This window comes from Dipodomys spectabilis, unplaced genomic scaffold, assembly GCF_019054845.1.
Source record: "Dipodomys spectabilis isolate Male_0828 unplaced genomic scaffold, ASM1905484v1 ptg000069l, whole genome shotgun sequence".
Classification (NCBI taxonomy): domain Eukaryota; kingdom Metazoa; phylum Chordata; class Mammalia; order Rodentia; family Heteromyidae; genus Dipodomys; species Dipodomys spectabilis.
The window spans coordinates 1,425,161-1,569,339 of NW_024870746.1; the positions used below are offsets into that span (position 1 = coordinate 1,425,161).

The 144,179-nt window shown below is 41.0% G+C and overlaps 4 protein-coding genes and 1 pseudogene across 6 annotated transcripts; 4 read left to right on the forward strand and 1 right to left on the reverse strand.

Moving 5' to 3' along the window:
• The first annotated feature begins 5,245 nt into the window (after positions 1-5,245).
• Positions 5,246-13,006, forward strand: LOC122109196 (intelectin-1a-like). The gene is made up of 7 exons (XM_042681444.1): positions 5,246-5,303; positions 5,972-6,070; positions 7,201-7,448; positions 8,448-8,606; positions 9,002-9,122; positions 11,350-11,453; positions 12,770-13,006. Exons 1-7 carry the CDS (start codon positions 5,246-5,248, stop codon positions 12,917-12,919), a joined length of 939 nt encoding a protein of 312 aa, XP_042537378.1. The 3' UTR covers positions 12,920-13,006.
• A 6,248-nt stretch (positions 13,007-19,254) lies between these two features.
• On the forward strand, positions 19,255-35,193 carry LOC122109197 (intelectin-1a-like). The gene is given in 9 exon segments (XM_042681445.1): positions 19,255-19,275; positions 26,651-26,714; positions 29,793-29,906; positions 30,843-31,055; positions 31,058-31,089; positions 31,421-31,579; positions 31,905-32,025; positions 32,871-32,974; positions 35,041-35,193. Coding segments are annotated over 9 exon segments (981 nt in total).
• A 14,550-nt stretch (positions 35,194-49,743) lies between these two features.
• On the reverse strand, positions 49,744-50,514 carry LOC122109198 (annotated as a pseudogene).
• Positions 50,515-53,162: 2,648 nt separating this feature from the next.
• On the forward strand, positions 53,163-85,504 carry Cd244 (CD244 molecule). Its single transcript, XM_042682331.1, has 9 exons — positions 53,163-53,518; positions 75,274-75,594; positions 75,684-75,959; positions 77,537-77,641; positions 78,022-78,089; positions 80,186-80,251; positions 81,785-81,850; positions 83,059-83,103; positions 84,411-85,504. The coding sequence occupies exons 1-9, from the start codon at positions 53,458-53,460 to the stop codon at positions 84,447-84,449; spliced, it is 1,047 nt and encodes a 348-aa protein (XP_042538265.1). The 5' UTR covers positions 53,163-53,457; the 3' UTR covers positions 84,450-85,504.
• Positions 85,505-124,224: 38,720 nt separating this feature from the next.
• Cd48 (CD48 molecule) lies at positions 124,225-134,777 on the forward strand. 3 transcript variants are annotated; one of them, XM_042682212.1, is made up of 4 exons: positions 124,225-124,399; positions 127,670-127,975; positions 132,042-132,308; positions 134,396-134,777. In XM_042682212.1, the coding sequence occupies exons 1-4, from the start codon at positions 124,324-124,326 to the stop codon at positions 134,473-134,475; spliced, it is 729 nt and encodes a 242-aa protein (XP_042538146.1). In that variant the 5' UTR covers positions 124,225-124,323; the 3' UTR covers positions 134,476-134,777. The 3 variants fall into 3 exon arrangements, with proteins under 3 accessions (XP_042538146.1, XP_042538144.1, XP_042538145.1); XM_042682210.1 differs by lacking the exon at positions 134,396-134,777 and adding an exon at positions 133,561-133,873; XM_042682211.1 differs by lacking the exon at positions 134,396-134,777 and adding an exon at positions 133,561-133,872 and having other exon boundaries at positions 127,673-127,975.
• The last annotated feature ends 9,402 nt before the right edge of the window (positions 134,778-144,179 follow it).

A 144,179-nucleotide genomic window follows, 5' to 3' on the forward strand; every position in this document is an offset into this window, starting at 1 on the left:
AGAAAGAGATAGATAAGGACAAAACTAGAGGTAAAAGCATGTGGCAGAGAGCTCATGGTGGGGGTTTGTGAGAAGTTATAATTGATAGCAAACTCAAAGCTGTTTTGACAAACTTATGAAAGGCTATGAAGTCTGAACAGCGGTTCACCAAAGCCAAAGGAGACAAGGAAGTGTATAGCAGCACCCTTCCCCGCTCCCCCAGCAGCAGAACCAGAAGATCTCATGGATGGGAGTCCCTCCCCAGATCTCTCCTGCAAGTTAGGGAGATGGACATGGACTACTTTTGCACCAGATCTCCTATCAACATGCGATGCAGAGGCACCCATCAATGCAGGAGTGGCATGACTGTCATGGATGCAACCAATTACATTCCAAATGGACATGAGGCCTGCTCCATGGAGAGCACCCATGTTTGGTACTTGAAGCCAGTACTGAAACATGTGCCTAAGAATACCATTGGTCTCAGCAGAAAATCTACTTCCATTTTTTTGTCAAATGGGATCTAAGGATGCTGTTTTAGATCATACTTTGTCTATTCTCTCTCTCCCTCTCCCTCCCCACATCTTACTAGGACTTGAATGCAATCTTAAGCCACAACCGTGGCTCATTTTTCTTAAGTTAGATGTTTCACCAGATATATATATATATATATATATATATATATATATATATATATATATATATATATACCAGTTCTGAGGCTTGAACTCAGGGCCTGGGCACTGTCCCTGAACTTCTGTGCTCAAGGCTAGCACTCTACCACTTGAGCCACAGCACCACTTCTGGCCTTTTCTGTTTATATGGTACTGAAGAATCGAACCCAGGGCTTTATGCATGTGAGGCAAGCACTCTACCTCTAAGCCACATTCCTAACTCTTTCTTTGGTATTCTTTTTTTTTGTTTTTTTTGGTCTGGTCGTAGGGCCTGAACTCTGGGCCTGGGTGCTGTCCCTCAGCTCTTCAGCTCAAGGCTAGCGCTCTACCACTTGAGCCACAGCGTCACTTCAGGCTTTTTTCTTTTTTCTTATGTGGTGCTGAGGAATTGAATCCAGGGCCTCAGGCATGCAAGGCAAGCGCTCTACCACTGAGCCACCTTCCCAGCCCCTCTTTGGTATTCTTTTAGCTACTGAGTCCTAGGTACCAAATCATCTTCAATAGGAATGGAAAATAGTAACCCGCAGAGTACCCTCACAGGTTACTTATTCAGTCCCACCATTTGCCATGGAAAGATGACTAGGCACCTTGACTAAAAAATAAAAGCATCTGGAGGATATGCAGGGACACCTAAAGAAACAGGGTTGTGTGCAATCTCCACAGAAGATTACTGCAGCTCTCAGTTGCAGGCAAGGGGATCCTCTTCTTGTAATGGTGGTGACCAAGTATGCAAGGACTTTCAGCCAATACCACAAGACAAACACATCAACAGCTGGGACCTCTAAAGCAGGCTGCCACATCATTCTATTCTGCCACCTTGGTCTTAGCTAACACCCCTAATGACAGTAAGAGGAAAAGCTGGACTCAAAACATAAGTAGATAATGCCCATGCTTAGCAGGAAGACGTATCTGAAGAAAGAGATGTACAGCCCTCCCCGCTTATACAATTATTAAGTTCCACACTTTTTGAAGGAAGAATGATTTCTGAATTGGGTAGTCAATTAGGAAACCTGATGGCTACAAATAATGGCTTGGATCTTGAGAAGGAGTTATATAGTGGACTACTGGCATTAATGGACTAATTTGCAACATGCATGAAGATCTTTCCTTCCTTCGTTCCTTCGTTCGTTCGTTCGTTCCTTCCTTTCTTCTCCCTCTCTCTTTCTCTCTCTCTCTCTCTTCCTTCCTTCCTTCCTCTATCTCTTTCTTTCTTTCTTTCCTTTTTTCTTTCTTTCTTTTTTGTCTGTTGTGGGGTCTGAACTCAGGGCCTCAGCGCTGTCCCTCAGCTCTTCAGCTCAAGGCTAGCACTCTACAACTTTGAGCCACAGTGCTGCTTCCGGGTTTTTTACTTAAGTGGTGCTGAGGAATCAAACCCAGGGCTTCATGCATGCAAGACAAGCACTCTACCACTGAGCCACTTTCCCAGCCTGCATGAACATTTTTCTGACCCACAGTCTCTGTAGGCTGTGGAAAATGACAACCCTAGTCTGATCATCCAAGGCCAAGAACTTTCCTGTTTGACATGTAAGTTGATGGCACATAAACTCAGTGTTCCAGTACTGAATATCTCCATATCTGCAGAACTTTTGTTTTGGGGACTCTCAGAGAAGTACTCTTTTTGTAAGCCTTCCTCATTCTCTCATCTGGAGACTGAATTTTGGCTTGGCTTTGCATTAGCTATTTTGCTTAAGTCTCCTCGAATTCTTTCTCCCTTGAGAAAATAACTTTTAGTTCCTAATTCTAATAATGAAAATCCAATGATAGACCCAGTATAATCACACAGAAAAGGAGATGTGATGATGGAAGCAGAGTTAAATGTACATATATATATATACATATATATATATATATAAACATATACTCTATATATGTATGTGTTATGATCTTGGGGCTTGAACTCAAGGCTTAGGTGCTGTCCCTGAGCATTTTTTGGCCCAAGGCTAGCCATCTATCACAAGAGCTACAGCTCCACAGCTTTTTGGCTGTTAATTGGTGATAAGAGTCTCAGGGATTTTTCTACTCAGTCTTGCTTCAAACTGTGATTCTAAGGTCCCAATCTCCTGAGTAGTTTAGATTATAGGTGTGAGCCATTGGTGTCTGGCTAGTTATTTGTTTTGAGAATTGAAGAAGGGGCTATGAGCCAGGGAATATGGGCATTCCTTAGAAATTGTGAATGACAAGGAAACATTTTTCCCTAGAGCTATGAGAAGGTTTCATTGAATTTTTCTTAAGTTTGTTTCATTTTGGAGGAATAAGCAAGAGGCCTTGCACTACTGGACACCAAGGCATTTTATACATGTATGAGATTTTTCTGTGTTGCGCTAGTCGGGGGTTTGAACTCAGGGTCCGAGTGTTGTCCTAGAATTTTTTTTTGCTTAAGGCTAGAGCTCTACCACTTGATCTACAGCTCTACTTCCGGCTTTTCAGTAGTTAATTGGAGACAAACGTCTCTGAGACTTTCCTGCCTGGGTTGGCTTTAAATGGCAACTTTCAGATCACAGCCTCCTGAGTAGCCAGGATTGCAGGCATGAACCATTCTCTGAATACATATAAGATTTTTAACAGTATGGTCAAGTACAAAGATCTTACTTCCATTAAAACTGGTCTAATGATTACTTGTACTAGACTGATGATTTCATGAGAAGTGCTTGATATTTGTAAAGAACATATGGGAAGCGCCAGGATATGACAAGGTTTTATTTCTTGAGTAGAATGGTAATTACCCAGGTATTTGCCTTTTGGTAATTCATTAAACACTATACATGGGTTCCATCATTCCCCATATGTGTGTGTGTGTTTTAAAATTACTAGTATCTTTTCTTTCGTGTGTGTGTGTGTGTGTATGTGTGTGTGCGCGCGCGCACATGCGTGCCAGCGCGTGCATGTGCGTGCGCTGATCTTAGGCTTGAACACAGGGTCTGGATGTTGTCCCTGAGCTTCTCTTTTGCTCAAGGTTAACACTATAACTTGAGCCACAGCTCCACTTCTGGCTTTTGGTTAATTGGGCATAAGACTCTCATAGACTTCCTTGTTGGGGTTGGCTTTGAACTGCAACCCTCAGATCTTAGCCTACTGGGTAGCTAGAATTACAGGTGCTCAGCTGAAAGTTTCATTTTTTGAAGACAAAGTATTAATCAAATTACGTGGAGATGTAGAAGCTGGTCTGTCTGAGGTATTCCAGGAGGGAGGGGGCTTTCTTCCACATGTTTCTCTCTTAGTGCACACACATACCATCAGGTTTAGTTTTTCTTTGAATTATCTGAATTATTTTGACATCATTATGATAATGATGAATCTATACAAATGCTCTGCCTCTTTAACCATGCCTCTAGCTGTTGATATGAATTTAAATCTATCCAAAGCAATATTCTAATACTTGTCTACTTCTTTTATTTATCAATTGTCTACTTCTGTGAGATGTCTACTTCTTTTGCTTTTAAGCTTTAATTTTTACTTTTTATGTTTGTACCAGGGCTTGAACTCAGGACCTGGGTGCTGTCCCTTGCCTTTTCACTCAAGACTAGCCCTCTGCCACTTGAGCCACCCTCTACTCTCAGCTTTCTGCTGATTAATTGGATATGAGTCTCATAGGCTTTTCTGCCTGGGCTAGCTCTGAACCATGATCCTTAGATCTCAGCCTCTTGAATAGCTAGGATTACACTCAGCACCAAATGTAGTGTACAGCAAAGTTTTGAGAAAGTTTATATAGTAGTAGTGAAGCTTTGTTTGAAACTAAACTTATTCAAGATAAAGGCTTATAATTATTCTGAAACAGCTTCCTCCCTACTTTGTTCTTTTTGTTGTTGTTGATCATGGGGCCTGAACTCTGGGCCTGGGTGCTGTCCCTCAGCTCTTCAGCTTAAGGCAAGCACTCTACCACTTGAGCCACAGAGCCACCTTCAGCTTTTTCTGCTTATGTGGTGCTGAAGAATCGAACCCAGGGCCTCATGCATGCAAGGCAAGCACTCTACCACTGAACCACCTTCTCAGCCCTCCTACATTGTTTTAGATGTTGAATTTTTTAAAAAAGTTATTACTCAGAAGGAAAGACATAAAAACTTGAATCAATATCAATTCTTGCTAGTCTTCTCATTTCTTTTCTTTTTCAAAAGAACAGTGATTCATAAAATCCCCCAATCTGGGAGCAATTTTAGTAGATGAACTTTATTATTTATCCTTTACAACCTGCTAATTTCACAAATCATCATTGTATAAAGAACTTTTCCTGTAATAACCAGAAATCCCACCTCCACTGGGCATTGTGCCAGGGGAAGGTGGGGCTGGAAGCCTGGTCTGTGTCGCCTGAGCTCACTCCATAAAAGGATCAAAGCCTCACCCTACATCTGAAGCCTCTTCAGAGAAACCTTCCAGCCTTCACTGAATAGATAGCTTTCAACACCTGGTGTGGTGGGAAGGAGTTGCTCTCTGTGAGTTAGGGGAATGACGATTTCCACTCAGATCTGGTTTAGGTCCCAGAGATGTGTGGAATTAAAGTCAAGGGGACTTTGAGTCTTTGCAAGGCTGTACTAAGGTGAGGCCAGGGATACAGAGAGAAAAATAGCAGTGACCTTCATTTTGCTTTTCTTTAGATGATGACTCAGCTGGGCTTTCTGCTGTTTCTCATTGTGGCCACCGAATGGTGTAGCGCAGGTGAGTTCCCAGGAGCCCAGTTCTCCCAGGTCATTTTTAGGGTTCAAAAACATTAGAATTAGGTTGCATTGCCTTGGGATCCTGGTCTCTCCATAAACAGAGGCCGCCTTGAATGAAGGTTGAGTGCTTATTTCTGTCTCTTGAAGGATTTACCTGTAGCAGTGAGCATTGCTAATGTCTGCCTTGTCTCCAGGCCTATGTCTTGATGTGAAACTGTGCCGCATTTTTTCCTATTGATAAATCATGTTTATTCTCTAAGAATAATCTAGGACCTCATCCTGGCTAGAAGTCCTTCTGTGAAGTAGATAGCCCATTTCAGACCTCCCTGCCTCCAGTTAGGATTCTTATATCTCCATTCTTCAGGGTTCTTTTGTTCTCTTAAGCTTACCTTTATTTGTCCCATATGATTTCCTGTTGACTTGTGAACAACTCTCTCCAGAGATAGGCTCTTAGGGAGAGGTTTGGTTTGGTTGAATGTCCAGAACCTAGCATCGCATAAAGCATTGTGGGGAAAGTAGCACAAGCCTGTATCCAGTGCTGGCTGGGTCAGATAGGATTCTCAGGGATTTCAACCCAGCAGTGAGGCTCTGCCCCCATAGGAGAGTGAGCTTGGAATTAGTGATAGGGGAAAACCCAATAACGATAATAAAACTCTGCTTATTCTCCAGCTGAGGGCAATACTGATCCTGAGGTCCAGACCTATCCTTCCTGGTCTTCATTGCCCAGAAGCTGCAAGGAAATCAAACAGAAGCAGCACAACGCCCCTGGTGAGTGAGTGAGGCAGCATTTAAAGGATCCAGTAGGTCATCATCTCTGAGAGGCTTTAAGAAGGCTACCATGGAATTTTTTTTGAGATTTAAAAATTATCTTTAAGAACTTGTACAAGGGGCTGGGAAGGTGGCTCAGTGGTAGAGTGCTTGCCTTGCGTGCTGGAGGCCCTGGGTTCGATTCCTCAGTACCACATAAGCAAAAAGAAAAAAGCCGGAAGTGGCGCTGTGGCTCAAGTGGTAGAGCGCTAGCCTTGAGCTGAAGAGCTGAGGGACAGCGCCCAGGCCCAGAGTTCAGGCCCACGACTGGACCCCCCCCCCCCCAAAAAAAAAGAACTTGTACAAAGGAGTTGCCATTTAACAAAGCAGTTTATGCATACAATCTATCTTAATCCATCGAACAGTAAAATGTGTATTGTGCAGCCATCACCACCATCTTCAGAAATTTTTTGTTACCCCAAATAGAAACTCCATAGCCACTATGCAATTTCATATTCTGCCTATCTCCAGTCCCTGATAACTGCTAGTCAATGTTCAGTCTTTATTAATTCACCTCTTTTAGTTGCCTCATCTAATCATTTGTGTCTATCTTATTTCACTTAGGGTAATTATAACTGTTTCCAAATCTTTTACTATGGATAATGGATTCTCTTTTATCCTTTGCTTATTTATCTAAATCTTATATATAGGCATAAACAACATGTATTATATATACTGTATGTATACACACATAATGCTTTGCTCATTCATCTATTGAGGAATACTTGCTTTTGTCTGTGCATCCTGTGACTAATGCTGCAATGAACATTAATTAGTGATAAAAAAATAATCAGAATCCTGACTTTCAGTTCTTTTGAATAAAAATGGGATTGCTTGGTCATCTGAGAATCCAAATTGAGCTTTTTAAAAATTGCCACAGTGAGTTTGGGTAATTATATGTCTTGCCTTTGTCTCAGGGTCATGGTCTTCTGAGTGCAGGGAAAATCTAGTACTCCCAGGGACATAGTGACAGAACTCAGTCAAGGAGGCATTCACACCATATTTCTAGTTCCTAGATGTGCTCTGGTTTTGGGGATGAGATGGACCAGGAACCTGCAGACAGGGAGGCTCTGGGCTGGCTCTCTCCACAGATGGCCTGTACTTCCTCCGCACCAGCAGTAGCATCATCTACCAGACCTTCTGTGACATGACCACTGGGGGCGGTGGCTGGACCCTGGTGGCCAGTATACATGAAAACTTCATGGCGGGGAAGTGCACAGCTGGTGATCGCTGGTCCAGTCAGCAGGGGAACAGAGCAGACTACCCAGAGGGTGATGGCAACTGGGCCAACTACAACACCTTTGGTTCTGCAGAGGGAGCCACAAGCGATGACTACAAGGTTGGTGCGAGCCTCTACCCAGCTGGACAAGTGTGAGGACTTGAGTGTGGCTGGGCCACCAGTATGTAGGAGGGAGGGTTGGCAGGAAGGGGATGAAGATGTGGCAGAAGCAAAATTAAGCAAAATTAAATTAATAGACTTTGCCAGAGAACCACTCAGACATACAGGTACACAGAACAAAGAAAGATGTATTGCCGGGAGAAGGGGCTGGCAAGACTCCTTCTCACAAGGGAGGAATGAGAAGAAGCACCGGTTATTGTCTGGGGTGACCTATATAACCTAGGGGGTTTAGGAGAGGCTAGATGGGGCTAGAAGGGACTAGGAGGTAGAGACCCTAGTGTGGATGTGTTCGCCAGGGGCTTCATTATGACGTGCTAGGATTTATGGCTTCTGTCCAAATAGTAGATAAGGAGTCCTGCAACTGCCCAGACCTGAAGGTCACTCTAAGGGGCTCTTGCTGCCTTATATGGTGGTAGCTGCCCCAGAGAAGTGCCATCCCAAGGTAAAGGGGGCTGGAGGCTGATTATTTACTGCCTTTACTACATGGGCCTAGTGTTGCCTAAGAAGGGAGCATGCTAAGGTGTGGAGAAGGGAAGGAGTGGACTAAGCTATGGGAAGGGACTAATTTTGCTAACAAGTATAGATCTTGAATCTCACCTTCTTCCCAAGGGGTGGTGGAGACCTATCATCTGCTGAAAGTGGAGATGTCTTCGAGTAGCTAGTTTTATGCCCATAGCAAGCTCTATTGTTGATGTTTTGTCTCATGGAGCTTCATTTCTCAGTCCCTCAGTAACTTTTTAGAACCAGGCTGGTGTGTGTATCCAGCAGAACAGACAAAGTGGTAGGACAACCAATTATATCTATTGCATCTGTTATATCTATTGAATGTAATCTAAATTTGACAGTAAAACTTGTATAGAGAAGTGAAAGCAGAGGAGTAGAAAGTGGTTTAGAGTGTTGGTGATGCACAACCAAAGACTTATGTTGATTGATTTCCAGAACCCTGGCTACTTTGACATCCAAGCCCAGAACCTGGGCATCTGGCATGTGCCCAACAAGACTCCCCTGCAGAACTGGAGAAACAGCTCCCTGCTGAGGTACCGCACCTTCACTGGATTCTTCCTGCATCTGGGACACAATTTGTTTGGACTCTACCAGGTACATGAGGATGCTCTCTGGGATGTTTTTCATGGGTGTAGGTGGGCCAGGTGCCATCATTCCATGCATCTTTCTTCCATGTTTCTCCTAACCATACTTGTTGATGATTCCATTTCATTTTGGGGGGAAATTCTGTGCCAGGAAAGGCAAGAGAAAGATAAAGTAGTGGGAAAAAGGAGGAGAGGGAAATGGAGAGAATAAAGACTGAGGAAAGATGAGGGAGGGTGAGCTAAAGAGGCTGAAGGTGTTTGAGAAGTGCAGCAAAAGAAGAAGATTCTTCATTAACTGGTTTTGACGTTAAGTTGCTGAGGCAACATCATCTCTCTATGAACGGCAGCATCCCTAGGAGAGCCACATCTATTGTCCCTACTGAGTACTTCTTTGGTTCCTTGTAGAGATACCCAGTGAAATATGGAACAGGGAGGTGTTGGAATGACAATGGCCCAGCGATACCCGTGGTCTATGATTTTGGTGATGCCCAGAAAACAGCAGCTTATTACTCACCCCTTGGAAAAAGTAAGTCTTTAGTCTACTGAATTGTTCATAAGATAGTTCATAATTTCGGTTATAATAGATAGTAGTTATCACTCTTCTATGAATGTTATATGTATGGTGTCATTTAATTTGCATGACTGCTCTTGATCTCTGTCAGCCCATTTTAAGATTAGGAACTGAAGTGCTGAAGGTCAGGAGCAGGTCTGAGGTTACTGGGCATATACGTAAGAGAGTCAGTATTTGGACTGGGGACATTTAGTCCAGACTTTACTCCTGAGATTTCCATTATCACTCCCTTAATACCTTTTTAGGACCAAGCCAGAGTCATGTGCATGACTGGGGCTTGAACTCTGGGCTTGGGCGCTGTCCCTGGGCTGTTCAGCTCAAGGCGAGCACTCTACCACTTGAGCAACAGCGCCACTTCCAGTTTTCTAATGGTTTACTGGAGATAAGAGTCTCCCGGATTTTCCTCCTTGATCTGGCTTTGAACTGCAATCCTTAGATCTCAGCCTCTGAGTAGCTAGGATTATAGGCATGAGCCACCGGCATCCAGCTGACAGGACAGTTTTATTACAAAACGACATATATAATTATATTATATTAATTATGTATTGTTTATATATTATCTTCAAGTAGTTGCAATTTAACATGTCAGTTTATTTTTATTTATTTATTTTTTTGTCAGTCCTGGGGTTTGAACTCTGGGCTTGGGTGCTATCCCTCAGCTCCTCAGCTCAAGGCGAGCACTCTACCACTTGAGCCACAGCGCCACTTCTGGTTTTCTAGTGGTTTACTGGAGATAAGAGTCTCACAGAGTTTCCTGCCCAGGCTGGCTTTGAACCTCGATCCTCAGATCTCAGCCTCCTGAGTAGCTAGGATTACAGGTGTGAGCCACCGGAGCCCGGCTGACACGTCCATTTATGAGTGCAGTGATCTTGATCAAGTGCCACTCCTTCCATTGTTGATAGTTTTTTATGTTTGTTTAATTTAAATCTAAGTTTGGCAGAATATCCTTGATAGAGACCGAATCTCTGCTGTACAATTCAAAGCTTTTATTACTAACATTTGGGATGTGGGACTTTAATAAAAAAGAGAGCCAGAAACATGTGAACAAGGATAGAGTGAATACCCTTGCCAGTTGCTTCAACTGTTCCTTGGGGATGTTCAGCAGTGATTTGCTTGTGTTGAATTACTTCATTCAATCATTTGATGGTCTGTGGCCCTCTGTAAGGACCAGGTCTCAGGCTCTTGGGGTGGGAAAATGCTCCTTTTGGCCTATTTGAACAGGGACAGTACACTTATTGGCCACGTGGTGATGGGCTCTACCACTGTATCTGATTCTTGGACCTGAGTTGATCCTGCCATGGATAGTTTTTAGAAAGTTATTTTTTATTTTATTTCATTTTTTTTGTGTTGCATGTTTTTTTTTTTATTGTGAAAATACTGTACAGAGGGGTTACAAGTACATGGGCAAGATAATGAGTACATTTCTTATCAAGTATTTTAGCCTCCTCCTTTGTTTCCCCTTCCCATCCTTTCCCATCCTCCCCCCCCCCCCCCACCAGCCCTTCTCCCACCAAAGTTGTAAAGTTCGTTTTCGACATAATGACTTGTATATCTCATTGTTGCAATAGGTCCACCTATATCCCTATTTAAATGATTTGGTTTTTCCCTTCCCCTCCACAAATTATACCAATATCAAATACAGTGAAAGCAGGGGTTATACCGTGGGGGAGGGACATACAAAGCAACAAAAAATAATCTTATAAATGTGTTAGAAACAATCGCATGAAAGAAAAAAAACATTTGAATATATATCTTAGGGTTCATTTCCCTAACATCAATTTATCTGCCCTTTTCTGCTTGATGGAAAGTTATTTTTTGAAATTTAATTAATTATTTATGTGGAATCAAGGAATTGAACCCAGGGCATCCTGCATGATAGCTGAGTACTCTGCCACTAAGCCACATTCCCAGCCCCAAGAACAGTTGTTTCTCACATGTTCATTGATTGCTGTTTTTTTTTTTTTTTTGTTGTTGTTGTTTTTTGCCAGTCGTGGGGCCTGTACTTTGGACCTGGGCTCAAGGCTAGCACTCTACCACTTGAGCCACAGTGCCACCTCTGGCTTTTTCTGCTTATGTGGTGCTGAGGAATCGAACCCAGGGCCTCATGAATGCAAGGCAAGCACTCTACCACTGAGCCACCTTCCCAGACCATTGATTGCTGTTTTCTGTCTTTTGTTTTCAGATGAATTCACTGCAGGATTTGTCCAGTTCAGAGTATTTAATAATGAAAGAGCAGCCAATGCCTTGTGTGCTGGAATCAGAGTCACAGGATGTAATACTGAATTTGTGAGTATTTGTGGGGACCAAAGAGACCTATGAATAATGTTGAGGTCATTAGTGGTGTGTGTGTGTGTGTGTGTGTGTGTGTGTATGGTATGACTGTGGTGTCAATGTGTATATGTGGGTGCACCACAGTGTGACCTTATCCCTTGATAGGTTTCAAGAAAAGGAGCTATAGGAACTACTGCTCAGCATCTAAGGTTGAGGCTTCAAACACACGGTTGTGATTTTCCCAGCCTTTGTGATAGAACACTGGGGTGCCTGGAGGTAGGGTGGGGCTTGTGTTCAATAACAGCCTGTGGAAGACATGAGGAGTTGAGAAGGCCTGTAGAACAGCAAGCACTACCAATCTGTACCTGAGTTGTTCAGTTTCCAGAGTAAAATTTGTCCTTCCCAGCCTTGTTTATGGCTTACATACATGCATTTATCAGCATGTATCCTCTTTGTTAAATGTGAGGTCTGAAGTGCCGGTGGAACTTTTGGGGTCTGCAGCCTAAGAAATACTTGGAGATATTAAGGCCATACTAGCTGAAGCCAAAGAGGGCTACCGAGTCTTTAAGGGAGAGGGAGATGTGACCCTTCCTAGAGAGTAGCACTTAAGGAATATGTGAAGGAAGAGTCCAGCCAAGGAAACTGAGAATGGGTGTTCAGAAAAGTTGAAGGAAAGTCAGGAGGAGAAAGCAGATCACTAAAGCTAGGAGAAGAGAGATTTTAATGGAGGCATAGATCAATACCATGGATGGAGAGTCAGATGAGGACCAAAAATTCCTTTGGATTTGGCCATTCGGATGCCTCTGGGCCACCAGCTACATTAGTAAGATTTTCATCACCATGACAAATACTTGAAAAAACAACTATAAGAGGAAGAATTTATTTTGGCACATGATTTTCACGGTTTCTGTTTATGGTCAGTAGGTTCCATAGCTTTTAGGCTATGACAAGGGAGAAATACCATTTTATAAGGGCAATGGAGAACCAATACTACTTCCCTCATGGTGGCCAGGAAACTGGGAAAGAGAAAAGAACAAGCCAGGGCAAGATACCCTTCAGAACATATCCATAGGATCAGCCCATCTTCCACAGTTCACCACCTCCCACATCCCCATGTGTTATTGGTGCATCTCTATTTAAATTTGAAGCTATCAATGGATTAACTTATTGATGAGTATTCCTGCTGATCCAGTCACTTGCTCCAAGACCCATAACTTGCTAGCATTGGGTACTAAGACTTTCATTCATGAGCCTTTGGAGAGGTTACTTCATATCAAAACCATTACATCATCATATCTGTCATTAGCACTTCCTCTTCTCTTCTTTTCCAGCACTGCATTGGTGGAGGAGGATATTTCCCAGAGGGCAATCCCCGGCAGTGTGGAGACTTTGCTTTTGATTGGAATGGATATGGAACTCACACTGGTTGGAGCAGCAGCCGGGAAATAAGTGAGGCAGCTGTGCTTCTATTCTATCGCTGAGGGCTTTGTGGTCTGGGGCCTAGATCTTCTCTCCAAGTGTGGAGTCTCAAGGATGGAAACAACTTACTTAGAAATTACAATGTTAAGGAGAGAGACAAGGAGAATAAGTAAATCATGTTCATTTTCAAGGTTGTGTTTTTATGGATTCTTTTCATGCAAGAGGAAAGCACTGCAGTAGAATTCAAAAGAATCTAGTATCCTTGCTGATTCTATTTCACCTACTTTTTCACTTGAAATTTTAGGGTTTTAGGAATTCTGACAGAGTAATACACCAACCCCCACTCACTCTCAGGTGGCCCCTTAAAACAGCCAGAGGAATAAAGTGTGGGGGAAGAGACATTTTATCCTACCATTTCTCTACTCACACATATGAACAATTTATATCTTCAACATGGAGATTTAAAGCAGAGAAGATTCTCTTTTTGGGGTACCAAAGAAGAAATATATATGCTACCTTGTAGCCTTGGTGAATGGGGCATTCTCCAATGGCAAATATAGGGCTTGTTGGTCTATTGTGATGGCCACTCTCTGGACTTCAGTGTTTTGTTCAAAAGGAATCAAATGCTAAATAATTTCTATTGTCTTTTTTTTTTTTTTGGTCAGTGGTGGGGCTTGAACTCTGGGTCTGGGCACTGTCCTTCAGCTCTACAGCTCAAGACTAGTGCTCTACCGCTTGAGCCACAGCACCACTTCCAGTATTCTGAGTGGAGATAAGAGTCTCACAGTTTCTTGCCTGGGTTGGCTTTGAACTGCTATCCTCAGATCTCAGCCTCTTGAGTAGCTAGGATTACAGGCATGAGCCACCAGCACCTGGCTAATTTCTATTGTCTTATTGGTACATACAAGATGTAGTCACCATCAACTCTGTCCCATTTTATTCTGTCTTCCTTTAGAATGCAACTAATATTCATTAATCATGATCAATGCATATTAAATTATAATCAATGCAAAATACACATACTACATATAATTAGTTTGAATATGACAAGCCCTTCAAGTTTTCCCTTATCTCAAGACTCTGAAGCCCTATAGACTAGGAAAAATGAGGTATGGCCAGCTAACAGCAAATACAGGAGATGTTCCTTCATGTACTTCCCTTAAGATTAAGGGAACAAAAGTCCTTTTGGGGGAAATGAAGCAGGATAACTTATGGAAACTGAGGCTTGGTGTAGGCAACTCAGAAATATAGTATCTAGAAACTTAGAAACGTTGTCTTTGCTTCAAAGATTGGCAACTCAATGCATTCTTTCCTAAGGGATGCATTTCTCACCCAAGAATTCACGATTTCCTGACAGGATGCAGGAAATGCAGATAGTAGGGTGTTTCGTTGTTTCAAGGATAAGGATCTGTTTTATGGCAGGATGCATTCTTACCTGGAAACTCAGAGAATAACACCAGGTGTAGTTAAAGCAAAGACAAAGCACCTAGCATTTCACAACTTCAAGTCAGACCCCTTGCCTTTACCCTATAAATAGCCAACAGGCCAAGGAGCTGTGTGTCTCTCTGAGTGTCTTCGTGCGTGTCTCCATGTGTGTGTCTGTGTCTGTGTCTTTGTGTTCCTATGAGAGCACCCACACTCTGCTAGAGTGTGCCCCTGCCCTTCTGTTTGTCTGTTTTATTGTCTGTTTCCTTGCTTACTTAATAAAGCTCTGCCAAGTTTTCTTACCATTGTGACTTGTCCAGAAGTTCTTATTCTGCGATTGAAGTCAAGAACCCTAAGTGAAGAGTTCCTATATTTTAAGGAGAGCTTCACTAAACCTCCCCTCTGTTGGGTGACAAGTCCACTACTTCTTACTGGGCAGAAGTTCTTAGGTCTTGTGGAAATTAGATTAGGAAACAGGAGGAAAAGATGGAGAACAATGAGGAGGGAGAAGAAAGGGGGAAATGGTTCCCTTTAAACATGTCTTTGTAGGTTATTTTTATTTCTTGGGTTATTGTTTCAAAACAATATGTAGTCCAGGCTGGCCTCATTCTCATAATTCTCTGCCTCCACTTCTGAAGTGCTGTGATTGCAGTCATGTACTACCATACTCAGGAGGATTAGCTTGTGTAACTTATATTTGTTTGATCATTAGTTAATTATTTTCTCTACAGTCTTCCTTCCTTAATAACTTTTTTCTTTTTTGCTACTTTTTTTTTTTGTCCTCATTCTCTGAAACACAAATGTCGTTGGTCTTTATTTTTCTCAGCTGTCCTTCTCACTAGTGAAGGTGACAGAGAATCTGATTGAGGTTAGTGGATCCTATATATGACTCACTTCCTGTGTGGCAGGCAGAGCTGGCCTAGAGTACATGATGCAGAGGGAGGTCAGGAACCTAGCTTTTCCTCATGTTTCTTTATGCAGATTCCAACAATATTTATTGAATATGCTTCAGTCCCCAAGTTAAGCGCTGGGATGCAATGGTAGAGAAGGCAGATGAACCCAGTTCTAAAGCTGCAGGTGGTAGAGCCCACAGGTCATTTTGGAGCTAACTATTGAGGTCTAAGATTATAGCATCCTGAGTTGTGACCATAGAGGAGCAGCCATAGCTGGAGGGGAAAATGCTAGGACCTCTTTGAAAAGCCATCTTGGCCTTGACTTTTTTCCTCTTACCCTAGAATGACCACAGGGAGTGGTTTTATTACTCATTGTTTTCTTTGTCAAATTATAATTTTCAACTGTAGATTTCCACCCCCCCCCCCCAAAAAAAAACCTGACCCTTTTGGGTTGGAGGCGTGGCTCAGTTGGTAGAGTGTTAGCAAATGAGTGAGATAACAAGGTTCGGAGTTTGAGTCCTAGTCTTAGACCAAAAAAAAGTAAAATTAACCTTAAAGTTCTCAGTTTTGCCATTAGAAGGAATTAGTTCAAATCCTTAAATGCACCTGACCCTTGAAAGGGTTTCCTATATCAGAATCTCAGTTTTCTATTTGTAAATACGGGGATGTAAAGTAAATTTCCTACAGATATTCCTCATAAAAATAAAATACAGTAACATGTATAGCCCTACACTATCTACTATTGTATTGTATTCTTCAGGGTTTAAACATTTCAATTCAGTTTCTATCTAAAAATAAAATTGATCTGGGCATTGATAGCCCATGCCTGTAATCCTGGCTCTTTAGGAGGCTGAGAACTGATAATCAAGATTTAAGGTCAACCTGGGCACAAAAAAAATCCCTGAGACTCTTGTCTTCAATTAATAAATATACCAGAAGTACTGGGAGAGAGCAAAGGAAGGGGTGACATTTCCCAAAGAAACATACTCATTCTTGACTTATGAAATGGTCACTCCTCTGTAAATCTCCTTTGTAATAAAAATTTTTAAAAAGAGAAATCTTAAATAAAGAAACTCAGAAGTAGAGATTCGGCTCAAGTGGTAGAACACAGGCCTTGAGTGAAAAAGTTAAGGAGAGTGTGAGGTCCTGAGTTTAAACCCCAGTACCAGTACAAAAGATCAATAAAGAAAATTGACGTCCTTTTTTTGGCTTAAAGAACTGATATATCATGCTTTGTATATTATATATGTGTTTCCTAAAGAAAATCAAGAAATGTGTCCTGACTCAGAGAGCACAGTGCGTGAGAAGAAAATCAGAGATAGAGTGGGGACAAACATACATGTAAGCAAATTTTGAGTACTCTGTGAATATGTTTTGTTAGGCTCCTAAAGAGAACAAATACTTTTTTCCACTTATACTCTCAGTACCCTCAGAGCTTCTGTGACCAAAGGGGAGGGTTTCTCCCACTAGGCCACTGAAGTCTGACAAACAGCTAGGTGGTTCACAGTTCAGTTACATTTTAATAACTGAGTTAACTCAGACCTACAAAACTGGCCCTCAGGTTACACATCACTTTTGTTTAAGATGGCATGTATCAGATTCCTTTGACATCTTTCTTGGCAATGATCCTGCTATCTATGCTTTCCTGTGTTCTTGGGGATGCCAGACATACAGCATCATACCCAATCATTGGTAGAGATGGAATCTCACAGACTTCTTTTTGCCTAGACTGGTCTTGAACCCTGACTCCCTTATCTCTGTTTCCAAGTATGTAGGATTAGATAAATAGAGTACACACTATGTATTTAATTCATAGTACACAGTTATTTCTTAGGATAGACTATGTGGATCCCATAAATTTAATCTCAATAGATTTTAAAAGGCAAATATCATATAAGTACCTTCTCTGACCACAATGAGATAAAGTTCAAAATCAGTAACAAGGAAAATTGGAATAGTCACAATTTTGTAGAAATTAAACAGCATATTGTTAGTCAACAATCAAAGCAACATTAAAAGGGAATTAAAAAAAAACTTAGAGACAAATAAATATTAAAATGTGGCCTATAAAAATTAATGAGATACAGCAAAGCATGAAATGCTAAGGGAATATTTACAAGTATAAAAGCTTGCATTAAATAAGAGTCAGCTTCCATTTACCACTTAAGGAACTAGAAAAAGCAAATTAAATTCAAAGGTATCAGAAGAAAGAAAATAATAGATTAGATTAGAGGAGAGGTAGATAGCTAGAGAATAGAACAATAGAGAGAAAGGATGAAACTGAAAGTCCATTCTTCAGAAACTATCAAAATATTTGAAAAAATTAACTAGATATGATAAAGAAGAAAAGAGAAACCTCAAGTCAATTTAGGTTGTCAAATTGATTGGACTAAGATATGGTTAGGGAATTAGCAAAGCACACCTCTGGGAGTGAATGTGATGGCATCTCTAGAGTGAATTAGATCACAAGGACTCTGACCTAATGAGTGGATTCATCCCGTGATAGATTCATTAAATGATGGCATTATCAAGAGGCGGTGAGAAGTTGAGGTGGGGTCTAGTTGGATGAAGTCTGCCTCTGTGAAGTTTGCATCCTGCCCCTACTCTATTCCCTTTCTCTAATCTGTTCTTCTACATTCTCCCTGCCAGGATGGACTCAGAGCCAAAACATGACTAAAATGAATTCTTCTTTAAGTTGTTTATGCCAGGTATTTGGTCATGGTTAAGCAGTCATTAATATAAAAATACTTCAATGAGTATCATCAGAACTGAAAATAAGTACATTAGTATTCATTCTACAGAAATAAGAGTGTACAATGAACAACTGCCCAGCACCAAACCGGATAATGAGATGAAATAGACAAAGTTCTCACAACACAGTCGTCAGCATTCCATCACTATAATAAACTACCTAACCAAGGGTATTTGTGAAGAAAAGAATTGATTTAACACCTTTCTAGGTAGTTAAAAATCCAAGATTATGTAGCCCCATTCATATATTCTATGGTGGATAACAGATTGCTGTAGAGCGGTATTGTAGGAGCATAGTCACATCACAAAACCTGTATGGGAGAGGTAGAGAAAAAGAGAGACATTGTGGTCCTACATTGAGGCATGTATCTATAAGGACCTCTCTCTAGGCTCCACATTTTAAAGGTCCACAGTACATCTCCCTTCCCCAATAGTACCACCTCAGAGCCTAAAACTTAGCATAAGGATCTTTAGTTTTTTGTTTTTTTGGGTCCGGTCATGGGGCCTGAACTCTGGGCCTGGGCGCTGTCCCTCAGCTCTTCAGCTCAAGGCTAGCACTCTACCACTTGAGCCACAGCGCCACTTCTGGCTTTTTTCTTTTTTTGCTTATGTGGTGCTGAGGAATCGAACCCAGGGCCTCATGCATGTAAGGCAAGCGCTCTACCACTGAGCTATCTTCCCAGCCCATAAGGACCTTTAGGAGAGACATAATTAAATCATATCCAGGACTAGGGCAGAGCTCAAGAAGTAGAATGCTGCTTACAAGCTTGAAGCCTTGAGTTCAATCCCCAGTGCTGCCATAAAAAAACCAGGTAGCATATACTTGTAATCCCAACATGGGTTTAAGGCCAGACTGGGATACATAGTGAGTTTTAGTTCAGTCTGGGCTATAAAGGGAAACTCTCAAAAAACAAAACACAATGAAGAACAAAGCAAAACAACAATTACAAAAAGCTCAAAACAAAATGAAAAAACCAAAAATAAAAAATGAGAACATATCATTTTTTTTTTCTGACACATAAGAGGATTGAATCAGGAACCTAAAGTTTCTTAACAAGGAAGTGCCCAGGACCTGATAGTATCAATGGTTAATTTTACCAAACTTTTAAAGGAAAGTGAAGACCAATATTTTTCAAATTTTGTCAAAAGTTGAAAAAAAAAAGGATATTCTATAAGGACAACATTGCTCTGCTTCCAGTGTCAACGTGTGGTGCTAGTTGAAGGGTCCCACGCATACATCCCAGGGGACCACGCAGAGGCAGGCAGGCATAGGAGAAAGGTTAATGTAAGGTTTATTAGAGGAGCCGTATTTCCCCAAGAAGGAGCACATGACCTCTGTCACCATCCAGGTAGCAGGAGCGGTCTGAGGGTCGGAAGTGCGCTCAGGTGGGTCTGGACGGAGAAAGGGAGGGACCAACTGTATGGCAGGAACTCCATGGATGGGAGGGCTCAGGTCTGGGTGGAGCTGAGGACCAAAGGTAAGCATAACACCAACACTGGTGGCTCACGCCTGTAATCCTAGCTACCCAGGAGGCTGAGATCTGAGGATCAGGATTCAAAGCCAGCCTAAGCAGGAAAGTCCATGAGACTCTTATCTCCAATTAACCACCAGAAAACCCGAAGTGGCACTGTGTCTCAAATGGTAGAGCCTTCAGCTGAAGAGTTCAGGGACAGCAGCCAGGCCCAGAATGCAAGCCCCATGACCTACCCCACCTCCCTCACAAAAAAAAGATACTACATGAAAAGAAAGTTTCAGATTAATATCTCTTATTAATATTTATGCAAAAATTCAACAAAATGAGCAAGCCAAATATTGCTGCATATTAAAACTAGCAAATGTTGCCAAGTAGGATTTATTACTAGAATGCAAGGATGTTTTTTCATACCAAAAATTGATCATATATCACAGCAGATGAACAGAATGAAGGATAACAAATGCATGGCTGTTTATTATCAAAAAAACACTCAATGAATTAAGAATAGAAGGAAAGGTCACATGAAAACTCACAGGAAGCATCATAATTGATGGTAAGAGTCAAGCTTAAGCTGTGGGCTGGTGGCTCATGCTTATAATCCTAGTTTCTCATGAGGGGAGATCTGAGGATCCCAGTTCTAAGCCAGCGTAGGCAGGAAAGTCCATGAGACTCTAATCTCCAATTAATCACTAGAAAACCAGAAGTGGCACTGTGGTTCAAAGTGGTAGAACACTAGCCTTGAGCAAAAGAGCTCAGGGACAGTGCCCAGACCCTGAGTTCAAGACCCATGACTGTAAAAAAAAAAAAAAAAAAAAAAAAAAGAGTCCATCTTTCCATCTAGAAACAGGCCAAGGTTGCATATCTTTGCCAGTCCTATCAATGTAGTACTAGAAGCTAATTAGTTCAGAGAATGAAATAAAAGGCATCCAACTTAGAAAAGAAGTAACATTATCTAATTGGAAATTATATCATCTTTTGTATAGAAATCCTTACAGATTCCACAAAATACAGTTAACACTAATTCTTCAAAGCCACACACAAATGTCACTGATTTCCAATACACTGACAACAAATACCTTGCAAAGTAAAATGAAAAGACAAATTCATTTACAATAGCATTAAAAATAATAATATACTTTGGAATCAACTTAACCAAGATAGTTGAGAGACTTGTACAATAAAAGCTATAAAACATTTTTGAAAGAGCTGAAGGAAGACAGATATATGGAGAAACATCCTGTGTTCATGATTTGGAAACCTTAATATTATTAAGATGGCATTTTACCCAAAGTGATTTATAGATGAAGGCAATTACTATTATTAGCCTTATTATGTTTTTTTGTTGTTGTTTGTGTTGCAGAGATAGAGGAGTATACCCTAAAGTTTATGTGACTGTCATGACTTACATGGTCAAAATCATTCTGGAAAAATAGAACAAGGCTAGAGGGTTTATCCTGATTTCAAGACTGACCACAAAGCTACAGTAATGGAAATTATCTGCAACTGGCATAGAGACAGATATATAAACTAATGGAATAGCCTAGAGAACTCAGAAAAACATCCCTTGTATACACAGTCAAATGACTCTTGACAAGATGTCTAGGACCATTCAATGGGGAAATGGTAAAATTTTCAACAAATGCAAATACCACATGCAAAAAGAATGAAGCTGGCTCCTTTCCTAACACCATATACAAGAATTACCTCAAAATGGATCATGACTTTTTTTTTTTTTGGGTCCAGTCGTGGAGCCTGAACTCTAGGCCTGGGCACTGTCCCTCAGCTCTTCAGCTCAAGGCTAGGGCTCTACCACTTGAGCCACAGTGCCACTTCCGGCTTTTTTCTTTTTGCTTATGTGGTGCTGAGGAATATGAACCCAGGGTCTCAGGCATGCAAGGCAAGCCTTCTACCACTGAGCCACCTTCCCAGCCCCGGATCATGACTTAAATAAGACTTAAAACTATAAAATTCCTGTACACAACAGCACAGTGCTGGATTTGGCAATGATTTCTTGGGTTTGACACCAATGACATAGGCAACAAAAGAAAAAAATGTGTAAGACACCCGTTCACTTGTCCTGTTCAAACTTTATGGGCTCACTTATAACTTTCACATGTTTTTTTTTTTTAAGCTTCTCCTTCCTATTCTTATTTCTTGATTTTTAAATTTTGGTACTTAACTTAAATTGGAAGTGCTGGGAATTGAACCCACAGCCTCATGCTTGCTAAGCCTGTATACTACCACTGAGCTGTATCTTCTAGGCCTCTTGATTCATATTTTTAAAGTAAATTCTTTTTTTAAAATATATATATATTATTGTAAAGATACTATACAGAGGAGTTAAAATTACATGAGTAAAGTAATGAGTCATTTCCTATCGAGCATTGTTACCCCTTCCTTTGTTTTTCCCCTACCATCTCTTCCCTCCCCACCTCCCCACCTACTCCCTCCAGCCACGAATCCTCACCCCTGTATTACCTGGCCTCTGCACCCAAAGTTGTAATGTCTGTTTTCAACATAGTGTCTTATACATCCCATTGTTACAATGGGTCAACCTGTATTCCTATTTAAGCATTTTGTTTTTTTTACCTTCTCCTCCCCAAATTAGAAAAATGTATATACAAGATGCGGGCACTGGAATCAAATACAGTGAAAACGGGGAAGGAACATACCAAAGAAACAAAAAAAAAATCACATAGTACATTATAAATACGTTAAAAATAATAGCAAGAAAGAAAAAGCCACTTGTGTCCCTATCTTGAGGTTTATTTCATTTAACATCATCTTATATGGTCATATGTACATAGCTTTTGACCTTTTCTGCTTGTCCTAGACATATACTAGTTATTGCAAATAAGGGAAACCATGGGACCTATGTTTCTTTGGGCCTGGCTTACTTCACTTAATATAATTTTTTCCAAGTCTTAAAGTAAATTCTACAGGTCTCATCCAGTCTAACAGTACCTCCTTCTTTTGTTGGTGATGGGGACTGAACTCAGGACTAGGCAGCTCTATAACTTGAGCCATAATCTCAACCTCATATTTTTCTTTTCTTTTTCTTGCTTTCTTTCTTTCTTTCTTTCTTTCTTTCTTTCTTTCTTCCTTCCTTCCTTCCTTCCTTCCTTCCTTTCTTTTTCTTTTTTTTTAATAAAGAAGCAACTTTATTGAGAAGGTTCCTACACTTACTGGCCAGGGCTGCAGCATAGGCTCGGGAGCTGATGCTGCGACCCCCAGCGGCCCACATACTTTGGTTTTTAAAGGCAAAATTTACGAGGTCAAGCCTGGTCATGCAGGTGACCAATGAGATTGTCACACACCCAAAAGATTGGACAGTCATACTAGACCACACACAGGTGGCCAATGAGGTTACAGTCTGTCACATAATGGCTGTTTAAACCAGCCTATCACTTTTGTCAACCTCATATTTTTCATAACAAAGAAGACCTATGTTTCTATTTAAGTGTTTTTTTTTTTTTCTGAGAAAGATTATTATGGGCCATTTGGTGGAAATGTTGTTTTATGCGTATGGGATCAATTTATTTAAAAGACTAGAAACAAATGACAATTTCTGTATTCTTTCCTGACATTTATTGGCCTATTAACATCAGCCACAAATGGAGAAATGGTGAGCAAATGTAGTCATTATATTCAATGTGTATTATCTAAAAATCAAACTATATAACTTGAGGGTAGAGCTGGGAGAGGGAATAATGAAGAATGATGGAAAGGGTGACATTGATCAAAATGCATTGTACTCATGATCTGATGTATGGAACTCTTTGTACAATGACTTAAAAATAAAAGTTTTAAAAAAGAAAGAAAAGTCTATGACTTTTCCTATGGCAGCAATGGGCTTTGATGGAGGAGTTGGGCCTTTTATGAAGTTCAAGGGACATAGAGCATGTGGTTGAAGGCTGGATTTCCTTAGTGAATCTCTGCTTCATTTTTGGTCTCCCAATATAAGGCTTCCTGACTGTGAGAAACTCTCAAGAAAGGTTCACAATGACTTACAGGCCTCCATTTGGCCTCCATTTATATTGATTGTTCTCTTTTCTATGCATTTCTTTATCTTACTTCTTCTCCATTTGGAAACACTTTCCAATCTATAGAAAAGGTGTATAAAGGGCAGACTGATGAGCCATCAGAGATATCCAGATTCTTATTCCAGAGGGCCGTAGATAGGTTATCTTGGGTGGCAAAGGGGCCTTTGCAGATGTGACTAAGCTAGGGCTCTTGAAATAGAGATTATCCTGAATTACCTAGGTGGGCCCAATATAGTTAAGCAAGGGGTTAGGAAACCTGGTGGCTGAGAATAATAGCTTGGCTGTCCATAAGGAACCATAATCTGTACTGCTGACGTTAATGGAATAGTTTGTGACACATAGCTATGTTTAACTGACCCACAAACCATGACAACCCTGATCTGACCACCTAAGGCCAAGAATTCTCCCATAAACATATGGGAGGAGTCAATGCATAGTCCAGTCTCTAGAAGTCAATGACACATCAACTCAGAGTTTCGGGTCTGACCACCCCATATCTGAAGACTTTGATAAAAGCTTGAGGTTTTGGGGCCTCCAGTGCAGACTCTTTCTTGAGCTTTCCCAGATTCCTAGTTTGTACTTTTGCCTTCGCTTTGTTTGCATGAGTAAACCTGCACCTCCTTGAGTCTCCTTGTGTGTCTGCCTTGAATTCTCTCCCCAATAAGATGATAAGATAAGAACATTCTGTCTCTGGGTCCGGTAACTTCAATCTTGTGACATCTTGGTGAACCAAGTCTGAATGTTTGAAGACTTTATCATCCTTCAGTCATGGTAAGCCTATTCCTGTTCAGCTTGTAGCTCACTTCTTTTTATTAGTTAGTTTATCTTATACCTATATGGATACTCTATTTCCATGATGGATCAGACCTTGTCTGATTGGCTGTGGACATTTGAATGTTTTGTTCCAGTTATTTTATTTACTGTTAGAGGATCCAGGGAGAAATGATTCCCTTTCATGGGCTTGTCTAATGCATTATCTGATCTCTTCCCATAATATGTAATAATTCATTTTATTGGATAGTCTGGCCCAGCCATTAGAAATAATACTAAAGAAATTTATAAAGTTTATAAAAAAAATTATTTGCTATGTAGTCTGTTAGACTTTACTGTCCCAATGTTTTTTTTTTTTTTTTTTGGTCCGGTCGTGGGGCCTGAACTCTGGGCCTAGGCGCTGTCCCTCAGCTCTTCAGCTCAAGGCTAGCGCTCTACCACTTGAGCCACAACGCCACTTCCGGCTTTTTTCTTTTTGCTTATGTGGTGCTGAGGAATCGAACCCAGGGCCTCAGGCATGCAAGGCAAGTGCTCTACCACTGAGCCACCTTCCCAGCCCCTGTCCCAATGTTTTGCAGTATTTTGTTTTCATCTAAGATCCAAATCAATTCATTTGTCATATACCTATATATGACAAATGAATATATATACATATATATATATATAGACTTCTTTATTTTAGAATAATAATTGAGATTTTTTTTTCTTTTTGGCCTTTAATAACATTGCCCTTCTTTTTGAATACTCTAGGAAGTCAGAGTGGGTTCTCTGGCCTTTTTTTTTTTTAAAGATTATTGGATTAGGAAAAACTCTTTTGCAGGAATACAATTAGATGTTATTGTTTCCCTTTGAAAATATCTGAGGGTAGCATGTCTCATCATTGGCCATGGTGACATGGGATTGTTTATTTATGAATGTATTTATTCATTTATTTATTTATGTCAGTTATGGGGCTTGAACTCAAGGCCTGGACACTGTGCTTGAGCTCATTTGCTCAAGGCTAGTACTCTCATGTTGAGTCCCACTTATGGTTTTTGAGTGGTTAATTGGAGAAAAGAGTCTCGTGGACTTTCCTGTCCCGGCTGGCTTCAAACCTCAGTCCTCATATCTCAGCCTCCTGAGTAACTAAGATTACAGGTGTGAGCCACTGACATCCAGCTGTGGGATTACCTTTATGGGGAAAAGGAAAACTATTAGCTCCAGAAAGGAATTTTCATTACATAAAAATTACATTACAGCCAGGTGTCAGTGGTTCACATCTCAGGAGGCTGAACAATGAGATTCAAAGCCAGCCTAGGCAGATAAATTCAAAGGCTTTTATCTTCAATTAATCAGCAAAAAGTTGGACATTGTGGTGTGCTTCATGTGATAGAGTGCTATCCACTACAGAGTGGAAAAAGCTAAGCAACAGCTCCGGGCCCTGAGTTTGAGCCCCCAATACACACACACACACACACACACACACACACACACACACACACACACACACACACACACACACACCATGTACACACAAGATTTTTCTTTTTTTGTTTGTATACCTGCAAACAATAGCCATGGCATAAGAGATCAATGTGGCATGCTGCTCAAATTGCAGCATCATAAGCAGAAGAAATGAGGGTTGTTTTAAGTCTATAAGTTTACTATGAAGCAGTAGATAATTACCATAGCCTATGTGGTATAGACTTTGAATTTTTCCAGCTGATGAAGAACAACAGGGACATTTTTAATAGAATTGCAGGCATAGGTTATGTTTGATTAGGATCCTTGTTAACAACATGGTGAGCCATTTCTAGAGATTATGGAGAGTCAGGAATGTTCAAACTGGAAGCCTGAGCAAAGCCTAGTCACATGGCTCACCAGCACTGATCCTCTGGCCACGTGTTAGTTTGTACCCCTGGCCAGAGACTGCTTTGGGAAAGAGCATGTGTTTGGGCTAAATTATGTTCCTATCAATTCTGTATGTTTTGGTTCTCACTCCCAGAATTTGAGAATGTGATTGTATTGGAAATAAGGCTTTTAAAGAGCAAGTTAAAATGAAATAAGTTAAAGTAATTAGGACAGGGGCTAATTCACTACGGTTGATGTATTTATGAGGAAATATGCATACAAAGGGAAACTTCATGCACACAAAGAAAAGACCATGCGAAGACACAGAGAGAAGGTGGAAGTCTGCAAGCCAAGAAAAGAAACCTTAGAAGGAGTTAATTCTCTGGACATGCTTACCTGTAGAACTACAGTCAACTGGCCTGGTGTGGAAAGACAGGAGTTTGCTTTCTGTGAGTTAGGGAACCCTGTTTTCATTTCAGGTCTAGTTTAAGTCCTAGAACATAAGTGCATTAAAAAATAATAGTGGAAGTACTAGGTAGAAATGGAGATAGTTATTCAGAGAGAAAGGTGGACATGGTGGTGACCTTCATTTTGCTTTTCTTTAGATTACATTGACCCAACTTGGCTTCCTGCTGTTTCTCATTCTGGCCACTAAAGGGTGCGATCCAGGTGAGTTTCTAGGAACCTAGCTTTCTTTCCTAAGGTCATGTTTATAGTTCAAGTAAAAACATCAGGACATAGGGTGTTATAACTGGAAACTTTTGGGCAACAGAAAAGTAGACTTACTAGAAGAAGGTCACCTCGTCCCTGGATTGTTGCCCAGTGTTCCAAGGAGCATGACAGGAATATTATGAGGAAGGAACAGGAGAGCTAATACTTCATTTTATTTTATTGTATTTCTTTATTTTGTCTTGAACTCTGGGCCTGGGCACCATCCTTGAGCTTTTGTGCTCAAGGCTAGCACTCTCCTACCACTTGAACCACAGCTCCATTTGCAGCTTTTTGGTGGTTAATTGCAGCTAACAGTCTCATAGACTTTCCTGCTCCTGGATCTGAACTGGGATCCTCAGATTTAACCCTCTGGGGGAGCTAGGATTACAAATGTGGGCCATTGATGCCTAACTTATTTTATACTTTAATTTATTTTATGGTTATTATTACTTTTATTTTGGGGCCCATACCCAGGGCCTGTGCGCTGTTCCTCAGCATTTTTTTGCACATGGCACTTCCCCACTTGAGCCACAGTTCTACTTCTGTTCCCCCCCCCCCCCCTTTTTTTTTGGTGGTTAATTGGAAATAAAAGTTAAAAGAGACTTTGTTTTTTCTTTGTTGCTGTTTTTTTATTCTTTTCCTTTTGTCTTGTTTGTTTATCTGTCTTTGGGAGGGTGAGGGGGGCACAGAAATGGTGGGAAAAAGGGTGAACAAATGCAGCAGGGGTACTCACTAGACACTATTGAAAAATAAACTATAAAATTTGTGGGTAGGGTTGGGAGGGAAAAACTGGGAGAGAGTGAGGGAAGGGGGTAACATTGTTCATAAAGAAATACAGCCTTAAGCTGGGCACTGGTGGCTCACACCCGTAATCCTAGCTACTCAGGAGGCTGAGATCTGAGGATCATGGTTCAAAGCCAGCCCAGGCAGGAAAGTCATGGGGCTCTTATCTCCAAAAAACCACTAGAAAGCTGGAAGTGGCACGGTGGCTCAAGCTGTAGAGCACTAGCCTTGAGAAGAAGAGTTCAGGGCCAGAGTTCAAGCCCCACGACTGACAAAAAAAAAAAAAAAAGAAATATATGCTTTATCTGACTTCTATAACTGTAACCCCTCTGTACATCACCTGTATATACATTTTTAAAAAAGCAACCCCCCAAAAAAACCAACAAAAAACACATAAGGAGGTCACATTGCTCTGAGATCCCAGTCTTTCCTGGGCCAGAGAAGAGCCTTGAGATGCACAGAGGCCACCTTGAATATAAGCCCTGTGCTGATTTCTGTCTTGAGGGATCAGGCCTGTAGCAATGAGTATTGCTAAGGCATGCCCTTATTCCAGGATCTGCCCTTCTTCATGGCTCTGAGAGACTCCAGTAAGAGCTGTGCCCCTTCCAGTCACTCCCTACTCCCATGGCCTTGAGCTTTGGACTTCCATGGCAATTGCATGGTCTGCTTTTTTTGTGTGTGTGTCAGTTGTGGGTCTTGAACTCTGGGCATGGCTGCTGCACTTGAGCTCTTCAGCTCAAGGAGAGCGCTTTACCACTTGAGTCACAGAGCCATTTCCGGTTTTCTGGTGGTCAGTTGGAGATAAAGAGTCTCACAGACCTTCCTACCTGGGCTGGCTTTGAACTATGATCCTCAGATCTCAGCTTCCTGAGTAGCTAGGATTACAGGCGTGAGTCACTGACGCCTGGCCCAAGGTCTTCTGGTCCAGAGAAATGTTACTTTCATAATCTCTCTTTCTACAGGAACTTGATGACATTGTATTTCTCTTTATTGCTATTTATTTTAAAAGCTTATATCTAAATATCATCTCACTTGACCTTTACAAGACAGTACTTTTTTAAGACAACAATTCTTTATAAAAATGTATCATTGTTGGGCATTGGTGGCTCATGCCTGCAATCCTACCTACTCAGGAGACTGAGATCTGAGGATCACAGTTGGAAGCCAGCCCAGGCAGAAAAGTCTATGAAGGTCTATGGGACTCTTGTCTCCTTAACCACCAGAAAACCAGAAATAGTGCTGTGGCTCAAAGTGCTATCCTTGAGCAAAAGAGTTCAGGGACAGCACCCAGGCCCTCGAGTGCTAGCTAGCCCCTATGTCCGCCCTTCCCCCTGCAAAAATACCATTACCTATGTTGCAGAAGAGATTTTTTTTTAATTTGCATGAGCATCAAGCTTTATCCTCTAGGGACAAATTGGTCTTCAGTAGGTGCGAGGAAACTGAGGCTGAATATGGTAAGGATGGTCCACAGATGTTGGACTTGCAACCACTGAGCCACCTATAGCTCTGACCTCAAAGCATATGGTAGCTTCTGTCCCTCTAGACTTTTAGAGTATTTGTAGAGCTGTGACTAGTATGGAAACTTATTCATCCCATGCATCTGCTAGTGTCTGGGTCTGTCTCAGCACTGTCTACCTCCTGCCCCATGCTTCAGCCACATCAAGCTGCTACTTACATTTCTTCTATGTATATTGACGTTGCTTTGTTCTATTCTCCAGGTTTTTGGATATGTTGTTTCCCTGATAGAATTTTTTTTTTTTGTTTGTTTGTTTTCTTCCTATTGGTAAATCATGCTCATTCTCTAAGAATGATCTGAGATCTTACCGAGGCTAGAGGCCTTCTATGAACAAGCTATCTACCCTATACCTGTCTGATTGCCAGTCAGGACTTTCCAACCTCCTCTCTCATTTCAGAGTCATTCTTATAATCTCCTGAGCCCATCATTTGTCTCTCAATATAATTTCCTGTTGACTTGTGAGCAACTCTCTAGAGGTAAGCTCTTAGGGGAAGGTTTGGTTTGTTCTGCCTAGTGGCCGGCACTGGGCCAAGCACAGTCCAAAGCATTGTGGGAAAGGCAGTGTCAGCCTGTGCTGGTGCTGGATCAGAGGGATTAATGAAGACTGGATTCTCAGGGTTTTCAACCAGACAGCGAGCTCTGCCACAGTGGAGGCGGAGTGAGCTTGAATTATTGACAGGGGAGGCTGGGGGTCCTGAAAACCTACTAATGACAATAAATCTTTGTCTATTCTCTAGCTGAAGGCAATAATATTCCCCAGAACAGTAATTCTAATCTCTGGAACAGTTCTTCTTTGTCTTCCTTGCCCGGAAGCTGCAAGGAAATCAAGCAGAAGCAGCAGAAGGCCTGTGGTGAGTGACATAGCACTTAAAGCCCTGTCAGGCTGGTGCACTTTGGTTTTTTTCTGATTTTCATTTTTTAATTTAAAACATATGGTACATTTGGATAAAAATGCCTATTTTAACCTGTTTTTACCCCAAACAGCATCACAGTATATGTTCTAGTCGGGCCTTGAGCTCACAATCTTATTTCAGCCTTCAGAGTGCTGAGATTGCAGGCATGTGCTACCACACTCAGCCTCATTTCAACCAATTTTGATTGTATATTTTACAATGTTGTGTAACTATCACCAATGCCTATCCCCCGGAAATTTTATTATACCAAATGGAACTCTGGAACCATTAAGCAATAAGTTAATATTTTGCTTTTCCCTAGTCCCTGCTCACTGCTATTCTATTTTTTGATCTCTATTAATTTGCCTCATTTAGTTACCCAATATAAATAGAGTCAAAGATATTTGTACTTTTCTATCTGGTTTATTTCACTTACAGCAATGATTTTAAACTCTAAACATGTGGTATAGACAACTTTTTTTCAGTATATATATTATACATTACACACACAAACACACACACATATATATATATATTGTATAAACATATGCAATATTTTATTTCTTCACCCCCTAAGGCATACTGAAATATATCTTTTGTGTATTTGACCAATGATGTAATGAATATTAGGGTATATATATCCCAGCCCTGTCTCCATTTCTTTTGGGTAGGAGTGGAAATGCTGGGTTATCTGTGAATTCTGTTTTTCTTTATGAGAAATGCCACTGTGAGTTTGAGTATAGTTTTGTGAACTTGGAGATTCCAGTACCCCCAGGGACACAGTGATAGAACTCAGGAGATGTTCAAGCCATGTTTCTAGTTCCTAGGTGTGTTCTGGTTTGGGGATGAGATGGACCAGGAACCTGCAGACAGGGAGGATGGCTCTCTCCACAGATGGCCTGTACTTCCTCCGCACCAACAATAGCGCCATCTACCAGACCTTCTGTGACATGACCACTGGGGGCGGTGGCTGGACCCTGGTAGCCAGTGTACATGAAAACTTCATGGCGGGGAGGTGCACAGCAGGTGATCGCTGGTCCAGTCAGCAGGGTAACAGAGCAGACTACCCAGAGGGAGATGGCGACTGGGCCAACTACAACACCTTTGGTCTGCAGAGGGAGCCACAAGCGATGACTACAAGGTTGGTGCGAGCCTCTACCCAGCTGGACAAGTGAGGACTGGAGTGTGGCTGGGCCACCAGCATGTAGGAGGGAGAGTTGGGAGGAGGGCTTTGGAAGGTAGGGTTATAACAGAAGAGAGAAATGCATGCCTTGAACCTCAGCTTCTTCCAAACAATGTCATTAGGACTTGAGTAGTGCCAGAGTACTATTGTCTGCAGGAAATAGAGGTGAATGAACATAGCTGGCTATCTGCCTGCCTGGAATCCAGAGCTATCAGGTCAGCTGAGAGCAGCACATGTGGACTTGTGGGACTGTGTGGCTGGGCCAGGATAACTGTTGGTTTCTTTCTAGAACCCTGGCTATTTTGACATCCAGGCCCAGGACTTGGGCATCTGGCATGTGCCCAACAAGACCCCCCTGCAGAACTGGAGGAACAGCTCCCTGCTGAGGTACTGCACCTTCACTGGATTCTTCCAGCTTCTGGGACACAATTTGTTTGGACTCTACCAGGTACATGAGGATGTTCTCTGGGTCTGGTTTTCATGGGTGTAGAAAGAAGCAAGTGTTTGAGCTTGGCTGGGAGCCATCTCTCCAGGTGCCTGTTTTCCTAACACTAATTTACTGGTAATTTCTATCTCATTTGTCTCAGAAATCCTTTGCCAAAAAAGGTTAGAGAAGGGGAAGGGGTAGATTTGCAGTATTTAGAGGATTGGAAATGTCCAGCAAAAGGGAGAGACTCTCATTTGACAGATTTTGAAATAATCTCAGTTACTGAGAAAACATTGCTTTCCCTCTATTTGTTGTCTTTACTCAGTGACTTAATTTTTCTTTGTAGAGATACCCAGTGAAATATGGCGGAAGGAGGTGTTGGACTGACAATGGCCCAGCAATACCTGTGGTCTATGATTTTGGTGATGCCCAGAAAACAGCATCTTATTATTCACCTTATAGCCAGAGTGAGTCTTTAGTGTTCTTCTGAAATCTTCATAGGAAAAATGCTGACTTCTTGTATGATAGATAGTAGTTATCACTTCTGTGAATGTTCTATGCATTGTCTCATTTAATTTGTATCACTACCCTTGGGATTTGAACTACTATTAGTCCCATCTTAAGAGTAAAAAACTGAGTCACTGAAGGTCACTAACTGGCTTGAAGTAACAGGGCCTAGGGAAGAGAATCTGTTTTGGATTGGGAAAATTTGGTCAAGTCTTCACTCTTAAGATACCCATTTTCACTCCCTTAGGACCTTGTTAGCACCAGGCCAGAGTCACGTGCACAAGACAGAACAACAGACAGGATGGCGAGACAGTTTTATTTCTGTCTGAATGGTAGCTGTTTGTCTAATGCGAATCTATGTTTGGCAGAATATACTTAATAGAGGCTGAACCTCTGCTGTATATTTCATAGCTTTTATTACTTACATTTTGGATATGGGTCTTTAAAGGAAAAGCACCAGAAATGTATGGACAGGGACAGAGTGAGCACACTTGCTAGTTGCTTCAACAAGTTCTTAGAGGTGTTCTGTGATGATCTGTATTGGCAAATTTCTCTATACAAGCATCTGGCAGTATCCAGGGACTCTTTTTGAGGCCAAGATCTTAGGCTTCTGTATGGGGTAGGTCCTTCTTAGCAAAATTTTGCATGGGGAGGCTCTCCAGCCATTGTTTTCAGTGGTGCTAAGCTACACCAGTGTGTCTGAGTGCTAGATTGGAGCCTGAGCCTAACATAGACAGTCACTGGGTGTCTTAAAGAAAGTTATTTTGAGTATCGTCTCCAATTACTATTTGTCTCTTTGTTTTAGAGGAAGTCACAGCAGGATTTGTCCAGTTCCGAGTATTTAATAATGAGAGAGCAGCCAATGCCTTGTGCGCTGGAGTGAAGGTTTCTGGATGTAATACAGAACATGTGAGTGTTTGTGGGGTCAAAAGGGACTGGTTGGGGACCAAAGCCACACTCGTTGAAGACTTAGTAGGAGAGTCCTGGACAACCTTCCTCATGGCAGCCTTTTCTCTACTTCAAGTGCTTTCTGTGGCTGGATGTTTCTATGTGGACTGACTGCTAGTGCAGGTACACGTGGCTCACCTGAAGCAGCTTTGATGTCTCCTTAAACTGGAGATCATTGTCCCCTTCTGTTTATTTCTACTCTCTATGGGGTGGCTCTGGGCCAAAGCAGCTTGAGGATGGAGTCTTTGGGTTCTCCACCTTATGAATTGTCAGGAGTAAGTGTGTTCTCTTGAGACCCAGCCCTCCTGAAAGTAACAGTGTGAAAAAGGGTTACGAGATGCTAGAAGTGGACCTTGAAGATCTCATTTTTCCTTCGGTCCTCAGCCATCAGCGTGTCCCTTTTCCACCCAGAGAGGCAGCTTCACTGTCAAGTCAGACCCTAAAATTGAAATGGGGGATGATGGCTATCAGAACCCCAAGAAGCAAGTTTCTTTGTGATGACCTGGTTTCCACTGCACTTTTCAGCTGTGGCCCAAGGAATACATACTGCAGTGTACATGTGAGCTGGTATGCATCATTCATTTACTAGTACAGCCAGCACCTATGTTGTATCAAGTTAGGAGACCGAAATTATGTTAATGAACAAGTTTGAGATCACTGAGGGATACCTAGTCATATGCTGTTATGCAATAATGTTTTAGTCAATGATATTGTAGGTATTAGAGTTGTTATATAAAATTTATTGTCAAGAAACATCATAACCATCTTAGCTCAAGTATACTCTAGCATGTTCATACAATTGCAAAATTACCCCCAAATTTATTATTCAAAATGTGTTCCAATTATTAAGTGATGTTTAGCTTAAATAACTATGTTGTGTGAGGCTTAGAGTGACTAGGTAGGGGTCCAGGTGGAGCCGTGTTTTGAAGTCTTCAGCTTGAGAGACATCTAGAGATAGAGATAGAGATCCAGGGCAATAGTAAATTCTTATTAACTGATATCTATACAGTCTACAAAGGGGAGGGACACGTATCCTGTTCTAGGGAGTAGCACTTGGGGAATTCATGAAGGAAGAGTCCTGCCATGGAATTTGAGAATGAATGTTCAGAAAAGATAAAGGAAAGTCAGGAGGAGAAGGATGCTGCTAAAGCTAGGCAAAGAGAGTTTTTAATGGAGGCATAGATCAGCACTGATGAAGAGTCTAATGAAGACTAAAGATTCTTCCAGATTTGGCCATTAATATGCCTCTGGGCCTGACAGCTGAATTAATCAGCTTTTTGTCACTGTGGCAAAAATCTGGGAGAAAAAAAGAAGGGAGGATTTGTTTTGGCTCATTGCTTCCAAAGTTTCTATTTATAGTCAGTAGGTTCCATAGCTTTTAGGCTATGGCAAGGGAGAAACATCATCTTATAAGGGCAGTGTAGAAATAGTAATTACTTCCCTTGTGGTTGCCAGGTAAGACAGAAAGATATAGAAAGGAACAGAGAAGGGCAAGATACCCTTCAAGACATACTCATAGTGATCTACTTCCTCCTACCAGCCCATAAAATCTATAGTTCTACCACCTCTCAATAGTGTATTAAATTAAATTAATTCATTAATTAATTAATTTTTGCTGATCCTGGGGCTTGAACTCAAGGCTTGGGCTCTGTCCCTGAGGCTCTCTGTGCTCAAAGCTAGTGTTCTACCACTTGAGCCACAGCACCACTTCCAGCTCTTTCTGTTTATGTTTATGCATGCTAGGCAAGCACTCTACCACTAAGCCACATTCCCAGCCAGTATATTTAAATTTTATAGCTATCAATGGATTAACCAACTGATGAAAGGCAGAGCCCTCAGGATTCAATCACTTTCTCAAAGCTCCACCAATAAACACTGTTTTCACAAATACGGGGTCTTCAATACTTGTCTTTTTTTTTTTTTAAATGTGTGTATGTGGGTGTGTGTGCGGGGGAGAGGGGGTACTTCATATGCAAACTGTAACACCAGTAGATATGTCATTACCATTTCCTCTTCTTGTTTGCCAGCACTGCATTGGTGGCGGAGGATTTTTCCCTGGGGGTCATCCTCAACAGTGTGGAGACTTCTCTGCCTTCGATTGGAATGGATATGGAACACACACTCGTTGGAGCAGCAGTCAGGAATTAACTGAAGCAGCTGTGCTTCTGTTTTATCGTTGAAAGCTTCATGGTATGGGACCCAAGATCTTCTCCCACCTAAAGTGTCACAAAGATGGAGAAAATATCTAGTGACCAGAATGTTAATGACAGAGGAGAGTAAAGTAAATCAGGTTCATGCAAGTCTTGGTGTATTTCTGAATTATTTTCATATAAGGGATGAATCCCTGAAGCAGATTTGAGAAGAATGTCTACTGCCCTGATTGATTTTACCTTGACCATTTTTGTACTTGATGTTAAGGTTAGGATTCCTTAGGCTCCCTTTTATATGGCTACTTAAAATAGCCAGAGAAATTAAGAATAGGAAGGAAGTATTTTATCATACTCCTTCCAATTTGTATATTCAACCTGGAGATTTAGAGGAAAAGAGTCTATTGTGGGGGTATACCAAAGAAGAAAGGCACAGTCAATATCGGTGTGTGGTACGCTGTAATCTTCGTTGTTGGGGAATCCTCTTTGGGGAGGGATGGGGCTAGCAGGCCTTAATGATGGTTCCTCTTGTTGGCTGATAACTAACACTGGTGGACTCCCATCTTCCAGGACTTGTTCAAAAGGTGCCATATGCCAAACCACCTGCATGTGTAATTGGTACGGATAGGATAGGGAGGTCCTCAGTTTGTTCCATGAATCAAAGCAGAAATTTTACCATGTTTTCCACTAGAATGTAAATATTTCCTTACCTCAGTAGTCAATTAATTCTTAGTGGCTAGAAGTTCTTAGGCATCCCTTGTGGAAATTAGAAGAGGACCAGGGACAAGAAAGAGAATTTAGGAGAGAGGATGAAGGGACAAGTCAAGGAGAAGAGGAAAAGGTTTGCTTAAATGTCTTTTTAAAATTAATTAATTAATTGGAGACAAAGTCTGACTATGTAGCCTTGTGTGGCCTCATACTCATGATTCTCCTGCTTGCACACTGCTGAGATTATAGGCATGCACAATCATATCTGACTAGGAGGCTTGTCTTGTTTAAATTAGATTTATTTGGTCATTAGTTAAAAAAGTGTTGACATTTTTTCCCTATGGTATTCCTTTCTTTCTTCCTCATTATTAACTTTTATTTGCTTTTTTTTTTTTTTTTGGGTCTGGTCGTGGGGCCTGAACTCTGGGCCTGGGCGCTGTCCCTCAGCTCTTCAGCTCAAGGCTAGCGCTCTACCACTTGAGCCACAGCGCCACTTCCAGCTTTTTTCTTTGTGCTTATGTGGTGCTGAGGAATCGAACCCAGGACCTTGAGCATGCAAGGCAAGCGCTCTACCACTGAGCCATCTTCCCAGCCCTTATTTGCTGTTTTTTAAATTTACTTTTTCTTACCTCTTGTCCTCAGTCTCTATCCTGAAGCACAGATATTTTGGCTCCCTATATCCCTCAGCTGTCCTTCCTTTCACTAGAGAGGATTGAGCTTTTCCTCTGTTTGATAGGTCCTGTGTATGGCTCACTTCCTGTTTTCCAGGCAGAGCTGGCTGAGAGTGCACAGAACAGAGGGAAGACAGACACCTTGATCTTCCTCATGTTCCCTTAGCATATCCCAACAACGCTTAATATCGTGTACCAGTGTTGGGATGCAGTAACAAACGAGCTTAGTTCAAAAGCTGCAGGTGGTGGAGCTCACAGGCCATTCCAGAGCTAATTGTTCAGTTCTAGATTAGAGTATCCTGAAGAGTTGGGAGCATGAACAGCCATGGCTGCGGGGAAGAATGCTAGAACCTCTTTGAGAAGGCAACATGGCCTTGACTCTTCTTCCTTTTACCCTGGAGTGACCATATTGTGCCACACATCTGTAGAGCGAAATATTAAAGGTCTGAGCTCTTTGATTAGAAAAACATTAATCCAAAACCCAGTCCTTAAATTCACCTGATCCTTGGGAATTTTTTATATATCAGAGTCTTATTTATAAATACAGGTAATAAAAGTAAAGTTTCATATGTGCTTTTAGTAAAAATAAAATGAACTAACATATCATCCTGTAAAATAGTATCTGTCTTGTAGAATTTACTTAATACATGTTTGCCGGCATTATAATTTTTTAATTTTAGTTTTATTTATTTTAGTGGTACTAGGATTTAAACTCAGGGCATTGAACTTGCTCAGCTTGCTGCTTGCTTGCTCTTCTGGCACTCTATTTTTTGAGTCACATCTCCAGCCATATAAGGTGTTTTTGAAGGTTTAAAAATCTATTTGAATTCAGTTTTACTCATTAATTAAAAAGAAATCTGGGATTTTTTTTTTTTTTTGCTAAATAGTTACTATGACATGCATTGTATACTCCAAGGAAGATGCAAAGAAAATTAAGACTTTTCGAGTCAGGCACAGGTAGCCTTATAGTGAAACCTGTTTGCATTTCTTGGATAAAACAGGTTGTATAGTTCTATTTAACTTCCAGAGGAAAAATGCAGTCTTCCATGAGCCCCCAGGAAGAGGTGACTTTAGAGTGAACAGCACTAATTATTACCCACATGGTTGATGATAAAGTGGTATTAGTGATCATTTCTTTGTGGTTAGAAAAAAACCAGATACATAATAGCTAGGCTAGCCGGCCTCTCCCTACCCACTTTCCTCTCAGCCCTTCTTCCTTCTTTCTTTTGCAATGCAAGAGACACTTAGAACTCATGACACAACCTAAGAACTGGAATGTTACTAGTTACTTCCATGTTCTCTAGTGTTCTTCTGAATCACTCTACCTTTTGCTTCCTCCTTTAGGTGTTGCTATTATCTCAGTTTCTGCTTGTTAGTATAGTTTTTAAATTCTTTCATTAGACAGACATTGTGTTTCACACCTTAGTTTCAGCATTCAGGAGGCTGAGGTCAGAGGGTCAAATCTATAGTTACACTCTCTCAAAAGAAACCCCAAACCTACTTTCATCAATTACATACATATACAAGATGCTCCACACATGCCTAAATGACAATTTTAATTTCTTTGTTTTTGAATTCTATAATATAAATATAAATAGTAAATATAAACAATGTACATTTATATAATGTATACAATTATATGATATATAATATATAATTATATAATACACATAATATATTTATGTTTATTTATGTAGTTATAACATTATATTAATATATAAAATATATGAATACAATATTTTATATAATTTATATAAATATAAATAATATAAATATAATTTTTTTTTTTTAAATTTTATTTTATTTTATTTGAGAACATACTGTACAGAGGGGTTACAATTACATGGGCAGGATAATGCATACATTTCTTACCAAGCATTGCATCCTCCTCCTTTGTTTACCCTTCACCTCCCTTCCCAGCCTCCCCCCTCCCTCCCACCCAATCATACCCCCCTTCCCCCCCCCCCCCCCCCACCGACATTGTAAAGCTGGTTTTGACATGACATTTTGTACTTCTCATTGTTGCAACAGGTCCACCTGAATCCTTAAACGACTTGTTTGTCCCCGTCTCCTCCACATGTTATACTGACATCAAATATAGTGAAAGCAGGGGTTACACTGTGGGGGAGGGACACACAAAGCAACAAAGAAATAATCTTATAAATGCATTAGAAACACATGCATGAAAGAAACAAAAACATTAAAATACATATTTGAGGGTTCGTTTTCCTAACATCACATTATCTGACTTTTTCCGCTTGACTCATACCTATACTAGATATTGCAAATAAGGGAAACCATGGGACCTATGTTTCTTTGGGCCTGGCTTACTTCACTTAATATAATTTTTTCCAAGCCTTTCCATTTCCTAACAAATGGGGCAATGTCATTCTTTCTGATGGAGGCATAGAATTCCATTGTGTATATATACCACATCTTCTTGATCCATTCATCTACTGAGGGGCATCTGGGTTGGTTCCATGTCTTAGCTATGGTAAATAATGCTGCAATAAACATAGTTGTGCTGGTAGCTTTAGTGTGGCCTTGTTTGTGATCATTTGGGTAAATGCCCAAAAGTGGGATTGCTGGGTCGTTGGGGAGCTCTATGTGGAGTCTTTTGAGGAACCTCCATACTGCTTTCCAAAGTGGTTGAACAAGTTTACATTCCCACCAACAATGAAGTAAGGTTCCTTTCTGTCCACATCCCCTCCAGCATCTGTTGTTGTTAGAGTTCTTGATTTTTGCTGTTCTAACTGGAGTGAGGTGATATCTCAATGTTGTTTTGATTTGCATTTCTTTTATGGCTAGGGATGTTGAACATTTCTTCATGTGTCTATTGGCCATCCTTCTTTCTTCTTCAGAGAAGCTTCTCTTTAAGTCTTTCGCCCACTTACTTATTGGGCAGTTGTTTCTTTGAGGATTTGTTGTTGGGTGGTTTAATTTTTTGAGTTCCAAGTATATTTTAGATATGAGACCCTTGTCCGTTGTATGGCTAGTAAAGATCTTCTCCCAGTCCGTGGGCTTTCTATTGATCTTGCTAGCTATGTCATTTGCCCTGCAGAAGCTCTGCAACCTTATACAATCCCATTTGTCCAGCCTTTCTTTGATTTGTTGTGTTTCCGGGTCTCTATTCAGAAAATTTCGGCCTGAGCCAAGGAGACCCAGGGTTTCTCCTATTCCATCCTGTAATGTTTTCAGAGTGTCTGCTTTGAGTTCAAGGTCTTTGATCCATTTGGAGTTGATTCTGGTGCAGGGTGATATATAAGGATCTAGCTTTAGTTTTCTACATGTAGTTAACCAGTTTTGCCAGCACCATTTACTGAAGAGGCTGTCTGTCTTCCATTTATATAAATATAAATAATATAAATATAATTTTTAAAAATCATGAATAAGTAGCTTTATTTTCAGGAATAAAAAATTGAATAAGCATAATCTGCTTAAACAATCCAACAATTGCAAACTAGAGGAGAAGAATCATGTGGTAAATTGAAGTGATGCATAATAAGTAAAAAAATTCAACATATTTTTTCCATATATATTTTTATTGTAAAATTACTATACAGAGGGGTTATAGTTACATGGGTAGGGTAATGAGTACATTTCCTATAGAGCATTGTTACCTCCTCCTTTGTTTTTCTCCTACCGTCCCTTCCCTCCCTACCTCCCCAATTCCTCCCTCCCCCCATCCCAAAATTGTAAAGTTTGTTTTCAACATAGTGTCTTGTACATCTCATTGTTACAATGTGTCAACCTGTATCCTTATTTCAGCATTTTGTTATATCCCTTTCCCTCCCCAAGTTATAAAAATGTATATTCAAGATGCAGGACACCAGAATCAAATACAGTGAAAACAGAGGTTATACCATGGGGGAAGAACATACAAAAGAAACCAAAGAATCACATAGTATATTGTAAGTACATTAAAAACAATAACAAGAAAGAAAAAAAACCCACTTGTGTCCCTGTCTTGGGGACACTTAACATCACTTTGATGTCACAACATCATTTTATATGGTCATATGTATATATGACCTTTATAAGACCATATGGTGAAAGCTCTGGAGAAGCTAGGAATCTAGGGAACATTTCTCAATACAATAAAGGCTGTGTATGACAAATCTACAGCCACCATTATACTTAATGGTGAAAAGCTAAAGCAGTTTCCTCTAAACTCAGGAACAAGACAAGGATGTCCACTCTCTCCACTCCTCCTCAATTTAGTATTAGAATGACTAGCTAGGGCAATAAGACAAGATGTAAACATAAAGGGGATCCAAATAGGGAAAGATGAAGTAAAACTCTCCTTTGCAGATGACATGATCTTGTATTTAAAGAGCCCCATGGACTCACCTCCCAAGTTACTCGAGTTACTCCTGTTACCCTGCTACTTTGGCAAAGTATCAGGGTATAAAATTAACCCTCAGAAATCAATGGCTTCCCTGTATGCCAATAATGAGAACAGCATGGCTGAAATTAGGAAAGCAACCCCTTTTGTATTAGCCCCATAAAAAAAAAAATATCCAGGAGTTAACTTAACTAAAAAGGTGGAGGACCTCTATGATGAAAACTTAAAAAACCTGAAAAAGGAAATTAAAGCAGAACTAAGGAAGTGGAAAAACCTCCCATGCTCCTGGAGGAGGAGCTCCTGGGAGGATTAACATTGTGAAAATGGCAATACTGCCAAAGGCTATTACAAATTCAATGCGATACCTATCAATATCCCAACCTCATTCTTCAAGGAAATAGAAGGCAATTCAAAAATTCATAGGAAACAATAAAAGACCCCGAATAGCAAAAACAATCGTTAGCAGCAAGAACAGTGCTGAAGGAATATCAATTCCAATTTTAATCTCTACAACAAAGCCATAGTAATCAAAACATCTTGGTCTGGCACAAAAACAGAGCTGAGGACCAATGGAATACGACTGAAGACCCAGAAATGAACCCATAGATTTATAGCCACCTAATCTTTGACAAGGGAGCTAAAAATTAGAATGGAAGAAAGACAGCTTCTTCAGTAAATGGTGCTGTAGAAAACTAAAGCTAGATCCTATGTATCACCCTGTACCAGAATCAACTCCAAATGGATCAAGAACTTCAAAATAAAAGCAGACACTTTGAATACATTACAGGTCGAAATAGGAGAAGCTCTAGGGCTCTTTAGCACAGGCCAAAATTTTCTTAATAAAGACCCAGAAACACAACAAATCAAAGAAAGGTTGGACAAATGGGATTGCATGAAGTTGCAGAACTTCTGTATGGCAAAGATCAATAGAAAGCCCATGGATTGGGAGAAGATCTTCACTAGCCATAGAACAGACAAGGATCTCATATCTAAAATACACTTAAAACTCAAAAAGTTAAATCCCCCAACAACAAATCCTCAAAGAAACAACTGCCCGAGAAATAAGTGGGCTAAAGATTTACAGAGAAACTTCTCTGAAGAGGAAATAAGAATGGCCAATAGACATATGAAGAAATGCTCAACCTCTCTAGCCATAAAAGAAATGCAAATCAAAACAACATTGAGATTCTACCTCACTCCAGTTAGAATGGCTATAATAAAGAACTCTAACTACAACAGATGCTGGAGGGGATGTGGCTAAAAGGGAACCCTACTGCATTGTTGGTGGGAGTGTAAACTTGTTCAACCACTTTGGAAAGTAGTATGGAAGTTCCTCAAAAGACTCCACATAGAGCTCTTCTACGACCCAGCAATCCCACTTTTGGGTATTTACCCAAACAATCACAAACAAGGTCATACCAAAGTGATAAACATAGTTTATCGCAGCATTATTTACCATATCTAAGATATGGAACCAACCCAGATGTCAGTAAATGAATGGATCAAGAAAATGTGATATATATATATATATATATATATATATATATATATATATATATTCATTTTATGCCTCCATCAGAAAGAATAACATCACCCTATTTGTTAGGAAATGGAAAGACTTGGAAAAATATATTAAGTGAAGTAAGCCAGGCGCAAAGAAACATAGGTCCCATGGTTTCCCTTATTTGCAATAACTAGTACATGTCTAGGACCAGCAGAAAATGTTATATGGTCATATATATATATATACATATATATATACGATCATATATATAAATAAGTATAAATTTTATAGTATATGTCACCTTCTGGGACATACTATTTTCTTCTGGCATTAAGCAATTAATATTTAATGCTATTGCACATTTACTTTCTTTCTTGCCTCTCTCCCTCCCTCCCTCTTCCTTCCTTCCTTCCTTCCTTCCTACCTTCCTTCCTTCCGTTTTGGGTCTTGAATTCAAGGCATCACCTTTGCTTAGCACACTTCCAAACATGAAATGCATTTGAAGAATAGAAGTTCTCAATGTTAAAGAGATTTTTCTAGTCTTCTTTTTTATGATTAGCCCAAGTTTAGGAAGTTAGAAAGCTGTAACAGTCTATAGTTGTTATTATTTTCTGTGTACACTATTTTTTATTTAATATAGATTACTGTGAAAAATTTGATTGTCAGAGAAATTCAGACTAAGTTCCTCATGATTTTGATGATGCAAAGAAACAAGTTTCAATAAAACTTGATGATGAAAATGAAAAATACATTTAAATTTTGGAATATTCCTGTGATCATAGATAAGTTGAGAAGAAAGGCTAAAGAATGAAAAACTGGGACTGGGAATGTGGCTTAATGGTAGAGTGCTTGCCTAGCATGCATGAAGCCCTGGGTTCAATTCCTCAGTACCACAGAAACAGAAAAAGCTGGAAGTGGTGCTGTGGCTTAAGTGGTAGAGTGCTAGTCTTGAGCAAAAGAAGCTCAGGGACAGTTTACAGGCCCTTAGTTCAAGCCCCAGGACTGGCAACACAACAACAACAATAAAAAAGAATGAAAATCTGTCCTAGGATTACCTTGAATTTCAAGGAATCAGGAGGAAACTATACATTTAGAATGGAGAAAAGGGCTAAATATGAAAGACAGATATGGTCTTTTTCAGACTTGAGAAAAGGAATAGAAGTAAAATTATTAGGGCTCAACATCTAAATGATGGCCTTTGATACAGCTGGAAGGAGAACCAATTAAAACACAAAGCAATGAAAAATCTGTAAGCAGCAATTTATAAATTTGAAATGATGATTCTAGAACACAGGGTGGGGCCAAGCACCTGTGGCTCACACCTGTAATCCTAGTTACTCAGGAGGCTGAGATCTGAGGATCACCGTTCAAAGCCAGATTTGTACTATAAAAGCAGCTCCATTTGTAGTCAACTATGAATGTCCATATCAATAAAAGGATGACTTAACCTGATTTTTTATCTGATTGCAATAATAAACTTTGATCATATTCATTTGTCTTTTAGAGCTACTGATGTCACATGAAGAAAAAAATTAATGGAAGTTTGGTTTACAGAAATTATTGTATCAATTTGTTCAGCTATTTGGAAAGCAGTATGGAGGTTCCTCAAAAGACTCCACATAGAGCTCTCCTATGACCCAGCAATCCCACTTTTGGGCATTTACCCAAATGATCACAAACAAGACCATACTAAAGTCACCAGCACAACTATGTTTATTGCAGCATTATTTACCATAGTTAAGATATGGAACCAACCCAGTAGATGAATGAACCCCTCAGTAGATGAATGGATCAAGAAAATGTGATATATATATATATACATACATATATATATATATATACATATATATGTATATTGGAATTCTATGCCTCCATTAGAAAGAATGACATCACCCCATTTGTTAGGAAATGGAAAGACTTGGAAAAAATTATATTAAGTGAAGTAAGCCAGACCCAAAGAAAGATAGGTCCCATAGTTTCTCTTATTTGCAATAAGTATAGTATATGTCTGGGACAAGTAGAAAAGGTCAAAAGCTATATACATATGACCAGATAAGATGAAGTTAAGCAAAATGAACCCCAAGATAGGGACATAAGTTTTTTTTTCTTGCTTGCTATTGTTTCTAATGTATTTGTAAGGTGCCATGTGATTTTTTTGTTGTTGTTGCTTTGTATGTTCTTCCCCCACGGTATAACCCCTGTTTTCACTGTATTTGATGTTGGTATAATTTTGGGAGGGGAAGGGAAAAAACAAAATGTTTAAAAAGGGATACAGATTGGACCATTGTAACAATGAGATTTTTTTTTTCTTTTTTGTTGGTCATGGGGCTTGAACTCTGGGTCTGGGTGCTGTCCCTCAGCTCTTCAGCTCAAGGCTAGTGCTCTACCACTTGAACCACAGCACCACTTCCTGTAATAATAAGATATACAAGACACTATGTTGAAAAATGAACTTTACAATTTAGGCAGGTGGGGAGGGGAGGAGTGTAGTTGTAGAGGTGGGAGGGAAGGGATGGTAGGGGAAAAACAAAGGAGGAGGCAACAATGCTTGATAAGAAATGTACTTATTACCTTGCTCATGTAACTGTAACCCCTTTGTACAGTATTTTCACAACAAAAAACTTACTTAAAAAAGAAATTACTGTATCACTAAAACTTTAATTTTGTGTTTTCCTGCCTATAATTCACAAATTATGTATCATTCATAAACGAGATGGCAGGTTACCATATTTTTTCTCAAAACATTGTATAACACAAAAAAATCAGAATATAATTACTAAATCAGATACTTGTTTATGTAATATAATAAAAGACACAAATGTACAACACAAATTTATATTTAATTATCTTTAATTTATATAGGGCAATTCATTAATGCATTTCCCTTGTATTTTGAACAAATTTCATTCAAAAAAGATTATAGATAATATTTAGACAGGTAGAAATAGAAGTAATGAGTTCTTATTTAGTGTTTAATATTACATAGATTATCTGTTGAATTACTGTTAAGATTGGGTGGACAGATAATACCAGTTCAGCCTTCATGAAAGGTTCATCTTTTATTATTTTTATTATCTTTAAGTAGTTGTACAAAGGAGTTGCCATTCAACAAAGCAGTTTATGAACACAGTACATTTTGATCAATGTCACCCCTATTCACATTCTGACTCACCCCTCCCAATCAATCCCTTCCCTCATTCTTCTTACTTTTTAGGACATGTAGTAAATATTTTTGCCATTTAACAAAGCAGTTTATGTACAATGCATCTTGATCTGTGTCATCCTTTCAACATTTTTTACTCCTCTTCACCTCACCCCCATCTTTTACTATTTTTATATGTTTTTATTTCCAGGTTTACAGTAAAAGATCCACCTTGCCCAAAAAGGAGGCTTGGCTTTTGCTCTTAACTCCTGGAGGGTAATTTCTAAGTATTTGAATGTTTTGTTCAATGAGAGTGTCTTCGTTTATTTTTTGAGTCATGCTAGGTAATCTATACTAATGATATAGACTGTTTGGGTCAAATATCATCATGTCCACCTCAGAAGGGACCAGAGACTAAGGTTAACCATGTGGGTAGTAAACTCATATGTATGTGACTATGTATAAAAAGTCTAGTCACCATGGCTCAGAAGCTTTTCTTCTTGGGAAGATTTCATGTATATTGCCACATAATTCTAGGAGAAAAAGATGCTGTCTATACCCCACTAGCAGAAGACAACAGGAAGTACTGTGTATCAACTCTTTGCTTGGACTTGAGTGCCTCTTCCCCCCTACTTTATTTTTATCTAGTAAATGGTAACCAAAGTATATAGCTTTCAGTAAATTCTGTGTTTTTTTTTTTCTAATTTTCACTGAACTGACATATTTGACTGTGGTTTTGGGGACGCCATATTTGCAAATCATCTCAGAGGTGAGTGGTATGGGCACTTTTTGTAGTAAATTTTGTAGTTGGTATCAGTAATGAGGTTTACTAGGATGACCTTGACTCACTGTAATATGGGGAAACAGGGCTGGGGGAAAGAATGGAGGAAAGGGCAGGTATTGAGGCATCTTTGATTCCTAGATGGTAGTGGACTGTTTAATGTTCCTGTTTCAGTCCCCTGATAAATTTGCATTGGAAATGGAGTTATACCAGTCTCTGAAATTATATGGACTTTTTAGGATTTTGGACCTTTTGTAATAAAAGGGCTAATTTGCACAGAAGTCCTCAAGAAATTTCCAGGGAAAGATATAAATACCACAAGACCAGGGACTTTTGCGAATTAGTATAGCACTATTTTTTTTCCCTTGTGCTAGTCCTGTGCTTGAACTCAGGATCTGGGTGCTGTCTCTGAACTATTTTGCTCAAGACTAGTGGTCTACCACTTAACTCATAACTTCACTTCTGGCTTTTTTTTTTTTCACATGCACCTCCATGCTTATTGCACACTGTTCACAATAGCTAGGATATGGAAACAACCCAGATGCCCCACCACAGATAAATGGATCCAAAAATTGTGGTATCTATACACAATGGAATATTATGCAGCCATTAGAAATGACAAAATAATGGCATTTGCAGGGAAATGGATGGAGCTAGAAGGAATCATGTTGAGTGAGGTAAGCCAAGACCAAAGAGACAAACGGTACATGGTCTCCCTGATAAGTGGATGCTAAATCCAAAATGTTAGGTGATACAACAAAATTAACAGGACTTAAGAAACAAAGAACTCCCACTCATCTGGTCGAACCACTACTAAATATCCCCATGCTGCTGATCACATGTATGGTGTATATATGTACACCATTATATGTTATAGACTGTGATAGACAATTTGCTCCAGGAAAGTTAGAATGAACCTGTGACTTTAAATGAGCATCATTATCCCACAATACTGTGAAATTTGGGAAATTATGTAATCACTTAATCACAATTAAAAGAAAAAGAACCTTGGGGAAGGTAGGAGGGAAGGGATGGGAGGGGGAAAACAATGGAGGGGGTAACAATGCTCAATAGGACGTGTACTCATTACCTTGCTCATGTAACTGTAACCCTCTGTATAGTATCTTTACAATAAAAAATTAAAAAAAAATTGTTTCAGCCGAGTACTGGTGGCTCACATCTGTAATCCTAGCTACTCAGGAAGCTGAGTAGCCCAGGTAGTAAAGCCCATGAGTTTTTTTGTTTTGTTTTTGTCAGTCGTGGGGCTTGAACTCTGGGCTTGGGCACTGTCCCTGTGCTCTTCAGCTCAAGGCAAGCGCTCCACCACCTGAGCTACAGCGCCACTTCCAGTTTTCTAATGGTTTATTGGAGATAAGAGTCTCTCGGGCTTTCCTGCCCGTGCTGGCTTTGAACCTCGATCCTCAAATCTCAGCCTCCTGAGTAGCTAGGATTACAGGTATGAGCCACTGGTGCCCGGCTCATGAGTCTCTTATCTCCAATTAACCACCAGAAAACCAGAAGTGGCACTGTGGCCCAAGTGGTAGAGTGCTAGCCTTGAACTGATGAGCTGAGGGACAGTGCCCAGGCCAGAGTTCAAGCCCCACAACTGCCCCCCGCCCCCCTCCCCCCAAAAAAATGTTTCTTCCCAATTCAGAGCAAGTTTTTAGTAACTGCTACTTAAGGAATTAGAAGAATTTGCCAGGTGCTAGTGGCTCATGCTCATAATCCTAGCTACTCAGGCAGCTGAGATCTGAGGATCAAAGCCAGCCCAGACAGGTAAGTCTGTGAAGCTCTTACCTCCAGTTAACCACCAGAAAACCAGAAGGAGAGCTGTGGCTCAAGTGGTACAATGCTAGCCTTGAGCAAAAGAAATCAGGGATAATGACTAGGCCCCAAGTTCAAATCCCATGAACAAACAAACAAACCAAAACAACCTAAAAGGAACTGGAAGATTTATAAAGAATGTTCTTGCCATAGGTGGTCACAAATATAAGCCTATCCTGATTCTTAAAATTATCCCTGTGTAAGTGGGTGGTTGGGGTCCTGGTTCTGAACTCATGGTCTGGCCACTGTCCCTGAGCTTTTGTGCTAAAGGATAGAGCTCTACCACTTGAGCTACAGCTCCACCTCCAGTTTTGGTGATTAAGTAGAGAGAAGAGTCTGAGGACTTTCATGCCTGAGTCTTGAATCATGATTCTCACATCTTAGCCTTCTGAGTAGCATGAGCACCTGACTATCATGACTCTAAAAGCAAAATTTGTTCTTTTCTCAGTATTTGCTGAATAGGCAGAAGGATTCTATCTCAGTTTTAGAGGGAACAAATGATTAAATAAATTTAAAGAAAGATCCCAAGTTGTGAGGAAGACATATATTTCCCTTCAGAAAAAAATCAAAGCCAGAATGTTTAGGTATTTGTATCTCCCCCACTTAGAAACCTTCCCTCCATATCACTGTATCATAGAACCCTGTAGAAGGACAGAGATAGAAACTAGATAACACATGGGAGGAAATTTCAAAGTGTTTACACCTTTTAGCCTGGCCTATGAAGGAAAATCTTAACTTGAGAGCCAATCCAAATCTACATACTCCAAGACAGCCAAAGATGTATTTGTGCTTCAAGGCTAAGGGGCCCAGGGCCATATACCACAGTCATCCCACTATACTTCCTAGGACAGGCTTCCTATCTATCTCTTGGGTTAGTCACATGGATAGAAAATCAACTTGTCCTTTCAAATGATGAAATTCAAATTCATCAGGTGTATTCCTTCCTTTTCCCTCTACATAAGTGTTCTTACCCTATAACACTTTCTATGTTCTTTAAGCTGTGTTCAAAAACTATAAAATTGGGACTGGATGTAGCTCAGTGGCAAAGTGCTTGCCTAGCAAGTGCACCGTCCTGGGTTCGATCCCCAGTACCAAAAAACAAAAACAAAAAAAAACTCTTGGGGCTGGGGATGTGACCTAGTGGTAGAGTGCTTGCCTGGCACGTATGAGGACCTGCGCTTGATTACTCAGTACTACATACACACGAAAAGCCAGAAGTGGTGCTGTGGCTCAGGTGGTAAGAGGGCTAACCTTGAACAAAAGCAGCTCAGGGACAGTGCCCAGGTCCTGAGTTCAAGCCCCAGGACTGGCAAAAAATAAAATACAAAAGAAACCCCAAACCAAAACCCCTATAAAATTGAAATTAACATGAATTGTTAAAATACAAATAACGTGGTACACCAAACACAATATGAGGTAGTCAACAATGTGGCCTAAACCCTGCCCTGCTGCAACCTCCCAGCTAGTGGCCTGCTTAGGTGGCCCTGCAGACACCTGCAAAGCCACAACACAATTCTATGGTTCTCATGGTCTCATAGCCACATATGTGGCAAGCTAGGCTGTCCTCTCCTGAAGAAGCCCAGCTATCTTCTGCAATATAATTTCTGGGCAGATCTAGCCCCTGGACAGGTGGAACTTTTCTGGGAACATTTTCCCCCCAAGGAACAAAGTGATATCTGGAGATTAATATTGAAAACTGCATTTGGTCTGGATATCAGCAAGAATCTGCTGCAGCTCCTCATCTTCAAATTGTCCCTCTAGGCTGGGGATCAGAGCTTTGGACTCCTCAGCAGTCTCTGGGCAAAGGTTGGCCAAACAGGCCAACTCAAACTTATGTAGCTTTTTCTGGAGAAGCAAGCTACAGACACTAGCAATGGTCTCTCTGTTTTTGAAACGACTGAAACGAGCTGTGTAGTTTAAAGTCTTCATGAAGACCTCTGAGAGTTCCTGTTCATCCTCTGTACTCTCATTTTGTTGCTTTCAATGCTCCAGAAGCATATGAACTTCTGAATTTAGAAATGTCTCAGCTGTTTCAAACTCTTTAGGGAAGAAGAGCTGAGAGGCATCTTCTTCCACGTCGCCCGCTCGAGGATCGCTGCCACCAGCCGCCGTCGCTCCACTCCGCGTTGCCCCTCTGGCTTTTTTTTTTGTAGTTTATTGGAGATAAGAGTCTTATAGACTTTCCGCCTCAATCCTCAGATCTCAGCCTCCTGAGTAGCTAGAATTACAGGTATGAGCTATCAGTACCCACCTAACTCAGCACCATTTCTCAGTAGGAATAAGAGTTCCTTTTCTAAGAAATTAATTCATTCCTTCAGTACTTACTAATCCATTAACTTACTTTGAAGAACCAGACACTGAATTAGGCTCTAGAAACATTTAAGTTAAAGAGAGTATACATTTTATGTTGAAGAGCTAAACAAGGCAATATATAGAAAAATGATAATATTTATTATGTGGTAGAGCTTATTAAGGACCACAAGACAGACAGACACAGAAGGTACCATAATTCCCAGTTCAGTTTCAAGGGGATTCTAAGTCATCTACAGGCATAGGAGAGAGGATGAAGCTAGTATGAAGGTCAAGATGGCTGAAGCAGATTCCTAATTCACGTTCATTTCTTTTTTTTTTTTTTTGGTCAGGTCGTGGGGACTGAACTCTGGGTCTGGGCGCTGTCCCTCAGCTCTTCAGCTCAAGGCTAGCGTTCTACCACTTGAGCCACAGCGCCACTTCTGGCTTTTTTTTCTTTTTGCTTATGTGGTGCTGAGGAATTGAACCCAGGGCCTCATGCATACAAGGCAAGCGCCCTACCACTGAGCTACCTTCCCAGCCCCTCATGTTCATTTCTTGCTTCCAACAGTTGGACCTCATCTTTCATCTGCCATGTGAGGAATTTACTCTTTTTTTCAGCATTTGAGTATGACTTTTCAAAGTCAAGAAAATTGTCAGATCAACCCTGAAGAAGTGCCTAGGGAGTAAGATAAAGTAGAGAAGAGATGATATTCATTATATTTACTAGAAAAATCTATGTAGGTCTTGGCTAAAAAAAAACAAATAAATCCAACATCTTATCGTAGTCTAAAAGGACAGACTATAAATTGGGTATAAATTTCATAGTTCTGAAAGCTGGAAGCCCCAAATCAAGGTGTCAGCATGGTGGGTTCTGGTGAGGGCCTTCATCTGGGGTACAGACTGCTGGCATACTGCTCCGTCCTCACAAGAGCACAGCATTAATTCCCTTCAAAGGGCCCGCCCTTGTGATTTGATCACTTCTCCAAGACTTCTTTCCCTAATATCACATTAGTAAGTAGATATCAAGATAAGCATTTTGGGTGCACACAAACATTCTGGCCATTGCACCAGAGTTTTGTATGCATATTTTCAGGGATAGTTGTTAATTTGATTTTAAAACCTGTCTTGAGAAGAAATCCAGACAAGTGTTGATTATATGTGTGTGTGTGTGTGTGTGTGTGTTGGTAATGGGGCTTGAACTCAGGGCTTGCATTTTCACTTTCTTTTTCTCTCTCTCTCTAGGCTGGTGCTCTACCATTTGAATCCCATCATCAATTCCAGCTTTTTGCTGGTTATTTGGAGATAATTCTCTTCAATTTATATACCCTGACTTGCCTGGAATGGTAATCCTCAGATCTCAGCCTCCTGAGTAGCTAGTATTACAGGCATGAGCCATCAGCACCTGGTAGTATTGTTGATCTTGAAGACTCAGTGACTTGTTCAATAATTTGCAGGTTTAAGTTACTGAACTGGAACTGATGTCCTAGTATTGACTCCAACCAAATTTCATTCAGAATACCACTACTCCCCCACTGGCAGCCAAGGGTTTTCATCTGCCTCACCCTTGCCCAGACTTAGATAAAAATAACTACAAATGGACCAAAGGATGGAAAAGAGAAAGATGGAGCTGAAAGGAAGGAACTGAAAGTTGAATGGAGGGAACCTAGAGTTACAGATAGACTAGGAGCAAAAGCAAATTCTTTTGAAAATAATGTAATTTGCATGCCTTAAAAATTTTGGTATTAAGGGGCTGGGAAGGTGGCTCAGTGGTAGAGCGCTTGCCTTGCATGCATGAGGCCCTGGGTTCGATTCCTCAGCACCACATAAGCAAAAAGGAAAAAGACGGAAGTGGTGCTGTGGCTCAAGTGGCAGAGCACTAGCCTTGAACTGAAGAGCTGAGGGACAGCGCCCAGACCCAGAGTTCAGGCACCACGACCGGACCCCCCAAAAAAAATTTAAAAAAATAAAAAAATTTTGGTATTAAGCCGGTGGCTCACACCTGTAATCCTGGCTACTTGGGAGACTGAGATCTGAGGAATGATGTTCAAAACCAACCTGGGAAGGAAAATCTATGAGTTTTTTTTTTTTGGTTGGTCATGGGGCTTGAACTCTGGACCTGCTCAATGTCCCTTGGCTCTTCAGATCAAGGCAAGTGCTTTACTGCTTGAGCCACAGTGCTACTTATGGTTTTCTGGTGGTTTATTGGAGATGAGAGTCTCATGGAAAGCCAGCCTGGGCTGGCTTTGAACCGCGATCCTCAGATCTCAGCCTCCTGAGTAGCTAGGATCACAGGCGTGAGCCCCCAGCGCCTGGCTTCTATGAGATTCTTATATCCACTGAACTACCAAAAATGATATAAGTGGAGCTGTCGCTCAAGTGAGCCTTGAACATAAAGAAGCTCAGGTCCTGAGTTCAAGGTCTCCCCCGCCCCCCAATATTTTTTTTTGGTATTAACTCTCATAGAATCCCCAGGCTTGTTAGATTATTGTACTACTGCCACACCTTAGGTCCTTCCTAAGTCATCCCCCCCCCATTTTTCTCCTTCAACTTTAGCACCCACTCAAACTGAACTTTGCTTTCAGCTCGCTCTAAACTGTTTCCCTTTTACTTTCATAATGTACCATTGGTTTGGGACAGTCTGGGATAGTATAGTGTAGTTCTCATGTGGCTCTCTTCATTATTACCAGCAGGATGAAGGTCATTACAATATTTCTTGGCCAGCTATTTTTTTTTTTTTGAGTAAAGCAAGCAGGCTGGTTTGTGAGTCATTGTAGCACCTGCCTACTTGAGGCCAAGTTTACTAGCTTAGTTGTGGGAACTGGAAACCAGGTCTAGAGACTAAGGCTTTCTCAGTGCCCTTGTCAGCTCACAACAGAAGTGATCAGCCTTGAGTTGAGGAAATTGTGGCTGGACAGGCAGCAAGGCAGTTCTGTCCCCATCGTCTTCCTGCTGACGGGTAGCTGCCGAGTCCATGCACAGCTGAGCACCTAAGGCAAAGAGGAGTGCATTTGACCCCCAAGTCCTGTGAGGATGTTGGGGCAAGTTGTTACCCTCACACTCCTCCTGCTCCTTAAGGGGCAGCAGGGCCAAGGTAAGCGGTTCTGGTTTGGTGTGGGGTGGGGGCTGGCATGGACACGTATGGGTTGATGTCCTCTGGAAACTACAATCTACATGGTCACCTAGAGACTAAGAGGAGAGGTGACAGGGAGATCACTCTGGTCATTGTAGACCATTGTTAAGGTGTGGCTTTTATTCTTAGTGAAATGTGATTCTATCGGAAGACTTCTGTAAAGCTGAGGCATGAGCTGTGTGTTATGGCTTTACATCCACTGTTTCTTCTCCCTGGGATGCTGCTTCCTGGCTGGCCATGGATTTTCTCTTTCACTTTTCCATGGCTTGCTCAAATAGTACCTTCTCAATGATGCCTTCCACACAGAAAGTGTCAGCTCACTCTTTAGCAGCTCCTTATTTTTGGCTCCACTTAATTTTTCTCTGTAATTCTCATCTCCATTTTACCTGCTATGCTATTTTTTTTTAATCTCTCAGTCTTCAATCCACTAGAATTTGAGTTCTTTAGGAACTTTTTTGTTGTTGTTGAGAAGTGCGTGTGTGTGTGTGTGTGTGTGTGTGTATTGTTGTTGTTTTGCACGTTCACTGGTCCCTTGGCATCCGTAACAGGATCTGGCACAAATAGATCTTCAATAATTATTTATTACCACAGTAACACCTCTGTTGTATTTCTATTTCCTTCCTAAATCTGTTGTGAGAAGGTCTGGGCTTAGAAGTGGGGTTCAATGGTGAACAAGTGAATGACCCTTTCACAGTCAAATCTATACTATCACTAGAATGAACATGAACACACAGACATGATGAGCTGACAGTATCACACCAAATGCATGCATTCAGACATGTTCATTGAGTGAGTAGGTAAGTTATTTTTAGGCATCATGGAGGCAGACTGAGGTAATTTTAGAGGAAATATACAGACTGGTATAGGAACTTTCAAATTGTGGCCCATAGGAGTAGGCCCAGGCTGTAAAGTTCAGTTTGATCCATCAGTTTAGGTTTGGCTGTCCATTCTGAAGAAACTCCAAAGGTGGGCTGGAGGTCTTGAATCACAAGTGCTTGGGGTCTGGGTGAGATATGCAGGGAGAACAATGCGGGCAGGGGGAGGGGCAGTGTGTCAGCAATTAGCTCTGAGGGAACGATCTTTAATTGCAATTGCTCCGCTGGATCCAGGTTGGCTCCAGCATACTCAAGTCATCTGTTTCCACCTCTTCCTTATTGGGTTTCCTCTCAAAGTATGAATGGCTTAAAGCTGGGCATGGGAGAGAGTATGGATTCAGAGAACCCTGCTTGCAGTGCTACCCTGATGGGAATCCAGCTCTGTAGAAATCACTCCACACAAGGCCAGGCCAGGCCACACCATTGTCTTTGTAGGCCAGGCCACTATATTACTGACATAGGAACAGAAAAGTGCACTGAAAGCTTAAATAAAAGATTAATTAGACTTTGCCAGAGAACCACGCAGACATCCAGTACAAAGAATAAAGAAAGGTTTATTGCTGAGAAAGGGGGCCTGCAAGACTCCTTCTCCCAAGGGAGAATTGAGAAGAAGCACCAGCTATTTTCTGAGTGACCTATATAACCTAGGTGGTTTAGGAGGGGCTAGAAGGGGCTAGGAGGCGGAGACCTTGGTGTGGACGAGTGGGCCAGGGGCTTCATCATGGCGGACTAGGATGTATGGCTGCTGTCCAAATGGTAGATAAAGGGTCCTGCAACTGCCCAGACCTGAAGGGGCTCTTGTTGCCTTATATAGTAGTAGCTGTCCCAGAGGAGTGCCATCCCAAGGTATAGAGGGTTGGAGGCTGATTATTTACTGCCTTTACTACATGGGCCTAGTGTTGTCTACAAAAGGAGCATGCTAAGCTGTAGAGAAGGGAAGGAGTGGACTAAGCTATGGGAAGGGAGCTCATTCTGCTAACATGCACAGTTATAAATGCACATCTGAGTGAGTAATTGTTGGAAATACTACATATTCTCTTCCATGGTTTACCCTCTCCTTCCTTTACAACTATGACCACGATTTTTTAAAAAAGATTTTTCAATTGTTATTATAAAGGCAATATACAGAGGGGTTGCAGTTACATAAATCAGGTAAAGAGCACATTTCTTTTTGGATAATGTCACCCCTTCCTTCTCGCTCAGTTTTTCCCTCCATCACCATCCACAAGTTGTATAGTTCATTTTCAACAGTGAGCACTGCTGCATTAACCTTTGTCTCACTATAATCCCAAAGGCATATATACAAACAAACAAGACAAAAAGAAAAGAAAGGGGCTGGGAAGGTGGCTCAGTGGTAGAGCGCTTGCCTTGCATGCCTGAGGCCCTGGGTTCGATTCCTCAGCACCACATAAGCAAAAAAAGAAAAAAGCCGGAAGTGGCGCTGTGGCTCAAGTGGTAGAGCGCTAGCCTTGAGCTGAAATGCTAAGGGACAGCGCCCAGGCCCAGAGTTCAGGCCCCACGACCGGACCCCCCCCAAAAGAAAAGAAAAGAAAAGAAAAAAATAACAAAATAGGAATAAGGACCTTTTTGTTTACATTTTCTGGTTCATCAAGATAAATATTATTTTGTATGATCAGATGTGCATAGACATTGTGCCTTTTTGTTCCTCTCCTGAGTATTCTCCTTTGGTCTCACTATCTAGAGACCTTTATAATTTATTATGTCCTGGTGTATTTTAGACCTAGCTTCTGCATATGAGAGAAAACATGTGCCATTTGTCTCTCTGAACTTGGCTTACCTCACTTAACATAATTTGTTCTAGGTATGACCATGATTTTTGACTTCGATAGCACAGGTTAGTCTTGTCTGGGAACAAATGGAATTATATGATATATACTTCTATGTCCAGCTTCTTGTGTTCAATATCTTATGAGGTTTACCTGTGCTACTACTTGTAACTGATATTGTGAAATATCAATTGTAAAATATTGCAAAATATTTCATTGTCTGCCTATTCCATAGTTGATTCATTCTATTATTGATGAACACGTGATGTTTCCCTCCTTCTTTTGTTGCTATTATCATAATGCTGTAAAAAGTCTTTTGTGGAGATAGGTGTGTCAGGACTGTTGCCAGAGAAGAATTACAGCGTGTGTGATACACCTAGCAGATGCTGTCCTTCTGCTCTGAAACAGTTGAAGCAAGAACATCTGGGATCTTCAGAGACACTGGCTTTTGTGACCTGTGCTGAGATGTGGAGTCTGGAAGGCAAGAGGCCAAAGCCCAGGGAATCACATCCTTGTGGCTCATCTGTTATCCTGCATGACATTTGGTATATTAGAGTCATTCTTGCAGTAATTAATTACACAGATTTATAAAGTCCCTCCTGTGTTCTAAGAACTCTGTAAGCTTTTGTGGGGAGTTAGAAAAGAAACATGTTGATTCTATAAGAATCTTTCAGACAGAGGCTGGGAAGGTGGCTCAGTGGTAGAGTGCTTGCCTTGCATGCCAGAGACCTTGGGTTCGATTCCTCAGCACCACATAAGCAAAAAGAAAAAAGCCAGAAGTGGCGCTATGGCTCAAGTGGTAGAGTGCTAGCCTTGAGCTGAAGAGCTGAGGGACAGCGCCCAGGCCCAGAGTTCAGGTCCCATGACCGGACCCCCCAAAAAAAAAAAAAAGAATCTTTCAGACAGTTAGGGCTAGATGTTTGGCTCAGTGGCATAGTCTATACCTAGCTAATGCAAAGCCCTAAGTTCAAATCCCAGTACCACCAATAAAAAAAAATCTTTCACACATAAGAAAAATACAGTAACAACTACAAAGAAAGAAAATGCTAATTGACATTGCCAGGCAAGATGTATTTATAGTAAAAAGGGAACAGAAATGTGGAGATTTCTTTTCCCTGACCTAGGAAGTTGGTATAAATAGAACAATCTAGGTGAAAGAAATGGCCTAAATAAAAGTAAAGAATAGGAGGCATGAAAGGTGAATGCAATCATTATCTTGGAGAAAAGTATTACAGATAATTCAGTTAATGGATCTAGGACCTGGAACATTGGAACATGAGCCAGATTAATTTGTGTGTGTGTGTGTGTGTGTGTGTGTGTGTGTGTGTGTGTGTGTGTGTGTGTGTGTGTGTGTGTGTGTGTGTTTGCTGAAGCTTTAACTCAGAATCTCGAATTCTTCCTTGGCTTGACCCAAGCACTGTACTACTATTTGAGCCAAAGCTCCATTTCTGGCTTTTTACTAGTTATTTGGAGATAAGTCTCTCAGATTTGTCTGCTCAAGCTGGCTTTAAACAGATGGAGGCCTCTTGAGTAGCTAAAATTACAGGTGTGAATCACCAATGCCTGGCTTCAGATTGATTTTGATAAAAGGAAGGGAGTTGCTTTGCTTGAGGAGAGGAGTTAATGTGGTCAGTAGGAAGCCAAGTAAAGGGAAGAAAGAAAGTAGGTTGAGGGTGTAAACTTGCCTTGACTGTGGCTGGCCCTGCCTTTGTTGGTATTTTTATTCACCAGGGACCACTTCTGTTGATTTCCCCCTTAAAACTAATAGCATAAGCCCAAACTGAAGTACCGAACAGAGCCCTGACCCCAGTTTTACAGCAAAGGGCCATGCAGAGTTTCATGATAAGGGAAAATCTGGAGTTAAAGAGTAAATACACTTCCCAAGCAAATTGTTAAACTATGATACCCAGTTTTACAACCTACCTAGGTCATGAACCCCCTTGTCACTTTTTTTTTTTTTTTTTTTTTGGGTCCAGTCCTGGGGCCTGAACTCTGGGCCTTGGTGCTGTCCCTCAGCTCTTCAGCTCAAGGCTAGCGCTCTACCACTTGAGCCACAGCACCACTTCTGGCTTTTTTCTTTTTGCTTATGTGGTGCTGAGGAATCAAACCCAGGGCCTCAGGCATGCAAGACAAGCGCTCTACCACTGAGCCACGTTCCCAGCCCCCTTGTCACTTTTGTTGAAGAGATAAGTGCAACTATCTCCTAGGAGCCCTAGTTATCTTCTTATTTGATCAATATCTAACTCCCAGCTACTAACTAAACATACGTAATTTTGCAATTTCTGCTTTTCAAAACCTCACATAACTTCCCCTTGAGGTGGAGAGTTCCTCTGTTGTTGGCAATACTAACCTCTCCAACCTCCCAGCTTCAATAAAGGATCTTCAAATTTCTCAGTGTGTATATGTATAACAAAACTGAGAAGACTTCAACATCCTCTTGTTGGCCAGTTGAAGTTGTACTGCCTTTGAGACTCTCTTCTGTCCTCTCCTTTGGGGGCTCAAGCCCCTCACCTTCCTCTAATCAACAGATCCAGGAAGCTGAGCTGACGATGGCCCCTGCCCAGCTTTGGAGGCTGCACTGCTGCCATTGCTTGAGGGCTGTTTCCTGATGGTCTTCTGCAGAACTCTGTACTTGCTGCCCACTTCTTCCTGTGGCTGCAGTGGAGTTCATCACCTGTCCTCTGCTCTTCCTCTGCACACTTACTATTTCTTAACCACCGGAAAGCCCCCTATAACTGCTAAGTAGTTACAATAACTGTGGTCTTGGGGCCTTCCCTGAGCACCAAATCTGCAGAGGCTTTCTCTTCTGAGTGAGTACATTCATATGGGTCCTCTTCATCTCTCTCCTAAAGCACATGAGAACTTGTGTTGAAGTTGTCACCAGACAGAGGAGAGGTTTAGTGGCGCTCCCCTTTAAATATAAGAACTCTTCACTTAGAGTCCTTGACTTTGATCACAGAATAAGAATTTCTGGGCAAGTCACAATGGTAAGAAAAGTTGGCTTTATTAAGTAAACAAGCAGGGAAACAGATGAATAGACAAAACAGAAAAACAGAAGGGCAGGGGCACACTCTAGCAGAGAATGGGTTCTCTCATAGGGACACAAAGATACAGACACACAGGAGAAACCCAGAGAGACACACAGCTCCTTGGCCTATTGAGTATTTATAGGGTAAAGGCAGGGGGTCTGGCTTTAAGTTGTGAAAAGCTAAGTGCTTTCTCTTTGCTTTAACTACACCTGGTATTATTCTCTGAGTTTCCAGTTAAGAATGCATCCTTCCATAAAACAGATCCTTATCCTTGAAACAAGGAAACACCCCTGCTATCATTTTGGGGCATCCTGTCAGGCAGTTGTGAATTCTTGGGTGAGAAATGCATCCCTTAGGAAAGAATGTATTCAGTTGCCTCTCTTTGAAGCAAAGATAACGTTTCTAAGTTTCTAGATACCATATTTCTGAGTTGCCTATACCAAGCCTCAGTTTCAAGTTATCCTGCTTCATTTCCCCCAAAATGACTTTTGTTCCCTTAATCTTAGGGAAGTACATGAACAAATATCTCCTGTATTTGCTGTTAGCTAGCTGTACCTCATTTTTCCTAGTCTATCCAGCTTCAAAGTTTCCTTTGCATATTGGCTTCCCTCCTCTCCTCTTTACTCCCCTCCCCTCCTCTCTCTTCCCCTTTCCTCTCCTCCCCTCCTCTCCCTTCCTTTCCTCTCTTCTCTTCTTTTTCCCCAGCTCCTTGCATTTCTTCTGTGGAAGCTATGTAAAGTGCTTGTCTAAGTCTTTTGTTATTTGGGGAGGGTGGGGGTGGCAGAGGGGAGGTATGGTTGGATCTATTTCCTATTGTTTTTAGAAGTTATTTATATATTCTGGGTCTGAGTCTTTATCAAACATATGTTTGAGTTATGAGTCCTTAATCAAATATATTTTAGTACAATGTTGATGATGTTTGTTATACATAGCCACTGAGTTGAGGAACATTGCTTCTGCTTCTTTCTCCAGGGCTTTTAGAATAAAGGGAGTTGAAATTTTTCACAGAATTTTAATATATTTATGGAGATGATCATGTCATTTTGTCCTTTATTTTGTTTATGTATTATATTATGGGTATTGATTTGCATATGTTAAATCATCATTGCATCTCTTGGATGAAGCTAACTTTGTGATATACATTCTATTTAACATGTCACATTCAGTTAACAAGTATGTTATTGAGAAACTTTGCATTCATGTTCATCAAGAGAATTAGTCTGTGATTTCTATTTCTTGTATGTTTGTCCTTATCTGGTGGTGGTGTAAGTGTAATACTGATTTCATAGCTTTCCTTCCCTTCCTGTTTGCTGGAATAGTTTAAGGAAGTTTGTCTTCTTTGAAGATCAGTTGGAATTCAGCAGTGAATCTGTCTAGTCCTGGACTTTTCTTTGTTGGAAGTATATTATTATCTCAATGTCATTGTTTATTATAGGTCTAAATTGTTTACATCCATTTAGTTGAATTTTGGTAGGTCATATGAATATACATATTTATCCATTTTAAATAGTGTTTCTACTTTATTGGAATAAATTTTTGAGTATTCCTTAATTGAGCATTTACTGAGATAACCCCTTTATCATCCTTAAATTTATTAATTTAGGTTCTCTTCCCTGATTGAGACTTGTCTTGTTTTATCTTTTCAAAGAGCCAACTTTTTGTTTTATTGATTCTTTGCATTGCCCTTTACATTCATTTTGTTAATATCTGCCCCAACATTTTGTTTATGTCTGACCTGATCTATATTATTTTTATTGATTTTCAGTTTGGCTTGTCTTATTTTTTAAATATTATTATTGTGAAAATACCATACAGAGGAGTTACAATTACATGGGCAAGATAGTGAGTACATTTCTTATCAAGCATTGTTGCCTCCTCCTTTGTTTCCCCATACCATCCCGTCCCCTCTCCACCCCCATCCCCACCCCCCCACCCCCTACCCGGCCATAGTTGTAAAGTTTGTTTTTTGACATAATGTCTTGTACATCTCATTGTTGTAATGTCTTGTTTTTCTAAAAGCTTTAGTTGTATCATTAGGTTATATTGTAAGATATATATATATATATATATATATATATATATACGTATATACATATATATATATATATATATAGTTATATATATATATATATATATATATATATATAGTGAGAATACCATAGAGAGGAGTTACAATTGCATGGGCAAGATAATGAGTACATTCCTTATCAAGCATTGCTGCCTCCTCATTGTTTCCCCTTCCCATCCCTTCCCATACTCCTCCCCTCCTCCCCCATCCTCCCCCCCACCCTCCCCCCCCACCAAAGTTGTTAAGTTCGTTTTTCAACATAATGACTTGTACATCTCATTGTTGCAATGGGTCCACCTGTATCCCTAGTTAAATGAGTTGTTTTTTTCCCTTCCCCTCCACAAATTATACCAACATCAAATACAGTGAAAATACGGCTTATACTGTGGGGGAGGGACATACAAAGCAACATAGGAATCATCTTATAAATATGATAGAAACAATTGCATGAAAGAAAAAAAAAACAAAAAGACATTTGAATCCTTATCTTGGTGTTCATTCCACTAACATCAACTTATCTGACCTTTTCTGCTTGACTCAGACATATACTAGTTATTGCAAATAAGGGAAACCATGGGACCTATGTTTCTTTGGGCCTGGCTTACTTCACTTAATATAATTTTTTCCAAACAAATGGGACAATGTCATTCTTTCTGAAGGAGGCATAGAATTCCATTGTGTATGTATACCACATTTTCTTGATCCATTCATCTACTGAGGGGCATCTGGGTTGGTTCCATATCTTAGCTATGGTAAATAATGCTTCAATAAACATAGTAGTGCTGGTAGCTTTAGTATAGTCTTGTTTGTGATCATTTGGGTAAATGCCCAAAAGTGGGATTGCTGGGTCATAGGAGAGCTCTATGTGGAGTCTTTGAGGAACCTCCATACTGCTTTCCAAAGTGGTTGAACAAGTTTACACTCTGTTAGGTTTTTAAAAAGAAGTAGCCGAGTAAGAACTGCACCATGCACGTGGTATTCAGGTAAGGGGTAGGTTTATTCAGTAGACCTGCTGGGACCAGGCAAGGTTGGCACTGCATGCAGCTGGCAAAAGAGAAAGAAAAGAGCTTGAGAAGAGATAGACAAGAGCAGAGAGAGCAGAGAGAGAGCAGAGATAGCTACAAAAGAGCAGCGAGACAGGTAGCCGAGTAAGAACAGCAGCACTCATGTGGTATTCAGGTAAGGGGTAGGTTTATTCAGTAGACCTGCTGGGACCAGGCAAGGTTGGCACTCCACGCGGCTGGGAAAGGCCTAGGAAAGAGAGAGAGCTGGGAAAGAGAGAGGAAAGAGAGAGAAAAGAGCTAGAAAAGAGCAGAGAGCAGAGAGAGCTAGAAAAGAGCAGCAAGAGGGCATCTGGGCCTGGGCTAGGCCTTATCTAGGGTATGGGCGGAGAAGGGTGTGGCCACATCAAATTCAGATGTGACCTCAGCGGATGCAGATGTGACCTCTTCCAGGTATCCCGGTTGCCTAGGTAATGAAGGTTCTGGATGGAGACTTTGCTGCGAGGAGCGTGGAGTCTGCTGGCCATCCAGGAGCGGACCTTACATTCCAGCCTTTTAATAATCATGAAATAGGGCATGGATTCTCTCTGGCTACTTTCTGCTGACAAGGGGTGTCAACAATAGGGGTAAAAGGCTGGAATTTGGTCCCCTCCCAGAGAAGACAGTGAGCAGCAGCTGTCCCTTGGTGGCGTTGAATCCTTAGATGAAGTCAGGAGAAGTCTCATGAGCATTGAGGGGCTGGAAAAAAAAATACTAGACAGCAAATAAATGGCAAGAGGAAGGACTTGGGGCTGAAAATGTTGGTAGAAATGTCCCTAGCTACTTCTGACATCTGGCGACTAGGTAGAGAAGTCACGTGACAAAGGCAAGAATATAAATTCCTGTCCAGTTAATAGGTAGACAGGTATGGACATTGGATGGGCAGGCTTCTTATTTCCACTGACCTCCCGGCTCTTGTTAATTTTGAAAGGGCAGGCACAAAGTAGCTGACGTGACATCTCCTCTTCCTCCTCTCCATGTTCCCTTGTTCCCCAGACTGGCTAAGTCTAGGTGCTCGTTGCTGGGATGGCTTGTCCCAGTTGGTATTCAAGGAGGATTGAACTCAGGGCCTGGGCACTGTCCCTGAGCCTTTCTGCTCAAGGCTAATGCTCTACCACGTTGAGTTACAATAGTACTTCCAGGGTTTGGCTGGTTAGAGATAAGAGTCTTGAGCCATGCTTCCAGCCTGGCTCTTTGCAGGTTAGTTGGGAGATGGAGTCTTAGGTATTTTTCAGCCCAGGCTGGCTTTGAACTGAAATCTTTGCCACAAAAGCCCTTTATTATTTCCAATTAAAGCAACAAGGAGATCAAGTAGAATAAGTAGAGCTTACCTGCTCCTTATCAAGAACTGACCAACAAATATTCTGCAATGACAAAACTCATTAGATGTGATGAGAATTTTAGCATAGATATGCCCAGTATTTTAGAACCATGTAGTCAGTAGTAGAATACACAACACAAAGCAAAAAAGGCAAAACTCAAAACCTAAAATTTTGACATTTAGACATCTTTGCTAACAAAGCACATCAGATGGTTGGGCCTCAGTTACCAGGGCCTGTGAAAAGAGCAACTTGTTAGCAAGGCACCTTAGAATAGATGGATGGAGTAGTAAGCTTGGTGGAAGGGTAAGGGTCAGATGGGGCCAAACCCTTAACCCACCATGTGGCCAAGATGGCGAATTCAAGATGGCGAATTTCTGAAAGAATGCAAAGAAAACCTGAACAAATAGACCAAGCTTACATTGGCTAGCCTTTAAGAGGGAACCTAGAGGGAGGTCCCTGGGACCCAGCTTGCATTGCACTCTTTAGGGCATAAGCCAAAATGTAGAAAAGAGAAAGGGAGAGATAGGGAAAGTTGGACATGAATGGCAGAGAGAGAGAGCAAAGAGAGCCCGAAAGTAAACAGACTTCTGACCATTTACCATTGCAGTAGCAAAAACTGTCTACATTTGAGAATGGCATAAAAATGAGGCACTCTGGCTTTCCAGGGAGCGCAAGAGACATTTCAAAGGGGTTTCACAGCTCAGGCGTGATTCGCAGCACCCCATTAAATGAGTAGGAGAGTCAGACTGGTGAGTGAAGGAGAGCCAGTCTGGTGAGTGAAGGAGAGCTGACCAGGCAGAAGCGGCATCCTGACTTCCCCCAGAGCCCTCTAGAGAGAACAACAGAGGACCATAGAGAGTAGCTTCACTCACCAGAGTAGAGAAGTGGTGTGGATGTGGATGTGAAGGCAGCAATGGTATCCATGCACTGTTTCCACCACAGACAGACTGGTTTGCAAAAGGCCGTCAGAACTGTGGGTATTCCTCAGAGCAAAAAGGGAAGAACAAAAAAGGAGAAAAAAATGGAAATAAAACCAGAGAGAAATCCCAGCTATCCTGACTTTAAGCCCTTTATCTGAGTCACGACACCATTTATGTTAGGTTTTTAAAAAGAGGTAGCCAAGTAAGAACTGCACCACGCACGTGGTATTCAGGTAAGGGGTAGGTTTATTCAGTAGACCTGCTGGGACCAGGCAAGGTTGGCACTCCACGCGGCTGGGAAAGGCCTAGGAAAGAGAGAGAGCTGGGAAAGAGAGAGGAAAAAGACCTTACATATGGATTGTTGAGAAGCACATGTATTCTGAGTGGGGCAGAATATTCCACAGGTGCTCATTCAGTACATTTGATCTATTGTGGCTTTTCATTTTAAAGATATTTGTTGACATTTTTGTCTTGATACCTATTTATTGATAAGAATGGGATATTGAGGACAACTACTATCATGCTATCAGGGTTCATCTATACTTTTATGTCTAGGAGTGTTTGTTTTATGAAATCAGGAGTGCTGACATTCAGTGCATATGTGTTTAAGAGGTAGAAAAGAGCAGAGAGTAGAGAGAGCTAGAAAAGAGCAGCAAGAGAAAGTCTGGGCCTGGGCTAGGCCTTATCTAGGGTATGGGCGGAGAAGGGTGTGGCCAAATCAAATTCAGATGTGACCTCAGCGGATGCAGATGTGACCTCTTCCAGGTGTCCCAGTTGTCTAGGTAACGCAGGTACTGAGTGGAGACTTTGCTGCGAGGAGGGTGGAGTCTGCTAGCAATCCAGGAGCGGACCTTACATACTCCCACCAACAATGCATCTGTCCGCATCCCCTCCAACATCTGTTGTTATTAGATAGGTAGGTTTCATTAGGTAGCCGATAAAGAGAACACCACGTGCTATTCAGGCAGGAAAAGAACTGCTGCCCCCGCCATGCATGTGGAGAAGCATGGCTGAAAAGGAAAGGAGGCTGGGAAGGGGTCCACCTCTGAGCCAGGACTTATCTAGGGAGGACAGGAAGAGGTGTGGCCAGGTGGGGAAAGGTGTGGCCACACTGGATCTGGATGTGACCTCAGGGTCTGGGACCCTCCTAAGGTCAGATGGGAGGCATGTGACCAGAGATGGCCCAGGATGTGACCTAGCAGGAGGGGAAGGTGACTGCTTCCAGTTCTGCCAGTTACATAGGTAACAGATACTGGGAGGAAACTTAGCCAAGAGGAAGGAAGGTGTCCCTGTTCAGACCTTACATATATATTTAAGATTTCTTTGATTTTGTGTGTGTGTGTGTGTGTGTGCTTGGACTGAAGCTTGGACTCAGGGCCTGGCTGCTGTTCCTTAGGATTTTTGCTAGGCTGGTGTTTTGTTTTGTTTTGTTTTTCCATTTAAGCTGTATTTCCAGCTTTTTTCTGGTTAATTGGAGATAAGAGTATCTTAGACCTTCCTCCCTAGGCTAGTTTTAAATGATAATGAACAGATCTCAGCTGTCTGAGTAGCAAGAATGATAGGCATGTACCATTAGTGCCTGGTTTTGTGCTGATATTCTGGTTTGAATTCAGGGCCTTGTACTCTGTCTTGGCTTGCTTGTTCACAGCTTGTGCTTTACCACTTACATTATGCTTCCAGCCAGGCTTTTTGCTAGTTAATTGGGGATGAAGTGTCATTTTCTTTCTAGGGTCACTTTGAACTACAATTCTCTGATTTCAGCCTCCTGAGTAGCTAGGATTAGAACATGAACCACTAGTGTTAGTGTACTTTGATTTTTTTTTTTTTAAATGTAAGCACTCATATCTGTAAACTTTTCCTCTTAGTTCTGCCATTGTGGTGTCCTACAAATACTGCTACGTTGTGTTTTCATTGTTATTTAACTCCAGGAATTTAAAAATTTCCCTCTTATCTCTTCAACGACCCTATGATCATTCAAAAATGCATTGTTCAGTTTCCATGTGTTGCATATTTTCTGCACTGTCTCTTGAGGTTGATTTCGAGTTGTAATCCATTGCTATCTGTTAAAGGGAGGGAAGCTATTTCAATTTTCTTTTATTTGTTAAGACTTGCTTTATGTCCTAAATTAAGATCCATTTTTTTTTTTGAGAAAGTTTCATGGATTGTTGAGAAGCACATGTATTCTGAGTGGGGCAGAATATTCCACAGGTGCTCATTCAGTACATTTGATCTATTGTGGCTTTTCATTTTAAAGATATTTGTTGACATTTTTGTCTTGATACCTATTTATTGATAAGAATGGGATATTGAGGACAACTACTATCATGCTATCAGGGTTCATCTATACTTTTATGTCCAGGAGTGTTTGTTTTATGAAATCAGGAGTGTTGACATTCAGTGCATATTTGTTTACAATTGTATCATCTTGATCCATTGTTCTCTTTATCAACACAAACTGACTCTATCTTTGTTTACTAATTCTGACTTAAGATCTGCTTTGTCACTTATGAGCATATCTACTTCTGCTTACTTTAAGACTCCACTTGCTTTTCCATCCTTTCATTTCAAGCCTGTGTTTGTCATTACCATGAAATACGTGGTAGGTAACAAATGTTTGGATCTTGTTTTTTAGTTCAATCTGCCAGCCTTTTGATTGGAAAATTAAGATCATTAACATTTAGAGTTACTACTGAAAGCTATGTAATAATTTCTCTTGTTTTATTTTTTGTAATATTTAACCCTTACCTATTCTTCATTACTTACATATTTATCTAATGGGATTTATTTACCTGTGTTTCGATGGTTGTGTTTACCTTCCTGTCTTTGTAGGTTAAGTATCTTCAGCAGTCTACATTAGTGGTCATGCATGTTTTAGCTCTTGTTTATCAAGGAAGATATTAAAATTTCTTCTTCAATTGTGAGGGATAACTTTGTTGGAACAATAATCTAGGTTGGTGGTTTTTTTCTTTCAGAGTTTAAAGGAGTACATCATTCCAACTTGCATTTAGAGTTTCTGTCAAGAAATAATGTTGTTCTGATGGTTTTGTCTTTGTATATAACTTGGTGTTTCACTCTTGAAGCTCTCAATAATATTTTTTCTTTGTTTTGTATAGTTAAAGTTTTAATTACCACATAACTTGGGTATGTTATATATGATCTTATGTGTTTGATTTTCAAAAAACTTCCTGTACCTGGCTGACCATCTCTTTCCTAACGTTTGAGACTTTTTCCTTTATTATTTTATTGGATATATTTTCTATAGCTTTTGTTTTTACCTGTTCTTGTTCTTCTTTTTTCTATGCCTACAATTCACAGGTTTTGTCTTTTAGAATGATGTCCCAGAAATCTTTTATGTTCTCTTCATACTTTATTTTTTATCATTGTCTGAATGTTGTAATTCATCTATCTTGTCATCAAGCTCTAACAACTTGTCTTCTCCTTAATCCAGTCTATTGATGAGGCTTTCTATCAAATTTTTTAACTTGCTGAGTTTTTCACTGCTAGGATTTTAATTCCATTTTTGGCTAGAATTTTTCTTTACTGAGTCCCTCCTTCATATCCTGCCTTGTCTTTTTTATTTAATTCATTTGTTTATTCATTCAACTGTTTATTTGTGACATTTTAAAAATTCCTTATCATTCTTACAATCATTCTTTTGAATTCTTTGCCTGAGATTTATTGTGGAAGTATTGACTTTGGAGCAGTCATGTGCCATATTTCTTGTGTCTCTGTATTGGGAGTTGTGCCTCTGTGGTCAAGACTAAACTATGGGTTTTAGTCACCTGTTATCTTTCATGTTCTCATGTTTAGGCATGACTAGCATGAGTAGCAGCAGGTGGGGACAGTCAATGCATCAGTTATGTATAGTTTCTCCCCAGTGGACTATAAGAGTAACTCAGTAGACAAACTTTCACACACATGCTCAGGGCACTATGTCCTATCCTCAGCACCACTGGAGGGAAGAAAACTAGCAGGAGTCTCTTTATAGTTCCTTGTGCCCTGGTTGGTACTGTTTGTAAGCTGAGGGTGGAGCCAGTTAAGGATCACTTGTGCATTTCAGGGCTGCTTTCAATTTAGCAGCTTCCATATATATTTTTATATATGGAGCTGCTGTGGGCTACAAAGAGTCTTGTGGCCTGTGGGCTAAGTAATTTTCACTTGCTTCCTACTCCTCCAGTTTGTGTCCTCAGGGGCAGTAAATATTCAAGCTTAAAGGTGTTCTTTAAGTACAGTGGAGAATTGGGAGAGCAATCAGAGCACTGAGTTCTGGAATAGATGGGAAGAACTGATAGAATCAGGCATTCTGCCCACCAGGCTCGGTGCTTTGATATTCTGTCTAACAGTTAACCACTGCATGTGAGGGATGCAGCTGGAGAAATTGTATAATGTGTTACCACACATTATATATGGGTAGGTGGCTTAGTGCTCTTAGTCCCACCTAGTAGCAACCACAGATAGCTGTAAAGCAGAGGCTAAGCACTCAACCACTCTCAGGCTCAGAGCTCTGGTCCTTCAGTGATCTTTAGGTTATAGGTTTTGGTCCTTACCAGGGAGGGTGGGGCCACTCACCACTGCACCCAGTACTTCCCTAGTTCTCCACTGCTGAAATGTCTTGTCAAGTCCATGTCAACCCTTCCTCCTATTTATCACTCTCATGACTTTCTTCTACCCAGACACTGTGGCAAGGGTCACTGGGCTCCTTGAGCCACAGTTGGCTCTTGTTTCCAGAGTAGCTCAGTCTCATACAATTCATCTCTCCTTATTGTTGCATTCAAAGATATGAGGAGCATGAAATCTATTTTCTAATGCTAGCCTTCCCATAGGAAGTATAGGGTTATCCCAAACTGAATTGTCAGTTTGTCACCATGGTTACCTTGTGGTTGTGGCTTCAACTTCCTCTTTCTCCATCTGCAGGTGGTGCTGTAGACTGGTTTCTCCTTTCCTCTGTTCTCCTTTTCTCTGTGTTTTTTAGCTTCCCTGCCTCATCTCACCTTTCATATTCCCAATGCTTTTCTTTTCTTTCTGTCTTCAGAATATAATCTCCATCTGATTCTTCTCAGAGTCAAATGGAGGAAATATATATAACCTGTTATATAATACATGAATTTAAAGCTATACCTGTCCTTAGAAGAAAAGCCTTACTTTATCTGTATTCCACATTTGATACTTCCTATCACTTGGTCCCTAAAGACTCTCCAAATTCCATTGTGACTTATCCAATGACTCTTAGGTTTTTAGAAATGTATTGATTATTTTCCAAATAACTAGGAATTTTCTGGCTATATTTCTGTTATTGATCACTGATTTAACTTCACTGTTGCTTAGGGATATAATTTCTATGATTTCAATAGTTTGGACTTGGTTGAGACCTGCCTTAAAGCACAGCACATGATTTATTTTAATAAGTGATTCATGTATGATTGAAAAGAATGTAGTCTGCAGTTTTCAGTAGTTCTGTTTGTATATGTTAATTATGTCAGTTGTTTAATCATGTTCAAATCCTAACTTGGGTTTCTTATTTGCTTGCTATATTTGTTACTAAAAGAAATGTGAAAAACTACAGCTGTGATTGTGTATTTCTTTTTCATTTTTGTTCTTTCAAATTTTGTTTTATATATATTTTGTAGTTATTATATGTATAGGTGTTTTTTATGTTGACTGGCTCTCTAAGAAAATGTTCACTTTTTATTATTTTTGAGGCAGCTTCTCACTATATTATCAAAACTAGTCTTGAACTCATCATTTTTTTGCCTTAACCCCCTGAGTTCTTACATTACAGATGTGTCTCATCATCCATACCCAGCTGCCTTCTTCCTCAGTCTCCTGAGTACTGTAATTACTATGTCACCATTCCAGACTTACTTTTATTCACAAATGACATATAATAATGTATAATCATGGAGTATAAATTTCAATACATATACACAATTTTCTGAAATATTCTGAAATATTCAAATTTGAACAGTAACTATTGTTGCCCACCAGGTTAGCTTGATGTGCTGTAGAACATTGGAAGTTATTCTTCCTATTAGCTTCTCCTTTGTATATATTAATTATCTTTCCATTTTTCTTCTCCCAAGCTCTTCCTAGTCTTCAGTAACAACCATTCAGTAATCTCCTTCTAGGAGGCACAACTTCTAGGTGCCCTGCATAAGTGAGATCATATGGTATTTGTTTTCCTCTGCCTGACTTATTTTACCTAGCCTTAATGTTCTATCTATGTTTGTGTAAGTGAATGGACTTCATTATTGTTTTATGGCCAAATAATATTCCATTTTGTGTGTGTGTGTGTGTGTGTGTGTGTGTGTGTGTGTGTGTAGATTCTATTTTTTTTGGCTACTATAAATAGTTTGGCAGTAAACATGAAAGAGCAAGTGTTTATTTGATATACTGATTTTATTTGAATATATACCCAGTTGTGGGATTACTGGAAAATGTGGTAGTTCTATTTCTAGGTTATTGAGGAACCTTTATACTATCTCCATAAAAATTATAGTAGAGGGATGCTTTATGTCCAAACTACAATAGAGGAAGTCACATTAGACATGATCTTTATAGCATTGTTATTAAAAATTTATCATTTAGATGCTAAACATGATGATACATGATGGCACATGACTGTAAGTCATAATACAATTTAACTGTAAGTCAAATTTCCTTAAAAACATCCCTCCCTACTCAAAGATAAAACCCCAATGAACATTTAAAATACTATTTATCAAAACAAATTTCAGAAAATGGAAACATGCCTTTTATTTCTTATTTATTTATTTTTTGGTGATGGTGCCATTTTTTTCTTTGCTTTTGGCCTTCTTGGTTTTTTTTTTTTAATTAATAAGTTTTTTTAATTGTGAAAATACCATACAGAGGGGTTACAGTAACATGAGCAAGGAAATGAGTACATTTCATATCAAGCATTGTTGCCTCCTCCTTTTCTTCCCTTTACCATCCTTGCCCTCCCATCTCCCCTCCACCAAAGTTGTAAGTTCGTTTTTCAACATAACATCTTGTACATCTCATTGTTGCAATGAGTCCACCTGTATCCCTATTTAAACAATTTGTTTTTTCCCTTCCCCTCCACAAATTATACCAACATCAAATACAGTGGACTTCTGGGGTTTGGTTGTTTATTTTCCCAGTCCTGGGGCTTGAACAAAGTGCCTGGGCACTGTCCCTGAGCTTCTTTTGCTCAAGGCTAGCACTCGACCACTTGATCCACAGAGTCACTTCTGGCTTTTTCTGTGATACTGAGGAATCAAACCCAAGGCTTCATGCATGTTAGGAAAGCACTCTACCACTAAGCATATTCTCAACCCTGGCTATTATTCTTTTGTCTTTTGAAGGGGGACAAGAGAGGGTGCAGAAATGGAGGAAAGAAGGTTGAACAAATGCAGCCATCAGCCGTAGTCACTATGCAGAAAATGAACTCTGCAACTTGTGGGCCAGGACAGGAGGGGGAAACTGGGGGAAAGCAAAGTAAAGGATCCCTAAAGCCAAAATAATGCCATTTCAAGCTCATCATTTTTACTAAGTAATGTGGGCAAGGTACTTAAGTTCTTTCTTACTCATTTTTCTCACTCATAAAACAAGGATAACTCTCTCAAAATGTTTCTGTGAAGTTGCTAACACATGTTTGAACTTACCTGTCGCATAGTGAGCACTTAAGACATTCTGGCCTATTTTTAAGGGACTTATTTGTTAAAATGTTTCATATAATTGAAATTGTTATCATGTTCCTAGAAAAATAAAGCCAGTTGTTTGTGGTAGCCCAGTTTCACATGTAAATTTTGCCCATTACTAGCAGTAATAACATGGAAATGTAACTTAATCTCTCTCTGTCTGTTTCTTTACATGTAAAATAGGATTGCAAATTATGGCACAAAATAATGTGTTTCCCTATGACATTTTCCAATGTATGCTAGAAAGTTTGATCTTTTTCATATGCCCTCATCATTGTTCTTTGTCTCTTTCTTCTCCTATTCCCTCCCCATCAAATAGTTTTTTATTCAGGTCCATGGCTTTTTGCTTATTTGTATTTATGTGTCTAGATTCTACACATTAGAGAGCACATACAATATTTGTCTTTATGAGACTGGCTTATTTTACTTAATTTCACCAACTTTCCTGAAAATGATATAATTTTATTCTTCTTCATGACTGAGTAATATTTCATTGTAAATGCATGCCACATATTTTTGATATTTTCATTTTAATTAGCATAAATTAATTGTACAAAGGATTTTTTTTGGGGGTCGGTCGTGGGGCCTGAACTCTGGGCCTGGGCGCTGTCCCTCAGCTCTTCAGCTCAAGGCGAGCACTCTACCACTTGAGCCACAGTGCCACTTCCGGCTTTTTTCTTTTTGCTTATGTGGTGCTGAGGAATCGAACCCAGGGCCTCGAGCATGCAAGGCAAGCACTCTACCACTGAGTCACCTTCCCAGCCCCTGTACAGAGGATTTTTTTTGTAATATTTGCATACACATATATAATTCATTTTGATCAAATTCCTCCTTCCTTCCATCATTCCTCCTTCCCTTCCTCTCTCTTTCCCTTTCTCCTTCTCTCTTTCTTTTTCCTTTTCTTTTTCCTGGTGTTACTAGGGTTTAGCTCAGGGTCTCAAGATTGCTAGTCAGGTGCTCTACCACTTGATTCATGCCTTTAGCCCTTGACCCCCACTTTTCCTCCCTCATATGCCACATGATTTTTATCCATTCAACAGTTGATGAATAATTAGCTGCTTTGATTTGTATCAGAATAAGCATCCATGTACAGGTATGTCTATTTTATCTTGACATTCCTTTGGATATATGCCTAAGAATTGTATACCAAGATCATATGGTAGTTATATTTTTATGTCTTTGAAGAATTGCCATACTGGTTTCCATAGTAGGTACAGTATAGTGCTAAAGGTTCCATCCCACACAACATTCCTCTCTCTCCTGTCTCTGTCTCTTTCTGTCTCAATTTCTGACTTTCTTTCTCTTTCTCCCTTTCTTTCATTTTTTTCTTTTTCTTTCCCTTCCTCCTTCCCTCTCTCTCTCCCTCCCTCCCTCCCTTTTTTCTTCCTCCCTCCCTCTCCTTCTTTCTTTCTTTCATTTCTTTCCTTTTCAATTTTAATAACATTTTATGTAATCTGATAGCTTCAAAATATTATCATTTCAATATGCAATTCGCATTATATACAGTAACATTTTACCTGGATAGTAAGTAGCCAACATAGCCTTCAACATCCTGGGTTTAAGTATTCTGTCCTGACATAATTTCAACATTCTCTTCCAAAAGTCAGTATCACAAGGCCACTCTTTTTCCTAAAGGAGTCAATCAAACAAAATGGCTCATTTGCTTCTTTCTTTCTTTCTCTAGATATGAACTCAGACTCTCATACTTACTTACCTTGCTTGCTTAGCTGGTATTTTCCCACTGGAGTCACAACTCCAGTCTTATGTTTTGCTGGTTATTTTTGGAGATAGGATTCTGCCAGCTGTTTGGTATGGGCTGGCTTTCAACTTTGAGTCCCTTGATCTCAAACTCTTAAGTAGATAGAATTATAGGTGTGAGCCACCACTGCCCAGTTTTCTTGATGATAACCTTTCTGACTGAGATGAGATAGAATCCTAATATTGTAATTTACATTTCCTTATGGCTAAGGATGTTGACATTTCTTCATGTGGTTTTTGTGGCTATGTGTACTTCTTCTGAAAACTATCTGTTTAATTCACTTGCTAATTGGATTTCTAATTAACTTGTTAATTGGGTTATTATTTTGTTGTTGTTTGGTTATCTGAGCTCTTTATATATTTTAGATATTAATCCCTGGTAAGATGTATGGCTTGCAAAATTTGCCTCTCATTCTATATGCTGTTTGATCACTATGATAATTGCAGAAGTGTTCAAGTTGATGCAATAATCTCCTTTGTTACTTCTTGCTCTTATTTCCTGAGCTAATACATTCTATTCAAATATGCTTAGATTTTGAAGTATTTTCCTTGTGTTTTCCTGCAATAGTTTCAAAGTTTCCTGTGGTTGATCCATTTTTAATTTCTTTTTATGCAGGTGACAGGGGTTTAAGTTCAGTCTTTTACATGTATCTATCAAGTTTTCCCAAAATAATTTGTTTGAAGAGGCTGTCTTTTTTCCAATGTATGGTTGTTGTTGGTTTGTTGGTTTTTTTCATCATTGTTAAGAATCAGATGGCTGTGGCTGCATAGTTTTATTTCTGGGTCTTCTATTCTAGTGGTCTATGTGTCTATTTTTGTGCTTGTACCAAGTAATTTTTGTTACTATATCTCTGTAGCATTATTTGAGGTTAGGTATTGTGATACTTCCAGCACTGCTTATATTTGCTCAAGATAGCTTTAGCTATGCATGGTCTCTTATGGTCTCTTAATTTTTGGGACATTTTTTCTATTTTTATGAAGAATGACATTGGGATTTTTATGAGAATTACATTGAGAGATTCTAGATATGTGAGTGGTCTGTGTGTTCTTTCAGACTAAAGGACAGAGGTGGAGAGAAGGAGAGGCAGATAAAAATACTTCAAACTTCACTTGGGCTGTGGGCTCTTTGTCCTCTTCTCCCAGTTTAAAGGAAGTCACATCTAACTGGGCTGGGCCTCAGATATTTCCTGTCACGTTCTTAAAAGCAATGATAAGATAGTCTGGATTTTCTTTCCTAGAATGCCCAGATTCTACTGACAACTATGTGGTTTGCCTTACTGGAAAGCCTGTCAAGCTCAGACCTCCCAAACCACAGACAAAGACAAAGATATACTCTGTTGAATGGAAGCTCCAACAGCCCAAGAATTATTTTGCAATAATGACATGGAAGAATAATTCTAGTCAGATGAATGTTTATGAAAGTAGATTTAGTTTTGACAATGAAGACTTAACTCTTCTCATTGAAGGAGCTAACCCACAGGACAGTGGTCTATATACAATGGAGGTCACAGAGGAGTCTGGGAGTGTTTGCACTGTGTCCTTCAATGTGTCAGTATTGGGTGAGTTTCCAAGACTGCTCATTCATCCTTCTGATTCCTGAATGATTTGTACTTTTCAGTACCTTTCTGATCATAATCTCTACTTCCAGATCATGTTGAGAAGCCCCAACTGTGGGCGCAGTGGAAAGCCCTTGATGAAGGGATATGTCAAGTGGCTCTGTCCTGCCTGGTCCCTAGGGATGACTATGTGAGTTACACTTGGTACAGAGGGAGTGAGGTGATTGCCACACAGAAGAACCATACCTACGTGGAGGAGCAGATCCATGTCAGTGGCCCACACACATACACCTGCAATGTCAGCAACCCTGTCAGCTGGGACAGCCATTCCTTTAACCTCACCCAGGGCTGTCTGGGAGACTCCTTGAGTAAGTAGAACACTTTAGGCTATAAAGGATTTGAAAATGTTGTGCCACACATCCAGGTTCATGTGTAAGAGATGCTTGATTGTGAGATCCTTTAGCTTCTTCTCTCAATGTCTTGTAGCCCCTCCTCAGCAGGGATCTGGCCTCTAGGTACATTTTTTTTTAAATAAAGCCAGGCCTGTATTAGTCTGGACAAGAATTGTATCGTTTTCCCTCCACATAGGGAATGCCTACTTAATGGATGAGGTCTATAATAGCTTCTGACCATTATCTTCTTGCTATGAGATACTTATGAAGACCTGCTTCCTCCTGAGTGATAATTTACCTCAAGTCAAATAGTTTCCAAGGAGTAATGATACTGTAAAGCAATGCCCTGGGTCAGTGAGATCATTAAGAAAGTCACAAGGTACCTAAAATAGTTCTGGGCTTATTGCTTATTCAAAGGGTTGCCTGGATTAAATTTGAATCTGTTTATTAGATCTTTATTAGATAAATAAGAACTTAATGTGCCACTAGACTTGGCATTAGGAAATAAAATAACCACAGAGTTTCTAATAAAACTAAGCACTTGTGAACAAAAAAGAAAAAAGCTAGGCTGAGGAAAGGTGTGGTGATAAGGATACTGGCTTTGGCCCAGGCCAATCATGGCTTCACCATTCTTCAGTTCTGTGATCCCAGGCAGATTCATTAAACTTGGGGAGTTTTCACTTTTCCCCTGTATAAAATGGGAAAGGGAATAGTAAGTAGCTCACAGGATTGCTGTGAAGATTAAATGAGATCATTGTAAGAACTAGTCAGTTGGTACCTAGAAAAACAGTTTCTTCTTTTTCCCTCCTGTTAGTGGGATTATGCATAAGGCTGTATGTGTAACCCAAATGCTAAATGTAAAAGTTCACCTGAGGAAGAGCAGTGGAGCCAGAAAAATCAGGAAGGTAAAATGGAAGACTTTCCTGGCACAAAGTAGGTGTGCAACGAATGTCTATTGAGTTAATAACCATAGCTGAAACATTTTCTGTGCAAGATGCTTTATACATATCACAGTACATAATTAACTGCCACAGGTTAATAATGTTCCTTTTTACAGATGAGAAAAGTGAGGCTCAGAGCACTAAATAAACAGAAGCTTCTATAATTTATAATCTGGACCAGAGCCGTCAAATATTACTATCTGACATCACTCAGGGGAAGTCACTCAAGTGGGCAGAAAGATAACCTTGATGATGAATTCATAACATATGAGGAGGCCACCACACCAAAGAGGAGGGTTTTGTTTTACTTTGTTTGAATATTGGAAGTTGAACTCAGATCCTCTACCATGAGTAATACCCCCTAGTTCATTTTATTTTATTTATCTTTGTTTCATTTTGCTTTGTTTTATCTTATTTTGGGATAGGGTCTTGATAACTGTTGCCAGGGTTAGCTTTGAACTCACGATCTTCCTGCCTCCGGAATAGCTAGTATTATAGGCCTGTACCCTCATGTGTTGGCTAGGGAATGGGTTTTGAGACCGTCCCTGTAGCTATGAGAAGCAAGAAGAGGAGGAGTGAGGACTTAGTTCTTCTGCATTCTGTATTCCTCAGCATCCCGATTTCTGCTCTTTTTGGTGATCATCCTGGTTCTAATCATACTGTTCGTTGGAAGCCTGGCTGGCTGGTATGTGTGGGAGCAGAAGAAGAAGCAGTCACGTAAGTGCCATGGCCTTGAAGGGGACCAGTCCCTGAGGCATCAAATGCCCTGTGTCCAGTAGAATGTGTCAGGATGAACAGCCTGTCATCTTCCCAGAGGAGTGTTGGGATATGTGTGCATGCTTCATGGAGGGTAGCAGTGGCTGCACGATATTTACAGGCTGATGCTCAGTATGTAGATTTATGTGCAGGTGCTGAGTTTGATGGAAGAAGGATGTCAAGGGTAGGTGCTCCACTGTGCTCTTTGTATATCCTGGAAGAGCACTAATCTATCTCCTTTCTAGAGCCATTCTCAAAGTCTTGGTAGAAGTGTGGAGGTCTAAACAAGAGACTCCCTGGAGGTTTTTGAAGTGCTGTTCTTTGCTTCCTTCCTACAACAGAGACCCGTTCCCAGAGAATTCTGACTGTTTATGAAGATGTCAAAGACCTGCAAGTCACGAGGAATCAAGTATGGCACTCTTGTGGGACTCTCTTAACTGGTCTGCAGGATGATCTTTGGAGAATGGCCATTCAGAATAGGGTGACAAAGAGAAGTGGACAATTATCATTTCAAAGTGATGCTCAGCTTTCTCTCATCTATTTTTCCTAATGTTTCAAAGCTCTAGTTATAGAGGAAAAGGGAAAAAAGAAGGGATCAGGAAAAATGAAAAGGAGAGAGAAATAATGGTAACATGATGCAGAATTATACCTGCTGAGAAGGGATGGAGCACAACTCCCAGATTGCACCTCATTTCTGCCCAGTCTTGCCAGCAGGACTGAATGCCCTCTTCTATTTATTCTCAAAGATAAGAACTTATTTCTGTGGATTCCTTGATCATTACCCAAGCTGGTAGGCATGATCAGTCAAAGCATACATTTTGTAGCTGATGCACTGGTCCATGATCATAGTCTTTTGGAAAGAAGAGGCCCAAATCTGGCTGAGATACCAGAGTGAGAAATCAGTTTGGTTGAGAGTCAATGGACCAGAGGCTTCTTCTCACCAGCTCATTGTAGGTAATGACCAGCTCTTCAAGTCAATCAAGAATGTAGACAGGAAGGAAGTTACAGAGGGACTGATGCCTCCATTACTATGCCCCTGAGCAGGGCAGGATGTGGTGGCAGGCCTTTGGAAAGGCCCAGACCAGTTAGGCAGTGCTCGGGGTGGTAGAGTGTGGATGAAGGGTGATGGGAGTAAGGAAGAAGTGACCTTTTCCCACTGCCATGAAGTACTTGTGGTCTTCTGTGCCAGTCACATGAGGGTAGCATTGTTAAGCCTGGCAGAACAGGCTGTTAACTCAAAGAGAATGAGGGTAGATCCTCTAGACTATTTCATTATCTGGGAATACTGTGGTGTGAAAACCAGAAAGGAGAATGCTTCTCCTACTGCTATGGGGCTGTGGTACAACTTCCTGTGAATCCACACATATAGACACAGATGCCCAAAGGCTTGCTGAAAACAGCCTTTTCTTCCAAAATGAAGATGCTTTAGATGAGGTCAAACTGAAGGGTCACAGGAGAAAAGCTCCATTTAGAGCAATGGAAACCTCTTGGGGATTCAGTTTATGTTGTCCTTAACTTGGGATGGGAGGGGTGGGGAGGGTTGTCCCTGCCTGACAGCTGTCAATCTAGCATCTCTCCATTGTTCTCCAGTTTTGTCACAATGGCCTGAATCCCAAATTTCATGTGTTTATACTTGGTCCCAGCTCCCACCTGTCTGGAGACAGTTCATCTGGGCTTGGACAGAAGAGAAAGCAACAAACTCCCATTTCATGAGAGATGCTCATGACCCTACCTGCCAAGGATGGTTTACATTTCTCTGCTTCTCAGCTTTGTCTTGCTTCTCGGGAGCTTAGCTTCTATCTTGCCTGATGAACCCTTCTGGCCTCTCTCACTCTCTACCTAGAGCCACCAAACTAGCAGTAGTAGGCACCCAGGGATATGCAGGATGAAATATTTCTGCCTCTACTCTCCTATGGGGGAAAAGCATGAGGAGGACAGCAGGAAGGGCCCAGTGCCCTTGCCCTTGGCCTTGGGGCCAGGGCTCCACCCAGCACTGGAGTCACTCAGAGGCTGGTTTGAGGCTAAGAAGCTAGCCATAAAGGCCGGATCTCAAAGGGATCTCTTAAAAATGCTTAAACCCTCTGAATTTCAGTGCCTCTAGGAACAGCTCAATTACAACACTACCTAGAGTTCTGCCAGTTGTCAGTGCTTCTGTAGCAAATTTAATCCAGAAGTCAGAAAAAGCACAGGAGAGTTTCTAAGTTACTGAAGTGAAGGCAGGGGCAAGGATTCCTTTGGGCATGTGGCTTGAATCCTGTCACACCTGTGTGGTTCCTTACTCCTGATACTGCTCCACCACTAATTGCTCTTCGTGTCTTTTCTCATTCTGGGGTATCCAATGATGAGGCTCTCTCCATTCTACCATCTCTCCTTTCTTCTCCATCCTGCCATTTCCTTTCTCCTGGAGTCCCCTTTTCTTTGTGTTGTCTCTCTACTCACTCCACACCTGGACAGGATCTGCTGTCTGCTTTTGTCACCTCATGTTTCTAACTGTTCCTTGTACAGAAGCAGAATGAAGAGCAGAAATCTCCTGGAGAAGGGAGCACCATCTACTCTATGGTCGAGCTCCAGGTACCACTCTGGTTTCTCTAATCCCTTCCATTCTTTATCCATGGGGCTTCCTAATTCATACCCTTGAATGGCAGAATGAGATTTTAGTGCTCCCCAGGTCCAGAAGACAGTGTCTCCACTGGTGCATTAACAAATTATCTGGGGTAGTATGTTCTGGAGTGTCTTAACACAGCTGAAAGCCCAATGCAAGCCCTCCTCCTTCTCTCAAACTTGCCAGAAGGCCTAGCCTATCTTGTTACGGGACCTAACTTTTGTTTTCTTTATAGCTAATTCTAATAATTGAAGCCTATATACTATTTATTCCCTTTACCCATTAAAACTATTTTCAGAGCTGGTGGCTCACACCTGTAATCCTAGCTACTCAAGAGGCTGAGATCTAAGGACTGAGGTTGTCAGCCAGCTCAGACAGAAATATCTATGAGACTTTTATCTCTGATTAACTAGAAAAAAGCTAGAAATGGAGATATGGATCAAGTGCTAGAGTACCAGCCTTGAATGACAAGCCAAGTGAGAGTGAGAGGCCCTGAGTTCAGGCCCCAGGACAGAATCGACATGCTAGTCCCTTTATCTTATTTAGAATTAATGGTAATATTCATTTTTTAATAAATCTCATGTGTTAGCCTCATAATGTAGTCCTAATACTTTATAGGTTAAACCCCATATTATAGATGAGGAAACTGAGAGACAGGTTAACTAATATGTGTAAGACTGTACGGCTGGGTAGTAGCAAAGCTGAGCCAATGGCTTCTGAATTTGCACTTTACCTCATTCTACACTGGCTCTAATATCCTAAGACAACAGAAATTTGCTCATCCTCTAATACTGATACCTAAGATGACTTTATTGAGAAGTGAGGGCAGGAAATCTCTTCCAAAGGATGATAAAAATTTGTATAAAAATGGAAGATCAGGAGCAGCAATGTTCTCAAGCTTCTTGGACTACATAGTATGTGCTCAAGAAATTGCATTATAAGCATAATTAATATCTTCCAACTTTCTGGCTTCAGCCACACTGAACTCTAGGGAAAGGAAAACAAGAACTCTTGGAATAGAGTATCCTGTGAAAATCACCTTCCTCTTCTTGACCATATTAAAAGGGAGAATGGCTTTACCTGTCCTAGGGGACACTTATTCCAGGTCCCATGTTGCCAGAGGGAAACATTAAGCTGTTGAAGGAAAACTAAGCTGTTGAGGAAAAGTATTCTAGAGATCTTGGCCATTCCTGTGCATACAGTATTTTGATTTGCAATTTTCAGTCTTCTGTAACCTTATCTGTGGCTGGAGAAAATTCCGGTCCTTTCCATGTTACGGGAGTGGAATAAGGATCAAGAAAGAATATATACACAAAACACATGCTCAGCATATAGGAGCTGTCATTAGTTGTGACATTAGTTTGACAGACCTCCTGGCTAGTCTAAGGTTCTTTCCACTAACACAGCTTTCACCTAAGCAGGGTTGAGGCAGAGAATGAAGGAGATAATCTCCCCAGGGTTGTTTTGGATCTGTTTCTGAAATACTTTTGTCTTCTAATTAGTGTTCAGCCTCCACATCACAAGAAACTACTAAAACATTATATTCAATGATACATCATTCTCGGAAGGTGAGTCTCATCCTCTGGGGATACAGATGTGTATTTTGCATGTGCACATGTGGCTGTGTTTGCAGAGTAAGTGTGCAAGTCCAATGAGTTGTCTTCCATTGTGAATGTCTGAGTAGCTTCTTTTAAATGTTAATGGACCAAGAAGAAGAAGTACCTTTCTGCTTCTGGCCAAAGAAAAATAATAGTTGTGAGACTCAGCCATGGATTATAGGGTTTCCTCGGACTTCTTGAGAGAGACAAAGGACAGAGATAGAAAAGAGATCTTTTGTGCAGTGATTAAAAGATCTTTAGTAGGCCAGCTGGGGCTGTGGTGAGAGAGATACGGGATGTTTTCCATTATCCAGTATTTCCTAGAGTTGGAAAAGTGGGATGCAGTAGAGAAACACAACATTGACTTCCAGGGTTCAAAGGTTCTTGTTAGTCGTCTGATGGTGCAGGTTTCTGGACTAGGGTAGCTATAATGGTTCACTCAAATCTTTCTCTAAACTAAGCTCAGACATAGCTCACATATGTACTTGGGACCACTGAAGTGAGTATCCCAGGGGCCCATGCTCATCCTATATGTGTGTGTGGGGGTGGGTGTGAGGGTGCTGGTCTTGGGGCTTGAGCTCAGGCTCTGGGTGCTGTCCTTGAGCATTTTTGCTCAAGGCTGATGCTCTACCACTTGAACCACAGCTCCACTCTGGCTTTTTTGTAATTTATTGAAGATAAGAGTCTCAAAGACTTTTCCTGCCTTGGCTGGCTTCAAGCCACAGTGCTTGGATCATGGCCTTCTGAATAGCTAGGACCATAAGCATGAGGTACTGGCACGCCACTCCATGCTCATCTTTTTAACAGGTGTGGAAGGGGATAGGGAGAGAAGGTATTGCCATGAGTGAGCCACAGGATGAAATTATAAGCTAGAATATGGCAGGGCAAGCAGGAACTTGGGACTCCATGAAACTGTAGAAGGCCATACAAGTCAGGGGTATGTGTTTGAAGGGCTTTAAGACAGATGTTCAGATTTTTCACTCACTTCCTTCCAACAAGTCATTCAACCAACCTAGGTCTCGCCATGAGAGATAGTTATGAGACCATAAGATGTTTTCAGGTGCCAGATTTAAATGCTTTGGATTCCATTATGAAAACTCTACCTATTACTGGAGTGCTACTTAGAGACAATATACATATTTATTTTTAACCCTCTGAATTTCTATTTTGGAATCAAGAAGAGGAATCACAGTTCTTCTGGCACTTGCACCATCTACGAAGAGGTAAGATTCTGGAACTCTACAAACAAGTCTAGAAGGATCCAACCACAAAGGGTACAGTTACAAAAGTCATCCATAGAGTCTCAGAGTTGTAGGGATTGCAAGGACCCTCTAAACCAAATGAAGACACGGAAGCTCCATAAGAGTAGAGATCTAACCCAAGTTTACATCATGTGGTTAGATTTGACTAGTAGGTATCTTGGATTCAAAACTAAGGCTTTGCCCAAGCTAGTTTGTAGGCTATGGACTACAAATGGGGCATCTTCCTTGAAAGAGTGCATGTGTGGGGACATGGGAGGGTTTAAGAGGGGAAAATATGATTTTCTTAAGTCAGCTAGTGGTTAAGAATCATTTGGGGAGGTGGGTGAGCTTAAGCTTCTGCTGAGGTGAACACTGATCAAAGTGACCACTGAGCTTGGCCACTGAATTGATTCCCATCTATAAAGCAATCTGCTAGTGTCTTCACATACTGTGATCTTATTAAGTGCTCACAGAATGCTATAAGCTAGCTATTATCATACTCCTCTCCTCCCTACCTCCTGTGTTTTGTGCTGCTGTGGATTCAACTCAGGACCTTGCATATCCTAAGTAAGTGCTATACCACATAGCTACATCCCTAGCCTCTATGTTTTCCATTTATATTGAGAAAAATTAAGGCATGGGAATTACCTTCACCCATTAGCCTCATATGATATGTAAACCTCCATCTGTATCCAATGAAAGTGTTGTTGAAAGCTGGGCACCAGTGCTCACACCTAAAATCCTAGCTACTCAGGAGGCTGAGATCTGAGGATTGTGGTTCAAAGCCAGCCCAAGCAGGAAAGTGCATGAGACTCTTATCTCTAATTAAATCACAGAAAACTGGAACTGGTGCTGTGGCTCAAAGTGGTTGAGCACTAGTCTTGAATGAAAAAGCTCAGTGACAGTGCCCAGGCCTTGCATTCAAGCCCCACAACCAACAAAAAAATGTCTTTGGCCCCAGAGGAGAGGCTGAGTGGGTGCATTCAGGAATCACTAGCTCTTGGGTGACATTCCAACATTAGAGTCCAATGTTTAACCCCCTGAGTAGTGCAGGGGGTTAAAGGACATGGTATGGGCCAAGTGATATGAGGGAATACAAAGCTGCAGTCTGTAGTTGAAAGAGCACTGGAATTGGAGCAAGAAGAACTGAGTAGAAATTCATATGAAGTAAAAGACTTTAAGCTTCATTTTCTTAATTTATGTGGTGGGGATACTAATCCACATCCTAGGGGAGCATTACAAGGATCTTCAGGTGTGAGGGTCTGAAAGATTCTCCTTTTCTTCTGCAGGTTGGAAATCAATGCCCCAAGGATCATAATCCTTCCTGACTGAGCCACAAGGAACTGGAGAGCTTTGATATTTACCCCTAAATGTTGCAGCCGATCTTGCCTTCTTTTATACCTGCTCTGGGAATCAACACAACAAATGATGTCATATGTATCTATGTATCTATATGTATCTATGGAACAAACTCGTGAATGGAAATAATACAGAAATGTACTCAGGGTCTATATTTTGTTTAGAAAATGATTTCTAACAGTCCCTACAAGAGCAATTTGTAGACCAGACAAGAATGGGTGGAGAGGTTGTGTTGGTCACATTCTGGCTTATTTTGTCTATAAAGCTCTATGAACATGTAGAGTAGAGATACCCTCCTTCTATTTCTAACCTGTTCCATTTCTGGGTCCTCCCCTTGCTCAGGATCACCTTCCACAGCAAGGTCAAGGAAAGAGATGGTTACTCCAAGAAAGAGGAAGCCACTTTCCCCCATGAGGCCGTGATTTCCGCTGTTAGTTGGCTGGCAGCTCTTGCTGAAAATCAGAGCCTGGGCTTCACTCAAATGCAGGGGACCCCTCTCCCCCATTTTCACCTTTCCCTTTGGCCAATTGACCATAAGGGGCAGCAAGGCAGGAAAGAGAGGTGATGTAGAACTGGTCCATCTTTGAATAGAAAAATCACCCAGCGTACTCACTGTCTTGGTAATTTGGTGATTGAGGCCAAATTTATCTACAGTGTGATGTTTGATTGACAATGACACATGATTAGATACCTATTTTGTGTTATTTACAAGAGCAGCCTCTTAGCAACCACATTCTATTTAAGTTCTGGGTCTGTCAAATGGTCCCATGGTATACCCTGGAGGGAGGGCTCAGATGTTGAGAGCTGAAGATGAGGCAGACGCTATGCTGGGTTCCCTGTGTTTTCAAGCCAACCCCTTTAGCAAGCTGTGGGGATCAAGATTTAGAGTCTAAGACCAAGGAAGAGATAAGGGTAAACTAGGACTTACTGCAGACTCCTGCAGATGCTGCTGCTTAGAAGCTGGTTCTTCAATCATTTCACCCTGCATTTAGCATGTAAATTTAATATACAATTTTTAATGTTAGATAGAAGCAGTTTGAATTCTTTGCCTGGATTGAATTTATGCTTCTTCTCTATACTGAATTTTTATCTCTGCAGCAGCCAAAGGCACTTATGGATGGTCAATCAACACACATCTGTTAAATTCTACTGGAAGGGTCTGACTTTGGGGTGGGCTACTAGACCTTGCACACATTGTGGCGACAGAGAACAGGCACTTGGTTCCATGAGTCTCATGAAGACAGCCAAGGCATGTACTCACTCATGCCCAGTCTCATCCCTCACCTTTGGAAACATGGCCAGACCGGCTTCTTTCTAGAGACAAATGCAGATCACATCTTAAAACAAGTATAAAAAGTGAAAAACCAGATAAATAAACGCCCAAAATGGCTAGGGACTGAGAGAAGTATTGGGGCTGCATTGTAGAGTCAAGGAGTTTGGTGAACAGAGGCAGCAAAAAACAATGGGAGTATGAACACTCTAACCCCAGAGATATTGACTACTGGCGGTTCAAGTGTTGAATACCATGTAGATCTTGAGATAGCCGGAAATGCTGCAGTGTGGAATATATACTATGTGTGTGCAAATTTTAAACCTAGATAATGAGCCAAGCAACAAGCAGTAATTAAGCCACTTACTAAGTATGAAGAACTTCCTGAACCACTGGGAATATCCAGTGAAGACCAGAGAAAACATACTGACTCCAAGGCCATAGAGTATCATGAATAGAAGTCAAACATAGTACATCTTACAGGGAAGGGATTACCTGGCCACAGCTGCAGGGAGAGGACTGATGCTATCACAGGAGACTGTATCTAGACCAAGAAGAAGGGAAGCTCTTTTGGATAAATATGAATATCTTATGTGGAAGAGGTATTTTAAGCACTTTAAGGAACTGTCAAATGAGCAATACACACAGTTGTTTAAAAAATAATCAGCAGTACAGAAAGTCCACAGTAAAAAATATTTTCTCTTGACTTGGGATTCCTAAGTCCTTCCCTAGAGGTAGCTACTGGTAAGACTTTTTTTTTGGGAGGGGGGTCCGGTCGTGGGGCCTGAACTATGGGCCTGGGTGTTGTCCCTCAGCTCTTCAGATCAAGGCTACCGTGCTACCACTTAAGCCATAGCACCACTTCTGGCTTTTTTTTTCTGCTTATGTGGTGCTGAGGAATCGAACCCAGGGCCTCATGCATGCAAAGCAAGCACTCTACCACTAAGCCACCTTCCCAGCCCCTCACTGGTAAGACTTCTAAAAAATATTTTTTTTAAAACTTCTCTATGCCTACACAAGTTTATAGACACATCTAACTCAACTATTACCATATAATATAGTATCCTGGGATTTTTTTTTTTTGTATTCAATACTGTATTTTAGAGTACGTTACATATCAGTGTTTGATTTCTCTATAGAAGATAGAACTTGTCATTGCATGCACATAGTCATGTATTTAGTTAGATTCCACTAAATGGACATTCAGGCTATTTTCTTTTCTTTTTTTTTCCGGTCGTGGGGCCTGAACTCTGGGCCTGGGCGCTGTCCCTCAGCTCTTCAGCTCAAGGCTAGCGCTCTACCACTTGAGCCACAGCGCCACTTCCGGCTTTTTTCTTTTTGCTTATGTGGTGCTGGGGAATCGAACCCAGGGCCTCAGGCCTCAGGCATGCAAGGCAAGTACTCTACCACTGAGCTACCTTCACAGCCCCAGGCTATTTTCTACTTGAACAAAAGTATTACAGCAAACACCATTGATCTTTGTGTCTTGGCTGGATTCATTTTCACAGCTATTTGGACTGTATGAAGGGTGGTTAGTTCACATCCACTCCAACATTTGACTGCCTATGATAGAGTTTTGAGTTGAGAGGAGTAAATGCTATGAATATACAAGAGACAAATTGAGAAATATTTAAAGCCCATAGGCTGCAAGAAGAAGCTTAGTATCTGGAATATTAATGTGGTAAGGAGACCCTGCAGGTGACAAGAAGGATAGTGTCACATCCAGGTATGTGTGCCTCAATTTAGGACATTGTGATATACTACCGTCTGCAAAGGCACCAAGGTTTATGAGGTCCTCCTGCTTCTCCAACCCTATGATACCAGGAGAGAGGTAGTAGTTGCTTTTTTTTCAGATAAGATTTTTGTAGAGATTTCAGAAGGTGCATCAGCATCCTTGTGATGTGGTAGTGGTACCACTTACGAACCAAAAGAACACACAAGGGCATAGTTAATAAAACCTTGAAGAATTGTTTCTTCAGCTCGTATTGGTAGCAAAAGGAAGAAATAGTCATGTTCAGTCTAGTGCAGAAGTAGAGTCATGCGAAACAGCCTTCATAGAGTCTCCTAAAGGTTAAGGTTTGGGGATGAATTCTGTGCAGGAAACAGTACACGGATTTACTGCAACAACTCCAAGGGGATTAAGACAATGACAATAAAATGTCTTTAACAAGCTACTGCTCTGTTAGGTTGTGGTGGTATTCTCCTCTAATTCTGGCACTTCAAAGCAGGGGGATTGTGAGTTTGGTGGAAGCAAGACCCTATCTGAAAAAGAATGACAGAGAAGAAGAGGAGCAAAAGAAGCAGCTGCTGCTGAATAATTCAGTCTCTACCTAGACAAATAAAGAACTCAGATGGTAAAGGTAAGGTCCCATAGTAATGGTCCAGAGGATCAGACCTTCATGTTACAAAGATTTTGAGGACTATCCATCGAAGAGTTTTCAGGGAAGGCTCTCAAAATCAGATGCTACCTGATCTGGTACAAGAAGAGGGAGTACCAGCAAGGGAGTGGAGTAAACCTTCCCTTAGCTCTTGTGCCAGAAAATAATAACCAAAGTAGATTCAGAAGACAAGGGATAAATTCTATCATGAAATGCATAGATTTTCACTTACACTATAGGTCAGGTGTAAGTTGTGGGTGAGCTTAAGAGGTCTTAAATCTTTGGGTTGCTGTGAGTTTCATGTGGAACTAACTGGACATGTGGTGACTCCTGGCCATTCTGAAACTCGGAGCAGGAACTGATGTTCAAGACTTCAAGTGTGGCCAGTTTTGATCCAAACATAAGTGACCAGACCAGAGTGGAAAGCAGTTCTGGAAATCCAGCAAACAGATTTGTCTTCAAGGCTAGAAGTGAAATCCACAGCTGGCTAAACATTAGGATGAAGCAAGTGATGATTAAACTCCACTGCCTATCTGAGCAAGAGTTTACTAAGTGTATTCTACCTGCCTTCCTCTTTAATTAACATGTGTTGCAACGATTTCTTTTTAAAACTTTTTATTACTTTTTTCTTTCAATTTTATGTCTTTCTTTATTGTTTATATGGTAGCAAGGAATTGAACTCAAGGCTTCTTGCGTGCTAGGCAAGCACTCTACCACTAAGCTATATTCCCAGACTTGTTGCAATGATTTCTTACTGATTTTTTTTTTTGGTCGGTCATGGGGCTTGAACTAAGCGCTTCAACTCTGGGTGTTGTCCCTGAGCTCTTCAGCTCAAGGTTAGCACTTGAGCCACAGCACCACTTGTTGCAATGATTTCTAAGGAAAGAGTTTCAACTAATGCTAATCCTTCCCATTGCTATGAGAAGAAATAAGGTCTTGAAAGAGAAAGACTAGCAATGTGTTACATAATAACAGAGGGATTCTAAGAGTCCCAGGGAATAACCTTGAGTTGGCAAGTGACATTGACCTCAGAAACTCACATTGCCCATTTTTCTTCCAAATTAAAATTGTCTACATAAAAATCCCAAGGACTAGGAACAAAATCACCAGGTTGATCTTTAAATAGGGTCTTTAGTTTTTTATTTGTGCTGATACTAGGTCTTTTTTTTTTTATTTTTTTTTATTTTTATTTTTATTTTTTTAATTTAATTTTATTTTATTTGAGAACATACTGTACAGAGGGGTTACAATTACATGGGCAGGATAATGCATACATTTCTTACCAAGCATTGCAGCCTCCTCCTTTGTTTACCCTTCACCTCCCTTCCCAGCCTCCCCCCTCCCCCCCACCCAATCATACCCCCCCTCCCCCTCCCACACCGACATTGTAAAGCTGGTTTTGACATGACATTTTGTACTTCTCATTGTTGCAACAGGTCCACCTGAATCCTTAAACGACTTGTTTGTCCCCATCTCCTCCACATGTTATACTGACATCAAATATAGTGAAAGCAGGGGTTACACTGTGGGGGAGGGACATACAAAGCAACCAAGAAATAATCTTATAAATGCGTTAGAAACACATGCATGAAAGAAACAAAAACATTAAAATACATATTTGAGGGTTCGTTTTCCTAACATCACATTCTCTGACTTTTTCCGCTTGACTCATACCTATACTAGATATTGCAAATAAGGGAAACCATGGGACCTATGTTTCTTTGGGCCTGGCTTACTTCACTTAATATAATTTTTTTCCAAGCCTTTCCATTTCCTAACAAATGGGGCAATGTCATTCTTTCTGATGGAGGCATAGAATTCCATTGTGTATATATACCACATTTTCTTGATCCATTCATCTATTGAGGGGCATCTGGGTTGGTTCCATATCTTAGCTATGGTAAATAATGCTGCAATAAACATAGTTGTGCTGGTAGCTTTAGTGTAGTCTTGTTTGTAAACGTTTGGGTAAATGCCCAAAAGTGGGATTGCTGGGTCATAGGGGAGCTCTATGTGGAGTCTTTTGAGGAACCTCCATACTGCTTTCCAAAGTGGTTGAACAAGTTTACATTCCCACCAACAATGAAGTAAGGTTCCTTTCTGTCCACATCCCCTCCAGCATCTGTTGTTGTTAGAGTTCTTGATTTTTGCTGTTCTAACTGGAGTGAGGTGATATCTCAATGTTGTTTTGATTTGCATTTCTTTTATGGCTAGGGATGTTGAACATTTCTTCATGTGTCTATTGGCCATCCTTCTTTCTTCTTCAGAGAAGCTTCTCTTTAAGTCTTTCGCCCACTTACTTATTGGGCAGTTGTTTCTTTGAGGATTTGTTGTTGAGTGGTTTAATTTTTTGAGTTCCAAGTATATTTTAGATATGAGACCCTTGTCCATTGTATGGCTAGTAAAGATCTTCTCCCAATCCGTGGGCTTTCTATTGATCTTGCTAGCTATGTCATTTGCCCTGCAGAAGCTCTGCAACCTTATACAATCCCATTTGTCCAACCTTTCTTTGATTTGTTGTGTTTCCGGGTCTCTATTCAGAAAATTTCGGCCTGAGCCAAGGAGACCCAGGGTTTCTCCTATTCCATCCTGTAATGTTTTCAGAGTGTCTGCTTTGAGTTCAAGGTCTTTGATCCATTTGGAGTTGATTCTGGTGCAGGGTGATATATAAGGATCTAGCTTAAGTTTTCTACATGTAGTTAACCAGTTTTGCCAGCACCATTTACTGAAGAGGCTGTCTGTCTTCCATTCTATTGTTTTAGCTCCCTTATCGAAGATTAGATGGCTATAGGTCTGTAGGTTCATTTCTGGGTTTTCAATTCTATTCCATTGGTCCTGAGGTCTGTTCTTATGCCAATACCAAGCTGTTTTGATTACTATGGCTTTATAGTAGAGTTTGAAATTTGGTATTGATATTCCTCCAGCAGTGTTCTTTCCGTTGAGGAGCGTTTTTGCTATTTGGGGTCTTTTATTGTTCCATATGAATTTTTGGATTGCCTCTTCTATTTCCTTGAAGAATGAGGGTGGAATTTTGATAGGTATTGCGTTGAATTTGTAGATAGCCTTGGGAAGTATTGCCATTTTCACGATGTTAATCTTTCCAATCCAGGAGCATGGGAGGTTTTGCCATTTTTTAAGTTCTGTGTTGATTTCCTTTTTCAAGATTTTAAAGTTTTCATCATAGAGGTCCTTCACTTCTTTAGTTAAGTTAATTCCTAGGTATTTTATTTTTTGTGGGGCTATTACAAATGGAGTTGCTTTCCTAATTTCAGCCACACTTTTCTCATTGTTGGCATACAGAAAAGCCATTGATTTTTGGGGGTTAATTTTATAACCTGCTACTTTGCCAAAGTTTTGAATCAGCTTGAGTAATTTGGGAGTGGAGTCTATGGGATTCTTTAAATACAAGATCATGTCATCTGCAAAGAGGGAAAGTTTTATTTCTTCTTTCCCTATTTGGATCCCCTTTATGTCTGCATCTTGTCTTATTGCTGTAGCTAGGCATTCTAATACTAGATTGAAGAGAAGTGGAGAGAGTGGGCATCCTTGTCTTGTTCCTGAGTTAAGAGGAAATGGCTTTAGTTTTTCACCATTGAGTATAATGCTGGCTGTAGGTTTGTCATATACAGCCTTTATTGTATTGAGGAATGTTCCATGGATTCCTAATTTTTCCAAAACCTTCATCATGAAGGGGTGTTGGATCTTGTCGAATGCTTTTTCTGCGTCTATTGAGATAACCATGTGGTTCTTATTCTTGCTCCTGTTGATGTGATGAATAATATTAATTGATTTGCGTATATTGAACCAGCTTTGCATCCCTGAAATGAATCCTGTTTGATCGTGGTGTATGATTTTTTGGATGAATTGTTGAAGTCGGTTGGCCAAAATTTTGTTGAGAAGTTTTGCATCAATGTTCATCAAAGAAATGGGTCTATAGTTCTCTTTCTTTGATGAGTCCCTGCCTGGTTTTGGGATGAGGGTTATGATGGCTTCATAGAATGTGTTCGGTAGTGAGCTTTCTCTTTCAATTTCATTGAAGAGTTGGAGGAGAATTGGTGTGAGCTCTGCTTTGAAGGCCTTGTAAAATTCCGCTGTAAAGCCATCTGGTCCTGGACTTTTCTTAGCTGGGAGGTCTCTTATTGCTGTTTCTATTTCAATGCTTGATATGGGCCTGTTAAGATAGTTTAACTCATCTTGGTTTAGTTTTGGCATGTCAATATTTGCTAGGAAGAGGTCCATTTCTGTCAAGTTCTCAAACTTATTAGCATAAAGTTTTGAGAAGTATTCCCTTATAATGTTCTGAATCTTGGTTGTTTCCGTGGTGATGTTTCCATTCTCATCTCTGAGTTTATTAATTTGGGTGTGTTCTCTTCTTTTTCTGATAAGATTTGCTAAGGGTCTGTCAATTTTGTTAAGTTTTTCGAAGAACCAACTCTTTGTTTTGTTGATTCTTTCTATAGTTTTTTTGGATTCTAATTCATTTAATTCTGATTTAATTTTGATTATTTCTTTCCGTCTACTGGATTGGGGTTTATCTTGCTGCTCTTTTTCAAGGAGGTTTAGATGTGTCATTAAATTGTTAGTTTCAGATCTCTCCAATTTGTTGATGTAGGAGCTCAGAGCTATAAACTTGCCTCTGAGTACTGCCTTTGCTGTGTCCCAGAGGAGCTGGTATTTTGTGTGTTCATTTTTGTTGAAAAGCATGAACATTTGAATTTCCTTTCTAATCTCTTCCATGACCCACTCATGATTCAGCAGTGTGTTGTTCAGCCTCCATGTGATACCGGACTTTCTTTGGTGGCTTTTGGTGTTGAGTTCTAATTTTATTCCCTTGTGGTCAGAGAGAATGCAAGGTATAACTTCAATGTTTCTGAATTTAGACAAGTTTGCTTTGTGGCCTAAAATGTGGTCTATTTTAGAAAACGTTCCATGTGCTGCTGAGAAAAACGTGTATTCTGATGCTGCTGGGTGAAATGTTCGGTAGATGTCTGTTAAGTCTAGTTGATCTATGCAGCTGTTTAGATCTGCGGTTTCTCTGTTGAGTTTTTGCCGAGTTGATTTATCTAGTGGAGAGAGTGGTGTGTTAAAATCCCCAACAATTAATGTCTTTGGATCTATATGGGATTTGAGGGAAAGTAGTGTTTCTTTGATAAATTTGGGTGCTCCATTGTTTGGCAAATAGATATTTAGAATTGTAATATCCTCCTGAAGGAGAGATCCTTTAATTAGTATGTAGCGACCTTCTTTATCTCTTTTCACGAATTTTAATTTGAAGTCTATTTTATCTGATATTAGGATTGCAACTCCCGCCTGTTTATGCGGTCCATTTGCTTGGTAGATTTTGTTCCAGCCTTTAACATTGAAAATGTGTTTGTTTTTACGGGCAAGATGTGACTCCTGCAGGCAGCAGATAGAAGGGTCTTGTTTTTTAATCCAACTAGACAGTCTATGTCGCTTAATTGGAGAATTCAGTCCGTTAACCTTAAGAGATAGGACTGAGAGGTATTTGGGAGTTCCTGCCATGTTATCTACCTTCTTGGGGGCTGCGAAAACTGGGTTCTTCCTATGGTTCTTGGATTCTCAGTTTGGGTGCAGTTTCTTGGCCTTTATTGCGGTCTTGTTGGTTTTCTATGTGTAGGACATCTTTAAGAATCTTTTGTAGGGCTGGTTTGGTGGAGATGTATTGTTTCAATTTTTCTTTGCTATGGAAGGTTTTTATTTGGCCTTCAGTTATGAAGGAGAGTTTAGCTGGGTACAGTATTCTTGGTTGATAGTTGTTTGTTTTTAGGGCATGGCATACATCATTCCAGGCTCTTCTTGCTTTGATTGTCTCTGCTGAGAAATCTGAGGTGATTCTAATTGGTTTCCCTTTATAAGTGATTACCCTTTTCTCCTTGACAGCTTTAAGGATCTTTTCCTTGTTCTGAGTTGATCCTGTGTGGATTATAATGTGGCGGTGGGATGTCCTATTCTGGTCTGGTCTATTTGGAGTTCTAAAGGCTTCTTGTATCTGGACAGGCCTATCTTTTTGCATGTTTGGGAAGTTCTCTGCTAGGATCCTGTTAAACAAATTTCCTAGACCATTAACTTCTGTTTCTAGGTGCTCCTCTACACCCATTATCCTTAGATTAGGCCTTCTGATGGTGTCTTCCAGGTGTTGGATAGATCTATCATATTTCTTGGACTTGTCTTGGATGGTTGTATGTTCTTTCTCTATAATATCTAGGCTGTCTTCAATCCCTGAGATTCGATCTTCTGCATGGTCTAACCTGCTGTCAAGACTCTCTACTTTGTTTTTTATCTCTTTTCCTTCTAGTTGGTCAGCTTTGATGGCTTCAAGTTCTTTGTTGAAGCTCTGTTTTAGGTCTTGTATGAATTTCTTTACTTCCTTAATTTGGTGTTCAGTGTTTGTCCTCAAATCGCTTAGTTGATTGGTTATGGTTTCTTTGGGCTCCCATTCCTTCTGTTGGGTTCCGTTCAGCATTCCCTTTGTGGTCTCCCTGACTTCCTTCAGCTCTTTGTTAATGGATTCCATGAATGCCTTTAGTGATCTTTGTGTGTTCTCTACCTGGTCTCTCAATTCCTGTATTACTCTTTGATTAGCTTCCTCCCGTTCGTGGGATTCCTGCAGATCTCTTTGAGTGTTCTCAGCCTGCTCACGCCATTCCTCCCTTTCTCTTTGAGTATTCTCAAGTTGTTCAAGCAAATCCTGTATCAGTTTTTGAGTAGCTTCCTCACGCTTATGATATTCCTGTATAAACTTCTGGGATGCCTCCTCTCTCTCCCTATCACGCTCATACAGAGTCTTTTGTACGTTGTCATACTTTTCATTTATCATGTTTGCCACCAGTGTTTGTAGAGCTGTTTGGGAACTCTCCTCTGGATTATTCATTATCTATTCTAACCCCTGATTATCAAGATTGGGAATTGAGATACCCGAATTTGCCATTTTTCTTGTGTTTTTCCGGCTTACTCTGCCCATTTGAGATGAAGATAGCACCAGTTTTGTGCTAGAACACTATCTTAAGGCAACCATCAACCAAAGTTTGCATTTGTACAGTCAATAGTCTACAGATACAATCTAGTTCAACAGATACATCTATTCGACATCAAACAACTATATGTTAAAGGGCTTCGAACCGCAGAGAAGAATTTGGAAAACCAGAAATTATTAGGGTTAGGGAGAGATGTGGGTAAAAAATAGGAATAGATTGGTGTGGGGAGGCACAGGGAGAGTTAACTATGTCCTAATCACAATGCAGGAAATAGGTTGGGTAGGATGCAAGTAGAGAGAGAGAGAAAAAGAAGAAAGGGAAAGGGGAATGAAAACAGACCAGAAAAAAAAAGAAACGTAAAAATTAATGTTATTTTAGAGATTAAAGGACCATCTATTTATAGAGGAATATGAATATGTTGAGAGAAAGGGAGGGACATAGAGGAGATGTGAAAAACTTTAAAAAAATGCTTAAAATATTATATAGGTATAAAGAGGTAGTACTGCTATTAAGGAATTTAAGTCTCAGAGGTTTTGAATTGAGTAATAAGTTTGTGGATTAAGTGTGTACACAATGGGGGATAGGGTCTACTGGTTAACTACGGGTTTATCTGAGGATGTGCAGGACAAGAGTTAAGTCATATAAAGAAGAACAAAGAGGAAAAGATGGAAAGGATAGGAGAGTGAGAAGAAAAGATCAGAAATTCAGTAGAGCTAGACAAAAAACAAAAAGATAATTAAGAATGAAAGAAAAAGAGAAAGAAGACAAGAAAAGAAAGGAAAACACACATTCACGTATTCCTAAAATAAAAATTATAAGAGGAGAAAGAAAAAAAAAAGTTGATGGAAAACAATTATTTTTTCAGAAGAGGCAAAAATTAAAGATTAATAAAAGTTTTAGAAAAGCAAAAAAAATTTTTTTATATATATAAGGTAACATAAGATGAAAAAAAAAACAAAACAAAAAAAGAAAAAAGAAAAGAAGAAGAAGAAAAAAAAAAAAAGTTCTTTGATTTTTTTTTTTTTTTTTTTTTGGGAGGGGTGGGAAGAGTCCTGTATCTCCCTTTTGTCTGTAACCAGAGTCTGGTTGGAGTCTCTGGTCAGCTTGAGGTCCTGTGGCTTGATTGGTTTCTTAAGTCAGTTTGTTGGAACAGGCAGAAAAATGCTCTGCTTTACCCAAGATTTTGAGATCCCCCTCCCAGGTTAGTTTACTGGGAGGGTGATCTGCTTTGAGAATCACAAAAGAGGGGGATGCAGTGATGAGGCTAGGTTCTGGGTAGAGTTGAGGCCTTTCTACAAACAGTAGCTTTTCCCTGGGGCTATTTTGTGAAAAAAACTCACAGCACCCAGCCTGGAGCCATTCTCAGGGTTTCTGTTTTTCAATTGATTGTGGTGGCTGCTAGAGGGAGGGGCAGCCTCTGGCTCTGGTTACCCGGTGAGGAGAGCCACTCCAATGGCTGGCGCCTGAGCTGGGTGACTTTTCCCTGGATGGAACTGAGTCTGTGAGGTCACTTCGCCGTTAAGTTCTTGTGACCTGCTAAATGACTCGTTTTATTCCAAGGCCTGAGCTGGAGCTAGCCGCTCCTCCGAGCTTTGTCGGTATCCAAGATGGAGATCACTGGTGCTGGGGGGGAGGGGTGGCCTTCCCTCCTCTGCTCCCAGAGAAGGAGTGAGGAAGTGGGGCTTCTACTCACGCCGAGTCTTGGATCCTGGGTCGTCTCTGGTCTGCAAAGTGCAGGATGAAGTTGTCCGCTCCTTGTCGGTTCTTGCTGGTGTTGAGTAGAATCCGCTCGTCTGCTGCGTCTGGCTCCTTCGTCCCGGACTCTCTGTGTGAGCGCTCAGGTATGGCCGCGGCTGCGGTCGCTGCTGCGACCCTGCCGCCGCAGCAGCAGCTGCTGGCAGGCGCTCAGATGTGTCTGCTTGGCTTCCCCTCTCTTGACTAACTCTCTGTCCTGTGATGGCACACTTGGTGTGATTCTCTGGCTTGGGACTGTTCACTGGAACTCTGAAACTGTTTTCTGTGCAAGAGCTTGTTCAGATTCCAGCTTCTCCTCCGCCATCTTCCCTGAACCCTCTTTTTTTTTTTTTTTTTGTCAGTTGTGGTGCTTGAACTCAGAGCTTGGTAACTGTCCATGAGCCTCTTTGTGCTCAAGGCTAGTGCTCTACCGCTTAGGCCACAGCACCACTTCTGGTTTCTGAGTGGTTAGTTGGAGATAAAAGTCTCACAGGGAATGTTTTGCCTATGCCAGATTTGTGTCACAAACCTCAAATCTCAGCCTCTTGATTAGCTAGGATTACAGGTGTGAGCCAACAGCACCCAACTGATCCTAGATCTTGAAGACTTGCTTAGCTAATTTGCTCAAGTCTGGTGCTCTAACCACTTGAGCCCACCTCTACTTCTGGCATTTTGCTGGTTAATTGAAAATAAGAATGTCTTAGATTTGTTTGCTTGGTCTGGCTTTGAACCTTAATCTGTGGATCCCAGCTTTCCTGAGTAGCTAGGATTACAGGCATGAGCCATTGGTGCCCAGTTGAATAAGGTCTTGCTTTTGGCTCTGCCTGGGTTAAACATAGTTCTTCTATTTATGTTTCCATATAGCTGGGGTGACAGGTGTGTGCCAGAATGCCCAGTTTTTTTTATTGCTTGAGATCAAGAGCTTGCAAACTTTTTGCTTTAGTTGGTATTGAACTTTCTTTCCAATCTCCTCCTCCTAAGTAGCAGGATTACAGCCATTAGACATAGTGTTTAGCTCCTACAGAAACCTTTGTGTTGTCTGCCTGTCTGTCTGCCTATCTACCTATCTATAGAGAAGTACGTAGTCACAGAGATAAAGACAGTGAAGTAATAGGATATGGAGGCAAAAAACGGAAAGAGAACTATTTATTAATTATTAGGTATGTTAGAAATATTTATTATATAGATATAATAGTAAAATGTAATAATATAATAGATATAATAAATATTAAAAATATTTATTACAGGAATTGGCTGCTGTAATTATGGGGGGAGTTCCCATAATCTGACTTCTGCAATCTGGAGAACCAGAAAATCCAATGATTCAATCTGAGTGTGAGGACCTGATAATCAGAGAAATGGGTAGTTCACCAACTTGTTCAATTTGGTGTTTTGTTTTTGGTCATTCACCGGGCTTGAACTCTGGGCCTGGGTACTGTCCCTCAGCTCTTCAGCTCAAGGCAAGCACTCTACCAATTGAGCCACAGTGCTACTCAGCTTGTTCAATTTGAACTACCAACAGTTCGGATATAAACACTTGAGAATTGGGAGGTAGCATTATGGTAGAGATGGTAGGAGAGAAACTGTCCAAGTCCACAATTAAAAGCCCAAACCGGAAGTACCAAAGTCCAGGAGCAGGAAAAGACAGATGTTCCAATACCAATATAACTTGGGGCTTCCAGAAAACCTTTTTTTTATGCTTTGAGACGGGAAATAGGAAGATTTTAGAGTAAGGTAAGTGGCAGACACTAGGGTAATCTAGTATAAACAAAGCTGCACTACTAAGTACAATTACATTTACACAAGTGAGAAACAGTAAGCAAACTACTGTAGAAGCAACCTGCAGATTTGACTTCAGGTGTGAACTTGGATGAAAGAACATGAACCTAGGGTTGTTGGCAAGATGTAAACTGATTATAAAGAGCCCTGCCCTACCAGGTTCTTAACTCTGGAACTTTTAACCTTGTAGAGAATGCTAAAATCCTGAAGGGCTTACAGCAAAGCTGCGGCATTGTTAGCACTGGCTTTTAAATAGCTTAAAAGAGTGATTCTTACTCTTTCTTTTGTGTCTCCTCATTTTCATATCTTGTGACTAAAAATTGCATATGATTGAAGTTGTTAATGTTTGAAACTGGAAATGTTTGTATCTGACGTTTACACATGTATGATCTAATGGCTGCTGTGAAGCAGACCAATCTTTGAATGGAAATTATGGGTCATTCTCCAGGGTTTTTCTTGTTCCTCTTTGTCCTCCTCATGTGTAAGTTTACCATATTCTCTACCCTAGTCTCTTCTACATGCACTGAACACTGGCTAACCTAACGATGGAAAATGTTCACTGAATGTGCTTCTGCTATGGGAGCCAGGCTTTGCATACCTGTGTTGCCTGTGTATGCCTCTGTGCTGTATCTTCTCTCTTTCATATTTCTTCTACTGATGATACACAAGGGCCTGGGCATTTCTAGAGAGGCTGAATGATGGGGACACAAGATAGAGATCAGCTGCTTCCTGGATTTTGGGAGGTTCTGAAAACTTTAGAAGGTGGCAACTTTGCTAGAGGAAGTGTATCATTAGGAGTTGGTCCTTGGGTGGGTGGTGGTACTTTGGGAGACTCACTTTTTCTTTAGCTTGTCATTTTAAGCATGTTTTCTGAGTCTTTTTAAAAAATTTTTTAAATTATTATTATGAAGGTGATGTTTAGAGGAGTTACAGTTACATAAGTTAGGTAATGAATAGATTTCTTTTTGGACAATGTCACCACTTCCCTTACTCTCTGTTTTCCTTTGCTTTCCCACCCACAAGTTGCATAGTTCATTTTCAACATAGTGTCTAGTGAGTATAACTTTCAGGTTTTTAAGAACTCACAGGGATGTAGTACTTTAGGATTTGTGGTCTAGAGCTGGTCCTGTGTTTTTGCACTTTTTCTTCTGCTAGTACTGGAGAAGCACCCTTCATTATGCATCTAGTTTTCCATGTCCCATAAATGACTTCAGTAGAGGCTCTCAAGACTGGCACATGGAAATTTTGATTCCTCTTACTCCCAAGGATCTGAGAGATGGCAAGAGACGGGCTTCGGTAGTTGAAGGTTAGAGAAAGCTAGTCTTGAGAAATTAATGACGAGTGGTTTAGTTCTTAGTTCTGAGTTTAAGCCTTTCACTTCCATTCTCCTTCAGGGGAAAATTAGATTGTGCTGGTTGTCAGAAACATATGTCTTCAGGCTTTTCTCCACTTGAATCTTTAGGTGTCCCCTTAATATATTGACAAATCTCTTCAATATGCCTAAAGGTTGGTGGGTCACTGAAAACAGTCACTTCACCAGGTTCCAGGCCTATAATATTAGCTACTCAGGAGACTGAGATATGAGGATCACAGTTTGAAGCCAGCCCAGGCAGGAAAATTCATAAGACTCTTATTAACCACTCCAATTAACCACTAAAAAATTGGACATGGACCTATGGCTCAAGTGGTAGAGTGCTAAGTAACCTTGAGACAAAAAGCTCAGCTCCTGAGTTCAACCCCCAGGACTAGCACCAAAAACAAAACAAAACAAGACATTCATTGGGAATTAAAAAATCAATCCCTATGACAATCTTGTGCTATGAATAAGGCAGGTAGTATTACTCCCACTTACAGATGACCGCCTGAAAGATAGTTGGTGATCTGTGATGCAGCTTAGTATAACCCAGCTGTAGGAAAGCCATGGAAATACAGAGGTGGGTATAGTAAGAAGAGACTCAGAAAACTGCAGTGCCCCAACCAAGGATTCAGAATATAACATTCCTCCTGCTCTTGATTTCCTTCTGCTCTTGATTTCCTCCCACCTTGAAGAGCACACGTATCTGGGAACTTACCCACTCATGCTCTCTAGCCAGGCTGCTGGTGACTACTATCTCCAGGGGCAGCTCTTAGGCTAATGGTGAGAATGCATAAGATGGTCTTACTTTTAAAACATTTCCACAGTTCCTCAGCTAAATTCTAGAATCAGTGGTTAGGGCCTCTTAAGTGCCAGGTTCTCTGCTGTGTGAGTGGCAGGGAAAAGGTGACATCAGTGTGATATGGGGATAAACTCGGCATGAGGATATCAGCGCAGTGGAGTCAAACAGAATTCGTTCCAGGTCCGATGCCCTTGGGTTTGAGTTTGCACTTAGCTGCTCCCTAGCTGGGGGAGGGGGGGAGTTATTGGCAAATTTCTGAAGTTCTTTAAGTCTCAAGCCTTCAGCTAGCTGTATGACAAGAACAAGGATATCTATTTTATAAGTGTGTAGGGAAGATTCAGTAAACCAATATGTATAGTGCATATGCCAAGTGTCTGGCTGTTTGGGATTTGTGTCCTGTACCTGACTCCTTTGTGTCATTTTCCCTTCACTTGAATCTTGAAACAGGATTCATACTAAGAAGTCTGGCACACTGACCATAGTTCACTATAAGGTTAATCCACTGGACTTTACTTTTTTTACATAGATGTTCGTTGCCTTTCATCTTCTCTCTTTGTGAAGCATATGGACTCCCAGGAAACATACACATGACTATTTGTAGAAAGCGGAATGAAGTACTACTTAAACTCATAAACTCAAGGAAAGCATGGCTAGACAAAGCTGCAGTAAAGGAGCAGGATTTGAACTGAGCCCACTGAATTACTGTACTAAGTATGTAGGGTGAGCAAAGCTGCATACATAAGGTAGCATTGCCCCAGCTCCACACACCAGCTCCAGTGTGTAGAGAGGAAGGTCTATCTGGTGTCTGCACTACACTGCTGTGGGATGCTTCCCACTAGCTTGGTCCAGGTAAAGCCAGAGTAGCTCCAGGGAGGAAGTAAATACTAGGATTCTGTGGTAAGGGCACTAGAAAGCTGCAGTTCCCACAAGACAGCCACTAGCCTTCCACTCCTCGAACCCACGATGACTGTTAAGGGACTTTTTTTTGGAGGTGGGGGGAGTCCAGTCATGGGCCTGAACACTGGGCTTGGGCACTGTCCTTCAGCTCTTCAGCTCAAGGCTAGCACTCTACCACTTTGAGCCACAGCGCCACTTCCAGCTTTTTTTTTTTTTTCCTGCTGCTTATGTGGTGCTGAGGAATCGAATTCAGGGCCTCATGCATAAAAGGCAAGCGCTCTACCACTGAGCCACCTTCCCAGCCCTATTGAGGGACTTTTTTTGTTCAAGTTTTAACAAGGAATCACCTCCTCTGGGCACGTGTTAGACTTAGTCACTGTCACTGCCTTCTCCTAACATTTCCATTTCCCCTTTTTGGTTATAAGGCTAACATGTGCCCACAAAAAGAAAATGTCTACAATAGAATTGCTACGGAGAATCTCTTAAAAACTATAGGGACCCAGGATCTGTTTCTGATCAACTTAAGCAGAATTTCTAAATGAGTAGCAGGCTCTAGGAGCTGGGCTTTGCCACAATGCACTTATGGGGCTTAGAGCTTCTTCATTACTAAAATAGGATCACTTTCTTCTTCTGAGAGCTAACCTCTAAGCAGATATAGGAGGGTGCTATTATTCTCCTTAAAGAAATTTTGAAAAATTTTAGCAGGGGGAAATGCCAAGGAAACAGTAGGAGTGGGTGGAGAGCACACACAACACACCTGGCTAATCTGCCCAGTAGTGAAGTCATGAGTCACTTTTGGACTCAGACCGTTAATTACTTATACAGATAGTGAAAGAAGGAGTAACTAGGTCTCTGGGGTCCTCATGGCCCCACCTGCAAAGATGACACTGAAACAGAAGAGGCCAGATAGCTGGTGTGCAAGCAGTAGAACACTCCGGTACTGAGGTGCCTGGTCCTGACTGCAGCCGGAAGGCCTTGTGGTTGGCAGCTCTGCTCTGTGGTGCGTCTTCTCAGGTGGAGCTATCTCATGACAGTCTTTGGGATGAGAGACAAGGAGAGCTTGATTCCAAGAAGTGCCTCACAGGCCACCTGTCCTCTCCTCTCCTGAGGTTTTTGCCATGACTTAGATTAGCTTTGTTTAGGAGACTGTGGCAGTGTCATTCCCCTGAGTGGCAGAACCCTCGCCTTCTCCCTTGCCTTCTCCTTGGGGCCTATGGGATCTTAATTTGCACATTTGAGCTGTCCCCAGAGCAAACTGGTTAGCACCCAGGGCTGAGGCTGAGTAGCAGAGTGGCTTTCTCCCATGCTCTGTGGCTCTGCTGAGCCAGTCCTGGTTAGCTGTTGTCAGCGGCTGCTCTTGCTTCCTCATCCAAGTGCTCTTGTCTATGGCAAACAACAGCAATGTGGATAACTGGAGAAGAGCGTGGGATGCATGGACTGGGGAAAGGAGATGGAGAGTAGGTGCATAGGAGCGCAAAGGAGTGGGAGAAAGCTCAAAGGCTCTATCCTCTGGGAGCCAGCTCTTTTCAGCATCTGTATGGGGAAAGGTATAATTGCAACACTTCTGTTCCTTTACTCTGTGCAGGCATGAGATCAGATCCATGGAATTTGGGGTTGGATTAAATAACTGAGATGTTGGACAAGTTACCTAGGTAAGCATTCTGAGCCTGTGAAATGGAACAGATGTGTTCCTCCCTTACTACTTAGCAGGGTTGTTCTAGAAATCAAATGAGAAGCTAAGTGTCATAAGCCTTAAGCTCTAGAACAGATTGGACAGATCCTGCCTCTATTGTTCTTCATGTGTATTTTCATGCTGTAGGATTGGGGGTGACACTGCCTTGTTCTTTCTGTCTGTGAAGTGGAAGTCCAGAGGGGTTCTTTGTCTTCAGTCTGTTCATTTTGCATACACAGAGCACCTGGCCCAGCCCCATGTCACACTGAGCTCCAGGACTTTTGAGAATAGACATGGTATCATCAATACACAGCAGAGGATGCACTGTGACTTACATCTGGATATCTCTGGACCCTTAGATTGTGCTGTTGCAAGAAGGGTCTGTCCTCAATCTCTCCATGAGGCCTGGGGACAGTATTCTGACTTTTGCTTGCACAGTCAACATCTCATTTAGTAGCAGAAGCTCCCACCTGGTCTTAGTGTCCTACTTCTGCACAAATATCTAGCTTATCAGTCTGCCTAGGAGCCTGAGCACACACCCTGGACAGAAGTTCTAGGGCAAACAGAAAAGGTGGAAAATGAATTCTGGCCCTCCAGGGATATCATTCTCAAGAGGGCAAGATGGGTGAGCAGTAAGTGGTTTTGGAGTAGAAGAAGAAGATATACTGGAGCTAATGGAGAGGTGGGAGGAGCTTAGGCTTGATGGGGTATGTATCTTCCATAAGTGGGTAGGGAGATAATGATGCTGACTTAGCTTTCCCTTTTTTCCCTGCTGAAGGGCACAGTGGGGGAGAGAGTTGTTGCATCTTTAGGGAGTCAGCTACTCTTCTACTGGAGATCCCAGTGGAGCAGGAGGTAGGAAGCATTTTAAGTTGAGTTCTGAAGAGGTTTGTTGCTGGTTGGCCTCCAAGACCTGCAGGCAAACCAATCCTAGTTTCTGAGATTCAGGGACCTTATAGCAGATGAATGAGTTCTCACTACCATGGCTATTCCCTTCAGACTATTTTCTTGGGGCTTCAGGACTCCAATAAACTCTTCCAATAAGTATCACCAAGGATTTCACTCTGTGTGTTTATGGTTATGGAAGGACCCATATTGTATATTTGACCTTTCCTCTCTCCTGCTAGGCTGGACCAGAGCTTTCTCATAATTTTAGTCTTCTTCTGTTGGTTCAGAGAAGCTGAAGAAGCCCAGTATCATTGCCTTCTCCTAGATCATTTAAGACAGGACCTGCTTAGTTGCCTTGGCCTGCTCCCTGGAACAGGCTGGAATGGATGTTCAGTATAGTTGGGAGACCCCACCCTCAGAATCATGGGGCAGTTATATCCTATGGAGGAACCACTTGCTCCTTCTGGATCACAGTCCTCCTCAAGACTGATACTGCTCCATGCTTAGCTCTTTCTCTACCTAATTCATTTTCTTTCCGTTACTCGAGTCATGAATCCAGGTGTCACTTTATCTTTTTCTTTTCCACCACTGCCTAGCCTGGCTCACTACTTTCCCTTTATTCTTTGTGTGAACTATGGCTGCAGCCTCTTACCTACTCCCTCTCCATGAGTCAGAGTGAGAGCTATCATGTCTGCCTGCCTCTCATTCCTTTGTAAGCCTTCAGACTTTAACTGAATTATACCACCTGCTTTACTGGTAATCCAGCTTGCAATCAGCAGATCATGACACGTCTTGGTTGTTTTACTGCAGACACAGTTCCTATAATAAATCTCCTCTTATATCATCTCTATATATCTTATAGGTTCTATTTCTCTGGACAGCCCTGAGTATAGAGTCCTGAATGCATCTTGTACACATTGTTCTTTTCTTATCCATCCTTCATCCTTTGATGTCTATTGATGTCTGTGTCTCCTAGATAAATGAGAATCACATGCCAGATCCATGGTAAATGCTAGTGAAAAGAACAAATGATTTTTCTAATTAGTAATATGGTCAGTGCTAGCATTTACATAAGAACAAAAAATAATATTTGATTAATTAGTGTTTTCTATAGAAGGAATATATCTGAACCTAAAACCATAGTTACAACCAAAGATACCCTCTAATCCCAACAAGACAAAAGATGATCTTGGTTTCAACCACTTTATCTTTATAGGATTATGTTGGGTATGAGGATTAAATGAAGTACGTATCTATACATATCACATAGACATGTATTAAATGCTTAGAGCAGTGTGTGACAATGTTCAGTTGTACCCTTAAATATTATGGATTATTATCTTATGGTTTATGAACTCTTTCATCTTGTTGGCCATCTTGATTTTGTAATAAACAAGATTCTTAGGGTTCTAGCTTGCTAAAACTGAAAGTCATGGTCTGAGGAAGTTTCCAGTGAATCTCTTCCTGTCCTGGGGAGGAGAGATAAAGCTCATGCTGCCTCCTGGGCTGCAGTCTGTGTGTGGATTTCTTCACCAGAAGCAGATGCTTATTTATGAGCAAGGGTCTTGACTTCTCACACAATCTCTGATAATGTGAGGAATTCCGTTTGTGAAAAACTATAGGAAGAACTTGAGATCTAATAATGCTGTTTGCTTCTAGAGAGGATCTTTGGTTGCTTCTGCCAGCTGACTATGAGCACTAGCGATACTGATTCTTTTGAGTCCAATTTTGATGTTTCAGATTTTCTTGGCTATACAGATACCTTAAAACTGGAAACGGTTGGTGAACTTCTTTGTTTTTTTCTCTAAGGGAAAGTCTTTTGGGGTTGGAGGGAAAAGTCAATTCTCTAGTCTTGGTGGGCTTGGATTCTAATTTAGGTTCCTCCAGTTCCAAAAGGCAAATCAAAAGCAAACATCCCCAAGACAGTACTGGAGGAAGAAGTCCCACTGTCCCTTAGATATCTCTTGAAACCATTCTTACCTCCCCATCTTCATCCTACTATGGCTGTCTGATTTACTATGCTTTCTCTGTCATGGACCACTGTAACAGCCTTCCAGGAAGTTTGCCTGCATCTTATATTGACCACTATAATCTCTTCTCATACTATAACGAATTACATTTTAGAAGTGTAGTTCTGTCTGGTCCAGCCACACTGATTCTTGTTCTTGTAGGTTCTTTTACCCTAGGGCCTTTGTATAGGCTCTATCTTTTACTTAGAAAGGGGCTTTTATCTTCCCCTCTTCTTGTTAGTAGTACTCAGTTTTAGATCTCAGCTCAAGTTTTAATCATTTAAGAGTTTCCCTGACCTTTCTCTGGCCTTAGGAATACGCCTCATATAATCTCTCCTTCATAACAGTCATTACTGCTGCAATGTTATTTGAAAGGCAATGTGAATATTGGCCTCTATCATTAGAATGTAAGCACCCCAAGAGAAGAGACCTCTTTTTTTGGTGTGCAGTGGTATTCCCTGTGTTGAGGATAGTGACTGGTATATAATAGTCCTTAGTAAGTACCACTGAATGAGTAAATGCACGCATGCATACATGAACAAATGAATGAGCAAGCACCTTCTTGAAATGATACAGGTGCCTTCTCTTGCCTTCTCCTCACCAGGTTTCTATGTCTGCAATCTGTTGTTCATACTTTACAAGTACCAAACCACATAGCTCTGGGGGCTGTCTGTGGTGGGCATGTGAGGTAGTGTGACTTTTCACTCGACAAGCTGGTGGTTTCCTTTGCCTGCTGGCTGAATTATGAGGAGGAGCCTCTTTCTGCCGTCAGCAATGGAGGATTTTATTATTAAGTTTCTAGACTCAGGGTGATAGGTCTTCACTGGTCCCATGTGGTCACTGGTTAAAAAGGGGAGGGAGAGAACAGGGAAGATGAACAGAATTGGCTGTTAGGAGATAGGAGTTGGTGGCAGAAAGTATTCTAAAGCCCAGCAGACTCCACTCTCCTCCTGACCCCACCTACATACAGTCAAGGCAGCCACAGTCATAAGCCACAAGAGAGGAGGGGCTTCCTCTCTTCCTTCCACCCCCTTCTCACTCAGAGAGGCCCTTTCCATCCTCCTCCATCACACCTACCACAGGAGGACTTCCCACTCAGCCCCTATTATGAGCACCATCTCTTTTCAATTTTTATTGTAAAGATGATGTATAGAGGGGTTACAGTTAAATAAACCAGGTAACGAGTACATTTCCTTTTGAACAGTGCTACCCCCTTCCTCATTTTCTCCCACTTTTTTCCTAACCCCCCTCCCTCCCAAGTTGTAAGGTTCACTCCCAACATAATGTCTAGTGCATATTACTGCTGAATTAGTTTATCCTTTATCCCACTGTTTCTGGAGAACCATCTTTCTTCTCCTGAAATCTGTTTAAAACTTCTACCCAGTTATGTAATAATACATACTTTTCCATTAAAGAACATTTGAATAATCAATACAAATAGACACAAAAACAAAACAAAACAAAACAAAAACTCAAGCTGCATTAGTGTTCACCCTTCCCCAAGCTACCAGTGTTAATATTTTGAAATATTTTCTTCCATGCAGGTGTTTTTATACACATAGTTGTAAACATACAGCACATAGAATTTTACACTCTGCTTTTTTCACTTCTGATATACCAGGTGCTTAAAAGCTTCTCTTGCTGAAAAGCATTGCCTCCTACTTGGGCCCACAAATGATAAGAGTAGGTAAATAAACAGCTTGGCATACTTCCTTCATTTTGTATTGATTTTTGCTCTAAGCCAAAGGTATGGAGCCTTTTATCTACCAACGGCCATTTAGACATTTGGAGTTTCACTCATGGGCCATAAGAAATTATCAACTATAAAATAAGCATGTTTTATTTAATAGAACATTTATTTTAACACCCTTAATATTGTAAGAGGTACTTTTCACTAAGAACAATTGACTCCTTATAAGGGTCCGCAGATTAATTAGGAGCATGATAAAGGCTAGCTATTCCAAAGTCCTTGATTTAGTATCTATGTCTTCTGTTCTAAGCCATTCGCTCCTGAAGTCACTTTGCAGCCATCTTGGAATCTAAAAAGGAGCCAACTGCCTGCCAAATGTCAATGGTTTCTGTTATAACAAATCTTCACCTGAACAATCCCAAAACAATGGATGCCAGACGAGCTGGCACTCCTTTTTTCTGACATCACTTTTAAAAATAATTGTTATTATAAAGGTGACATACAAGGGAGTTATAATTACATAAGTCAGGTAATGAGTACATTTATTTTGGGACAATGTCACTCCTTCCTTCACTCCCTCCCAGTTTTTCCCTCCCATCTGCACCCACAAGGTGTATAATTCATTTTCAATATGGTATCTAGTGAGTATCACTGCTGCATCTGCTCATCTTTTGTCTCTCCACCTCTGTGCCCCCCCTCTTCCAAAGTCAGATTAACAAGAAAAAAAGAAAGGAAAACACAAACAGCAACAAAGACAACAAACCCTCATGTTTCCATTTCTTAGAGTTCGTCTTGAGAAGTATTATTTTATATAATCAGAGACACATAGGCATTGCACCTTTGACATCACTTCTGAACATACCTATGAACTGAGATTGTTTAACAATTACACCTTCTCACCCCTGCCCCCAATTCTTTCTATTTAACATAAGGAAAATATCTGTTTTACCCAAGACAGCTAAAGATGGCTGGAAATGTCCTGAAGTGCTATTACCCTTTGGCTGCTACCAAATACACATCCTTTCTCTGCCATTTACCTTATCTCTTTATTTGGCATATAGGGGTGAATGGCCGCTCCTGATGTATGGACATCCTGGATTTGGGGCCTGGTGTCTGAAACTTCAGTTTCAGCTTTGGCCATCTATAGCAGGAGAATATGCACCCATTGAATCTGACCCACACACAGGTAGTTGATCCTGGATGGAGAGGAAAGATGGAATTGGTTCTTAGCAGCTGACAAAATTACTTATACTCCAGGAACTCTTTCTTTTTTTGTGTGTGTGTCCGGTCGTGGGGCCTGAACTCTGGGCCTGGGCGCTGTCCCTCAGCTCTTCAGCTCAAGGATAGCACTCTACCACTTGAGCCACAGCTCCACCTCTGGCTTTTTTCTTTTTGCTTATGTGGTGCTGAGGAATCGAACCCAGGGCCTCAGGCATGCAAGGCAAGCACTCTACCACTGAGCCATCTTCCCAGCCCCAGGAACTTTTTCTTATCTTTCCACTTCAACTAGCATCAGCTGCTTTTGATTATCTGATGAGCCAGACTGAACATCTGGACTGTAGGGTCCTAAAGTTTGTACTTGGTGAGTTCTTCCTGATGGTGCATCTTGGGCCTTTACCTTTCATTCTCTTGTTATCTGGTGGCTCTTCTGAGTCATATTGAGTTCTGAACTAACTTTGTTGTGGTCAGTTGAACTATTTGGGATTTTATTATTTATATGGAAAGGAAATTCAAGTCTTTTGTTCAGAGGCTTTTCTGCGTTGGGTTCATTTGAAAACTATGAAAGGTACAGAAGAGCCAGAGTGACCGTTGGAGATCTCTGTTGTAGTGTTTCCTTTGGCATCTTTAATTTTGTTGATTTGAGTCTCTTCTCTCTTTTTCTTCATCAATTTAGTTAGTGGTCTGTCAATTTGCAGAGCAAACTAAGTGACATATTTAATCCTAACAAAATCGTTATACAAAAGCAAAGCTAATATCCAGGGGAACAGTCAAGGACAATCAGGACCCAATTATCTAGGAGAAGCAAGACTTTCTTGGGGCTTAATAGCTCATGACACATCTGCAATCTAAAGAATGTCCTCTGTCATCTCTAGAATTCTCAGAAAGTCCCCATCTTCTATTCAGATGCCAAGATGGTGTTACTTAGAGCCAGTAGACATATTTCATTTTCTCCCCAGGTTTAGGAGGCCAGTATGTCACCTGAGATTAAGACTTCTTCCCTGTCTTTGTCCCAAAGCAGCACAGTATACCCCAGACTTTCTTGATTCAAGGGAGTTCACACTTTCTCAAAAAGAGATATAAATTATAGCTTATCTCTGACATTCACTCAGCTACCTATTGGTTCCTGCCACAATTTTTTTCTCTCTCTCCTTTCAGGAGTGGGTTGATTTTACAGTCCTGGAACCCCTCTACAAAATGGCCTGACGTTAGACTCCAAAAGCCCTGTTCATCCTGGTCCTTTGAGAATGTGAAGTTACTGATAGGAAAATTCATTCCAGTCCTCCCACATTTTGATAAGCAGGCAGGCAGAAAGGCAAAAGGGAAACATACAGAGCTAAGAGAAGTGTTTATCTTTGCTCACTCTTGGTGTAACACTTTTATCACTTGGGTTTGGGGTCTCTGAGACTGGCCTGCTCTCGATGCAATCGTTCAGGCTGGAACTCACAGTGGGGCAATGGTGTGGTGAAGGGGCAGCTGCATCTCCTGTCACTTCCTGACTATCTTAGCTTCAGGCAGTCTCCCTGGAATTAAAGGGCCCTTTACCCTGGAGAGGCCCAGAGACAAAAGGCATACCCTTAAAGAGCCGCTCTTTCATTCCCTTTCATAGATGGAAACTCAACAGTCATGTTAGGTTCCTGAGGGATTCCCCTGGCCTATCTACTCAGATATTGGAAACATTTAAATCCCCAGAGCCTTCACAGAAAGTATCTTGTTTTCTACTGCACTCAAGCCTGACCCCAATACCAACTAGGGGACCAAGAGGCTTGGCCTAAGGGGGGGGCTCTATTCATAATAATACAGTCCAGCAATTGGACATGTTGTAAGAAGGATGGCAAATAAGTTCTTTATGTGCAATTCTTTTTCTACGTCCAATATCACCTTGGCTGGGTATTATAATATAGACTTGATCCCTCCATGATAGCTGAACTTAGTGGCCTGAACCTAAAGCTTGTGGAGCAGGGAACAGTAAAAAAGAAACTCTTCAGCTTCTAACAACTCTTATCCTAGCTTGGAGGAGCTAAAACAGGCACTTCCAATGGTTCCTCTTTCCCTCTACCCGGAAAGTGCTCAGTCAAAAATCCTAGGACAGTATCTTCTCCAGCCTACTGACAGGGGTTACTTGATTCATAACTCTTTCTGCCTGAGTAAATTGAAGGAAATCAGGAGGGGTTTGGGAAGCTATACCGAAAATCCTGAGGGATATATACAGATATTTAAAGATGAGACAGACTTTAGAGGTAGCCTGGCAGGGTGCAATGCTCCTCCTAGACCAGACTCTCACCTCATTAGACAAACAAGGGGTCCTAGAGCATTCAGTGGAAGCAAAAACAATGATTATTTTTCCAAGGCTAGAAAAGGGGAGGATGGATGGCAGGTGGCAGGCAAAGAAAGAAGAGAAATTGTAATCCTTACCCCTACCTGGGAACAGGCACATCCTTGAGCTGACCCAGGGGGTGGGACCTTGAAAGGCAAGTAGATGAACAAAGGAGAAAATGTTTTCTCTTCTGCATTTCTGAAGACTCAAGAGGAGCCAAAGTAATGCCCCTTAATTTTTCACAGCTCACTGCTGTCTGAAAGCACCAGCCCAGAAAAACACACAGACACACAGTCATGTGCGCTGAAAGAAGTTTATTGTCAGCAGGGGCTGACAGGCTAGCTCTCACAAGATAGAGAGTAGCAGCCTGACCTCGCACAGGAGGAGTAATTATATATGGCTGGGGAAGAGGACAGGGAGGCTGAGGATGGGAATTTCCACTGAAGGTGTGAAGTACTCCACAGCTAGAGCTGGGATAGCAGGTAGCCAGGGTTGGTCAACAGCTGTAGTCAGACCTGGATGGATAGCATTCTGCTGATGCAGCTGGAGGCTACAGATACAAGTAGTTTCAGGGCTGGGGTGGGGGTTAACAATTTGGCCAGGCCTGGCCTGGTCATAGAGGACCTAAGATATAGGCAGTCAAGCCAAAATGGGGGAGGACACGCTAACATTGTCCAGCATGGAATAACTGAGACCCCTCAGCTCTTTTTACATTGTCTCAAGAATTCTGTTCCAAAGCACACTAACATATTGCCAGAAACAAAAGAGGAGAAAGTCATCCTCAGGGACAAGTTTCTTGCACAGTCAGCCCCAAACATCTACAAGAAACTGAAAAAAAAATGGCAGCTGAAGGTGGCAAGGCCCTGGATCAATGAGTATAGGCAGTCCCCTGTGTGTACGATAATAGGGATCTGGAAAAGGAAAAAAGGAAGATAGGATACAGGAGGCATTGCCACCAAAACCAAAACCAAACCCAAAAGTTCATTTCCATTGTGAGCAGGAAGGTCACCTCAAATGGGGGTGTCCCCAGAGGAAAAGACCTCAAAAGCTTCTAGGACCTGATCTCCTCCACAAAGAGATGCATTGGAAGAGCAAGTGCCCTTGATACCAGCAGGTGGAGCCATTCACAGCTCCCACGCCAATGATGGTTGCCGGAACCTCCTACCCAGGCTCCTGTTATCACTGACATCCATGCTGAGGAGTCCTGAGCAGAGCTCCAGATTGAGAAGTGCAATGTCAGCCTTCTGATTGATACAGGAACTCATTTTTTGCCCTCCCGTTTCTCTTGGTCCGTTTGTTGACTTTGTTAAGGATAGGATTAGGCAAACTGTATTTGCTGTGGTCTCAGTCACTGAAACTACATAGACTGGACCCTTGACTCCCAACACCAGTGCAAAATTGGCAGAGTTAGCATCTCTCACTAAGGCACTACAATTATCAAAAGAATAAAAGAGTAAATATATCAACTCCAAATATGCCTCCTTGATATTGCATGCTCATGCTGCCATTTGGAATGAAAGTAGATTATAAACTCATCTATGATCCTCAGTAAGTATTCTAAAGACATCCTAACACTTTTGAATGCCATCCTAGCACCAAAGGAGGTGGCAGTAATCCATTGCAGGAGACACTAGAGGAAGATGACCCTATCATCCCAGAAATAAGGCAGTGGATAAGGCAGTTAAGCAGGCAGCCTTGCAGGAGTATGTAGCAGGCCCTACCTTTATTTTATACTATCAGAGAACAAGAACCTACCAGGCTCACGTATCACTTCTTTACTAATCTTGACCTAAAACATTCAATTAGTGTTTTTCTCAAGGTCGCATGCCATTTTAATTAGAATAGTTAGGATAGTAACCCAAATGCTGTGGCTTCAAATCCAATGATACTGACATTATCAAGTTATCACTTATTATTATACACATGGAAACAGCAGTTTTAAATACTGTGATATAGATTTTTGTGAAGATTGAGAGGAGCTATGATCTGTAGGAAATGATCTAGAGGTAAATTTGGAGCAAATATAACTCTCAAACAATCTTATTGTGCTTCGCATAATGGTTTTCTTTCCCTGTTCCTAGGAATGACCAAGCTAAGGTTTCTGCACAGATAACTAACAGGAAATGGGAATGAGATCAGTGAAAAATCCTGGGGCATTCTATCAAGGACTATCTGAAGGGAAACTGAGAAAAGAAAACCTATGTTGGCTAGAAAGTAAATTGACTTAAAAAATAGAATTTTGACAGCTCACTTGTTAATATTCTCTCTTTGTTGAAGCATTTTTTTTCTTTATTTTGTTCTGGCCCTTCCTGAGTTTCTTTGGCACAAAGCTATCGCTCTACCTCTTGAGCCATAGCTCCACTTTAGGCCACTTCTGAGTAGTTTAGTAGAGATACTAGTCTCACAGACTTTACTGCCTAAGCTGGCTTTGAACTGCAATCTTCAGATCTCATCCTCCTGAGTAGCTAGGATTACAGGTATGAGTCACCAGTGCCTGGCTTTTGTTAAAGCATTTTGACCTCTATTGGTTCTCTTCTTCCCAAGGCTTCTCATTCTCTTCTGCTTTCTTCTGTCTATAAATAACTCTAAGTTCAGTCTTAGACTTAGTAATTTCTTTATGATATTTCTTAATTGCTCTTGTTTATTATTTTGTCAGTACTGGGTTTTGAACTCAGGGCCTTGTGTTTGAATCTCCAAGAACACTCCCCCTGAAAGGTTTTTGTCCTATAGGATAGTCCTCTTCCCTTATTCACATGGCTATCTCTTCTTTAATATCAACTCCGTGTTACCTATCAGCTAGAACTTCCCTCTACCCTCTAGGAAACACTATTCTCTACCCTCCCCCAGTTGACTGCCCCTGTATTATTATTTTTCCTATATAGTTGACCATACTGAAATCTAAGAAATATCCAAAGAAAAACATTGTCTTCTTTGTTCATTCACAGCAACTGGAAAAGTGCTAAATAGTAGTGCCTTTGTTGAGTGTATGCGTGAATGAACAAGTGCCCTGAGGAAGAAAAATTGAGAAATTATGATATTCATCTTTGAATTATGAGAGAAAATTGAAAACTTTCCCCTCTTGCCTACTTCATAGAGCAGTACCATGTGACTACAGATGAGCCAGCAGTAAGAAGAGACATGCTGTTGTAGCTATCCTGTGCCGTGCTCTTAGCACTTTGTTGAGTTCAAGAATTTGCTCAGGGACCTAGAGCTCAGAGCTGGCCTGAGCACCATTCACCACTTATGAAGCACAGAAAGTAGAATAGAGGATAAGAGAACAGAGAAGACCTGGGTATCCCCAGTCTACATTTTCACTTGCAGAACTTCTTCCACCTGACTCTGAAGAACTAGAAAGTAGGCTCTCACCAGGCATAGTTGAATTGAATCTCTCTTCTACTTCTGTATGATTCTTCTCTGAATCCAATCTTCATTTCTCCTGTCATATTTAACATGTGATCATTTCATACTTGGTTGGAGAAGTAAACAATTATAAATAATCTTTGAAATCTCTTTAGTTTACCCCTTTGAGAAGCTAGGACACAAAGGAGGAGTGATGAAAGAAATGTTGAAAGTGCTCCTTGTTGGTCCATGTAACAAGGCCTGTCTGCATTTCTCATTACTTGTACCACAGCCCTCCAGCCTATTCCTCCAATCTGACCACAGTGCATGATGAATATGTAAGAGTCTAGATGTCCCAGTCACACTACCTAGATTTGATCACTGGTTCTGCTCTGTACTTCTTATTTGGCTTTGGACAAGTCATCTTTAATTCTCTATTCATTGTTTTCCTCATCTGGGAAAGTAGCCCACAAAGTTGTAAACAGTAAGTAAGATGATCAGTTTACTTCCTGAGAATATTACTGCAAAGTCAAAGTTGTAAACGGGTATATTCAATGGGAGCACTGGAGGGTAATCAACAGTATAGTGTAATATCTATAGTGGTATAATAACTGTAAATGTAATTTAATAATAACAAAGAGCTACTATTTAGCACCTTGGTTATGGATCCTTGCCTCTGAAGATTGTCCCTGAAATTTTGTAAGCTCCAAAAGGGAAAGACTTGATGGTACCTTATTCTACATAATCTCAACTCCCAGAAAGCATCTGTGAAAGTCAACTGAATACTTAAGGGACAGGCCCCCAAAATTCCCTGACACTGATATTAACTTACCAGTTTAAGAACTTCTCCCAAACACATCAAGTAATAGTTCACCACAAGACTGACAGAATACACAGAAAGTCACTATGCTCATAGTTACAGTCAATTATAGAGAGTGAAAACAGACTAAAACCATTCAAAAAACAATACACCTGGGCAGAGTCCAGAAGGATAGATATGTAGCTGTCAGTTGTCCTTTGCCATGGATTCACAGATAACATTCACTCTTCCTGGCAGTGTGGTTATACACATGAGGCATTACCAATAGGGAAGCTCATCAGAGTCCTAGTGTCTAGAGTCAGTGCTGGGCTTCCATTGTGTAGGCATAATTAGATGCCCACATGGATAATCTCTATTTTTAACCCTCCATATCGTAGAGCTAATACTGTGTGATCCATACCCTGACCCTAAACCACATTACTATCTGGTTGGTGCAAATGCCCTGGCAAACAAAAACTTTTCCACCAGTTATGACATTCCAGGGTCTTAGAAATTATTTCTTGGAAGCTGAGGGCAAAGGCTAGACCCTTTCTTTGGATATGTTAAATGTTTAATACTGGGGGTTGAATCTAGGGCTTCAGGCATTTTAGGCAAGTGCTATATACCCTGAGCTGTATCTCCAGCCTTGACATTAAATTCTTCATTATACAGGATCTTGAAAAGGGTTGATAAAATCTCTGTTTCCCTGAAAATCGACCAAATTGAACAAAAGAACAAAAATAGAGTGTTTTAGGAGTTTTTTTCATGTTGTAACAAAATACTAAATTAGTACTGTTGTAACAAAAATACTATAAACTGTCCTAATGTTTAGCTGTATCTGTAAATGTGGATATGCAAATGTCTCTGTTGTAAGCTGACTTACATTTCTTCAGATGTATTCTAGGAGTAGAATAGCAAGATCATGTGGTAGATCTATTTTTAGTTTTTTGAGAAACCTCCACACTGACTTCCATAGTGGAGGTACTAATTCACATTCTCATCAACAGTATATAAGGGTTTCTCCCCTGCCACCATTCACCAGCATTTTCATTGCTGTTTTTCATTTCCTGTATGAGAGCTTTCTGACTTGAGTAGATGGAATCTCAATGTCATTCCTTTATGGAGAAGCATGTTAAACACTTTTCATTTATTTATTAGTTATTTGTACCTGTTCTTTTGAAAATGTCTGTTTAATTTATTTGCTTGCTAATTAACTACATTATTTGTTCTTTTGGTTTTTAATTTTTGAAGCTCTTTGTATATTCTAGATATTAAATCCTTGTCAGATGAATAGCTGGAAAGGATTTTCTCCTGTTCCAAAGGTTGTTTCTTGATTCTGTTGATTGTTCCTTTTCTTTCTTGTGGAAGATTATTTCAATTAAAATTGCATTTTTCAATTCTTTCTCTTAATTCCTGAGCTACTGGAGTCCTATTCAGAAAGTTGTTACATATGCTTGTCTCTTAGTGCATTTTCCCTTTGCTTTCCTATACTAGGTACAAAGTTTCAGATCTTACATTAAGACCTTTGATCTAGCTGGGTGCTGACAGCTTACGCTTTAGCTTAGATCTGAAGATCGCAGTTCAAAGCCATCTCAAGCAGGAAAGTCTGTGAGACTTATCTACAATTAATGGCAGAAAAGCTGGAAGTAGTGCTTTGGCTCAAGTGATAGAGTGTTAGCCTTGAGCAAAAGGAGCTCAAGGACAGCACTCAGGCTGAGTTCAAGCCCTAGGACCAACACACACACACACACACACACACACACACACACACACACACACACACACACACACACACACACAAACACACACACACAGATCTTTGATCTACTTTGAAATGACTCACTTTTGTACAAGGTGAGAGATAGGATCTAGTTATCATCTTCTACATGTGGGTGTCCAGTTTTCCCTAAATTGTTAGGAAAACATTTCCAGTTTTAATGAAGAGTATATTATCCAGCTATTCAAAGTCCTTCAGTTATCTTCCCTCATAAGCTTTCAGGATCAAATCTAAACTCTTATTAATGTACACTAAAACCTTAACAATCTGGGTCTAGTTTCTTTCTTTTCTTTTCCTTTTCTTTTCTTTTTTTTTTTTTTTGGTTTGGTCGTGGGGCCTTAACTCTGGACCTGGGTGCTGTCCCTCAGCTGTTCAGCTCAAGGCTAGCACTCTACCACTTGAGCCACAGCACCACTTCTGGCTTTTTCTTTTTGCTTATGTGGTGCTGAGGAATCGAACCCAGGGTCTCATGCATGCAAGGCAAGTGCTCTACCACTGAGCCACCTTCCCAGCCCCTGGGTCTAATTTCTTTATCCAGTCTTTATTTCAGTCACTAAAATATCCTCATTTCCCAGAAATGTTGAATTTCTTTGACTTCTCTTTTGTGCATAGTCATTCTCATTTAATGAACTTTCTCTGTTCTTCAAGAAAGTCAGGCCTTTTCGTTTATTTCTCAAGAGAAGGAACCCTTTCTATGTAACCCTATGACTACTCATTTCATATCCACATATGAGAAGGGCTTTGACTTTCATTTACATATCCCCAGTTGTACCTCAAGAAAGATTCAAGTGGTTATCAGAGTGAAGAAATACTTTACAGAACTGGGAGAAAACAATCTTTGCCTGATATTCATCTGATAAGGGATTCACATATTTCTTCTCTTCCTGTCTATCTAACTGTTCTCATTTTCTTCTTCAACATGCCTTTCTTCTGATCTTAACTGTTAGGTTTATCCCAAGATATTCGCTGTGTCTCCCTATTTTAGTTTCTGTGAGAACATCCTCTAAGCCTGAGCCTACTCAAGAAATTTCAGTATTGTACTGCCCCCTAAGACCCAATGACAGTCACATCTGCAATAGTGGAGTTCTAGAGTTGGTGGGATTGGAAATTGTTTCGGTTATTAACCTTTGCTCACTAAAGCCTCGAATACTTCAGCAAGACAATAAGCAGCAGCCCTTTGGAAAATCCAGATGGGAGAACTACATTCTTCTCTCTGGTCCCTGCATCTTCCAGATTCCCTTACTATTCCTTCTGTAGTCTGAAGCCTGGAGGTGGGGCAAATGTCTTTTCTGCATATCAGCCCCTTGCTCTCATCAGTTCCCATCTTTCATCTTATTGGTGGGGGGAAATTCATTGCAATCACCTGGCTTTCTCTCACTTTCCATGTACTTCCAAAGCTGTGTTCATTATAGAAGTCATGGCTCTTCTTGATTTACTGGGGTACCTGTCTCCTTCTCTCCTCTCATCAATCCCCTCTTTAGACATTTTTGGGTTTCTCAGGGCTCCATTTTTTTAAGCTCCTAATTTCTGATTCGCTTATTTGCTAATATTGTTTCCCATTTCCTGCAGGTGCATTGCAGACTCCTTGGTGCCCATGACCTTGATAACTCCAGAGGCTATACACACAACAGTTAAGCATGCCAGCTTTAATATTGGATGGATGTGGGTTTGAAGTTTGATTCTGACTTCAATTAGGTAAGCACCAATGAGCAAGCCAGATGACTTCTCTGAACCTTGAGTTTTTCTTCTGTAAAATGGGAATAATGTCTTTTGGTGTCCTCATGGGGAAAGTTGGAAGTTAGTCCAGGTAAAGGGCCTGGAAAATACCAGTCTAAGTCAACAGCTCTGTCATTATCATCTTCTTGTTAAAAGCTGACAGTGAGTAAGCACAGTGGCCACTAGATCAGATATTTCAGGAACCCGTATTTTGATTAAGACAAGACCAGATGATTCACCCACAACCAGGGATTGGGGAAGCCTGTTTCTTTTCTCAGACTTGGGTTTTGCATCTGCTCAAAGGCCCAAAAAGATGGCCTGCAGTACCAGTGCAGCCTTCCTGGAGAAAGAAGAAGTTTCCTAAGATTAAGTTTATGTTTCATTCCTTTGTTTTATATCAAGCCGTATTTATGAGTATGGACTCATCTACGCAGATCTTTGAGAATTATATTAGATTCTGTTTACTTCTCATGAAAATCTTCATGGGTCATCTGATATTCCCAGTTTTACTGTTGGGTAAAGGCAGACTCAAAGCAGCAGCACATTTTCTTGGAGTGATGTAATTCCTTGGTACAAAATAAAATCTTGCTTATTATCTTAAACTAAGATGGAAGAGAAGATGGAGTCTACACAAATCGATAGACCACCATTCTCCAAATGTTTGACTTCTAACTCAATAGATCTGGAAGGTCCACATACAGGTCCCCAGTGGGACACATATCCAGCCTCTGAATAGAGCCTGCCACTCGCGGACTTGCCCACTTCCCCTTGCCTCAGACTCTGCCATCCGTTCAGTCTTCCTTTCTCTTCTAAAAGATCCTCAAACTCGTCTACCTTCCATTTGTCTCCATATAAAGTCACATAAAAAAAAAAATGTTGTTCAATGCTTGATAAGAAATGTACTCATTACCTTGCTCATGTGATTGTAATCCCTCTGTACAGTATTTTCACAATAAGAAACTTATTTAAAAAGTTGTTGTTACAAAAATGCTTGACATAAACAAAAGAGGAAAGATTTATCTTTGCTCCAGATTTTAGAAGTTTCAGTCCATAGTTGCTTGGCCCCATAGCCTTGGCCAGAGCATTGTAACAGTGTGGAAGCGGGGAGCTTGTATAGAGTTTCGCTACCTCACTGCACGTAGGAAGCAGAGCGAAACAGGAACAGGCCAGGGACATGACACAGCCCCAGAGGTGAACCCTCCCCGCCTCATGACTTCCTACCTCCTAAAGTTTAGAATTTCTCAAAACAACACTACCAGCTGGGGACCAAATGTTTAAGATATAGGACTTGGGGGACTCATATTCTAACTATGACCACACCCCTCACTCCTGCCTGTAGCAGCCAGCCCCCTCTCCACCTTCTTCCCTGAGGGTCAGTACCTTCTAGTCTCTGAAAAGTCTCTGTGCACCATAAATTTGAAACAATGAAAGATGGCTTCAGTAAGGATAGTATATCTATATTAACAAACCTTAAATTTCCATTCAATATCTTATTTTTTTTTAATTAAGTGTTCAAAATAATGGGATTTGTCATGACCTTAAGGTTTGCCAAAAGGAAAGTCCTGTGTGGCTCAGGTGGAAAAGGGTTTATTAGGAGAGAGAGAGAGAAAGAGGAAAAAAACAACCCACAAAAACTGTTGGCCTGCACGAGAGGGAGGTGGGCAGGGCAAGAGAACTCATGGGAGGATAGGGGAGGGGTTGTGGCCTTAGCAGGAGCAAAGGTGACCTCAAGAATGAGGTGACCTCAGAGCTTGGGGGATTTCCCACTGCCTCCAGGCATGCCAGTTGCCTGGGTTACAGGTGCTGGTTGGGAACCTCTAGAAGTCCCCAAGGGAAGGGACCGTTTCTCCTGGGTGGACCTAACAATGACATTTTCATACCTGCCAACTAGGACTTTCCTCACATTTACTCCCCCATAATCCCATCACTCTTTTGTCCTCCTCCTTCCTCCTGTTTGTTCTTCTCTCCCCAATTATTTCCCTTCTGCTTGCATATTTTTTTCCAAAAGATCTAGAGTCTACAAAGGAGAGAAAACATATAATATTTGTCTTTTTTTAATGAGTTTTTTATTGTGAGAATACTGTACAGAGGAGGGGTTACAGTTACACGAGCAAGGTAATGAGAACATTTCTTATCAAGCATTGTTGCCTCCTCCTTTGTTTCTCCTTCCCATCCCTTCCCATCTCTCCTCCTCTTCCTCCCCTCTCCCTCCCTCCCAAAGTTGTAAAGTTCATTTTTTGACATAACAACTTGTACATCTCATTGTTGCAATGGGTCAACCTGTATCCATATTTAAATAATTTGTTTTTTTTTCCCTTCCCCTCCACAAAGTATACCAACATCAAATACAGTGAAAACAGGGCTTATATCACGGGGGAGGGACATACAAAGCAACAAAGAAATCATCTTATAAATGTGTTAGAAACAATTGCAAGAAAGAAAAAACATTTGAATCCTTATCTTGGGGTTCATTTCGCCTAACATCAACTTATCTGACCATTTGTGCTTATCTCAGACATATGCTAGTAATTTCAAATAAGGGAAACCATGGGATTATGTTTCTTTGGGCCTGGCTTACTTCACTTAATATAATTTTTTCCAAATCTTTCCATTATATTTGTCTTTCTGAGTGTAGTATATTTCACTTCATGATGACCTCCATTCCATTCATTTTCCTTCAAGTAACATCATTTTGTTTTTCTTGGTGGTGGAATAATACTTCATTATTGATAGCTTATTTTTGACAAAAGCTTACTATTCTGGGACAATGCTCATAGTATAAGTAACAAAAGTCATATATAAATTACATTTGCCATAAGACCCAAGTTATCTAGCTGTATGGTGCATAAGCATAGAAAAAGACACTGGAAGGAAATACCCTATGTTATTTTTTTCTATATAGGAGATTATGGATGATTTACCATTTACTTTTCACTTTTCATCTCATTTTGGTAAACCTTTTTTTTTTTTTCAAATAATATCCATATGTTCTTTTGCACTAGAAACATTTCTACAATGTCCTCATCTTGTCTGGCAGCTGTGAGGGCTGCAAATTCAGTTAAATGACAAGAAAAAGACACCAGAAATAAGGAGTCCAGAGCAAGTAGAACAGGAGGTGATTGGGAGGGTCATTAAAGAGCATAAATCCTGAGCTACTTTCAGTGGCCCATGGGCCATCCTTGAAGATATTGAAAAGGGGAGAGAGGTACTCTTGGAAAAGGAAACAGCAAGCACACAGAAGGAGACAAGAGGGCATGTAGACTGCATTGACTTCACAGACAGAGGGCACTGGTATGTTTCTGGGCAAATGGGAAAAATGGCAAGAAGCATGTTAACATCCTCATTCATACCCTATCTCATTGCTTCACTATCATGGGGCCCTTGTGAAGGCCACACATGTTTTAGAAGGAAGGAAACAACTTCAAATCAAATCTTTGTCTTATCTCTTTCCCTTCATAGCTCAGATGCTTAAGAGTAGCCAGACTCTAGGACATCCATTCAAGGAGCTGGAGAATAGACAGACATGGGAAAGGGGGTGCTTTGAGGTAGAAGAGCCTAATCATTAAGCCAGAAGAAAGCTTGCAGTAAGAAAGGAAGAAAGGGAGGGAGGGTGGATGAGCACTGTGGACACAGGCTTAATCACCACTCAGGACCCTTTCCTTGGCAGTAAAGATGATCTCCAGTGCAAGCTTCTAGGCTGCTTCATACATTTCAGTACTCATTCTTCTCTACCTCCCTACCTGCTCTTGAGAACTAGAACTTAGTCCTGCTCTCTGTTTCTCCTTCCTCTTTTTTTTTTTTTTTGGGTCCAGTCGTGGGGCCTGAACTCTGGGCCTGGGCGCTGTCCCTCAGCTCATCAGCTCAAGGCTAGCACTCTACCACTTGAGCCACAGCGCCACTTCCAGCTTTTTTCTTTTTGCTTATGTGGTGCTGAGCAATCGAACCCAGGCCTCAGGCATGCAAGGCAAGCACTCTACCACTGAGCCACCTTCCCAGCCCCATCTCCTTCCTCTTTCTAATTACAATAGCTGAGGAAATGGCTTCTCAGAAATTTCAGAGCCCAAGCAAAGCATACCCACAGCATGTTTCTGTCGTCATTTAATTTCAACCCTTCCTCTTTAGTTCCTTTTAATGGTTTACTTTAAAATTTCTTCTAGGTAATTCCACTTAAACTTTGCTCATTTGCTCAGGTCACATCTCTTCTAGTATGAAGGATTTCTGTTTCCCACACTGGGAGAAAAGGTAGAGGAAATAGAGAGGCAGCAAGAAAGAAAAAGTAGAACCTGGTCAGGACTAATTTGTGGTAGGTAGGGTCCAAACTCATGATCTTGGCTAGAATTGGCTAGAATTGCAGCATGACCCTGGGTCTGTCTGATCCTGAATTTAAATAAGGTGTCACTAATGGTAACTGCCCACCCACCCACAGAGTTGACCCAGTTTCCCTTTGACAGCCCTTTGGGAGAGATGATTCCTTCCATTATAGTTCACAGGTGGAAGAGAGAGATCATTTGTTCTCACCTCCATGTAAGAATTAGAAATGTCCCCAATTTAGAAATGATTACAAATATGTTGTGTCAGGGACTGTGGTTTACCTACCTAGTGAGTCCCTGAAAGATTCCTAAATAGGCAAATAAGCTTCAATGAATTAGAGAGAATGGTCCAAATTTCTTAGAGCACAGAGTCAGGAATCCATTCTTTGGGACCAAGTAGTCTTTTCTACTAATGTGCAGTAGCTAGACTGATGTAAAGGGTCAAACAGTGAGTTCATCCTGAGAGAAGAAGAGCTGGGGGTGGGAGATACTGCACTAAAGCACTGTTGATCTGATTTCTCAGACTTTCTGTTCTGAATGAACCTATCCCCCATGTTTTAGCTCCTGAATTAATACGAGCAATTTCTTCCTTTGATTCATTATCAAGGACTCTCAATCCTTTCAGAGCTGACCCCTCTGAGAATCCAATAGATGCTGTGAATCTTCTCCCTACCAAAATGTGTACATATATGTTGTCATGGTGTTTTCAGCTTTTTAAAGAGAGAGAAGGAGAGAAAAATATTCAACTTCCTGTTTCTGGTTTCTGAGTCCCTCCCCAACATGCTGAGTGGAGAGAAAAGTTGTGAGTTTTCTTCCTGCCTCTGGTTCCTTTTTAGGTAGCTTGATCTACCCCAGCTCTCAGCCTTCGCCTACATTCCTGGGATGCTCTGGAAAGTAGCATGTACTCCATCAGAAGGAACTGGTTTTTGACTCTGGACCTACTACTACTGTCTCTCCTGGTGACTAGCATGCAAGGTATTTTCTGCCAACCATTTGCCTGTGATTATGCATAGGAGGCATGGGAAGCATGGTCAGATGGGAAAGGAGATGGGGTGTAGCCCAACCCTAGAAGTAGGGCTGATCTTTTCAACAGCTTCTCCCATTATAGTAGCAGGGATATGGTGTGTTTGGTCAGCTTGTGTGTGTGTGTGTGTGTGTGTGTGTGTGTGTGTGTGTGTGTGTGTATGTGTGTACACCAGTCCTGAGGCTTGAACTCAGGGTCTGAGCGTTGTCCTTGAGCTTTTTTGCTTAAGACTAGATCACTACCACTTGAGTCAGAGCTCTACCCTTGGGCTTTTTAGTAGAGATGAGAGTCTCTAGGACTTTCCTGCCCAGGCTGACTTCCAACCTCCATCCTGAGCCTCCTAAGTAGCTGGGTTTACAATTGTGAGCCATTGGCACCCAGCTAGGCAGCCTTCTTTCCTTTTGGAGAATGGAGTTCTATCTCAAAAGAGGTGGAAAACCCAAGTGGACATGACAAAAATGAGGCTTGAGGTGATGAGGAAGTAGGCCCCTTATGCTTCACCCCATGGTTGCTAGAAGTTCAGAGAAGTGTTTTTGTATTTTAAATAAGAGGAAGCACTACACGAATAGCTGCCTTTTGATGTTTAGACATCTAGTGTTCCTTTAAACCTTCTTTGAGAGTTTTTTCATATGCAAGAAGTTCTGTTCTGAGATAAATGAATAATAAAAGTAAATACAATGATGATAAATGGTATCATTTCCCCCAGAGATAAGTCATAATTATAGGATAATTGTTTCTGGATAGAGTTTCTATCAGGGTCCAAGAGGAGACCCAAGATGCCTTGGTATAAAGAAACCTCAAATACCTGTTTGTTAAGAGCTCAGGTCTACTCTTCTGCCACAGCTTATCTTGGTTCTCCTCACGCGGCTAAGGCCTGAGCTTTTTTCCTTTTTCTGTTAGGGCGGCCTAACCATCTTCAACCAGGAACTACCTTATCAGGCCAGCTGAGAATGAGTTAAGCTTTAGTCTTTCTTGCTATTTCCCTAAGTAAGTACTCAGGTATTTTTTTTTTAATTTTCATTGAAGGGTTTTGATGATCAGCACTATGGTTAAAATGAACATGAGGCAGTTACAAAGCATCCAAAAATTGTGAGATGAGTTAGAAATGTCTAGAGGAAATGTGACTGATCATTTATACAGGGCTTCTCAGGGCAGCAGTCCTTTGGTCTGGTTGGTCTGGGCTGGTCTATGACTGTGAGTGTAAGAACACACTGCTTTTCAGGACCCTTTGTAACTATGTGGCCTTGTGGGACTGCCTCAACTCAGACAACACTGCTATGGCATCTGCAGTAGGGTTTGATGAGAAGCATTGGCTGATGTGAACATCAACTGTTGGTAAAGATACAGCTGCCAAAACTGGAATAGTTAGAGATTTTCTATAGTCTGGTCAAAAATACCTGGTCAGTTATTCTCTGGACTTTTCATTTTGGGGGTTTCTTCTTCTTCTTTTTTTTTTTTTTTTCTTTTTTGTCAGTCGTGGGGCTTGAACTCTGGGCTTGGGCGTTGTCCCTCAGTTCTTCAGCTGAAGGCTAGTGCTCTACCACTTGAGCCACAGCACCACTTTGGTTTTCTGGTGGTTTATTGGAGATAAGAGTCTCATGGACTTTACTACCTGGGCTGGCTTTGAATTGAGATCTTCAGATTTCAGCCTCCTGAGTAGCTAGGATTACAGGCGTGAGCCACCTGCACCCAGCGGAATTTCCATCTTTTCGACTTCTCTTCTAGTGTGTCCAGACACGTGTTCAAAGTTTGACTCATCTTTATTCTGGCTTTCTACTGCTTTTTAGCAGGCTTTCCCAATAGTATGGCTAATAATAAGAGTCACCACTTACTGCGCTCATGAACGTGGTGGGCGGGAAGTTGTGTTCAGCACTTTTCACCCAGGACCTCTCACATGTTTGCAGCAAGATCACCATGGGACTTAATGGTTTTTTTGGGTTGTTTTGTTTTCACTCACATGGCTCTCGGCCTTACCCCAAGGAAGACTCAAAAACAACCAGAGGCCTGGCACCACCTAGTGGTCATTGGGTGATGTTAACTTGTAATAGACAACATGGGAGAGGCACAGGCAGGATCATATCTGTTCCTATTATGATCTCTTTTGCTCAAGACTAGCACTTCTACCACTTTGAGCCACTGCGCCAGTTCCAGTATTCTGGTGGTTAATTGGAGATAAGAGTATCACAAACTTCCCTGCCCCGATGGCTTTGAAGCTCAATCTTCAGATCTCAGCCTCCTAAGGATTACAGGCGTGAGCCACCAGCAACCGGCTTGGTTCACTCTTACCCCAGATGAACTTCTTCTCTCCTTCAAGTCTTTATTTAGACATGATCAACTCTAAAAACTATATCTGTTAGCCATCAATCCCTACCAATACTCATGAGTTTTTCTATTTTAGGATTTCTCTTTTGTCATAGCAATCATCATTCTTAATATACTATATGACAGAGTTAATCATTGTATTTATTACTTACACTGCTAGCTCAAAACTCTTTGCTATTTAGTTCATTGATGTATCACAAGTGCCCTACATACTGCCTGGTTCATGGTTCTCAGCAAACACTAGTCTTTCTTTTTTGGGGGGGGGTCCTGTCGTGGGGCCTGAACTCTGGGCCTGGGCGCTGTCCCTCAGCTCTTCAGCTCAAGGGTAGCGCTCTACCACTTGAGCCACAGCGCCACTTCCAGCTTTTTTCTCTTTGCTTATGTGGTGCTAAGGAATTGAACCCAGGGCCTCAGGCATGCAAGGCAAGCACTGTACCACTGAGCCACCTTCCCAGCCCAAACACTAGTCTTTCAACATCCTTTGACTCAGTCTCATCTCACCCAAGGAGATTTTCCCAGTATTTCCTTCACCCCTTTTCTCTACACTCTTGATAGAATGTAGAGCTGGAGAGGCTCTCTCCTTTGCAATCAATTTATTTGAAAAAAATCTCTTGGCATGAAAAGAAGGGAGAAAACCAGGGTGAGTTCAGTGTCCTTTCTCTTTATTGTCTGGGATGGAATTAGTGAGATTATAAACAACTCTCCTTGATCCTCCAGCTTAGTTCTCCAGTTTCAACTTTGACTGAATTCCCAATGGGGGACAAGTAGCGCTCATGAAGACCGTATACACCACTCCCAACAGAAATCCCTTTCTTCTTCCCGGGTCCACTATCCCAAGTTAAAACCTGGGCAACATTGCTTTCTATGACATGGGACTCATTCTCTCTGACTTTTACCAGCAGATAGTTCAGAACTGGAGAAGATTGTGCTATCTGGCAGCAACGTGACTCTGCAAATCTCTGAAAGCCTACCAGAAAATGCCACCTCTGTAACTTGGCTCTACACCATCAAACAGAAGATTGTAGAATATGAGCGAAGCAGACCTCCTAAATACTTTGATTCTGCATTTAAGGACAGGGTCAAACTTGATCTTCAAAATGCTGCACTGCACATCTATCCAGTCCGAAAAGGAGACAACGGTACCTATTACTTGAGAGTGATTAAGGATGCAATCAAACAGTGGATGATATCCCTGAAGGTGCTTGGTGAGTTAAGTGAGTCAATGACAGCTCCCTCCACGACCCCGGGCAGATACTGGCAGTGACAGGACACTTTCTGGGAGAAAGAGAAGAAAACCTCAGGACAGGCTTAAGTCACTTCCCCTGGAGGTAAGTCTCCTGGGAGTAAGCCTGGGCTAGTACAGTACAACATTTAAAACCCTTAGTCCTGCCTAAAATACAAGATGCTTGAGAGGTATAGAAGGATCATGATTTAAGGCCAGCTTAGGCAAAAGTTAATGAGAATTTATCTTAAAAACTAATCAGGCACAGTAGTGCAAGCCTGTAATCTCATCTCACAATGCCCATTCAATCATGAAATTATCAATGTTTGAGTCCATTGATGAAATCAGATGGGAGCAAAGACTTTATCACATTAGCTGCCCCCTCTTTTTTGGAGAAAAGGAAAGGACAAATAGAAATAAATCATAGCAAAAAATAGATTATTTCTTCTATATTTTGTCCATCCAAATCAGTTCTGAGCTTATTTTATTTTATTTTATTTTGGGTCCAGTCATGGGGCCTGAACTCTGGGCCTGGGTGCTGTCCCTCAGCTCTTCAGCTCAAGGCTAGCGCTCTACCACTTGAGCCACAGCGTCACTTCTGGCTTTTTTCTTTTTTGCTTATGTGGTGCTGAGGAATCGAACCCAGGGCCTCACGCATACAACGCAAGCACTCTATCACTGAGCCACCTTCCCAGCCCATTTTGTTGTTTTTGATGGTGGTGATAGTACTGCAATTTGAATTCAGGTCTTCACCTTCCTATCATTTGAGCCATGCCTCCAGCCCCCCTAAATTCATCTTGATGCATTGTTGAATTTGGACTTTATCAGACTTATGGGAAAAGATATTTTTTAAATGTTGGCACAGAATCTATTAAGGAGATTTTTGGTATTGTTTTGTTGTTTAACTTACCAGGACGATACATTATTAAAAACAAACAATCAAAACCACTTTCACGTACAAAGAATATGGGATGGGGAATAGTGATTATACTTAGAGTCAGACAGAGTTGGGTTCAAAGTTCTGGGTAAGTGATATAAGTCAGGCACAAAAACACAAAGACATGTGTAAGAGCTAATAAACTTCATGTCATAGAAGTAGAAAGTAGGGCAGTAGTCACTAGACATTAGGAAGGGCAGAGGGGAGGAGAAAGAGAGAGGTTGGATAATGACTTCTAAATTCAGTTAAATAAGAAGAACAGGGCCTATGGTTTTGTAGCACAATAGGACAACAATATTCTACCACTATTTAATGTACGTTTCAAAGTAGCTAAGAAAAGAAGCTCAAAAATGCTCAACACATAGATTTCAGAAAGTTTTGAAGAGAAGAATGCTGATCTCCCTGATTTCCTCACACATCGTATATATGTGTCTGATTATCACATAGTACCAATAAATACATGCAATTACTATGTGTCATTAAAACTTAAAAATATAAAATAAAAGTTGAAAGATTGTGTCATCTCTATGCCCATGTATGCAGGGCTCTTCTATTAACAAATTACCAAAAACCAATTTGCTGTATTTTATCAAAAAAAAAGGAGAAGCTATTTTAAGAAACTAGAACTATTTAGAACAATTCAAGAAATATAGAATAACCAGAAAAGGCCAAGGGAAGGATTTCTGAGAATCAGGACCAGTCTGGAGGGGCTAAGCTTAGGAAACTGTGGGTTGAATCTATTGATCCCAGCCATTAACTTTACTTTTCTCTCAAAGTTTATATTTTTGTACTTTGGAGTTTAAATTCTCAAGAGAAAGTTGATGGATTTACCCCACTTGGTTCAGATGTATGTGTCTGAGCTAAACATTTAGGTCAGGTGGAAATAGAGAAATTGGTTCCTGGGGAAGCCTCAAGGTGTTAGGTGAACAATTCCTGCAGCAGGGCTAGGCTGAGATATAATGGAAGAGAAGTTCACTTCAGAGCCATATTATCTTCATCATATTATAAGAATAAGGGTGCCCACTTTTTAGTGTTGTGAGGATAAAAGCAGACAATGAAAATGAAAAAAAAAAATGAAATGCTGACACCATGCAAACAAGTGTTGCGTTAGTCCCTACCAGCCAGGTGGTCCCTGGTCAAGAGGCCAGAATACCTTCTCACTCACTTTCTCTATCTACATCATGAAGCCTGAAATTCAGAAGATCCTGGAAACAGGAAAATCTCATATGGTTTTGTCCTTATAAATGAGCTCTTCAAGACCACAAATGAACTAATGAATAAAATTTAAAAGCCCCTATTTTTACTGTTTACCTGCATCTATAAATTTCTGCAATCATGGCTGATTCCAAGGTACTAAAGTTTTTTTTACAACCATGTGGCAAAATTTTTGAATACCGAAAGTCCACAAGCTGGTTTGGTTCTAGCACATCATGCTTGAGGCAAGACCCTTGGGATGTGGAAAGTAAGACCCCCAGGATGTGCTGAGCAAAGGAAGCATGCTTCAGGGCAGCTTAGTGCACGTACTCAGTAGAATCCTTGCCTACCAGGTTTAAGGCCCCAGGTTCCATCCCCAGCACTGCACAGAAAAGAGGAAGGAAACAGACTGAAGCCAGACCATCCCAGCTGGTTCCAGTGCTAGGCTTATCATGCAGAAAATGCAGGAATGTTAAGGCTAAAAACACAGAAACTGGTGAAAACCAGTATGCAAATTGTTCCATTGAAATGTGTAGGAAAAGGGCACCCAACATGGCTTCATGGAGCAGATTAAAGGAGTTCAGAGGCCACATTGTAGCAATTTCCTGATTTCTCCTCCCCCCCCCCCCCCCACATATACATCCAGAGATAACCTCATCTGGTAAACTCTCTGTTACATTTTAATCCTAATCAGCATACCTAATACTGGCAGGTATTTTACCTTGGACTAGAATGGAAAAATTATACAGGATTTTAAGTAAACAACCCTTAGTTTAGGATGAGATACTGAGCCACAGGAGAAGCTGCTGTGTTGGTGCTGTGATCTCCATAATGAATTCAATGCTTACACTGAATAAAAAACATTTTTTTTTCAGGCTGAGTGTGGTGGTACATGCCTGTAATCTGAGCACTGTTGGAAGCTGACGCTAGAGGATTGCAAGCTTTAGCCACAAAGCAAGACCTTGTCTTAGAAAGAGGAAGGAAGGAAGGAAGGAAGGAAGGAAGGAAGGAAGGAAGGAAGGAAGGAAGGAAGGAAGGAAGGAAGGAAGGAAGGAAAGAAGGAAGGAGGGAGGGAGGGAGAAAGGGAGGGAGGAAGGAAGGAAGGGAGCAAAAGGAAGGAGGGAAGGAAGGAAGGAAGGAAGGAAGGAAGGAAGGAAGGAAGGAAGGAAGGAAGGAAGGGAGGGAGGGAGGGAGGGAGGGAGGGAGGAAGGAAAGGAAGAAAAGAAAGGAAGAAGGGAAGGAGGGAAGGAGGAAGGAGGGGAAAGAGAGGGAAGGAAGGATGAAGGAATAAAAAATAGTAAGGAAGGAAAGAAAAATGAAGGAAGAAAAGAAAGAAAATGTGGCAGAAAACTGTGCTGTCAAAGTCAACCAACCATTCACCACTTGAACGTGTTAGAGGTTACAGGAAGTATCTCTGTAGCTCTATTAGAGTCCAGGGAGATGGAATTTCCTCCAGGTGGCTCTGCAGAGGGCTTTGCCATGTGCAGGCAGGACATTTTACCTCTGGACTTTCCCTGAATCTGAGTTCAAGAATACCTGAGGGACAGACTGGCCCCAAAGTGCAGCTGTTAGAGCAAGGGCCTAGGTATTTCAGACAATTTGGTATGCCAAGTCTGACTCCAGGTTTCTGCTCATATGTGGCCCATCACTCCATTTTGTTCCTGGTTGCCTGTAATGGAATCTGGCTCCCTCTCCTGCACACAGCCAAGTAGTAATTCTTGCAGTTTGAAGTCACCTGAGAGCAAGGCTGCTCACTGGCTCCCTCTGTTGGAGCCACTATAACACTCCTTCATGCTATGATCATAGTCCCTCCCGTAGTTCCATTTGCACTTTGTTGGTGAAACCTTCAAGAATAAACGCCTCATAAATGCAAAAACCCATTATCTCGTTCTATAACATGTATACTGCTTATTTGCAGACCCGGTACCCACGCCTACCATAAACATTGAGAAGATAGAAGAATCGGATGGCAACTGTTATCTAAAACTATCCTGTGTGGTAGAGGACCCGTTTGTGGACTACCTTTGGTATAAGGACTCAGGCCCCTTTCCCATGGAACTCCAGAGAAGTACACTTGAAGTCACTGTGACGCCACACAACCAATCCAAGTCATATACCTGTCAAGTCAGCAATCTTTTAAGCAGCAAGAATAATACACTTTACTTCACTCCACCCTGTACTCTAGGTAAGAAATGTCTCCGAAGGAGCTAAGATGAACATAAGATGACTGTCTTTGAAAAAAAGTGTGGAGATGCTAATCACTTTTCTGGAACAGAATATGGTGGAGCGTTCCAAAGTGGTCTGGGAGGCTTGAGAGACTTGAGTTCTACTCCTGGTTTACTCCCTGCCAGTTGACTTATCCTTTGTGGATCTCAGTGTCCTTACCTGCAAAGGGCATTTGGCATAAGATCTCTGGTACTCCCTCCTTCCCCTGCTCTGACAATGCACACTCTAAAAATCTGACTCCTGGGTAATCATAGGACATTGTGAGCCATTTCTGTGCTACATAGGCTCTATGTCAGGCAGCTAGAGTCATGGTCCCATCTGAGGTCAATCTTGTATTGTCACTTAGTCTTAAATGTAAGGTCTTCCCAGGACCATGTAGGCCCTGGCCTCCTTGCCTCCTGCAAAAGTCTCTACACAGTATCTCTATCACTAGGTAACTGGCATACCTGGAAGAACTCACTTCCCCCTACTCCAAGGTTACATCTTGGGCCCCTACCCCCCCCCCCCCATGCCTCCCATCAGATTGGAGGAAGGTCCCAGGTCCTGAGGTCACATCTATATTCAGTGTGGCCACATCTTTCCTTACCTGGCTGCACCCATTCCCTACTTAAACCCAGGCAGGACATGGGCATGCCCTTTTGGCCATGCCTCTCCATGATGCACGGTGGGGCAGCAGTTCAGTAATAAAATAAACGTCTCTTCTTACCTGAATACCTCATGGCTACCTAATTAAACCTAACTCTTTAATTTACCTTACACTAAACAAGTCATACCCTTTTAAAATTTAAGACTTAAAAACAGATCTTATTATGTTAAGAGAAATAAGCTAGACAAGATGTGTACTCTATCCAACACTGTGCCTGACAAGTCCTTAATGAAAGGAAACTAAATCAGGTTTAGCTCCTTCAAGTCGAGACTCTCAGATGTGAAGGGCCTCTTAATAAATTTGGATCACAATCTCTGGCACTGTGGCCTCATGCTTCCATACCATAAAGTGACTTTTCTGAGCCCTGGAATATATTGTTCCCCAGAATAACCTGTAAGATCAACACTTCCCTGTGATCTCTGTCATATCCAGGCCTCAGGTATCCTGGCTCCTGGGAGCATTATAGTTTCATGGTCTTCCTGGGCTCTGTCTTCTCCTTCATCTGTGCTGGTTTCTTGACCTCTGTTTCCATACCTGGCTTATGAAATTTGTATGTTCTTCCCAGTTAACAGAGTCTGTCTTTCTGGCCTCTACCAGTACACCCTATTCTTCTACCATCAAACATTGGTGTCTGGCCATGAGACCACAGTTAGATTGGACAAATCCAACACTACTTCATATCAATACCACATTCTGAGATCCAGAAAAAAGAAGACACCCAATCCTGTCTCATAAAATGGGAGGGACTGCTCCTCTTCAGAGAGGCTAAAAGCAACAATATAAATACTTCAATTTGAGGGAAAGGTAAATCAATCTTGTCACTTTGTACTACTGTATTATTGTTTAAAAAATCACTAATCTACCCTATTTTATAACTCATTCCCCTTTACTTATGATTTCTCCCTTCTTTCTGCTGTTCTTCTTCCCTTCCTATTCCTTTTCCTTTCTTTCCTATTTCAGTTGCCCTTCTGACTCCCAGTTGGTATAGATGGTTAGTGGGATGGAGAAACAGGAGAGGACAAGGTTTTTTCTTCCCAAGAATTAGTTATGTGCTACATTGTAGAGTTATCTGTCTACACCTAAAACTCTGTCCTCCCTCATTACTATATGGGACTGATTCTTTCCCAGACCCACAGAGCTATCAAGATAACCTTCAAGCACAGGATTCAGCTCAGCCAGTGATATTTAATAGATTTCTGTACTCTTTCTGCTTTGTATCTGGGGAAGCTGAGCTTTTGTAAGGAAGAAGGTGTTCCAGACATATAAGGATTAGATTCAGGCTACAGAAGACTGCTTTCCTTGCTTTAAGAGTTCCCATACCAACATCTAGTACTCCTATCCCTCATCAATACATCAATCAAGATGCCTAGATGTTTATATCTGTTTTCTTGTTCTTTCAGCTAGATCCACTGGAGTAACATGGATGACAAATTGGCTTCTGGTCATGGTGCCCACTATTCTTGACCTCCTACTTATCTGAGATGACCTCTGCTGATTCAAGGGTGGAACTTCAAGGCCAGAGGATTGTACAATAATATTCTTAACCAGGACAGGAGTTCTGGTTATGTGGAACTGGTGTGTTGTTGAAGCACCCATGAGAATTTTAAATTAACTTTAAAAAATGTGGCTGTTATTATATTTTATATCCCCTAGTTATTTTCTAACATCACACAAAGATGTTAATGTATTCTCTCCACCCCCAAATCCCAAATTCTAAGGTTTTTTTAAAGAGCTGCTTGCTTGCTTGCTTTTTTTCCTTCCTTCCTTCCTTCCTTCCTTCCTTCCTTCCTTCCTTCCTTCCTTCCTTCCTTCCTTCCTTCCTTTTTTCTTTCTTTCTTCCTTTTCTCTTTGTTTCAGTGCTGGGGATTGAACCCCGGGACTGATAATTGCTAAGCAAGCACTCTGCTGCTGAATTACATGCCCAGCCCTGCAAACGTTTACGTAAAAAAATTTTTTTTAGGGCTGGGAAGGTGACTCAGTGGTAGAGTGCTTGCCTTGCATGCCTGAGGCCTTGGGTTTGATTCCTCAGCACATAAGTAAAAAGAAAAAAGCCGGAAGTGGCGCTGTGGTTCAAGTGGTAGAGCTTTGAACGGAAGAGCTGAGGGACAGCATCGCCCAGGCCCAGAGTTCAGGCCCCATGACCAGACCCCCCCCCCCAAAAATTGTGGATACAAAAAAATTTTTTTTCTTGTGATGAAGTGATTACACAAATTCCACAAATCTCACAGTATCATGAGATAGTGATATTTAAAGTCACAAATACATTCTAGCCTTCATGAGGCAAATTTTCATGATCATGGCCTATAAAGTTTGTGAGTTCTATGAGCTTTCACAATACAGCTATTTCTTCCACATATGCACATTTCTTTCCTTTTGCTTAGGGTTAGCTGTTCCCTCTATCCCTCTCATTCCCTCCCTCCCATCGCTGCCCTTGGGTTGCTTAGCTCATTTTTATTACTGTCCAGTGCAGGTGATGGGCCCCTCTGTTGTATGTTTTCTCCTGTTTCCCTCTGATTCTGTGTCCTCCTAGTTTCCCTCAGATATGTGCATATGTGTATATGTGGTCAACAGCATGGGGTCATTTAGTAATGATATGACAAGATAAGTAGAGGTTCTTTGCTTCTTGAGTCCTGTTTACGTTGTTGTTATCTCCTTGCATTTTGTATTTAACATCCACATGTCAGGGAGACCATGTGCTGTTTGCTCTTGGCTTACCTCACTCAAAATGATTTTTTCTAGTTCCATCCATTTCCCTGTGAATGCCATTATTTTGTCCTTTCTAATAGCTGCATAATATTCCATTGTGTATAGGTTCCACAATTCTTGGATCTGCTCATCTGTAGTGGGACATCTAGGTTGTTGCCATATCTTGGCTATTGTAAACAGTGCAGCAATGAACATGGAGGTGCATGTGTCCTTGTATCCTGGCTCCTGTTGCTCAAGGTAGATGCCTAGGAGTGGTATGGCTGGGTCATAGGGGAGGTCTATATTTAGCTTTCTGAGGTAGCTCCAGACTGCTTTCCAAAGTGGTTGTATTAGTGTACATTCCCACCAGCAGTGCACTAGGGTTCCTCTTTCTTTGCATCCTCTCCAGCATTTGCCACTGTCTGAATTTAGGATATAGGCTGGGGTAAGGTTGTATCTCAGGGTTGTTTTATTTGTATTTCCTTTACAGCCAGGGGTGATGAACATTTCCTCATGTGCGTCTCTGCCATTTTTATCTCTTCTTCTGAGAAGTCTGTCTTTAGTTCATTTGCCCATTTAGTAATTGGTTTGTTAGGTTTGGGAGGGATTTGTTTCTTGAGTTCCCTGTATGTAGTGGATATTAACCCCTTGTCTGATATATTGCTGGTAAATACTTTTTTTTCTCAATTAGTTGGCTGTCTTTCTAGTTTGGTTGCTATGACTTTAGCTGTGCAGAAAATTTTTATTTTAAGGTAGTTCCATTTGTTGAATCTCTCTCCAATTTGTTGTGACCCTGGGACTCTGTTCATGAAGTTTCTGCTTGTGCCTATAAGTTCAGGTGTCTCTCTTACTCTGACCTGTAGTAGTTTCAGAGTTTCAGGTTTGATGTTAAGGTCTTTAATCCATTTTGAGTTGATGTTAGTGCACTGTGACAGGCTGGGGATTTAGGTTTTTTTAGTTTTCTGCATGAGGCCGCCCAGTTTTCCCAGCACCAATAATTGAAGAGGCTATGCTTCCACTGTATGTCTTTGGCTCCTTTGTCAAATATCAGCTAACTGTGAGCATATGGTTTTATTTCTGGATCTTCTAATCTATTCCATTGGTCTCAGGCCTGTTTTTGTGCCAGTACCAAGCTGTCTTTGTTATTATGGCTCTATAGTAGAGTTTGAAGTTTGGTATTGTGATCCCTTCCATGTTGATTTTTTTTGCCTAGAATTACTTTGGCTATTGTAGGTCTTTTGTTGTTCCATATGAATTGTCTAATTGTTTCCTCTATTTCAGTAAAGTATGTCATTGGGATTTTAATAGGAATTGCATTGAATTTGTATATCAGTTTTGGCAGTATGGTCATTTTCACTATATTAAGTCTGCTTATCCAAGCACATGGAAGGTCTTTCCATTTCCTGGTGTCCTCTATGATTTCTTTCTTTAGGCTTTTATAGTTTTCACTAAATAGTTCCTTTACGTCTTTGCTTAGGTTAATTCCTAAATAATTTTTTGAGGTTATTGTGCATGGGATTGTTTCTTTGATTTCCCTTTCTGCTTGTACGTTGTTGGTGTACAGAAAGGGAATTGATTTTTGTGCAACTTTGCTGAAGTGGTTTATAAGTTCTAAGAGTTTGAGGGTGGAGTTTTTGGGATCATGGAGGTATAATATCATGTCATCTGCAAAAAGGGATAGTTTAACTTCTTCCTTCTTTATGTGGATCTTTTTAATGTCTTTTTCTTGCCTTATTGCTCTGGCTAAGGATTCTAGAACTATATTGAAGAGGAGTGGTGAGAGAGGGCAAAATTTTGGCTAAAATTTTGTTGAGGAGCTTTGCATCTGTGTTCATCAAGGAGATCAGTCTGTAGTTCTCTTTTTTATTGTTGAATCTTTCCTGGTTTGGGGATGAGTGTGATATTGGCTTCATAGAATGAGTTTGGGATAGCTCCCTCTGTTTCTATTTCTTGGAAGAGTTTGAGGAATATGGGTATTAGTTCCTCTTTAAAGTTCTATAGAATTCTGTAGTGAATTGATCTGATCCTGGGCTTTTCCTTGTTAGAAGACTTTTGATTGCTTCCTCTATCTCATTGTAAGTTATTAGTTTATTTAATTGATTTATTTCTTCTTGGTTCCATTTGGGCAATCTGTATTTCTTAAAAATTCATTCATTTCAGCTAGGTTTTCCTTCCTTAGTGAGTATAGATTCTGGAAATAGTTCATTATCTTTGTTTGGATATCTTGGGTGCTAGTTGTAATTTTTCCCATGGCATCCCTGATCTTATGGATTTGGGTCTCTTCTTTTTTTAGTTAATCTTGCCAGAGGTCCATCAATTTTATTGATTTTGTAAAAAAAAAACAGTTTTTGTTTTATTAATTTTATTTATAGTTTTCTTAGTGTATATATCATTAATTTCAGCTCTTATTTTGGTTATCTCATTCTGTCTGGTAACTTTAAGTTCAATTGTTTTTCATGCTTTTCTAGCAGTTTTAGTTGTAACATGCAATTATTTACTTAATTTCTCTATTTTTTTATGTGTGCACTGAGAGCAATAAATTTGCCCCCAAGACTGCTTTTGCTGTGTCCCACAGGTTTCTTTGTGATATATATTCATTTTCATTGAATTGTAGGAACTTTTTAATTTCTTCTTTAATTTCATCTGTGGCCCAGGTGTTGCTCAGAAGTGTGCTGTTCAATTTCCATGTATTTGAGTAATTTCTACGGTATGCTTTGTTATTGAAGACTAGCTTGATTCCACTGTGGTCAGACAGAATGCAGGGGATTATGTCAATCCTCTTGTATTTGCTTACATTCCTAGTATGAACTGTGATACAGTCTATTTTGGAGAAAGTTCCATGGGCTGCTGAGAAGACTGTACTGGGTTGTTGTAGGGTGGAAAACTCAGTAGATGTCAATTAATTCCCACTTGCGATATGGCATCATTTAATTCAGAGGCTTCTTTGCCAATCTTCTAGTTGGTAGACCTGTCCTTTGCTGAGAATGGAGTATTAAAGTCTCCTAGTATTCTTATATTTGGATTTATTTTATTCTATAAGTCTGAGAGTATTTGCTTAATATATTTGGGTGCACCGATGTTTGGGGAGTATAAATTGATAATGGTGATATCCTCTTGGATTGTTCCCTGTATTAATATATAGTGTCCTTCGTCTTTTTGTATTGATTTTAATGAAAAGCTTATTTTGTTAGATATCAGCATGACAACCTCTGCCTTCTTGCTGAGATCTTCCTCCATCCCTTCACTCAGAGTTTGTTTTAATGTTTGGCTGTGAGATGGGTCTCTTGAAGGCAACAAGTGGATGGATCTTGTTTTCTGATCCAATCTGCAGTTCTTTTTCTTTTGATTGATAAATTGAGCCCATTAATATTTATGGTCATTATATAGAGATGCATTGTATTTCCTGTCATTTTCCTGCTTTCCTAAGTTTTTCTTCTTTCCTTTCCTCCTGTGCTTACTTAGTTGGACTTCTAGTGATATCTATCTGATGTGGAACCCTGGTCTTGATTGTTTTCTTCAGGTTATATTTTCTTCTTAAAATTCTTTGTAGTGCTGGCTTATTGTTTAGTTTTTCTTTACTATTAAAAATTTTAGTTTCTCCATCAAATGTGAATGCTAGCTTCACTGGATTAACCAGTCTGGGTTGGCAGTTATTGGTTCTCAGGGTTCGGATGGTCCTTTCGCAGGCTTTCCTTGCATTCAGTGTCTGTGTAGAGAGATCTGCAGTGATTCTGATTTTTCCCATTATAATATAGCTGCTTCTTTGTTTTTTGCTGCATGTAAGATTGTTTCTTTAGTATTCAGATCTATCATTTTTACTATAATGTGACTAGATCCCTCCTGGGATCCTGCTTGTTAGATGTTCTGTATGCTTCTGTTGTATAGGTAAGATTTTCTCTTTTAAGACTGAGGAAGTTTTCGGTGTTAATCTTATTGAATAAGTGCTGCATTCTTTTATTCTGGTGTTCCTCACCTTTGTCCACCTCAATTACATGAAGGTTGAATTTCTTGGCACTGTCTGCTTGTTCTTGGACTTTCCTTTGGCATAGTTTAAGTGTTTTTTTTCCGTATCTGTGACTTTTTCCAGTTGCTGCATTTTGTCTTCCATACCTTATATTCTATTTTCTATTTCATTCACTCTGTTAAGTATGCCTTCCATTGTGGTTTGAATGGAGGAAATTGATCCATTGATGATTTCTCAGAGTATTAATCTCATCTTTTAGAGAGGTGTGTACTGCATCTATTTTTGAATGCATCTCTTGTTTGCAATCCTGTATCTCTTTTGATAATTCATTTCTTGAATAAAGAATTTCTGCTCCATTTCTCACTGTAATTCTTTAGTCATTGCCTCTAACATCTCTTGGATATAGTGTTTGTCTTCCATTTCTTTTCTGATTTCAATGGAGTTCTTTCCTGGGGGGTTGCTGGCCTTTGGGGGTGGTTTGTTATTGATGAATCCTGTAATTTTTTGCTGTGATTTTCACATAGGGGTTCAGGGATTATTGGAGACGAATCCAGAACTCTGACAGTTTGGTCAGTAGGTGGCTGTCTTTGCTTGGTTCTGGGTTGGTTCCTGGATCAATTGATGAAGCTTGCTTTTGGCACTGGGTTGGCTGAGAGAGTCTTTACCTGGTCTCAGTTCTGTTGGGGGAGAGGCTGACCTCCTGCTGCTAGTCTGACCCAAGTAGGGCTCTCAGCTGTCTGCTGGAGGTTACATGCAGTTCCCACTTTCAGCCAAGGACTAGCATCCTAGACTGCTCATGCTCCCTCCTAGGGGTGCTCTTGGCAAAACCAGGTGGATTTGAGGTAGTCCCCCAGTTGTTGGAGTCTGCTAGGATTTCCTGACTAGGATTTCCAGGTGCTGGAAGCCTGAGTTGCCAAATCCCCAGTCCAGGATACGCAGGTCAGGCTCTGGTGGGATTTGAGTTTCTGGTCTCCTGCCTGGGACTCACAGGTCTTTTGCCGTCATGGGCGAAGTTCCCAGCAGGTGTGGTTCCAGCTTCCCACCCTCCGCTTAGGCATGCACTCAGCTTCTGAATTCAATCAGGACAGATGGATTATGTAGCTAAGGCACCCGGTCCCCAGCCTGGGACACATTGGTTGGGTTTCCTGCCCATAGCATGCAGTTTGGATTTCTTCTGGCACTGGCTGTTGTGGCCTGTGGGCACTGTTCCCAGCTTCAGCATTTAAGCTCCCTCCCAGAGGCACTCTTGGTCAACTCTGGTGGGCTGGATGTGCTTGATGGGTTGGTGGGGCACTTGCACAGTTCCAAGTTTCAGTGGGATCTGTAGTCCAGGTGGTAGGGGAAGGGATTGGGTCAAGCTCTGGGGATTACTGCCAGCACTAGTCTCTCATGGTGGGGGGGAGGCTTTCCCCTGTGGGATACTTGCTTATCCTGGAACTGGTTGGGAGTTGTCCAGCGGAGCTGTAGCCAACCACCGTTTCTGTGAGCTGTAGTTTGCTGGTTGCCACTGCACTCCACCTTCTGTTGAGATGATCGTGGGCTGGGCTGGGTGGGGGTGGGGGGGCTCCAGGTCAGTGTTTCACACCATCTCTGTCTCTGTTTATGCTGTCTGGGTCAGCATCGTGGGCAATTTTTTGTGCTGGCCTCCTGTAGACCGCTGTGGTTCTGGGGGGCTGGGGGCTCTGGCAGGATTGTGCAGAGCTGCACAATCTTCGTGCAGGTTCTGAGCTCCAAGGTTTCTGTCTCTGGTTGTGCTCCCTGGGTCAGCACCAGCAACCTGGGAGTCTTCTTCACTGGCTTTCTGCAGATGGACCCCTGTAGTTCTGGGGCTAACCTGCCCCCCCCCCCCCGTTGCCCCCGGCAAATGCAGGGCCCAGGGCTTTGGCGGGCTGATGCGGGGCCACTCCACTGGTAAGGGGTGGGGAAAGGGTCTTTGTACAGGTTCCAAGCTTGGAGGTTTCTCTGTTTACAATCACTAGTCTGGCACTGGCACCTTGAGAGTCTTCTGCGATGGTGTTCTGCAGATGACCCACTGTGGTTCTGGGGACTCTGGCAGCCCTGGCCAGGCCGGGCTGCGGTTTGGTGAGGAACTGTGTGGCCAGCAAGGGGTGGGGGAAGGGTCTTTGTGTAGGTTCTGAAGTTTTTCCTTTTTTCACTTCCTGTTTTTCTCTGGGTATTTCCCTTTTTGCTGCCATTAGTCTCTTGGGGAAAGAGCATTGGAACTCGAACTCTCTATCAGGTTGGAGAGAGCTGTGGAGTTTCCCTACTGTTCTGTTGCCATCTTGGCCCCCCATTCAAATATTTTCTTATATTTTAAAATATGTATTCAATATGATGATCAAAATGGATCCTGAAGTTTCTTTTTCTTATTAAGTTTTATTGTGAAAACACTGTACAGAGGGGTTACAATTACATGAGCAAGGTAATGAGTACATTTCTTATCAAGCATTGTTGCTTCCTCCTTTGTTTTTCCCCTACCATCCCTTCCCTCCCACTTCCTCAACTACATTCCCCCTCCCTCCACACACACCCCTAAATTGTAAAGTTCGTTTTTCGACATAGCGTCTTGTACATCTTATTGTGGCAATGAGTCCACCTGTATCCGTATTCAAACAATTTGCTTTTTCCCTTCCACTCCCCAAATTATACCAAGATCAAATACAGTGAAAACAGGGGTTATACCGTGGGAGAGGGACATACAAAGCAACAAAAAAAATCACGTGGTGCCTTATTAATACGTTAGAAACAATAGCAAGAAAGAAAAAAACCCGCTTGTGTCCCTATCTTGGGGTTCATTTTGCTTTACATCATCTTGTCTGACCTTTTCTGCTTGTCTCAGATATATATTAGTTATTGCAAATAAGGGAAACCATGGAACCTATGTTTCTTTGCATCTGGCTTACTTTACTTAATATATTTTTTCCAAGTCTTTCCAATTCCTAACAAATGGGGTGATGTCATTCTTTCTGATGGAGGCATAGAATTCCTATATATATATATATATCCTATATATAAATATATAAAATATATAAATAAATAAATATATATATATATATATATAAATATAACTAATGCTGCAATAAACATAGTTGTGCTGGTAGCTTTAGTGCGGTCTTGTTTGTGAACATTTGGGTAAATGCCCAAAAGTGGGATTGCTGGGTCATAAGGGAGCTCTATGTGCAGTCTTTTGAGGAACCTCCATACTGTTTTCCAAAGTGGTTGAACAAGTTTACACTCCCACCAACAATGCAGTAAGGTTCCCTTCTTTCCACATCCCCTCCAGCATCTGTTGTTATTAGAGTTCTTGATTATAGCCATTCTAACTGGGGTGAGAAGAATCTCAATGTTGTTTTGATTTGCATTTTTTTTATGGCTAGAGAGGTTGAGCATTTCTTCATACGCCTATTGGCCATTCTTATTTCCTCTTCAGAGAAGTTTCTCTGTAAGTCTTTAGCCCACTTATTTATTTATTTATTTACTTATTTATTTTTGGGGTCCAGTCATGGGGCCTGAACTCTGGGCCTGGGCGCTGTCCCTCAGCTCTTCAGCTCAAGCCTAGCACTCTACCACTTGAGTCATAGCGTCACTTCCGGCTTTTTTTCTTTTTGCTTATGTGGTGCTGAGGAATCGAACCCAGGGCCTCATGCATGCAAGCCAAGCGCTCTACCACTGAGCCACCTTCCCAGCCCCAGCCCACTTATTTATTGGGCAGATGTTTCTTTGAGATTTGTTGTTGGGGGATTTAAATTTTTGAGTTCCTTGTCCATTATATGGCTAGTGAAGATCTTCTCCCAATCTGTGGGCTTTCTATTGATCTTGCTACCTATGTCCTTTGCCGTGCAGAAGCTCTGCAACTTCATACAATCCCATTTGTCTAACCTTTCTTTGATTTGTTGTGTTTCTGGATTTTTATTAAGAAAATTTCAGGAGCTGGGAAGGTGGCTCAGTGGTAGAGCGCTTGCCTTGCATGCATGAGGCCCTGGGTTTGATTCCTCAGCACCACATAAGCAAAAAGAAAAAAGCCAGAAGTGGTGCTGTGGCTCAAGTGGTAGAGCGCTAGCCTTGAGCTAAAGAGCTGAGGGACAGTGCCCAGGCCCAGAGTTCAGGCCTCACGACTGGACCAAAAAAAAAAAAAAAAGAAAGAAAGAAAAGAAAAGAAAAGAAAATTTCAGCCTGTGCCAAGGAGACCTAGCATTTCTCCTATTTCGTCCTGTAATGTTTTCAGGGTGTCTGCTTTGACTTCAAGGTCTTTGATCCATTTGGAGTTGATTCTGGTGCAGGGTGATATATAAGGATCTAACTTTAGTTTTCTACAAGTGATTAACCAATTTTGCCAGCACCATTTACTGAAAAGGCTGTCTTTCTTCCATTCTATTTTTTTTAGCTCCCTTGTCGAAGATTAGATGGCTATAGGTCTGTGAGTTCATTTCTGGGTTTTCAATTCTATTCCATTGGTCCTGAGGTCTGTTCTTGTGTCAGTACCAAGCTGTTTTGATTACTACGGCTTTGTAGTAGAGTTGAAATTTGATATTGAT

Coding starts and splice junctions, on each gene's coding strand:
- Cd244 (XM_042682331.1), top strand. CDS start 53,458: ATGTTGGGGCAAGTTGTTACCCTCACACTCCTCCTGCTCCTTAAGGGG. Junction 77,642..78,021: donor GCAGAAGAAGAAGCAGTCAC/GTAAGTGCCATG, acceptor TTCCTACAACAG/AGACCCGTTCCCAGAGAATT. Junction 81,851..83,058: donor TGATACATCATTCTCGGAAG/GTGAGTCTCATC, acceptor TTTGGAATCAAG/AAGAGGAATCACAGTTCTTC.
- Cd48 (XM_042682210.1), top strand. CDS start 124,324: ATGTACTCCATCAGAAGGAACTGGTTTTTGACTCTGGACCTACTACTA. Junction 124,400..127,669: donor CCTGGTGACTAGCATGCAAG/GTATTTTCTGCC, acceptor GACTTTTACCAG/CAGATAGTTCAGAACTGGAG. Junction 127,976..132,041: donor GATATCCCTGAAGGTGCTTG/GTGAGTTAAGTG, acceptor GCTTATTTGCAG/ACCCGGTACCCACGCCTACC.
- LOC122109196 (XM_042681444.1), top strand. CDS start 5,246: ATGACTCAGCTGGGCTTTCTGCTGTTTCTCATTGTGGCCACCGAATGG. Junction 6,071..7,200: donor GAAGCAGCACAACGCCCCTG/GTGAGTGAGTGA, acceptor CTCTCTCCACAG/ATGGCCTGTACTTCCTCCGC. Junction 7,449..8,447: donor CCACAAGCGATGACTACAAG/GTTGGTGCGAGC, acceptor ATTGATTTCCAG/AACCCTGGCTACTTTGACAT.